Consider the following 121,896-nt stretch of genomic DNA (forward strand, 5'->3'; position numbering starts at 1 on the left):
CACACGCACGCACGCACACACACACACACACACACACACACACACACACACACACACACAGAGAGAGAGAGATAAAGTTGTGTGTGCATTGTGTGTGTGTGTCTCGATATCTCCTCTGAAACCCCTACCAATTAGAGGCCCAGCCACCTAGTCTCACTGGCGTACCCCAGAGGTAAGGCAACACGTGACTAACCTGCCAACTTCCCACCAGGAGACCTAATGAATTATGCACGAGAGGATCATGAATATGCTAACGTGCCACCTGCTGTGTCTTCTACCTGTGTGGGCTTGGGCTGCCAGAAGGCATGGTGGGATACTAATGGAGCCAGAAGACTGCCACTGTGGTGCTTCCTTCAGATGTTTATGAAAACCACCCATGATACGGCTAACAGGCAACAACTGTCCCATGCAGAGTCTTGGTGGTTAAAAAGATGCTGTTCAACTTTGGGACCATTCAATTAATGTTTGGATATGATCTTTTTTATACTAATTCAACTGTAATGTCATTGTGGAGGAAATGGTTGAGCCATTTTCCTATTTGCATTGCGTGTCTGCAATGAACTGGGTTAATCGCGAGTCAGTATGTGTGTGTGTGTGTGTGACTTTGTGTGTGACTGTGACTGTGTGTGTGTGTGTGTTTAGTGAGAGGAACAGGGCAGGAAGGAAAGCTGTGCAACAAGCACACAACGATAATGATGATTACAGCAGATCAGAGACAGCCCATAGAGCAGGGATCATCAACTAGTTCAGCCGCGGGACAATTTATCGTGAGCGGATGGTCGGGGGGCTGGAACATAATTACAAATCATCTGACTGAAAATTGACTGCAAGAATCACAAACAGATATAATATTAAATCAAATCAAATCAAATCGTATTTGTCACATACACATGGTTAGCAGATGTTAATGTGAGTGTAGCGAAATGCTTGTGCTTCTAGTTCCGACCATGCAGAAATATCTAACAAGTAATCTAACAATTTCACAACAACTACCTTATACACACACAAGTGTAAAGGAATGATTAAGAATATGTACATAAAAATATATGGATGAGCGATGGCCGAACGGCATAGGCAAGATGCAGTAGATGGTATAGAGTACAGTATATTCATATGAGATGAGTAATGTAGGGTATGTAAACATTACATAAAGTGGCATTGTTTATAGTGGCTAGTGATACATTTATTACATCCAATTTTTATTTATTAAAGTGGCTAGAGATTTGAGTCAGTTTGTTGGCAGCAGCCAGTCAATGTTAGTGATGGCTGTTTAACAGTCTCATGGCCTTGAGAGAGAAGCTGTTTTTCAGTCTTTTGGTCTCAGCTTTGATGCAACTGTACTGACCTCGCCTTCTGGATGATAGTGAGGTGAACAGGCAGTGGCTCGGGTGGTTGTTGTCCTTGATGATCTTTTTGGCCTTCCTGTGACATCGAGTGGTGTAGGTGTCCTGGAGGGCAGGTAGTTTGCCCCCGGTGATGCGTTGTGCAGACCTCACCACCCTCTGGAGAGCCTTGCGGTTGTGGGCGGTGCAGTTGCCGTACCAGGGGGTGATACAGCCCGACAGGATGCTCTCAATTGTGCATCTGTAAAAGTTTGTGAGTGTTTTTGGTGACAAACCAAATTTCTTCAGCCTCCTGAGGTTGAAGAGGCGCTGCCGCGCTGTCTGTGTGGGTGGACCATTTCAGTTTGTCCGTGATGTGTACGCCGAGGAACTTAAAACTTTCCACTGACATTGAGTGTGAGGTTATTTTCCTGACACCACACTCCGAGGGCCCTCACCTCCTCCCTGTAGGCCGTCTCGTCGTTGTTGGTAATCAAGCCTACCACTGTAGTGTCGTCTGCAAACTTGATGATTGAGTTGTAGGCGTGCATGGCCACGCAGTCATGGGTGAACAGGGAGTACAGGAGAGGGCTGAGAACGCACCCTTGTGGGGCCCCAGTGTTGAGGATCAGCGGGGTGGAGCTGTTGTTTCCTACCCTCACCACCTGGTGGCGGCCCATCAGGAAGTCCAGGACCCAGTTGCACAGGGCAGGGACGAGACCCAGGGTCTCGAGCTTAATGATGAGTTTGGAGGGTACTATGGTGTTAAATGCTGAGCTGTAGTCGATGAACAGCATTCTTACATATGTATTCCTCTTGTCCAGATGGGTTAGGGCAGTGTGAAATGTGATTGCGATTGCGTCGTCTGTGGACCTATTGGGGCGGTAAGCAAATTGGAGTGGGTCTAGGGTGTCAAGTAGGGTGGAGGTGATATGATCCTTGACTAGTCTCTCAAAGCACTTCATGATGACGGAAGTGAGTGCTACGGGCGATAGTCATTTAGCTCAGTTACCTTCGCTTTCTTGGGAACAGGAACAACGGTGGCCCTCTTGAAGCATGTGGGAACAGCAGACTGGGATAAGGATTGATTGAATATGTCCGTAAACACACCAGCCAGCTGGTCTTGCATGCTCTGAGGACGCGGCTAGGGATGCCGTCTGGGCCAGCAGCCTTGCGAGGGTTAACACGTTTAAATGTTTTACTTGTCTGGGAGCAAGACATCGTGATCCGCGACGGGGCTGGTTTTCTTGTTGTAGTCCGTGATTGACTGTAGACCCTGCCACATACCTCTCGTGTCTGAGCCGTTGAATTGCGACTCTACTTTGTCTCTATACTGACGCTTAGCTTGTTTGATTGCCTTGCGGAGGGAATAGCTACACTGTTTGTATTCGGTCATGTTTCTGGTCGCCTTGCCCTGATTAAAAGCAGTGGTTCGTGCCTTCAGTTTTGCGCGAATGCTGCCATCAAGTTAAGGTTTCTGGTTGAGGAAGGTTTTAATAGTCGCTGTGGGTACAACATCACCGATGCACTTGCTAATAAACTCGCTCACCAAATCAGCGTATTATCAATGTTATTGTCCGACGCTATGCGGAACATATCCCAGTCCACGTGATCGAAGCAATTTTGAAGTGTGGAATCCGATTAGTCGGACCAGCGTTGAACAGACCTGAGCTCAGGTGTTTCCTGTTTTAGTTTCTGTCTATAGGCTGGGAGCAACAAAATGGAGTTGTGGTCAAATTTGCTGAAAGGAGGGCGTGGAAGGGCTTTGTATGCATCGCGGAAGTTAGAGTAACAATGATCCAGGGTTTTACCAGCCCAGGTCGCGCATTCGTTATGCTGATAACATATAGGGAGCCTTGTTTTCAGATTAGCCTTGTTAAAATCCCCAGCTACAATAAATGCAGCCTCAGGATATGTGGTTTTCAGTTTACATAGAGTCCAATGAAGTTCTTTCAGGGCCGTCGATGTGTCTGCTTGGGGGGATATACACGACTGTGATTATAATCTAAGAGAATTCTCTTGGTAGATAATGCGGTCGGCATTTGATTGTAAGGAATTCTAGGTGTTGTTATGATCACACCACGTCTCGTTATAATAAGGCATACACCGCCCTTCTTCTTACCAGAGAGTGTGTGTGTTTCTGTCGGCCCGATGCATGAAGAACTTTCTCAAGTTAAAATCACTTGGTGCTGATTTCCTGGTGTTTTTACAGTCTTTTATGTCTCCCCCCCCAAAAAAAAGTTTTTTGCTCAGAAAACTTGGGGGGCAAATAAAACCATCCACGGCCAAATTTGGCCTGCGGGCCGCCAGTTTGATAACCCTGCAGTGGCGTGTCACTGGACACACGGACACACACACACACACACACACACACACACACACACACACACACACACACACACACACACACACACACACACACACACACACTGTTAAGCAAAATATTAAATGTCAAAATGCAAAATAATTTGTCAATATCTGTTCTCAAATAAGTTCATTAAAAAGATTACTCATGGTATGTGTGTAAATAACTTCCCTTGCCCCATGAGGTCTTTCCGACACTCATTATAGATTTTTACAACTTATTGCCAACTTATTGGTGGGAACAGGTTCTCAGGTGCTTTCTAAGTGGAATGAGGACATGGAAGGTGCAACACATGCTCCCCCAGGGATAGCTTGTACCACAATAAACATATGCATCCGATACATGTGACTTGGTTTTTGTAAAATGAGTGCAATGTAGCTATAAATTTAACACAATCTGAACTATTCCATCTTGGATGGATGCCAGTTATATGAAATGGGAAAACATGGGGAAAAAATCACAGATTTCGGGGGTTTTGGCTGTTTGTTTCCCCACTCAAGCTGGAAAAAGTATTTAGCTGTGAGAGTGGAGGAAAGAGTCAGAGAGTGAAAGAAAGACAAACACACAGAGAGGGGAAAGAACGAGAGAGAAAGGGAGGTAGAGGAGATTTCGGGCCCGGTAGAGTGACAACGAAACTCCACAGGTGTCTCCATGGTAACTTACCCCCATTGACCCAAACACAACATCAAGCATACTGGGTAACAACAAACATGACCAACAGCCAGGGGCATAATCACGGTATTATATGAATCAAGAGTTTCTATACACATGCAATGTTTGCAGTGTAGTTTCAGCACCATACATTATATACACCTAACGTTTACAGTGCCGTTTCAGCACCATAAGTTATATACACCTAACGTTTACAGTGTAGTTTCAGCACCATAAGTCATATACACTAGAGGTCGACCGATTAATCGGAATGGCCGATTAATTAGGGCTGATTTCAAGTTTTCATAACATTCGGAAATCGGTATTTTTGGATGCCGATTTGGCCGATTTATTGTTATTTATTTTACTTTTTTTTACCTTTAGTTAACTAGGCAAGTCAGTTAAGAACACATTCTTATTTTCAATGACGGCCTAGGAACAGTGGGTTAACTGCCTTGTTCAGGGGCAGAACGACAGATTTTTACCTTGTCAGCTCGGGGATTCGATCTTGCAACCTTACGGTTAACTAGTCCAACGCTTTAACCACCTGCTTTACATTGCACTCCACGAGGAGCCGGCCTGTTACGCAAATGCAGTAAGAAGCCAAGGTAAGTTGCAAGCTAGCATTCAACTTATCTTATAAAAAACAATCAATCAATCATTATCACTAGTTAACTACTGGTTGTAGTTTATCTAGCCTGTCCTGCGTTGCATATAATCGCTTAGGTACACGTTGCTCCAACCATAAACATCAATGCCTTTCTTAAAATCAATACACAAGTATATATTTTTAAACCTGCATATTTAGTTAATATTGCCTGCTAACATGAATTTCTTTTAACTAGGGAAAATGTGTCACTTCTCTTGCAAACAGAGTCAGGGTATATGCAGCATTTTGGGCCGCCTGGCAAGTTGCGAACTGTGAAGACTATTTCTTCCTAACAAAGACAGCCGACTTCGCCAAACTGGGGATGATTTAACAAAAGCGCATTTGGGAAAAAAGCACAATCGTTGCACGACTGTACCTAACCATAAACATCAATGCCTTTCTTAAAATCAATACACAGAAGTATATATTTTTAAACCGGCATATTTAACTAAAATAAATCCAGGTTAGCAGGCAATATTAACCAGGTGAAATTGTGTCACTTCTCTTCCGTTCATTGCACGCAGAGTCAGGGTATATGCAACAGTTTGGGCCACCTGGCTCGTTGCGAACTAATTTGCCAGAATTTTACGTAATTATGACATAACATTGAAGGTTGTGCAATGTAACAGGAATATTTAGACTTAGATAAAATACGGAACGGTTCCGTATTTCACTGACAGGAAAAACATTTAGTTTTCGAGATGATAGTTTCCGGATTCGACCATATTAATGACCTAAGGCTCGTATTTCTGTGTGTTATTATGTTATAATCAAGTCTATGATTTGATAGAGCAGTCTGACTGAGCGATGGTAGGCACCAGCAGGCTCGTAAGCGTTCATTCAAACAGCACTTTCGTGTGTTTTGCCAGCAGCCATTCGCTGTGCTTCAAGCTGTTTATGACTTCAAGCCTGTCAACTCCCAAGATTAGGCTGGTGTAACCGATGTGAAATGGCTAGCTAGTTAGCCGGGTGCGCGCTAATAGCGTTTCAAACGTCACTCGCTCTGAGACTTGGAGTAGTTTTTCCCCTTCCTCTACATGGGTAACGCTGCTTCGAATGTGGCTGTTGTCGATGTGTTCCTGGTTCGAGCCCAGGTAGGAGCGAGGAGAGGGACGGAAGCTATACTTTTACACTGGCAATACTAAAGTGCCTATAAGAACATCCAATAGTCAAAGGTATATGAAATACAAATCGTATATGGAGAAATAGTCCTATAATTCCAATAATAACTACAACCTAAAACTTCTTACCTGGGAATATTGAAGACTCATGTTAAAAGGAACCACCAGCTTTCATATGTTCTCATCTTCTGAGCAAGGAACTTAAACGTTAGCTTTCTTACATGGCACATAATGCACTTTACTTTCTTCTCCAACACTTTGTTTTTGCATTATTTAAACCAAATTGAACATGTTTCATTATTTATTTGAGGCTAAATTGATTTTATTGATGTATTATATTAACTTAAAATAAGTGTTCATTCAGTATTGTTGTAATTGTCATTATTACAAATAAATAAATAAAACAATCGGCCGATTAATCGGTATCGGGGTTTTTGGTCGTCCAATAATCGGTATCGGCGTTGAAAAATAATCATAATCGGTCAACCTCTAATATACATCTAACATTTACAGTGCCGTTTCAGCACCATAGGTTATATACACCTAACGTTTACAGTGCCGTTTCAGCACCATAACTTATATACACCTATATATCAATGTGCTCTTTTGCAAATTTCAGACGTGCAGCAATGTTTTTTTTGACAGCAGTGGCTTCTTCCATGGTGTCCTCCGATGAACACGTTCTTGTTTAGTGTTTTACGTATTGTAGACTCGTCAACAGAGATGTTAGCATCTTCCAGAGATTTCTGTAAGTCTTTAGCTGACATTCTAGGATTCTTCTTAACCTCATTGAGCATTCTGCGCTATGCTCTTGCAGTCATCTTTGCAGGACGGCCACTCCTAGGGAGAGTAGCAACAGTGCTGAAATTTCTCCATTTATAGGCAATTTGTCTTACCGTGGACTGACTTTTAGAGATACTTTTGTAATCTTTTCCAGCATTATGCAAGGCAACAATTCTTAATCTTAGGTCTTCTGAGATCTCTTTCGTTCAAGGCATGGTTCACATCAGGCAATGCTTCTTGTGAATAGCAAATTCAAATTTTGTGAGTGTTTTTATGGGGCAGGGCAGCTCTAACCAAAATCTCCAAACTCGTCTCATTGATTGGACTCCAGGTTAGTTGACTCCTGACTCATTAGCCATTAACCTAGTGGTTCACATACTTTTTCCAACCTACACTGTGAATGTTTAAATGATGTATTCAATATAGACGAGAAAAATACAATAATGTGTGTGTTATTAGTTTAAGCACACTGTGTTTGTCTATTGTTGTGACTTAGATGAAGATCAGATCAAATTTGATGTCAAATGTATGCAGAAATCCAGGTAATTCCAAAGGGTTCACACATTTTTTTTGCCACTGTATACATAGACACCTTATACACATTCACACACATTACATTGACACTCCCACAAAAAACCGACACACATACACTATATACGCACACACACACACATAACACACACGCATACAGACACAACACAAACATACATACATATTACACACACACTTTTACACTCCTCATTTGCTGCTGCTACTCTGTTCTTTATTTTACTCTTATTATTATTATCTATCCTGATGCCTAGTCACGTTACCCTGCCTTCATGTACATATCTACCTTAAATACCTTATTATTATCTATCCTGATGCCTAGTCACTTTACCCTGCCTTCATGTACATATCTACCTCAAATACCTTATTATTATCTATTCTGATGCCTAGTCACGTTACCCTGCCTTCATGTACATATCTACCTTAAATACCTTATTATTATCTATCCTGATGCCTAGTCACTTTACCCTGCCTTCATGTACATATCTACCTCAAATACCTTATTATTATCTATTCTGATGCCTAGTCACGTTACCCTGCCTTCATGTACATATCTACCTCAAATACCTTATTATTATCTATCCTGATGCCTAGTCACTTTACCCTGCCTTCATGTACATATCTACCTCAAATACCTTATTATTATCTATCCTGATGCCTAGTCACTTTACCCTGCCTTCATGTACATATCTACCTTAAATACCTTATTATTATCTATCCTGATGCCTAGTCACGTTACCCTGCCTTCATGTACATATCTACCTTAAATACCTTATTATTATCTATCCTGATGCCTAGTCACTTTACCCTGCCTTCATGTACATATATACCTCAAATACCTTATTATTATCTATTCTGATGCCTAGTCACGTTACCCTGCCTTCATGTACATATCTACCTCAAATACCTTATTATTATCTATCCTGATGCCTAGTCACTTTACCCTGCCTTCATGTACATATCTACCTCAAATACCTTATTATTATCTATCCTGATGCCTAGTCACTTTACCCTGCCTTCATGTACATATCTACCTCAAATACCTTATTATTATCTATCCTGATGCCTAGTCACTTTACCCTGCCTTCATGTACATATCTACCTCAAATACCTTATTATTATCTATCCTGATGCCTAGTCACTTTACCCTGCCTTCATGTACATATCTACCTCAAATACCTTATTATTATCTATCCTGATGTCTAGTCACTTTACCCTGCCTTCATGTACATACAGTTGAAGTCGGAAGTTTACATACACTTATGTTGGAGTCATTAAAACTTGTTTTTCAACCATTCCACAAATTTCTTGTTAACAAACTATAGTTTTGGCAAGTCGGTTAGGACATCTACTGTGTCCATGACACAAGTACTTTTTCCAACTATTGTTTACAGACAGATTATTTCACTTATAATTCACTGTATCACAATTCTTGTGGGTCAGAAGTTTACATACACTAAGTTGACTGTGCCTTTAACCAGCTTGAAAAATTCCAGAAAATGATGTCATGGATTTAGAAGCTTCTGATAGGCTAATTGACATCATTTGAGTCAATTGGAGGTTTACATGTGGATGTATTTCAAGGCCTACCTTCAAACTCAGTGCCTCTTTGCTTGACATCATGGGAAAATCAAAAGATATCACCCAAGACCTCAGAAACAAAATTACCAGACCAGACCAGACCAGACCAGACAATACCAGACAATACCAGACCAGACAACACCAGACCAGACAATACCAGACCAGACAATACCAGACCAGACAAGAAAATACCAGACAAGACCAGTTCTGTACTGTAACTGTTATCTGCATTAGGCCCCGTATGTAAAACCCCAGCCTTCAACCTCATCCTCTATGCAAAACTCCAGCCTTCAACCTCATCCTCTTCGTAAAACCCCAGCCTTCAACCTCATCCTCTTCGTAAAACCCCAGTCTTCAACCTCATCCTATATGCAAAACTCCAGCCTTCAACCTCATCCTCTTCGTAAAACTCCAGCCTTCAACCTCATCCTCTATGCAAAACTCCAGCCTTCAACCTCATCCTCTATGCAAAACTCCAGCCTTCAACCTCATCCTCTATGCAAAACTCCAGCCTTCAACCTCATCCTCTATGCAAAACTCCAGCCTTCAACCTCATCCTCTATGCAAAACCAGCCACCACAACCGGCTACAACAGGACAGCCATTGACACCTGTGTGAGTCAGAGAGCTTAAAGTGTTATATATAGGCGCCACACACCGGGTCACTAGTAGTGGCATACGGTGAGACATCTGTCTTCTACTTAGAGTAGAGTTCAACTGACCTTCTTTACCAGTGACAAATCCTTTGTTGTGCTTTGCAGAGTTCATAGGGTCAAGGATGTAAATTATGACACCAAGACATCTACTAATACTACTACAATGACTTTGACTTATGACTTTGTATCTATTGTATATGGCAGTTAGGTGCTTTGCCTTTGACACATTTACAGTTTGCACCCAGACTACAAATGAGGTTGGTTGGTTTGCAGAGCTGACAATCAAAGAGAAGCAACGTTAGGTCAGAGTCCTTTGATTCAGCGTTGCCTTGACAACATTACAGCAACATCTCCTCGTTGCTGCCAAGTTGCCAACTCAGTCTCTTCCAGAGTCGAGACACACATCAACGTCTCTTTTTCAATTCAGGCCCTTTCATACAAGCAACATAGGCCCGAGAATCAGCGATGCAACAACAACCCTTTAAACACAGTCCCTGAGGGATGGCAATAACACTGTCCAGTTCTGTAGTATCTAACCATGTATCTAATCCACTGTTTCAACCCTACACCCCAGACAATATTACATGAAGTGCTTTGATGACAGACTTCTCCATTAAGCAAGGCAAAGGCCCACCCGAGGGAAATGGGGGGGGGGGGGCACTGGGGAGACAGAACTGCATAATGCCCTGACAGATCTCTCTCTCTCTCTCTCTCTCTCTCTCTCTCTCTCTGCAGAGGCTAACTAGACTCTGGTGTCTTCATCAAAGACAGTCATGCTAGGGGAGATAGTGGTGGATGAGATCATACAGTCAAGCAACATGGGATGAGAGGGGAAAGGAAACAAAACAACTACAGCAGAGGACTATGACTACAGGGCTGTAGCTAGTGAGGGGCTATGGTGAGGGGCTATGGTGAGGGGTTATGGTGAGGGCCTATGGAGCTTCAATGCCATACAGCTCTCCTTCCATGGCCTCCAACTGCTCTTAAATACAAGTAAAACTAAATGCATGCTCTTCAACCGATCGCTGCCTGCACCTGCCCGCCCGTCCAGCATCACTACCCTGGACGGTTCTGACTTAGAATATGTGGAAGATTACAAATACCTAGGTGTCTGGTTAGACTGTAAACTCTCCTTCCAGACTCACATAAAACATCTCCAATCCAAAGTTAAATATAGAATTGGCTTCCTATTTCGCAACAAAGCATCCTTCACTCATGCTGCCAAACATACTCTCGTAAAACTGACCATCTTACCGATCCTCGACATTGGCGATGTCATTTACAAAATAGCCTCCAACACCCTACTCAACAAATTGGATGCAGTCTATCACAGTGCCATCCGTTTTGTCACCAAAGCCCCATATACTACCCACCACTGCGACCTGTACGCTCTCGTTGGCTGGCCCTCGCTTCATACTCGTCACCAAATCCACTGGCTCCAGGTCATCTACAAGACCCTGCTAGGTAAAGTCCTGCCTTATCTCTGCTCGCTGGTCACCATAGCAGCACCCACCTGTAGCACGCGTTCCAGTAGGTATATCTCACTTGTCACCCCCAAAGCCAATTCCTCCTTTGGCCGCCTTTCCTTCCAGTTCCCTGCTGCCAATGACTGGAACGAACTACAAAAATCTCTGAAACTGGAAACACTTATCTCCCTCACTAGCTTTAAGCACCAGCTGTCAGAGCAGCTCACAGATCACTGCACCTGTACATAGCCCATCTATAAATAGCCCAAACAACTACCTCTTCCCCTACTGTATTTATTTATTTTGCTCCTTTGCACCCCAGTATTTCTACTTTGCACACTCATCTACTGTCAAATCTACCATTCCAGTGTTTTACTTGCTATATTGTATTTACTTTGCCACCATGGCCTATTTATTGCCTTTACCTCCCTTATCTCACCTCATTTGCTCACATTGTATATAGACTTATTTTTCTACTGTATTATTGACTGTATGTTTGTTTTACTCCATGTGTAACTCTGTGTTGTTATATGTGTCGAACTGCTTTGCTTTATCTTGGCCAGGTCGCAGTTGTAAATGAGAACTTGTTCTCAACTTGTCTACCTGGTTAAATAAAGGTGAAATAATTTTTTTTTTTTAAATAAAATGGTGAGGGGTTATGGTGAGGGGCTATGGTGAGGGGCTATGGTGAGGGGTTATGGTGAGGGGCTATGGTGAGGGGTTATGGTGAGGGGTTATGGTGAGGGGTTATGGTGAGGGGCTATGGTGAGGGGCTATGGTGAGGGGTTATGGTGAGGGGCTATGGTGAGGGGTTATGGTGAGGGGTTATGGTGAGGGGTTATGGCGAGGGGTTATGGTGAGGGGTTATGGTGAGGGGCTATGGTGAGGGGCTATAGTGAGGGGTTATGGTGAGGGGCTATGGTGAGGGGCTATGGTGAGGGGCTATGGTGAGGGGTTATGGTGAGGGGTTATGGTGAGGGGCTATGGTGAGGGGCTATGGTGAGGGGCTACAGTGAGGGGCTATGGTGAGGGGTTAGGGTAGACTTGGGCTAGTGCAGGGCTATGGTGAAGGGCTATGGTGAAGGGCTATGTTGAGGGGTTAGAGTAAATGGACTTGGGCTAGTGTAGGGCTATAGTCACAGGGGTTACATTAGGGTAAATGGACTTGGGCTAGTGTAGGGCTATAGTCACAGGGGTTACATTAGGGTAAATGGACTTGGGCTAGTGTAGGGCTATAGTCACAGGGGTTACATTAGGGTAAATGGACTTGGGCTAGTGTAGGGCTATAGTCACAGGGGTTACATTAGGGTAAATGGACTTGGGCTAGTGTAGGGCTATAGTCACAGGGGTTACATTAGGGTAAATGGACTTGGGCTAGTGTAGGGCTATAGTCACAGGGGTTACATTAGGGTAAATGGACTTGGGCTAGTGTAGGGCTATAGTCACAGGGGTTACATTAGGGTAAATGCAGGGGATGATCAACAGACTGCTTATCCCTGTTGTTGTGTCACCACTACTTAACAGGCCACTACTATAAATCAAATCACATTTTATTTCTCACATGCTTAGTAGACAACAGGTGTAGGCTAACAGTGAAATGCTTAAAGGTCCTTTTCAAACAATGCAGAGTTAAAGATAAAAAGAATTGAAACAAAAATAGAAATTGTGACACGAGGACTAAATACACAATTAATAATGAATAACAATGGCTATATACAGGGAGCAGAAAATAACATGGCTATATACAGGGAGCAGAAAATAACATGGCTATATACAGGGAGTAGAAAATAACATGGCTATATACAGGGAGCAGAAAATAACATGGCTATATACAGGGAGTAGACAATAACATGGCTATATACAGGGAGCAGAAAATAACATGGCTATATACAGGGAGTAGAAAATAACATGGCTATATACAGGGAGTAGAAAATAACATGGCTATATACAGGGAGCAGAAAATAACATGGCTATATACAGGGAGCAGAAAATAACATGGCTATATACAGGGAGTAGAAAATAACATGGCTATATACAGGGAGTAGAAAATAACATGGCTATATACAGGGAGTAGAAAATAACATGTCTATATACAGGGAGTAGACAATAACATGGCTATATACAGGGAGTAGAAAATAACATGGCTATATACAGGGAGTAGACAATAACATGGCTATATACAGGGAGTAGAAAATAACATGGCTATATACAGGGAGTAGAAAATAACATGGCTATATACAGGGAGTAGAAAATAACATGGCTATATACAGGGAGCAGAAAATAACATGGCTATATACAGGGAGTAGCAAATAACATGGCTATATACAGGGAGCAGAAAATAACATGGCTATATACAGGGAGTAGAAAATAACATGGCTATATACAGGGAGTAGAAAATAACATGGCTATATACAGGGAGTAGAAAATAACATGTCTATATACAGGGAGTAGACAATAACATGGCTATATACAGGGAGTAGAAAATAACATGGCTATATACAGGGAGTAGACAATAACATGGCTATATACAGGGAGTAGAAAATAACATGGCTATATACAGGGAGTAGAAAATAACATGGCTATATACAGGGAGTAGAAAATAACATGTCTATATACAGGGAGTAGAAAATAACATGGCTATATACAGGGAGTAGACAATAACATGGCTATATACAGGGAGCAGAAAATATCATGGCTATATACAGGGAGTAGACAATAACATGGCTATATACAGGGAGCAGAAAATAACATGGCTATATACAGGGAGCAGAAAATAACGTGGCTATATACAGGGAGCAGAAAATAATATGGCTATATACAGGGAGTAGAAAATATCATGGCTATATACAGGGAGCAGAAAATAACATGGGTATATACCGGGAGTAGAAAATATCATGGCTATATACAGGGAGTAGAAATCCATTAACATGTAGACCACCCTGTCTGGGTGACATATATCAGGCCCTCTATGGGGGTTTACAGCTGTTATCCAGATGAGAAGGAATGTTAGGCTCTGGAGTTCCACAGGAATCTATGGATTTCAACATATCCCCACACCTGTGATATAAATCACTGCGTTTCAATGTATCACACAATAAAACACGGAGACACCCACATGGTGTCAGAAGAGTGTAGGAATGCAATTAACTTAAATGAACCAAGCCTAGGAAGGCTAACTGTCCACCAGCATCTTGTCGGTCTACATTTGACATTTAACTCAAAACAAATGAGTAGGGCAAGAGTTGTTTGGAAAAGGTCACTGCCACCACTGTGTGCCAACTTGAACGCTGAGTGTGAGAGGCAAACAACAGGAACACTCACACACAATCACAGCAAGCCTTTGAAAAGCAATACACTGATATAACCATCTGTGGCATTTACCTATCAACAGGTACTTATTCATAATGTCTTGGAAACCATTGGTGTCAAATGGCAAGTTTAAAAAGTACTCTGAAAAGGTTTTGTTGTAGAAACTGTGATATTACTGAGTTATTACTATGTGTTGCATAGAAACAATGCATCTGTCACAATATGACACGGGATAAAATGGACATATCCCCATATCATTCCATTGATCAAACTGCAAGAATTCTTATTTGGTGTCTGTACACAGCAAAGGATCAGAAACAGGCAAAGCTGACAAAACTGCAACAAAGAAACAAATAAGGCACAAGCCCTGACTACATTTTTGGCGGGGATCCAAGCAGCCAGAGCAGGAGATCCTATTATTCTCTTAGATAATATACACTCTTAGGAAAAAAATGTGCTATCTAGAACCTAAAATGGTTCTTTGGCTGTCCTCATAGGAGAACCCTTTAAAGAACTAGTTTTGGTTCCAGGTAAAACCCTTTTGGATCCAGGTAGAACCCTTTTCGGTTCTATGTAGAACCCTTTCCACAGACAGCATAAGAACCCTTTTGGAACCCTTTTTTCTAAGAGTGTATGATATTTAGAAAACTGATCTTGCTTATAAAAGCTACCTAATAATCCTCTGTTTACAATCCTGAAAGGTGTGATCCATCTGTCATCTATTATGTATGTCTATTCAGGCTAATCCCTCTTGTGCCTACATTGATCAAATCAAGCTTTCAGGACATTCAGGCAATAGCCTAGACTGGGTGCCAGTCTGTTTCTGCAAAACATGTTAAGGAGTGGCAAGGAATGGAATGATAGCTAAACAGACTGGTACACACGGGCTAGCAATAGCCTACCCCATGCACAAAATGCACAGTGAAAAATAAATGAGAATCGTTTTTACCTGGATGATGAGACGGCAAAGTCCCCACCGTCCAACAATCGGATCTTGCAAAAAAGTACCCCATTGACAAACGGTACGGCCGTGAGCTCGTCCAATGTAAAATGGATTTGAAACTTGAACCTCTTCTTTTTCATTAAAAACGCCATTGAGACGGTTGAAACAGGTGAACTGGAATATGTTGACAGGTTTATTCAGCAGAAATAGTCCTAAATTAAACCTTTGGGATTGACCAACAAAAACGGATAGGAAATGAAACAAAGTATTAATTTCGTTTTTAAATCAGGAGCTTGCAAGTCCTTGATTTTTTGGCTCAGCATCTCTGATGACCCAGTGTTGATTCGGACCTGTAGCAGGAACAAAATAACAGGTGCTTTACGATCATATACTGAAGAGTGCAAACACATCTTATTGGTTATCCCTCATTTTTCTCACATATAGGTTAAAAGCCTTTCATAAAATATATATAACAAACAGATTATTGTAGTGATATTCATAGCCGATGATTATACTTATATTCAATCAGGGCAACTTCAGAGAAAATAGTTTGAAGGCATATCCTACACACGAACAAATGCTTTGTTAAGATGTTGTCTTGGCATTTCTTTACACCCTGTGTTGGTTATGGGATTTAGACATTATAAAATATCTACACCATTCCCAAAACCACACGTTAATTCGCAACTCGTGACTTTTAGGTAGTCGGCGTCAGTAAAGTAGATACAAAAAGGAAAGGGTATGTCCACCCATAATCTATTCGATTCTTCTGCATTACATGAATCGTACCAAGAATTTCTTGCCAACCCTCCACGCAAACACAAGCGCATGTCAACCAGAGAACGAGGTGAATTAACAGAAAGTATACAGACACAATTACAACTAAGACACTCAAATATGTGAAAGAAAGTAATAGTTTTACCTCGTATTCAAAGAGGACAACGTGACATCTCCTCACAGTCCAGCAACACTAACATTCATACTTTACTTTGAACCATAGTGGGCTGTTCTTGACTCTAGTCCCTCCTTCTAAATATAAATCGAGATGCTAAGCACCGCCTTCGGCTCAGAGAACCGTGTAAATTACGTTTTGGTTTATGTATAATAAATAACCTGAATTGATAGACAGTATTCACAAACATAAACGTCTTAGACATTAGAATCAATTTATTTTAACCACCCAAAAGTTATATAATTTTCAGTTCATTAATACTCATAAATCCACATTTTATGAGGAGAAAATGATCATTTTCTTCTACTGGCCTATTATCAATATGTGAAAACATCAATGTACGTTCATGTGTAGAGTACTCGTCTAAAATAAATAACCTTCACACTGTCATGTCAAATTGTGATTAGTTAAATCTTAACATAGAGCGCCATCTGCTGGTAATTGTAACATTGACGTTGCATCCTCATTTTTATTGAGTCAGGGTTAGCCTACATTTTACAGTCAGTCGTGTCAGTGCCAGCTAACTGTATTTTTCCATCAAACCCAACCAAATCATGAGAAAACAAAAAGGTAATTACTTGACAATTTGGAAAGAATTGACAAAAAAACAGAGCAAACTAGAATGCTACATTATTTGGCCCTAAACAGAGAGTACACAGTGGCAGAATACCTGACCACTGTGACTGACCCAAAATTAAGGAAATCATTGACAGACTCAGTGAGCATAGCCTTGCTATTGAGAAAGGCCCCCGAAGGCAGACCAGAGAAGACAGGCTATGTGCACACTGCCCACAAAATGAGGTGGAAACTGAGCTGCACTTCCTAACCTCCTGCCAAACGTATCACCATATTAGAGACACATTTCCCTCAGATTACAGACAAACAAATAATTAAAAAACAAATCAAATTTGGATAAACTCCCATATCTACTGGGTGAAATACCACAGTGTGCCATCACAGCAGCAAGATTTGTGACCTGCTGCCACAAGAAAAGTGCAACCAGTGAGGAACAAACACTATTGTAAATACAAACTATATTTATGTTTATTTATTTTCCCTTTTGTGCTTTAACTATTTGCACATCATTACAACCCTGTATATATACATATGCCATTTGAAATGTCTTTATTCTTTAGGACCTTTTGTGTAATGTTTACTGTTAATTTTGTATTGTTTATTTCACTTTTGTTTATTATCTATATCACTTGCTTTGGCAATGTAAACATAAACTCAGCAAAAAAAGAAACGTCCCTTTTTCAGGACCCTGTCTTTCAAAGATAATTCATAAAAATCCAAATAACTTCACAGATCTTCATTGTAAAGAGTTTAAACACTGTTTCCCATGCTTGTTCAATGAACCATAAACAATTAATGAACATGCACCTGTGGAACGGTCATTAAGACACTAACAGCTTACAGACAGTGGGCAATTAAGGTCACAGTTATGAAAACTTAGGACATTAAAGAGGCCTTTCTACTGACTTTGAAAAACACCAAAAGAAAGATGCCCAGGGTCCCTGCTCATCTGCGTGAAAGTGCCTTAGGCATGCTGCAAGGAGGCATGAGGACTGCAGATGTGGCCAGGGCAATAAAATACAATGTCCGTACTGTGAGACGCCTATGACAGCGCTACAGGGAGACAGGACAGACAGCTGATTGTCCTTGCAGTGGCAGACCACGTGTAACAACACCTGCACAGGATCGGTACATCCGAACATCACACCTGCGGGACAGGTACAGAATGGCAACAAACAACTGCCCGAGTTATACCAGGAACGCACAATCCCTCCATCAGTGCTCAGACTGTCCGCAATAGGCGGAGAGAGGCTGGACTGAGGGCTTGTTGGCCTGTTGTAACATCACCGGCCACAATGTTGCCTATGGGCACAAACCCACCATCGCTGGACTAGACAGGATTGGCAAAAAGTGCTCTTCACTGACGAGTCGCGGTTTTGTCTCACCAGGGGGGATGGTCGGATTTGCGTTTATCGTCGAAGAAATGAGCGTTACACCGAGGCCTGTACTCTGGAGCGGGATCGATTTGGAGGTGAAGGGTCCGTCATGGTCTGGGGCGGTGTGTCACAGCATCATCGGACTGAGCTTGTTGTCATTTCAGGCAATCTCAACGCTATGCGTTACAGGGAAGACATCCTCCTCCCTCATGTGGTACCCTTCCTGCAGGCTCATCCTGACATGACCCTCCAGCATGACAATGCCTTGGTGGAAGAGTGGGGTAACATCTCACAGCAAGAACTGGCAAATCTGGTGCAGTCCATGAGGAGGAAATGCACTGCAGTACTTAATGCAGCTGGTGGCCACACCAGATACTGACTGTTACTTTTGATTTTGACCCCCCTTTGTTCAGGGACACATTATTCCATTTCTGTTAGTCACGTCTGTGGAACCTGTTCAGTTTAGGTCTCAGTTGTTGAATCTTACGTTCATACAAATATTTACACAGGTTAAGTTTGCTGAAAATAAACGCAGTTGACAGTGAGAGGACGTTTCCCATGCCAATAAAGCCCTTAAATTGAAATTGACTATGGGAAGGGCACACACCCCTGTTGGGCCCACGTGTTGAGGGTCAGCGTGGCGGGAGGTGCTGTTGCCTACCTTCATTATCTCTGAGTCAGCTCGTCGGGGGGGGGGGGGGGGGGGGGGGGGGGGTTCAGACATAGGGCCCTGAGCTTAGTGATGAGCTTGGAGGGCACTATGACGTTGAAGGCTGAGCTGTAGTTGATGAACAGCATTCTTACATAGGTATTCCTCTTTTCCAGGTGGGATAGGGCAGTGTGCAGTGCAATGGCGATTGCGTCGTCCGTGGATCTGTTGGTACGGTATGCAAATTGTAGTGTAGGTGGAGGTGATATGAACACTTCATGATGACAGAGGTGAGGGCTATGGAGTGAGTCATTTAGTTCAGTTACCTAGCTTTCTTGGGTACAGGAACAATGGTGGACATTTTGAAGCAAGTGAGGACAACAGACTGGGAAAGGGAGATTGAATATGTCCAGAAACACTCCAGCCAGCTGTTCTGCACATGCTCTTTGGACGCTGCTTGGGATGCCGTAGGGTACCATAAAACATAGAGAAGAGGTTAAAAAAGACTAAAGGAAAAGCTCATCTTTTATGGTATCATTTAAAGAGTTTATTTTTGTTGCATTGATTTTGAAAATAACGAGCAAATTCTGCACAGAGGTAAAAACGTGATGTAACTATGGCCCACTGGCTGTAAAGAAAAAAAGTATTTCATTCCAAAATCATATGATAAGGAATATTAACTGGGTCAATCTAGCCATGCTGACTAAGAAGAAAAAGGGTTTTGACAATTCGGTACACTCTTTTTAGTCAGTATGGCTAGGGTCAATTACACCAATCAATAGCAGAAAATGTCAACTTCATTTTACAACCAATACAGCAACTTATCTCTATCTAGATATGTATTTCTAGAACTACAACCCTAAACGTAAATGCTTGTTCTAAGGCAACTCATTACAATTCTCTTTCTCACAAACATGAGCAAGCTCACAAATGCATTTCATACACCCTCTCTCATTCACGCACACACACACACACTTTCTCATTCTCTCTCACACACAAGCAAACAAACAACACACACTGAGTCTTTATTAGCCTTCGTCTGCTGGCTGTGGAGGCGGGGTCTTGGGCCTCTGTTCTGAACCCTCTGCAGCAGCCCCAGAGCTGTTGTTGGAGTTGTCAGTCCCGCTCTGCAGGAACTTCCTCAGGTCCTTGAGAGCAGGCCTCATCATCTGAACCAGGGCCAGCAGGGCTGCCTGGGTTCCCTCCAGGGCCTGGGCCTGCCTCTCCTGGGCGTAGGCCTGCGCTTCCTGGGACCTCCGGATCATCTGCAGCAGCTCGTTCTGGCCCTCCAGGTGCTGGGCAATCTGCCTCACGTGCACATTGGTGACCCGCTGTTCTTGGAGGAGCCGGGCTGAGTTAAGGGCGATGCGGCTCTTCAGCTCCTGGGGCTTGGCCTGGCTGTGTGGCGGAGAAGACGACACTGACGTCAGCATCTCCACCGGATGCGACTCCACAGCGGTCACCACGGTGGGCGTGGCTTCAGTGGTGGTGCAGTACTCCACCACACCGCCTTCCTCCAGTGTGTGGTATGTGGTTTCGGCTGGTGGAAAGAAAGATGGTTTTGCCCGTAAGTATAGGATTATTCACTACTGGTCTTGAAGATATTCAGGCTGATTCAACTATTCATCAAGACCCTTGATTAGCTGAATGATTCAGCCTGAGAATCAGACTGAGTCTGATGTGGCTCTGTTGGTAGAGCATGGTACTTCCAACACTAGGGGTGTGGGTTTGATTCCCATGGGGGACCAGGCCGAAAAAGTATGAAAACGTATGCACTCAGTACAGTAAGTTGCTCTGGATAACAGCATCTGTTAAATGACTGAAATGTAAATGTATTAGTGCTGTGTAGGGGGGAAAGCCTGCACACCCTGTCGTTCACCTCAAGCAAAGTGTGAAATTAATTCGAAATAAATTAATACCAAACATTTGAAACCTTGGAATAAACGACTTACCATCTAATTTAGTCTCCTCGCATGATGCTGAAGCTGTCTGAAGGCCTATACATATCAGAAAAAGAAAAGGTCAGGAGAGGAAATTGTAAAGAAAAAAAGTGTTTTGAATAGATTAAGCAATGTATTGATGCAATGTTTTTCCTTTAATTTTGGGTGGCAATCTGAATAAATGGCTATTGCGACATAAATAACATTATAAACATATCTTCACATTATTAGTGTGTAACATTGGAGCTGACGAACAGTAATTCACTCTAGCTCTTTTTGCCAATTCCATTACAGTCGGGTTAAAAACATGTGAAAAACGTACTCTCTGTGAGTGTCACGGTGGTGGCTGAACTCATAGTAACAGGTAAAGTTATCTCAGCATCTGGGTCTCCAGTAGGTAAACTGATGATAGTCGCCTCTCCCAAAAGGTTACAAATACGCTGCTGCATAGCAGTGAGGATGACGGGAACCGGAGTGCAGTCGGTAGTGGTCTCCTCAATTGCCGCTCTAGCCTGGGCCACTTTGCGCCTCACCTCGGTCTTCATATCCGACCACTTCTTCTTGACTTCAGCCAACTCTCTTGGGCATGTTGTTACAGCGTTCACCTTCTTCAGAATTTCTATCCACGCGTTATTCTTTGCTATGTGAGTGACTCCAGCATTGAAGTGGTTAACGAGTGTGTGCTTTTGTTTCTCTATTTCCTCCACAATAATTTCGACCTCCCTCTCTGAAAAATTCATTTTTCTTTTTTTGGTATTCGATGCCATATTTGAATAAATTCCTGTTTTTAAAATACAATTGTGCGTATTGTACGCAAAAATAGTAGGATTTACTCAATTGATCTGCGCAACGTAATGGCTTCCAGAATCGGCTTCTTCTTCTTCTTCCTACAAACAACGCTTACGTTCGTTGTGCTTAGATCTCCGCCCAACCTACCAATGTAGCGCCATGATTGGTTACATTCTGAGGGTCCCTCCAGTTTTACCTGCTGCCGTTGGCTAAACCAAATGCCAATCGTTAATCCTCACAAAATGATTTATTTCTGTAGTAAAAACAACAACAAATTGATAAAATGGTAACATTGCATTAATATATACAATAGGCTATGTTGTGATGTGGATGTTTTGTCATGAGATGGTGAGACTAGCCATTATGTTTTCATTTACGTATTTAAATTCACCGGTTTCCTTGTGGGCCTGACAAATGCACATTTAACGATGGTGATTGGCTACTGGACCTATCCATCATGCGCATTCCAACACCCCTCCCCATTCAGACGTCGCGCTTCTCCTGTCACTCGTTGAATGAGTTCGTTTTGCATGGCCCGGTGCCACAGGGGGATAAGTTTTTCATTTTAGACCATGCCATCAAAGATTTTTATACTAAGCCAAGATAGACCAGTGCCTGTCGTTGTCAAATGGAACACATTTGTCATAGTGGGCAGAAAAAGCAAGCGAGAGAATACTATAGACATCAAGAAAGCATTGACAAGTTTTTCTAACACTTTTGACAAACAGGGCAAAATAGAAATAGGCCTGCCGGTGGGCTGTTTGTCAAAAGTGTTAGAAAAACTTGTCAATAATCAAATGACTGGCTTTCTTGATGTCTATAGTATTCTCTCGGGTATGCAATCTGGTTTCCGCTCAGGTAATGGTTGACTTTAAAAAAATAGTTTTAACAGCTTTCTTATTAGAAGAATGTTGAATGGTCTTAATGTACTGCTCGAATTCCTTTATAGAAAACACAAAATAGTGTTTTTTTATTAGTGAATTTACATTTATGAATATGAAATCTTTCCATTAGCACAATTAGATTTATGAGGTAAAATTGTTTTTCTTTATCCTTATTATGGTTAAGGAAACCAAGCAGCACATTTTCTCATAAAAAAACAAAAGTCATCAAGAATATTAACAATTATAAAACTGAATATCTTTCCATAATTGTTTTACATGTAGACAATGCCAAAATAAATGCTAAACTGTTTCTGGATGCTCAACACAAAAAGTACAGTCAATGTTAATGTCTTTTTTAAGTTTCTTCAGGTAATGAGTCGCAGGGTAATACTTATGGATCATTCTGAAAGTGACCTATTTGACCTTGTTAACAAGCAGGTATTTGTGTGGTAATAACCATAATTTTTTCCAACAGATATTAGTGACCAATGTATTCCAGTAAGTTGTGACATAAGGAATGGATACAATATCCCTTTGAAATAAAGCACTCATAGATCTGTTGTTTTGAGGGAGCAAGGAGAAACCCATTTTTCCTATTGGTGAGTCAACTGGATTAAGCGAGGGTAGGTCAAGAAGGTGAGGTCTGGCTACACCTCTAAACAACATGAGAGTTCCAGATAGAATAGCATCAAATACTATGGCTGTCACAGGGGTCGTGAAATGGAGACCAAGACGCAGCGTGGATAGTGCTCATTTTCAAACTTTTAATGAAGACACTTGACAAAATAACAAAAACGACCAACACAGTCCCGTCATGTACTTAGACTAGAACGGAAAACAACTACCCACAACCCCAAAGGAAAAACAGGCTGCCTAAGTATGGCTTCCAATCAGAGACAACGAAAGACACCTGCCTCTGATTGGAAACCATACCAAAGCCGAACATGAAAACCAACACATAGAAATAGACAACTAGAACAAACCCATATTGAAACAGAAAACACAAAATACATACAAAACAAACCCCCCCTGCCACGCCCTGACCATACTACTATGGCAAATGACCTCTTTCACTGGTCAGGACGTGACAATGGCAAACTCTCTAGATGTAACAGGGATATTGTAATGACATAAAAAATTCCTCATAATTGAATAACAATCCTTCTGCATTAAAAAGTTGACTCACCAACAGGATATGATAATTAAACCAGTGCTTAAAAAATAAAAACGTGTTTCTATGCAAAATATCCTTATTGTTCCAAATGAAATACCTATGCGGGGAAAAATTATGTTTATATATTAACGACCACACTAAGAATACTTGTCTATGAAAAGCAGATAATTTTGTAGGAATCTTATCAATGTTTTCGTTACAAAGTAACATAAAATTGAGGCCACCAAAACGGGGGAAGATATAATGAGGGATGAGATTCCAAATTGAAGTTGGATTCTTTAAGAAATGTTTAGCCCAATTTATCTTAAAAATATTATTCAAAGTAGGAAAATCAAAAAAATTGAGACCACTATATTCGTATGAGTTCATAACGACAGATTTCCTAATATAATGTGTACGATTTTTCCAGATGAAGTTGAAAAGCACCTGGTCAACTGCTTTACCTATTTTGTTGTCAACATGTAGGGACTAGGCTGCATAAGTAAGTCTGGAAATACCTTCAGCTTTAGAAAGAAATACTCAACCTTTGAAGGATTAATCCCTCTGCAATCAATGGTTCAACTTCTTTTAGATTTTTAAAATAATAGGTATGAAATTGAATGAGCATCTTTCCTGTTGATCCTTAAATATGGTAATCCCAAGTATGTTACTTTTCCCTTGATTGGAATATTGCATATAGAGGGTATCGCACAGTCTTTAACAGCAAATAATTCACACTTATTAAGGTTTAGGCAAAGACCAGATGCTTTGGAAAATATATTTATATTTCGATTGCCCTAGTAATCTGGTCAGCATCTTTCAAAAAGAGGGTGGTGTCATCTGCAAGCTGACTTATGATAATATCTCTGTCAGCAATAGAGATCCCTTTTATATTGCTGGATTTAACAGAACTTGTAAGAAGTTGGGTTGCAAGCAGGAAGAGGTAAGGCGAAATTGGGCAACCTTGCCTAATTCCTCTTTTCAAATCAAATCTAGGAGAAGTGCCATGCTTTAATTTAATGGAACTGTTCCCATTCATATAGAGTTTTAAAAGTACTACAAAATAATTCACCAAAACCAAATTTCTCAAGGGAGAGAAATAGAAACTCATGTTCCACTGTATCGAAGGCTTTATAAAAGTCTAAGAAGACAATAAATCTATCTTCGAGGATTAGATCAGAATAGTCAATAAGGCCTAACACCAGTTGGATATTATTAGAGATATGTCTATTCCTCATGAAGCCAGATTGGGTCTCTTCTATAATTGAGTCCAATACTGCCTTCATTCTTTTTGCAAATATAGAGGCTAATATTTTGTAGTCATTATTGAGCAGACAGATTGGACGCACCAATTATCGAGGAAAAGCAAGTCTTTCTTGGTCTTAGATATTAATGTACTCAGACCTTGAGTCAAACTGGGAGGGAGACTATTATTTGCAAGGCTTTCAGAAAAGACCTCCAACAGAAATAGGGCTAAATGTTGAGAAAAGGTTTTGTAAAACTCAGCAGATATACCCTCAGTCCCAGGAGACTTATTATTTTTAAGGTGTTCAATAGAATAAATGATCTCTTCAACTATAATAGGGTCATCCCGCTGTTCCCTCTCAGCCTCCCCAATTGATTTCACATCCCCCAGAGAGTAAAAAAAAGAGTTGAGGAACCCTCACAATACTTAGAAGTATATACATTTCTGTAAAAGTTGCAACTAAAGTTAGAGATTAATTTGGGATCATCTGTGATGAGACCATTAATATTTAATTGTTGAATTGTATTCGTTTTGGAGTGGTATTTTTCTAACCTGAAAACATAAGATGAATTTTGTTCACCCTCTTTTAGCCACTTCTTCCTAGATCTGACAAAGGCTCCCTCTGCTTTCAGTTTACACATCCAACTGTTTTGTAGCTCAAACAGAACAGATTTGTCCTCCTCTGAAAGACTTTCAACAGCCTTTTGAACAAGAGAGGTGATCTTTGTAGTTACACATTCTTCTTCAGCTCTCCTCGTCCTGGCAAGAATACTCCCATATTTTCTTAAATATTTTCCAACCTCATATTTAAATATCTCCCAGTTATTACTGTATGAATTGTCATTTATAGCTTTGTTCCAAAAGTGTGTAATTAAATAGTTTATCTCCATCTTGATCAACTCATGTTTTAATATAGAGCTATTAAGCTTCCAGTAGGATGCTCTGCCAAAGACATTATCAGTGATAAAAAGTTTAATGTCAATATAAATAGCTCCATGATCAGTAAGGGGAGTGGCAAGGATGTTAACAGAAATTCCCTGTTTATCAAAATATTTAGACACCAGCCAGAAATCTATGTGTGATTGTCTGGAGCGTGCCTTATTACTCCATGTGAAAGACTTGTCATTAGGAAACTTTACTCTCCAAATATCTATAACATCAAACCTTTCCATAAACTGCCTCAAATTTGTATTCATAGAAGTGGACTTTCCCAGAGGCCATCTATCAATTAAATTATTCGAGAAATATTAAAACCCCCACCTACTATAAGTAAAGCATTAGGGAACTTGGTTAGTGTAAGGGCCGTCGTCAGAATTAGACCAAGGTGCAGCGGAGGATGTGTTCATCTTTGGTATTTAATGAAAAGAGAACACTTTACAAAAATAAACAAAAACGACAGCGAACAGTCCTGTCAGGAAAACACACTAACAGAAGACAATCACCCACAAAAACCCAAAGGAAAAAACAGGCTACTTATGTGTGACTCCCAATCAGCAACAACGAACTACAGCTGTGCCTGATTGGGAGCCACACACGGCCCAAAACAAAGAAATACAAAAACATAGAAAAATGAACATAGAACGCCCACCCAATGTAACACCCTGGCCTAACCAAAATAAAGAACAAAAACCCCTCTCTATGGCCAGGGTGTTACAGTACCCCCCAAAGGTGCGGACTCCGGCCGCAAAACCTGACTCTGAAGGGGAGGGTCCGGGTGGGCCTTCCTACGGCGGCGGCTCAGCTGCGGGACGTGGTCTCCGCTCCACCCTCGGCTTCGCCCACTTCGGTGGCGCCCCTGGCCGCGCCGGAGGACTGGTGGGCGACCCCGACTGCGCCCAGCTGGCGGGCGATTCTGGTTGTGCCCGGCTGGCGGGCGACCCTGGCTGTGCCCGGCTGGCGGGCGACCCTGGCTGCGCCCAGTTGGCGGGCGACCCTGGCTGCGCCCGGCTGGCAGGCGTCCCTGGCTGCGCCCGGCTGGCGGGCGACCCTGGGGGCTCCGGCGGCTCCGGGCTGGTTGGGCGGCTCCGGCGGCACTGACCCAGGATTCACCAGGCTGGGGAGACATGAAGGAGGCCTGGCCCTGGGCGCAGGCACAGGACTCACCAGGCTGGGGAGACATGAAGGAGGCCTGGCCCTGGGCGCAGGCACAGGACTCACCGGGCTGGTGGGCGGCTCTGGCGGCTCCGGACAAGCGGGCGGCTCTGGCGGCTCTGGCGGCTCTGGCCCAGGACTCACCAGGCTGGGGAGACATGAAGGAGGTCTGGCTCTGGGCGCAGGCACTGGACTCACCAGGCTGGGGAGACCCACTGGAGGCCTGGTCCGTGGAGGAGGCACAGGCTTGACCAGGATGGGGAGACCCCCTGGAGGCCTGGTCCGTGGAGGAGGCACAGGACTGACCAGGATGGGGAGACCCACTGGAGGCCTGGTCCGAGGAGGAGGCACAGGATAAACCGGGCTGTGTTGGAGCACTGGAGTTCTGGTACGTAGGCTCTTTACCCACACTCCAGGCTGAATGCCCACTTTGGCCCGGCACGGGCGGAGCGCAGGCATTGGGCGAACTGGGCCCTCCCAGCGCCCTGGAGACAGTGCGCAGAGCCGGTGCAGGATAACCTGGACCGAAAAGGCGCACTGGAGACCAGACGCGCTGAGCTGGCACAATCCGTCCTGGCTCGATGCCTGCGCTCGCATGGCACTTGCGGGGGGCTGGCCTATGAACGCGCACTGGAGACACCGTGCGCTTCACAGCATAACACGGTGCCTTACCAGTACCACCCTGCTTCCGGTGAGCACGGGGAGTTGGCTCAGGTCTACCGCCTGACTCCGCCAACCTCCCTGTGTGCCCCCCCAAACATTTTTTGGGGGCTGCCTCTCGTGTCTGCTGCGCTCCCTTTCCTCATACCAGCGCCTCTCAGCTCTCGCCGCCTCGATCTCCCACTGCCGGCGGCGATAATCCCCAGCTTGAGCCCATGGTCCTTTACCGTCCAGGATGCCATGACCTCCCGAACACGCTGCTTCATCCCCTCCTTGTGCTGCTCCTTCCTCCGCTGCTTGGTCCGTTTTTGGTGGGTGATTCTGTAAGGGCCGTCGTCAGAATTAGACCAAGGTGCAGCGGAGGATGTGTTCATCTTTGGTATTTAATGAAAAGAGAACACTTTACAAAAATAAACAAAAACGACAGCAAACAGTCCTGTCAGGAAAACACACTTCACTTATTTTTAAAGTCCTAGAAGGAAAAGTTAACATGTAAATCGCAAAATGTATAAAATGCATCAGTCAACTCTTTTAGGTGGGCACAACTCTATCTCAATTACCTATCCGTTTATTATTAGAATTCATTAGATTAAGGTAACTGTCTCTTCTTTGATTCAGTTATTTAACTTCTTGGTGACAGGGGGCAGTATTCAGAAATTCAGATGAATAACGTGCCCAAATTTAACTGCTTGCTACTCGGGCCCAGAAGGTAGGATATGCATATTATTAGTATATTTGGATAGAAAACACTCTGAAGTTTCTAAAACTGTTTGAATGATTTCCTTGAGTATAACAGAACTCATATGGCAGGCAAAAACCTGAGAGAAAATCCAACCAGGAAGTGGCTTGTAGTGTTTCTCTCTAATCCCTATTCAAACTACAGTGTCTGTGGGGTCATTTTGCAGTTCCTAAGGCTTCCACTAGATGTCAACAGTCTTTAGAACCTTGTTTTATGCTTCTACTGTTACTGGGTAGAGAATAGGAGCTGACTCAAGCCTGGGATCAACGAGTTGTTTACTGCGCACTCACGCAGGCGTGCTGCTCCTTCTTTTTCCTCTGTAATGAATACGCTATTGTCCAGTTGGAATATTATCGAAGATTTATGTTAAAAAGACCCTAAAGATTGATTGTAAACATCGTTTGACATGTTTCTACAAATGGTAATGGAAATATTTGACTTTTCGTCTCTGGTTTTGCGTTCGCGCGTTATTTGGACATAAAAATGGAGTTTATCGAACAAAACGAACATTTCTTGTGGAAGTGGGAGTCCTGGGAGTGCATTCCGACGAAGATCAGCAAAGATAAGTGAAGATTTATAATACTAATTCTGAGTTTAGTTGACTCCAGAACTTGGCGGGTAACTGTATAGCTTGCTTTGATGGCTGAGCTTTGTACTCAGAATATTGAAAAATGTGCTTTCGCCGTAAAGCTATTTTAAAATCTGACACAGTGGTTGCATTAAGGAGAAGTGTATCTAGAATTCTTTCAATAACTGTTGTAAATTTTATCAACGTTTATGATGAGTATTTTTGTAAATTGATGTGCTCATTCACCGAAAGTTTTAGTGGGAATACATTTTCTGAACATCACGTGCCAATGTAAAATGGGGTTTATGGATATAAATATGAACTTTATCGAACAAAACATACATGTATTGTGTAACATTGAGTCCTGGGAGTGTCATCTGATGAAGATCATCAGAGGTTAGTGATTAATCTTAGCTGTATTTCTGGTTTTTGTGACGCCTCTCCTTGCTTGGAAAATGGCTGTGTGGTTTTTCTTGTTTAGGCGCTGTCCTAACATAATCTAATGTTATGCTTTCGCCGTAAAGCCTTTTTGAAATCGGACAATGTGGTTGGATTAACGAGAAGATTATCTTTAAATGGGATATAATAGTTGTATGTTTGAGAAATCAGAATTATGAGATTTTTGTTGTTTTGAATTTGCCGCCCTGCTATTTCACTGGCTGTTGAATGGTGTGTACCGCGGGTGGACATGTCCCAGAGAGGTTTTAATGTACTAGCTGAAAAGTATTGACCTTTGGGGCATGCAAACATTGTAGCTATGTGTGGGAAGAAGAAAAAAAACGTTGGGGTTTTTGAAGCGGTGTAGTACAATGAATGCTGACCAAGTGTTTGTGTTTTTTCTCTGTAAAAATTAGTGTTTCATTGTCTCTCTTTGGAATGTTTCCTGGGGCTATAATCTTGGAGAGAGTGAATGAGATAGAGGCCGTAAACTACCAGGTTGAAAGAGCCTGGCAATGTTTTGTTTGTTTTTAACCTAGGGTTTGCAAATACCCACACACAACAAATAGTGTATAACTATTTGTTGATATTTTTAAAATACTATGTTTGAATTGGTGTGTTCTATTTCCTTTGGGTTTGGTGAGATTTCCATTTGTCTTAGTGCCACAATATCTTAAAGGAGATTTCCATTTGTCTTAGTGCTATGATATCTTAAAGGGGATTTCCATTTGTCTTAGTGCCACAATATCTTAAAGGAGATTTCCATTTGTCTTAGTGCTATGATATCTTAAAGGGGATTTCCATTTGTCTTAGTGCTATGATATCTTAAAGGAGATTTCCATTTGTCTTAGTGCTATGATATCTTAAAGGAGATTTCCATTTTTCTTAGTGCTATGATATCTTAAAGGAGATTTCCATTTTTCTTAGTGCTATGATATCTTAAAGGGACACGCACACACATGGAATTTTAGAAGTTTTATTTTCTGAGTTTTAATTAAACACGTGATTTCTTTTAGGAATGTTCTGGGGACCTGGGATACAACATGTAGAAAATGTTTGACGTTTTTTCTTTAATTAGTCTAATATAGTAAGAAACACTTATTTGAAGGGGTGGTATGACTTATGACCTCTATCATGACTTTCCTTTGTGGTTTGATCAGCCTCATTGGAAAGCCATTTGGATAATGAATTTAAGGTCATCTGTAATACTGATTTTAAGGTAATTTGTGTAATTGATAATTATGATGGAGTTTAAAGTTCTTAGACATATTTGTAATTTGAACCAATGAGAAGAAAAAAAGGGCATAGCCTTTGGCTAAGGGTAGGCCTCCTTAAGTCTATTTTCCTATGACCACAAGGGTACAATAATTTTTCTTTGTGGAGTTTTTCAGAGTAGTTGTTTGGATCTGATTATGTTATTTGAAATTGTATTTTATCTTTTGACCAGTAGTAGTATTTTTATACATTACCTAGCTAAGTTTTATTTTCCCTTAGGTAGTTAGCTGTTGTTATATATGGATTATTTTTTTGTGTGAAATTTAACAACAACAAGGCGGTAAAATTGATATTATAGTATTATCATATTTTTTACATTGAAAAAGATTATAAAGTTAGTAAGAATACGTTTTATTTATGGTAGACTTATGTTAAGTATTTAGGACATATTTTAGGACACTCCTGAAGGAGTAAGAATAAATGGAGAAAAGATTTTGGTCCGTTCAGCTTCTGGACATCAGACAGTGGAAAGACTGTCTGCTCCATTGGTTATAAAACATGAGAAGTCGGGAGGGCTGGCATGCATTCCAGTCCTTAACTCCAGGTTATGTCTAGTTAATTTCACTTAATCTCACCATTGCCGCCTGCTATAGACCACCCTCTGCCCCCAGCTGTGCTCTGGACACCATATGTGAACTGATTGCCCCCCATCTATCTTCAGAGCTCGTGCTGCTAGGTGACATGAGCTGGGACATGCTTAACCTCTCTAGGGTAGGGGGCAGTATTTTCACATCTGGATAAAAAACGTACCCGATTTAATCTGGTTATTACTACTGCCCAGAAACTAGAATATGCATATAATTGTTTGATTTGGATAGAAAACACCCTAAAGTTTCTAAAACTGTTTGAATGGTGTCTGTGAGTATAACATAACTCATATGGCAGGCAAAAACCTGAGAAGATTCTGTACAGGAAGTGCCCTCTCTGTCCATTTCTTGGCCTTCTACACTCTCTTTATTGAAAACAAAGGATCTCTGCTGTAACGTGACACTTTGTAAGGCTCCCATAGGCTCTCAGAAGGCGCCAGAACATTGAATGATGACTCTGCTGTCCCAGGCTGAAAAACAGTAGCGCATTTGGTAAGTGGTCGATCTGAGAACAATGAGACGGGGGCGTGCGTGCACGAGACGACTCCATTTTCAACTTTGAGTCTTTGAACGAAAACAGGGTTTCCCGTTCGGAATATTATCGCTATTTTTCGAGAAAAATCGCATAAAAATGGATTTTAAACAGCGTTTGACATGCTTCGAAGTACGGTAATGGAATATTTTGAATTTTTTTGTCACGATACGCGTCTGCGCGTCACCGTTCAGATAGTGTCTTGAACGCAAGAACAAAACAGAGGATATTTGAACATAACTATGGATTATTTTGAACCAAAACAACATTTGTGGATGAAGTACAAGTCCTGGGAGTGCATTCTGACGAAGAACAGCAAAGGTAATCCAATTTTTCTTATAATAAATCTGAGTTTGGTGAGTGCCAAACTTGGTGGGTGTCAAAATAGCTAGCCCGTGATGGCGAGCTATCTACTCAGAATATTGCAAAATGTGCTTTTGCCGAAAAGCTATTTTAAAATCGGACACCGCGATTGCATAAAGGAGTTCTGTATCTATAATTCTTAAAATAATTGTTATGTTTTTTGTGAACGTTTATCGTGAGTAATTTAGTAAATTCACCGGAAGTTTGCGGTGGGTATGCTAGTTCTGAACGTCACATGCTAATGTAAAAAGCTGGTTTTTGATATAAATATGAACTTGATTGAACAAAACATGCATGTATTGTATAACATAATGTCCTAGGAGTGTCATCTGATGAAGATCATCAAAGGTTAGCGCTGCATTTAGCTGTGGTTTGGGTTTTTGTGACATTATATGCTAGCTTGAAAAATGGGTGTCTGATTATTTCTGGCTGGGTACTCTGCTGACATAATCTAATGTTTTGCTTTCGTTGTAAAGCCTTTTTGAAATCGGACAGTGTGGTTAGATTAACGAGAGTCTTGTCTTTAAAATGCTGTAAAATAGTCATATGTTTGAGAAATTGAAGTAATAGCATTTCTAAGGTATTTGAATATCGCGCCACGGGATTCCACTGGCTGTTGAGTAGGTGGGACGATTTCGTCCCACATACCCTAGAGGTTTAACACCTCAGCCATCCTACAATCTAAGCTTGATGCCCTCCCTCAAGCTCACACAAATGATCAATGAACCTACCAGGTACCACCCCAAAGCGGTAAACATGGGCACCCTCATAGATATCATCCTAACCAACTTGCCCTCTGAATACACCTCTGCTGTTTTCAACCAAGATCTCAGCGATCACTGCCTCATTGCCTGCATCCGTAATTAGCCAGCGGTCAAACGACCTCCACTCATCACTGTCAAACGCTCCCTGAAACACTTCAGCGAGCAAGCCTTTCTAATCGACCTGGCCTGGGTATCCTGGAAGGATATTGACCTCATCCCGTCAGTAGAGGATGCCTGGTTATTTTTTTAAAAGCCTTCCTCACCATCTTAAATAAGCATGCCCCATTCAAGAAATTTAGAACCAGGAACAGATATAGCCCTTGGTTCTCTCCAGACCCTTAACCAACACAAAAACATTCTGTGGCGTTCTGCATTAGAATCAAACAGCCCCCATGATATGCAACTTTTCATGGAAGTTAGAAACCAATATACACAGGCAGTTAGAAAAGGCTAGCTTTTTCAAGCAGAAATTTGCTTCCTGCAACACAAACTCAAAAAAGTTCTGGGACACTGTAAAGTCCATGGAGAATAAGAACACCTCCTCCCAGCTGCCCACTGCACTGAGACTAGAAAACACTGTCACCCCTGATAAATCCATGATAATAGAGATTTTCAATAAGCATTTCTTTACGACTGGCCATGCTTTCCACCTGGCTACCCCTACCGCGGTCAACAGCACTGCACCCCCCACAGCTACTCGCCCAAGCCTTCTCCATTTCTCCTTCTCCCAAATCCAGTCAGCTGATGTTCTGAAAGAGCTGCAAAATATAGACCCCTACAAATCAGCCGGGCTAGACAATCTGGACCCTTTCTTTCTAAAATTATCTGGCGGAATTGTTGCAACCCCTATTACTAGCCTGTTCAACCTCTCTTTCGTGTCATCTGAGATTCCCAAAGATTGGAAAGCAGCTGCGGTCACCCCCCTCTTCAAAGGGGGACACACTCTTGACCCAAACTGCTACATACCTATATCTATCCTACCCTGTCTTTCTAAGGTCTTCGAAAGCCAAGTCAACAAACAGATTACCGACCATTTCGAATCCCACCGCACCTTCTCCGCTATGCAATCTGGTTTCAGAGCTGGTCATGGGTGCACCTCAGCCACGCGCAAGGTCCTAAACGATATCGTAACCGCCATCGATAAGAAACAATACTGTGCTGCCATATTCATTGACCTGGCCAAGGCTTTCGACTCTGTCAATCACCACATCCTCATCGGCAGACTCAACAGCCTTGGTTTCTCAAATGATTGCCTCGCCTGGTTCACCAACTACTTCTCTGATAGAGTTTAATGTATCAAATCGGAGTGCCTGTTGTCCGGGCCTCTGGCAGTCTCTATGGGGGTGCCACAGGGTTCAATTCTTGGGCCAACTCTTTTCTCTGTATACATCAATGATGTCGCTGTTGCTGCTAGTGAGTCTCTGATCAACCTCTACGTAGACGACACTATTCTGTATACTTCTGGCCCTTCTTTGGACACCGTGTTAACAACCCTCCAGTCGAGCTTCAATGCCATACAACTCTCCTTCCGTGGCCTCCAACTGCTCTTAAATACAAGTAAAACTAAATGCATGCTCTTCAACCGATCGCTGCCTGCACCTGCCCGCCCGTCCAGCATCACTACTCTGGACGGTTCTGACCTAGAATATGTGGACAACTACAAATACCTAGGTGTCTGGTTAGACTGTAAATTCTCCTTCCAGACTCACATCAAACATCTCCAATCTAAAGTTAAATCTAGAATTGGCTTCCTATTTCGCAACAAAGCATCCTTCACTCATGCTGCCAAACATACTCTCGTAAAACTGACCATCCTACCGATCCTCGACTTCGGCAATGTCATTTACAAAATAGCCTCCAAAACCCTACTCAATAAACTGGATGCAGTCTATCACAGTGCCATCCGTTTTGTCCCCAAAGCCCCATATACTTCCCACCACTGCGACCTGTACGCTCTCGTTGGCTGGCCCTCGCTTCATACTAGTCGCCAAAGCCACTGGCTCCAGGTCATCTACAAGACTAAAAGTCCCCCCTTATCTCAGCTCACTGGTCACCATAGTAGCACCCACCTGTAGCACGCGCTCCAGCAGGTATATCTCTCTGGTATATCTCTCCCTCCTTTGGCCATCTCTCCTTCCAGTTCTCTGCTGCCAATGACTGGAACGAACTACAAAAATCTCTGAAACTGGAAACACTTATCTCCCTCACTAGCTATAAGCACCAACTGTCAGAGCAGCTCACAGATCACTGCACCTGTACATAGCCCATCTATAATTTAGGCCAAACATCTACCTCTTCCCCTACTGTATTTATTTATTTATTTTGCTCCTTTGCACCCCATTATTTCTATTTCTACTTTGCACTTTCTTCCACTACAAATCTACCATTCCAGTGTTTTACTTGCTATATTGTATTTACTTTGCCACCATGGCCTTTTTTGCCTTTACCTCCCTTATCTCACCTCATTTGCTCACATTGTATATAGACTTATTTTTCTACTGTATTATTGACTGTATGTTTGTTTTACTCCATGTGTAACTCTGTGTTGTTGTATGTGTCGAACTGCTTTGCTTTATCTTGGCCAGGTCGCAATTGTAAATGAGGACTTGTTCTCAACTTGCCTACCTGGTTAAATAAAGGTGAAATAAATAAACATGTAAAAAAATCTGTTGGGAAGAGATTCAATGACTCTGTTGGTGGGCCAAGGTGGGCCATGTTCTTTACCCGTTTTGTGTTTACCCTGTGCTACAAACCAGGTTCCCAGAATACGAAGGCAGACGCACTGTCCCGGCTGTATGACACAGAGGAGCAGCCCATGGATCAGACTCCCATACTCCAGGCCTCTTGCCTGGCAGCGCCGGTCATGTGGGAGCTGGATGCGGACATTGAGCAGGCGTTGCGTACAGAACCCGCTCCCCTCCAGTGTCCTGTCGGGCGTCAGTACGTTCCGTCTGCTGTCCGTGACCAGTTGATCTATTGGGCCCACACGTCACCCTCCTCTGGTCATCCGGGGATCGGTCGGACGGTGCGCTGTCTGACTGGGAAATACTGGATGTGAGGGTTTATGTTTCCTCCTGCTCGGTGTGTGCCCAGTGTAAGGCTCCGAGACACCTGCCCAGAGGTAAGCTATTTATTTTATTTATTTTGATTTAACCTTTATTTAACCAGGAAGGGCTCATTGAGATTTAAAACCTCTTTTTCAAGAGCGTCCTGCCAAGATAGGCAGCACCAAGTCATTTAAAAAATTACAGACAAACAACATGAAAAACTACAAGTAATCTAGTAAAAACCATAGAATTCACAAGAGTATAACAAAATCAGAAACAGCAAATTAAAAACATTGACAGGTCAGGGAATCAGTCTCAAGATCATTCATCAGTGATTTAAAAATACCAATCGGGACAAGTTCTTCCAGTTTAAAAGTATTTTGTAAGGCATTCCAAGACGATGGCGCAGAGTACATAAAAGCCCTTTTACCAAATTCAGTTCGGACATTTGGAACAGTTAGCAGGATAAAGTCCAGCGAACGAAGAGAGTACCCACCACATTTCTGAACAATAAAAATGCCCAAATAAAAAGGTAGTAAACCCAAAATTGCTTTGTAAATAAAAGTATAACAGTGACTGAGCCTACGAGTGACTAGAGAAGGCCAGCCAACCCTGGTATACAAAGTGCAGTGGTGCATAAGGGTTTTGCAGTTTAAAATAAATCTCAAAGTGCCATGGTAAAGGGTGTCAATTGATCTCAAACACTGAGCGGAAGCATTCATATATAAAATATCCCCATAGTCTAGTAAAGGCATAAATGTAGCTGATACTAGCCTTCTTCTGGCATCAAAAGAAAAACAGGCCTTATTCCTAAAATAAAATCCCAATTTCAGCTTCAATTTTTTTGTAAGTTGTTGAATATGCATTTTAAAAGAGAGGCCATCATCAATCAAAATTCCAAGATATTTATATGAGGTTACAACCTCAATCTCCTTGCCCTGACAGGTAGTAATAGGTGAAAGGTTCAGAGGTCTATTTCTTGCTTTAGAAAACACCATTAGTTTAGTTTTGTCAGTGTTGAGGATAAGCTTCAATTGACACAAGGTATGTTGAACAGTATAAAAAGCAGTTTGCAAGTTCTGGAAAGCTTTTGTAAGAGACGAGGCACAACAATAAATAACAGTATCATCAGCATAAAAATGAAGTTGCACATTTTGGACATTTTTGTCTAAATTATTTATATAAATAGTAAATACACCCCTTACCCGTTTCACAACGACCTTGGTCACACCTGTCTGTGGATTTTTTAACCGATATACCTCTTTCACAGGGAAACACTACGATCCTGGTCGCTGTGGATCGTTTCTCTAAGTCCTGTCGTCTCCTCCCTCTGCCCGGTCTTCCTACGGCCCTACAGACTGCGGAAGCCCTGTTTACTCACGTCTTCCGGCACTATGGGGTGCCTGAGGATATAGTGTCTGATCGGGGTCCCCAGTTCAGGTCAAGAGTCTGGAAGGCGTTCATGGAACGTCTGGGGGTCTCGATCAGCCTTACCTCGGGTTTTCACCCCGAGTCAACCAGGATGTGGGCAGGTTTCTGCGGTCCTATTGCCAGGACCGGCCAGGGGAGTGGGTGGCGTTCGTGCCCTTGGCCGAGATGGCGCAGAACTCGCTTCGCCACTTCTCCACTAACCTTTCCCCCTTTTCAGTGTGTATTGGGGTACCAGCTGGTTTTGGCGCCGTGGCATCAGGGTCAGACCGAGGCTTCTGCGGTGGATGACTGGTTCAGGTGCGCGGAGGAGACATGGGAGGCCGCCCATGTTCACCTCCAGTGAGCCGCGCTTCGCCGAAAGATCAGAGCGGACCGTCACCACAGTGAGACCCCGGTGTTCGCACTGGTGGACCGGGTCTGGCTCTCGACCCGAAACCTGCCCCTCCGCCTGCCCTGCCGGAAGCTGGGTCCGCGGTTTGTGGGGCCATTCAAAGTCCTGAGGAGGGTGAACGAGGTGTGGTACAGATTACAGCTTCCCTCTGATTACCGTATTAACCCTTCGTTCCATGTGTCTCTCCTCAGGCCGGTGGTGGCTGGTCCGCTCCAGGAATCTGAGGTGTGGGAGGTCCCTCCGCCCCCTCTGGATATCGAGGGTGCCCCGGCGTACTCCGTTCGTTCCATCCTGGATTCGAGGCGTCGGGCAAGAGGCCTTCAGTACCTCGTGGAGTGGGAGGGATACGGTCCGGAGGAGAGGTGCTGGGTCCCGGCTGCGGATGTTTTGGACCCCGAACTGCTGCGGGAGTTTCACCGTCGCCGGCCGGATCGCCCTGCACCTCGCCCTCCGGGTCGTCCCCGAGGCCGGTGTCGGCGCGCCGCTGGAGCCGCGCATCATGGGGGGGCACTGTCACGGCTCCTTTCCTTGTTCGGGCGGCGTTCGGCGATCGACGTCACCGGCTTTCTAGCCATCGCCGCTCCATTTCTCATATGTCCATTTGTTTTGTCATGTTCCATACACACCTGGTTTTCAATCCATAATCACACTGCATGTATTTAGTCCTCTGTTCCCCTCCATGTCTTTGTGTGTAATTGTTTATTGTTATGTGGATATTGTCAGGCGCCATACTTTTGTTATGTTCCGTGTTTTTGGCACATTTATGTTTTTATGTGCTGTCGTTTTTGGACCGGAATTAAAGTGCGCCTGTTTACTACACTCTGATCTCCTGCACCTGACTTCGCCTCTGTACACACCCCCTAACCTTAAAGGTCCTCAATGATGTCACCATTGCTCTTGATTCTAAGCAATATTGTGCTGCTATTTTTATTGACATGGCCAAAGCTTTTGATGCGGTAGACCATTCCATTCTTGTGGGCCGGCTAAGGAGTATTGGTGTCTCTGAGGGGTCTTTGGCCTGGTTTGCTAACTACCTCTCTCAAAGAGTGCAGTGTATAAAGTCAGAAAATCTGCTGTCTCAGCCACTGCCTGTCACCAAGGGAGTACACCAAGGCTCAATCTTAGGCCCCACGCTCTTCTCAATTTACATCAACAACATAGCTCAGGCAGTAGGAAGCTCTCATCCATTTATATGCAGATGATACAGTCTTATACTCAGCTGGCCCCTCCCCGGATTTTGCGTTAAATGCTCTACACTGTGTTGGTGTCCAACAAGCTTTCTCTACCCTTAACCTTGTTCTGAACACCTCCAAAACAAAGGTCATGTGGTTTGGTAAGAAGAACGCCCCTCTTCCCACAGGTGCTATTACTACCTCTGAGGGTTTAGAGCTTGAGGTAGTCACCTCATACAAGTACTTGGGAGTATGGATAGACGGTCTTTCTCTCAGCACATATCAAAGCTGCAGGCTAAAGTTAAATCTAGACTTGGTTTCCTCTATCGTAATCGCTTCTCTTTCACCCCAGCTGCCAAACTATCCCTGATTCAGTTGACCATCCTACCCATGCTAGATTACGGAGACATCATTTATAGATCGGCAGGGTAAGGGTGCTCTTGAGCGGCTAGATGTTCTTTACCAATCGGCCATCAGATTTGCCACCAATGCCCCTTATAGGACACATCACTGCACTCTATACTCCTCTGTAAACTGGTCATCTCTGTATACCCGTCGCAAGACCCACTGGTTGATGCTTATTTATAAAACCCTCTTAGGCCTCACTCCCCCCAATCTGAGATATCTACTGCAGCCCTCATCCTATACATACAACACCGTTCTGCCAGTCACATTCTGTTAAAGGTCCCCAAAGCACACACATCCCTGGGTCGCTCCTCTTTTCAGTTCGCTGCAGCTAGTGACTGGAACGAGCTGCAACAAACACTCAAACTGGACAGTTTTATCTCAATCTCTTAATTCAAATACTCAATCATGGACACTCTTACTGACAGTTGTGGCTGCTTTGTGTGATGTATTGTTGTCTCTACCTTCTTGCCCTTTGTGCTGTTGTCTGTGCCCAATAATGTTTGTACCATGTTTTATGCTGCTACCATGTTGTGTTGCTACCATGTTGTTGTTATGTTGTGTTGCTACCATGCTGTTTTGTCATGTGTTGCTGCCTTGCTATGTTGTTGTCTTAGGTCTCTCTTTATGTAGTGTTGTGTTGTCTCTCTTGTTGTGATGTATGTTTTGTCCTATATTTATATTGTATTTATTTTTTATTTTTAATCCCCGGCTCCTGTCCCCGCAGGAGGCCTTTTGCCTTTTGGTAGGCCGTCATTGTAAATAAGAATGTGTTCTTAACTGACTTGCCTAGTTAAATGAAGGTTCAATATTTGATTTGTATATTTCCATTAGGGAACTTGCTCTGTGAAGTGCGCGTGTGCAATAACTAAATTCGCCCTTGCAATCCTTCTAAACAACGCCATTTTTAGAAAGTCTACAAAACACAGTCCACTCTGTTTGTTACAAATTCTAGTTTTGGAAACAGAAAACAGTACGGAGATCAAATGTTTCATCAATGAGAAAATGAGCAGAATGTCTGCCAAAATCCATCGCGCTCCATCTTCTCCCATTGCTGGCCACTGGGCTTCCTCTCATCACCATATTTGGTAGTGAGCGGAAACAGCAACCGGATGCGTCACATTTATACATCCGGTGAAATATCTGGTTCTATCTGTGATTCCATTGGTCAAGTGGTAAACTCACCACCAACTCGGGGAACCGGGCCATGCAAAACGAACTGGCCCAATTTGTGGCAGGAACAGCCCTCATACGATACCGGTTTATTTTGTGTCATCACTATCAAACCGACCGCCAATTCAAACGGGAGGATTTCGCCGGGACCTTAGTCAGGACAAGAAAGTGGACCTCTTCACGAACAGTAGAAGGTATCTCTGAAGGGATTTTCGTGGCACTGAAACTTGTCTAAATTGACTAATGTTACATTCTAATCCACGTGCGGCTCAACATCCACCTAATTTCTCAGCAGTAGCTAACGTTAGTAGCTAACGCTAGTAAACCAACTGAGTTAGCAGATAATAAGTCAACCGTGTTGGACTAAACAGGCATAACAGTGGAATAAGAAAGTTAAATTGCAAAGTCTACAACATTTGACTGTTTAGTCTGTAGCTACTACTTTAGCAATCCTTAACAATTTGGGGTTATAATGCACGTGACATGGTGGCTAAAATAGACAGCTAGCGAAGCTACCACACGTCACCTTAAACTTCGATATTGTAAAATATCGTCATTGATCGTAGTAGTTTGACATTATTGGTTCCATCCGTATGATGCACCAGCAAGGGACTTTTGTGTCACCCTTGCTCAGCGGGGTCTTTTGTCAATGCCGAACAGAGGAGGCCCACCGGGGTTCTGACCCCGGTGGAGGGCTCGAGGGTGCTGGGGGCGCATCCTCATCATCTTTCACATCCTCACCTCTAACTCGGGAGCGTCCGTTGTCAGTAGAGATCACAGGTTCCTGTGATGACTCCTGTGAGCCATCATACCCATGCGAACTTTGTGGTGGACCCGAGCAGGACCATAGACTGAAAGTGCTGTTTCAAGTCCTGGACGTGAATGGTGATGGGGGCATCTGCGTCAACGACCTGTCCATTGGGCTCAAGAAACTGGGGGTTCATCGCACTGAGCTCGAGCTTATGGTAAGTGTGAGGGTTCATATCTCGCTATAGTAAGTCAATAACTTATTGTGAAGGAGTAGGTGAAAAGCAGTGAGTTCAAGCATGCTATTTAGCACTGTGTCAGGATAAACACTTTATGTTGACTTCCTGGTTAAGTGTTTTTTAAATTTTTGAGTTGAGTTTTCTAGCCCATAAAGTCCTATCTATAACAGATGTCTTTGATTTAAAATTAGTGTCTAATATTGAATGTTGTGAAAATGTGTATTTTCAATTTGTGTAGGTTCCCACTCAGTTGTTCTTATACAGTGCATGTCCCTTAAAGATGCAGTCCGGGATCTTAAGCGCTTACCTATTTGTAAAATATGCAAATTTCAGGACGAAAACATGGATGACAGTACACATTTGGGCACAATTTTCAAGGACCCATTTTGGCTCGTGAGCACTACTTTCAAATCTACTAGCTGAAATTATGCAAAAACTCTGGAGCATCACATTCATGTGACTGTCCCTTTCATAACATGTTAAAGAAAACACCCCACATTGTTGCTGTGGTTTACATCAGTAAACTCTGAAAAGCATGAGTAAAGTAGTAATACCCACTGAATTACCAAGGTCTCGTACAACCCACCTCTTTATGAACACACCTCTTTAAATTAGGTGACTCTTATTTTCCAACCACATTCCGATATTTGAACATTAATACTGCTTAAGCGATTATTCCCGGGTTGTTGTTGTTATTGTATTTTTCCTGTTAAAGCCAGAGGATTAAACCTTTTTCATTTGGTATTTGTGTCAGTCTGCTGATGTGGACATCTATACCAAACAGACTCCCATTGTTGTGTCTAGCCTAAACTACTAACACAAAAACAAGCAATGAGCTCGCATTTTATTTCTTCAAGGAGGTCATCCCTGCCAGGGTTTAGTGACTTCAGTCTAAGATAAAGATGCCATCTAACTTAACATTTCCAAGAATATATTTTTCCTCCTACACGCATGCACATGCTATAAATGTCCATATCTGGCCATTAAGTAAGTACAGAACTAGCGAGTTGACACTGGCAGTCTGTCATGACTCATGTCCTTCATATGAATCTGGTGCTGAGATGGGGACTGGGGTGGGCAGAAACAAGTCAGGTGCTCGGAGACAATCGCACGGGAGAAGCAGAGGGTAGGAAAGACGAGGGGAAGATGAACAGGAGGGTACAAGGGGCTCTCTGTGGGTAACCTAACGTGGCAGGATTAAAATAAATGCCTGGGCGGGGTCCCCACATCCGGTTTTCAGGGGAAAAGGAAGCTAGGTTGAAGATACTGGAACCCTGAAGACTGGCTGTTTCCCCCTATCCTGCTGAGGGTGCTCTGGGGAAGAGAGGGAATGTTTAAGAGCATTAGGCTTGGGCGGTATCCAAATGTTCATATCGTTCTTCCCACATTTTGGGATTATATTATTTTCAATGACGGCCTAGGAACGGTGGGTTAACTGCCTTGTTCAGGGGCAGAACGACAGATTTTTACCTTGTCAGCTCAGGGATTCAATCTTTCAACCTTACGGTTAACTAGTCCAACGCTTTAACCACCTGCTTTACATTGCACTCCACGAGGAGCCGGCCTGTTACGCGAATGCAGTAAGAAGCCAAGGTAAGTTGCTAGCTAGCATTAAACTTATCTTATAAAAAACAATCAATCATAATCACTAGTTAACTACACATGGTTGATGATATTACTAGTTTATCTAGTAATATCATCCCACAAATGCTGATGCTCCAGATACTCAACTAGTCTAAAGAAGGCCAGTTTTATTGTTTCTTTAATCAGGACAACAGTTTTCAGCTGGGCTAACATAATTACAAAAGGGTTTTCTAATGATCAATTAGTCTTTTAAAATGATAAACTTGGATTAGCTAACACAACGTGGCATTGGAACACAGGAGTGATGGTTGCTGATAATGGTCCTCTGTACGCCTATGTACATATTCCATAAAATTTCTGCCGTTTCCAGCTACAATAGTCATTTACAACATTAACAGAAATACAGTGTAGACATTGATCAATTTGATGTTATTTTAATGGACCAAAAATGTGCTTTTCTTTCAAAAACAAGGACATTTTCTAAGCGACCCCAAACTTTTGAACAGTAGTGTACATAAAACTAAAGAGGGGCTGAGGAGGAGTAGGCTACAGCAGGGATCACCAACCGGTCGATCCTGATCGATCACCAAACGTTTATGTAGAAAAGCTCAACGATAAAGGTTTGCGCTCCTATTTTATTTTTCTTTGTCTTGCTCTGTTGGTGGTCGGTGGACTTGATTCAGAAGCCCTGCACGCCGGGTAGGCAAAGTGTTCCCATTTTGAACCATTTCATTTGTCTGAAGGGACACATTCCGCCTAGCCTGGCAAACCAGGACCGCTGTGGCTAAATCAAGTGCGCCTACAGCGCTGGCCAATCGGATAGCTCAAATCACCGTGCCTACAGCTTCCACGACCCCAGAGCAAATGTTCATACTAGCCTACGTGAGATTTCATAACTTTTAAAACCATGACTGGAAAGACTGTCAAAGAATACAGTGAAGAGTTGCTGTTTTTGAGTGCGTTCATGTCTGTGTTTCTTCAGCTCTGTCAACCCTGTTTTTATTCAACACTTTTACAAAACATAAAATGCTTTTCTTCCTACTTCCACTCGCTCTGCAGCTGCGATGAATGAGTAACCAAGTGTATTGATAGGCCTGCATTTTCATTATTAGCAGCTCGTAGTGTCTATTTTAATATCAATAAATATTTTACTTTCTCTGGCCATGGGAACAACATGAAGACTGAGTCCCCTCTCTCTGGTCAGACTCACCATAGGAAAGGGTAGAGCAGGGACCGTGAGAGGTGGACCCTCTGCTGTTCTCTCCCTCCCTCCTCAGGTACCATCAATACTGTAAAATAAAAAAGCAAATGATTTCAATTTATGCTCAGCTGTGCCTCGCAAGTGATACAACAACTGATCTATTTTGTTATCAAAGCTCGAGTTTATTATATAATATGGACTGAGAAGAACAATATTGGCAGGCCGAGCATAGCCAATATGCTGTATTAAGCCTACTGCCCAAACCTAATTCCAACAGAACAGTTTTTATTCGGTTAATGTTGCATAGGCTTACATTTTGTTTAAAGTCATGGGAGAAAAATAAATCTTAGTGACAGGTCTCGGCTAGCTTTTTGACTGTGAAAGTGATCTTGACTCAAAGGTTGGTGACCACTGGGCTATAGCTTAAAGAGATGGCTCTTCCTATTTATATGTTTCTACATCGGGGTGAGCAATAATTTTGACTTGAGGGCCACATCGGGATTTCAAAATTCAGACCGATTTGTTTGGCAAAAGCCATTTGTGGGCCAGAAAAATGTATAAATTATTTATTTTTAATATATATATATATATTTTTTTTGTTTTAACGTGTAGGTCCATAATAATGTCTGCATACTTTCTATCAGATGTTCAAGAGTTGCCTGGAGGGTTTAAACATTTTTTTTTTTTTCTTCCCCAAAATAATAATTTCCCAAAAACCTTCCGAGGGCCATATTGAATGGGCTCATACAGTGCAAAGTATTCAGTACCCTTTCCATTTTCCACATTTTGTTCCGTTAGCCTTATTCTAAAATGAATTACATTCATGTTTTCCTCATCAATCTAAACATAATACCCCATAATAACAAAGTGAAACAGGTTTTAAACTGTTGCAAATTTGATTAAAAAAAAAAAAAAACTGATGCCTTATTTACATAAGTATTCAGACCCTTTGCTATGAGACTCAAAATTGAGCTTAGGTGCATCCTGTTTCCATTGATCATCCTTGATGTTTCTACAACTTGGAGTCCGCCTGTGGTAAATTCAGTTGACTGGACATGATGTGCCTTTCCAAACACCTGTCTATATAATGTCCTACAGTTGACAGTGCATGTCAGAGCAAAAACCAAGCCATGAGGTTAAAATAATTGTCCGTATAGCTCCCAGACAGGATTGTGTCAAGAAAGATCTGGGGAAGGGTACCAACACATTTCTGCTGCATTAAAGGTCCCCAAGAACACAGTGGCTTCCATCATTCTTAAATGGAAGAAGTTAGGAATCACCAAGACTCTTCCTAGAGCTGGCTGCCTGACCAAACTGAGCAATCGGTGGAGAAGGGCCTTGGTCAGAGAGGTGGCCAAGAACCTGATGGTCACTCCGACAGAGCTCTAGAGTTCCTCTGTGGAGATGGGAGAACCTTCCAGAAGGACAACCATCTCTGCAGCACTCCAACAATCAGGCTTTTATGTTAGTGGCCAGACGGAAGCCACTCATTAGTAAAAGGCACATGACAGCCCGCTTGGAGTTTGCCAAAAGGCACCTAAAGGACTCTGACCATGAGAAGCACGATTCTCTGGTCTGATGAAACCAAGATTGAACTTTTTGGCCTGAATGCCAAGCATCACGTCTGGAGGAAACCTGGCACCATCCCTAAGGTGAAGCATGGTGGTGGCAGCATCATGCTGTCGGGATGTTTTTCAGTGGCAGGGACTGGGAGACTTCAGGATCGAGGGAAAGATGAATAGAACAAAGTACAGCAAGATCCTTGATGAAAACCTGCTCCAGAGCGCTCCGGACCTCAGACTGGGGTCAAAGGTTCACCTTCCAACAGGACAACAACCCTAAGCACACAGCCAAGACAATGCAGGAGTGGCTTTGGGACAAGTCTCTGAATGTCCTTGAGTGGCCCAGCCAGAGCCCAGCTGTGCAGCGACGCTCCCCATCCAACCTGACAAAGCTTGAGAGGATCTGCAGAGAAGAATGGTTAAAAACTCCCCAAATACAGGTGCGCCAAGCTTGTCACGTCATACCCAAGAAGACTTGGGGCTGTAATCGCTGCCAAAGGTTATTTAACAAAATACTGAGTAAAGGGTTTGAATACTTATACCAATTGAAATATCACATTTAGATATCTTATACATTTGCAAAAATGTTCATCTGTTTTTTTGTTTGTCATGGGGTATTGTGTGTAGATTAATTAGGGGGGGGACTATTTAATCCATTTTAGAATAAGGCTGTAACGTAACAACAAAATATGGAGAAAGTCAAAGGGTCTGAATACTTTTCACTGTAGTCCACCCCTTTAATCTTTCTCTACATATTATCGCAGAGGGCCAGTAATGCAAAAATAAAGGGCAACAACAACTTGTCTCAAGTAAATAAAATAATTTAAGCCAAAAATGCAGGCAGGGGCAACAAAGGAAAGGGGGAGGCTATCCCACCAAAGTGATGTGAGGAGAAACACGTTTTTGAATAAGAGGTCAGGTGCAAATGTGAGGTCACTTATGGACACGTGAGCTCCCCTTGTCCAAATGCCTTACAAAGCAAAGATATATTTGAGTTCACCACAGGAAACCAGTAAATTTAGGTCAAATCCCAGACTAAGGCAGGGCTCAGGAATTAGGTAATGACACACAATATTTCATTTACTTAGGCCATCTGCTATCTGTCATCTGTCAAAAACAGGATAATTTCTGACTTTTATGACAAATAAAATCTCACTAGTTTACATTACTAAATTCCTTATTTTGTAAACATAATTCCTTTCCCTAAATTACATAACCCAATTAATTTAGTTAGGCCTAATATGTAGTCCTGTATGGCTCAGTTGGTAGAGCATGGCGCTTGCACCGTCAGGGTTGAGGGTTCGATTCCCAGGGCCACCCATACTTAAAAAGAATGTATGCACACATGACTGTAAGTCACTTTGGATAAAGGCGTCTGCTAAATGTCATATTTATACTGAACAAAAATATAAATGCAGCGTGTAAAGTGTTGGTTTCATGAGCTGAAATAAAAGATCACAGAAATGTTCCATACTCTCAATTTCTGCACATTTGTTTACATCCCTGTTAGTGAGCATTTCTTCTTTGCCAATATAATCCATCCACCTGACAGGTCTGGTATATCAAGAAGCTGATTAAACAGCATGATCATTACACAGATGCACCTTGTGCTGGGGACAATAAAAGGTCACTCTAAAATGTGCAGTTTTGTCACATGCCACAGATGTGTCAAGTTTTGAGGGAGTGTTCAATTGGCATGCTGACTAAAGGAATGTCCACCAAAGCTGTTGCCATATAATTTTATGTTCATTTCTCTATCATACTCTGTCGTCTTAGAATTTGGCAGTACGTCCAACCGGCCTCATAACCACAGACCACGTGTAACCATGCCAGTCCAGGACCTCCACATCCGGCTTCTTTATCTGCGGGATCGTCAGAGACCAGCCACCTGGACAGCTGATAAAAATGAGGAGTATTTCTGTCTGTAACAAAGGCCTTTTGTGGGGAGAATCTCATTCTGATTGACTGGACCTGGCTCCCCAGTGGGTGGGCCTATGCCCTCCCAAGCCCACCCATGACTGCGCCCTGCCCAGTCATGTGAAATCCATAGATTAGGGCCTAATTCATTTATTTCTATTGACTGATTTCCTTATATGAACTGTAACTCAGTTTAAAAGTTATTTTCCGATTTTTATATTTTGGTTCAGTGTGTGTATATATAGAATAGCTTACGCTATATTTCATGGAGGCTACTGTGTTTTGTATTGTATGGGTGAAATAGTTCATATTGGAGATATAATCCTGGGTTCCTGGTGGTTTTGAGCATTTGCCAGACTGATTCGGCAGGTGAAGGCTTACAATTGTCTAGTACTTTTCCCCATTGTTCAGAGAGCAGTGGCACTTTCCAGAACAACCACATGGATATGCTAGCCCACTCTATTGGCTGCAGATACGCAAAGGTCATGGGGGCATATTTTTAACACTGCGCTCAGTTTGCTGCCTGTGACACCCACTTTTATCTATGATCTTGTCTCACACTTTCACATAGAAAAGAAGCAAAGTCATGCTCTTTTTGTTCCTCTTCAAAATGGAGCCTAATACCTTGTCTGTTCCTGACTATCTTCTGAAACATTTGTTTTAATATTAGCCTTAGTAAACCTGTATTTGTTGACCCAAGGTTAACCACCACCTTGACCTCTTTTAGATAAAACTGTTTTGAATATGGATTTGCTTTTGACCAAAAATATTTATTTGCTCTGCAATCTGTTTTGGTGGTTTGGCTGTCTAGTCAGGTTGTGATTCATATTTCAAATCAAATTTTATTGGTCACATGCACCGAATACAACCTTACAGTGAAATGCTTACTTACGAGCCCCTAACCAACAATGCAATTTAAAAATACGGATATGAATAAGAAATAAAAGTAACAAGTAAGTAAAGAGCAGCAGTAAAATAACAATAGCGAGACTATATACAGGGGGGTACAGGTACAGAGTAAATGTGCAGGGGCACCGGTTAGTTGAGGTAATATGTAGGTACAGTTATTTAAAGTGACTATGCATAGATGATAACAGATAGTAGCAGCAGTGTAAAAGAGAGGGGGGGGCAATGCAAATAGTCTGGGTAGCCATTTTGAATAATGTTCAGGAGTCTCATGGCTTGGGGGTAGAAGCTGTTTAGAAGCCTCTTGGACCTAGACTTGGCATTCTGTTACCGTTTGCCATGCGGTAGCAGAGAGAACAGTCTATGACTAAAGTGGGTGGAGTCTTTGACAATTTTTAGGGCATTCGTCTGACACCGCCTGATATAGAGGTCCTGGATGGCAGGAAGCTTGGCCCCGATGATGTACTGGGCAAGTACGCACTACCCTCTGTAGTGCCTTGTGGTCGGAGTCCGAGCAGTTCCCATACCAGGCGGTGATGCAACCAGTCAGGATGCTCTCGATGGTGCAGCTGTAGAACCTTTTGAGGATCTGAGGACCCATGCCAAATATTTTCAATCTCCTGAGGGAGAATAGGTTTTACCGTGCTCTCTTCACGACTGTCTTGGTGTGCTTGAACCATGTTAGTTTGTTGGTGATGTGGACACCAAGGAACTTGAAGCTCTCAACCTGCTCCCCTGCAGCCCCGTCGATGAGAATGGGGGCGTGCTCGGTTCTCTTTTTCCTGTAGTCCACAATCATGTCTTGATCATGTTGAGGGAGAGGTTGTTGTCCTGGCACCACACGGCCAGGTCTCTGACCTCCTCCCTATAGGTTGTCTTGTCGGTGTCATCGGCAAACTTAATGATGGTGTTGGAGTCGTGCCTGGTGGTGCAGTCATGAGTGAACAGGGAGTACAGGAGGGGACTGAGAACGCACCCTTGAGGGGCCCCTGTGTTGAGGATGTGTTGTTACCTACCCCAGGGTCCTTAGCTTATTGATGAGCTTTGAGGGCACTATGGTGTTGAGCGCTGTGCTGTAGCCAATGAATGGCATTCTCACATAGGTGTTCCTTTTGTCCAGGTGGGAAAGAGGACTGTGGAGTTTAATAGAGATTGCGTTGTCTGTGGATCTGTTGGGGCGATATGCAAATTGGAGTGGGTCTAGGGTTTCTGGGATGATGGTGTTGATGTGAGCCATTACCAGCCTTTCAAAGCACTTCATTACATTTACATTTAAGTCATTTAGCAGACGCTCTTATCCAGAGCGACTTACAAATTGGTGCATTCACCTTAAGATATCCAGTGGAACAACCACTTTACAATAGCGCATCTAAATCTTTCGGGGGGGGGGGGTAGAAGGATTACTTTATCCTATCCCAGGTATTCCTTAAAGAGGTGGGGTTTCAGGTGTCTCCGGAAGGTGGTGATTGACTCCGCTGTCCTGGCGTTGTGAGGGAGCTTGTTCCACCATTGGGGTGCCAGAGCAGCGAACAGTTTTGACTGGGCTGAGCGGGAGCTGTGCTTCCTCAGAGGTAGGGAGGCGAGCAGGCCAGAGGTGGATGAACGCAGTGCCCTTGTTTGGGTGTAGGGCCTGATCAGAGCCTGAAGGTACGGAGGTGCCGTTCCCCTCACAGCTCCGTAGGCAAGCAGCATGGACTTGTAGCGGATGCGAGCTTCAACTGGAAGCCAGTGGAGAGAGCGGAGGAGCGGGGTGACGTGAGAGAACTTGGGAAGGTTGAACACCAGACGGGCTGCGGCGTTCTGGATGAGTTGTAGGGGTTTAATGGCACAGGCAGGGAGCCCAGCCAACAGCGAGTTGCAGTAATCCAGACGGGAGATGACAAGTGCCTGGACTAGGACCTGCGCCGCTTCCTGTGTTAGGCAGGGTCGTACTCTGCGAATGTTGTAGAGCATGAACCTACAGGATCGGGTCACCGCCTTGATGTTAGTGGAGAACGACAGGGTGTTGTCCAGGGTCACGCCAAGGTTCTTAGCACTCTGGGAGGAGGACACAAGGGAGTTGTCAACCGTGATGGCGAGATCATGGAACGGGCAGTCCTTCCCTGGGAGGAGGAGCAGCTCCGTCTTGCCGAAGTTCAGCTTGAGGTGGTGAGCCGTCATCCACACTGATATGTCTGCCAGACATGCAGAGATGCGATTCGCCACCTGGTTATCAGAAGGGGGAAAGGAGAAGATTCATTGTGTGTCGTCTGCGTAGCAATGATAGGAGAGACCATGTGAGGATATGACCGAGCCACGTGACTTGGTGTATAGTGAGAATAGGAGAGGGCCTAGAACAGAGCCCTGGGGGACACCAGTGGTGAGAGCACGTGGTGCGGAGACAGATTCTCGCCACGCCACGTCATGGCTACAGACGTGAGTGCTACGGGTCTGTAGTCATTTAGGCAGATTGCCTTAGTGTTCTTGGGCACAGGCACTATGGTGGTCTGCTTAAAACATGTTGGTATTGCAGACTCGGACAGGGAGAGGTTGAAAATGTCAGTGAAGACACTTGCCAGTTGGTCAACGCATGCTCGCAGTACACGTCCTGGTAGTCAGTCTGGCCCCGCGGCCTTGTGAATGTTGACCTGTTTAAAGGTCTTACTTACATCGGCTGCGGAGAGCATGATCACACAGTCTTCTGGAACAGCTGGTGCTCATGCATGTTTCAGTGTTATTTGTGTCGAAGCGAGCATAGAAGTAGTTTAGCTCGTCTGGTAGGCTTGTGTCACTGGGCAGCTCTCGGCTGTGCATCCCTTTTGTAGTCTGTAATGGTTTGCAAGCCCTGCCACATCTGACGAGCGTCAGAGCCAGTGTAGTACGTTTCGATCTTAGTCTTGTATTGACGCTTTGCCTGTTTAACGTTTCGTCGGAGGGCATAGCGGGATTACCGAGTTAGAATCCCGCTCCTTGAAAGTGGCAGCTCTAGCCTTTAGCTCAGTGCGGATGTTGCCTGTAGTCCATGGCTTCTGGTTGGGGTATGTACATATGGTCACTGTGGGGATGATGTCATCGATGCACTTATTGATGAAGCCAATGACTGATGTGGTGTACTCCTCAAGGCCATCGGAGGAATCCTGGAACATATTCCAGTCTGTGCTAGCAAAACAGTCCTGTAGCTTAGCATCTGCTTCATCTGACCTCCTTTTTTTATTGATCTAGTCACTGGTGCTTCTTGCTTTAATTTTTGCTTGTAAGGAGGATAGAATTATTGTCAGATTTGCCAATGGAGGGCGAGGGAGAGCTTTGTATGCGTGTCTGTGTGTGGAGTAAAGGTGGTCCAGAGTGTTTTTATTTTATTTGTTAATTTATGATTTTATTTTTTTACCCTCTGGTTGCACATTTAACATGCTGATAGAAATTTGGTAAAACGGATTTACGTTTCCCTGCGTTAAAGTCCCCGGCTACTAGGAGCGCCGCCTCTGGGTGAACGTTTTCTTGTTTGCTTATGGCGGAACACAGCTCATTCAATGCTGTCTTTGTGCCAGCCTCAGTCTGTGGTGGTATGTAAACAGCTACGAAAAATACAGATAGTGTGGTCTACAGCTTATCATGAGATACTTTACCTCAGGCGAGCAATAGCTCGAGACTTCCTTAGATACCGTGCACCAGCTGTTATTTACAAAAATACATAGTCCCCCGCCCCTTGTCTTACCAGACGCCGCTGTTCTATCCTGCCGGTGCAGCGTATAACCAGCCAGCTGTATGTTGATGGTGTTGTCGTTTAGCCAGGACTCCGTGAAGCATAAGATATTACAGTTTTGAATGTCCCGTTGGTAGTTTAATCTTCCGCGTAGGTCATTGATTTTATTCTCCAAAGATTTCATATTTGCTAGCAGAATGGAAGGAAGTGGGGGTTTATTTGATAGCCTACGAATTCTCAGAAGGCAACCTGCCCTTTGGCCCCTTTTTCTCCACCTCCTTTTCACGCAAATCACGGGGATCTGGGCCTGTCCCCGAGAAATCAGTATATCATTAGCGTCGGGCTCATCAGACTCGTTAAAGGAAAAAAAGGATTCTGCCAGTCCGTGGTGATTAATCACAATCCTGATGTCCAGAAATGATTTTTCGGTCATAAGAAACGGTAGCGGCCACATAATGAACAAAATAAGTTAAACGCAAATAAACGAACAAAGAAACACAATCGTTTGGGGATATGTAAAACGTCAGCCTTCTTCTCCGGCGCCATTTGATCCTTTGCAAGGTAAATGATATACAAATGCCTGCTGGGCAATTTGCAAATGTCATTCTGATATCCAGTGAGTTTTGGAAGAAAGGTAAAGCTCTAGTGCTTTAAAATTACTTGTACGCGTTCTCTACAGTTTATCATCTTGACGATAATACAAAAAATGGTACACTTTAACCAATCATTACAAGCATGGACAATACAAATACTCCCTTCACTGCTGCAGAGTCTGAGACAAGTCCACTGTTCAATGTACTTTTCTTGTCCAACTAGCTGGGTAATTGTAATGTGTGTGTGTGTGGTGCCAGCTCAGCTTTTTTGTGTGTGTTTCGCTTAGCTGCTCTACTGTAAATGAAGTGCCTCCGAAGGTCAGGCAAGGGGTTTGAGCTCAAAATGGGTATGAGAAAAGTTGTCTTTGATGCTTCTCATATACTGCATGTCCATGTCCCTCCATTTACTGTAGAATATGATGCATTTTACCTGCCATAAAAATTATAATTTCTTCCTAAATTTGCCTTGGTCAAACTCCGTTGAAAGGGAATGGGGGATACCTAGTCTGTTGTACAACTGAATGCATTCAAAGGAAATGTATAATACCCTATATTCAAATGACTAGTGGATGATTGAGTGAAGCGATTGTTCGTGAAGACATGATCTCAAGATGAATGCCACAACCGTCCAACCTCAAGGGTAACTGCTAAGTTGGTCGATTGCAATAACAGTCAAATGTGTTCTTATGGCCATTCTAAACAGGATTGTTAGCCTATTTAGAACACATTATTATCACGTTTACATAAGCATTATTGACATTATGTGAAGTTAAGCTTATATGGAATGGCAAGACCCCATTGTTTTCCGTAGTAGGGTACGTGGCCCTCTTTACAGCGTTATGCGGTTTAATTTCAGGAACCCTTTCTGGCTCACGAGCGCACCTAGAGGCAAACATGGAGGGCATCCTATTATATAGTGCATCTTTTAATTGAATGGACAATTGGTGAAAGCCCAGGAAACGGCTAATGGTTTCAACACGTAGGCTAACCTTCACAGTAATGAGCCTAACCTTCACAGTAATGAGATTTGGGCTGAAGGGATCATTATGGAAGGAAGCATGGCGATTCTCCCTGAGGTAAACTTCACCCATAGACATCATTCTGCCAACCTCTAAAGCTCACTCCATTAGCCACTCCATCTCTGTGAATGTCAATGGGATTTCACAGCATTTCCTCACCATGAGTTCATGACTTGTGGCTCTTGTCTTGTATTCTGGCTAACACCGAACTCCCAAGTCTTCCTGATGTTGAAGGCACGATGCGTTGATAATAAAGGGGGCTGTTATTTTTTACTGAATTGGTTCTCCTCTGTCTTTCACACTCAAACAACCAGATGGACAACCACACACAGCCCCCGAGCGCGCCCTCTTCCAATACAACTGTTGGATTTTCAAATCCAAACAACTTGAGATCAAAGCTCAGCTAATTTCTGCGCGAATACTGCATTTACAACAAACTCCTGTCCAGAGCGAGTCCCGTCAGCCAGGCTACTTGTCTTCCTGATGAAAATACTTCTTATATCGTCCAGCAGGGGATGCCCCACCTCTGACTCGTTATTTGATTGAAAGCAGGGACATGCTGCCTTTCGTCAGAATATAAGCATTATGTATATAATTTACACCTGGAACATCTATGACATTAAAATTATTATTCATATTTTTTTATATGATCAGGACTGTAATTATGAGGGAGGTACAATTTGATTATGTGGTGATGAAACAGTAGTATTCTGTCAATACTGTTATTTCTTTCTGTTATTAACAGGTCAGGCCTAGTGCTGTGACGGTCATGGAATTTTGGATAACTGTTATTGGTCAGCCAAATGACCATTTGCTACAACACCTTGCTTGTCGTAAAGCGTCCACAAACTCAACTGCACGAATGCCAGGCTGTCCCGTCTTCAGTCAGCTGTTCATTCCACAAAAATGGTTAAACGTTTATGACAGACATTTTATTTTTATGATGGTCTTCTTCCATAATCGTTGGTTATACTATTATACGGTACAACCTCAAATCAGTTCTGTCAAGGGTGAGGTGAATAGTCTGGTCTTAATTGTTGCCAGCACAGCAGGGCTGCAGACATTAGTAAGGCCAAACCAAATCTGAGGGGATTTTTTAAATTTAATCAATACTTTCACAGCAGTTGTCTACACATAGTTGGTAGGTTAAACTGCAGCTCTAATATTGTGCAGCTCCATATTTAGTCTTGCTAAGAGTGTGCAAAGTTGTCATCGAGGCAAAGGGTGGCTACTTTGAAGAATCTCAAATATATTTTGATTTGTTTAGCACTTTTTTTGGGCTACTCCCTGATTCCATGTGATATTTTAGAAAATAGAAAATAGTAAAAAAATAAAATAAAAATAAAAACACTTGAATGAGTAGGTGTGTCAACTTTTGATCGGTACCGTATACGCACACACACACACACACACGTATATTGTAATATTGTTGTATGGTGGTATTATACATTTTGTATTGTAGGTATGTTGTGGCTTAATTCTGTTAAATGATGTACTATTATCTTTTGTTTTGGATCCCTTATAAATACAAATGTATCACGCTGCATGAGGTAAAAAGGTGGTCACACCAGATACTGACTGGTTTTCTGATCCACGCCCCTACCTTTTTTTTAAGGTATCTGTGACCATCAGATGCATATCTGTATTCCCAGTTATGTGAAATCAGTAGATTAGGGCCTAATGAATTCATTTCAATTGACTAATATCCTTTATGTGGATATGTCCCTAGACATGAGGAGGACTTGCTGACCTTTGCAATAATCTTCTGTTGTTATCTCTGGATAAAATCCCAATGCACAATCAGCTAGTGTTGAAGGAAACAAATATGCATTTCCTGGCCAAAAGGTCAACATGGGGAAGTCTGGACACCCAAGGTCTGCTCAGAAAATGACCAGAATTCAATTGATTTAAATGTTAAAAAAAAAAAAGTATTGGCATGATTGAAGCTAATGGGCAACATTCCAAATCATTCACGGAATGAGACATCCTTGAGTGAAAAATGGAATTGACTCCAACCCTGTCGGAGACATCGTAATACATTCAGTAGTCCTAAGTAATGGTTGGGATTCAGCTGTAATCGGTTCTACGCTTCAATTTCAAGTTGAAAATGAATGAAAAATACAAATTCAAACTAATACTCAGACGTGCAAGCTCATTCAGAACAGTGTCTTGGATGGAGCAGTCTTTAAAACATTTTTTATAACCTTTAATTAAACTAGGCAAGTTAGTGAAGAACAAATTCTTATTTACAATGACAGCCTACACCGGCCAAACCCGGACGACGCTGGGCCAATTGTGCGCCGCCCTATGGGACTGCCAATCACGGCAGGTTGTGATATAGGCTTTTGCAGACAGAAAAGATGAAGCGTGAGGAGAGTTGAAGAGGTTTTGCTGATCAGTATGTGTTAGTGGAAAAGAGCATGCAGAGCTGGGTGAGGTTGCCACGGTGATACTGACATTCTGATGGAGAGAATCGAAGAGGAGGAGGGGAAAGAACGGTCAGCAGGTTTTTCTGAGAGTAGAGAGACTTCCCCCAACCCTTACAAACCCATTCGATTCAGGATGACAAGTCATAAATTAGTTGCTTCGTATCCTCTATTCTAATTGGTTGTGGAGTCCAGCTCTGGGGAATCTCCAGTTGGACCTATCAGTGTGGGCTGCTGTGATTGGCTGATGCAGCGCTGCAGTGAGAATGCAGGTTTCAGGAGCCTCTTCTTTTTTACTGCATTACTCTGTGCCGGTTAGCTGGCTCAGTATCGACGGACAATCTCACTGTAGCTCCTGTCTCAGTCTTAACCTCTCAGTAGATGATATGCAGCAGAGATGCAGCCAAGGTAGTATCGAACTAAACTCAAGATATCAGTTGCAGGTGCATCATTCTTTAGTCTTTAACAGAAGTTACATGTTAGTGGTTTGAGTTTGCCCATAACATCGTTTTGATTGGAACAGGTTAGTCCTGCATATTTGGCTGCATTAAAGCTACAGCTAAATTAATGTTTTTGTTTGGGCAGAGAAGAACTTACGGTGTGCGTTGATTGAAAGAAAGAAAAGTGCCACTAATACTGACTGATACATCTGAGGAAGGATGACGAAAGGAGGAGCACAGCTGAGTGCACACAGGAAAAGGGGCTTTTGTAGCTGAAGCAGTGACGCGGAAGAAACTTGAAGGACCCTCTTTTGCATTCTGCGGTTGTCCTCACCTGCCCTCGCCGTGAATTCTCTTTTCTACCGGCGCAGCACTCTTACCTCGGCTGACCCACCTTTCTAATTGTGTGTTGACACCGGCTTTTCAGCACCCAGGCGAGCATCAGTCTAGAGACGATGCTGCAGAGTGTGTGGACTTCCCTATGCCAATGGTTTGTGGGAAGGACAGAGTGTGAGCCCGTGGGAACCCAGTCACCGGAGGAGAGCGAAGCAGAGGTTGCCGTCAGTGGAAAGACTGCCAAGAAAACTGGACTCGAGGGAGACCTTGACACATCTGCCAGGGATGACAAGGGCAGGAGTGATGGTGCACCTGCGAAGAAGACCACAGTGTTAATCATGGTGGTGCCCCCTGATGGCTTTCAACAGGTAACGCAGGGATGGAAGCAACCACTTTGTATGTGTGGAGGGGGTGGCAGGTGGAGGGATTGAACTGGCCATTTACTGGTTGTCTCCTTTGCATGGTGGGTGAGCACATTTGAAGTTACAGTAATTAAGACACTGAAAAGTGTGGTTCAATTTGGAAAAGGTAATTTTTGAGTTGAGTATTTCAACAGTTTGTAGACACAATTCTGTAATGTTCTAGGACAGAATATAGAGATTACAGGGAGCATGTCTTCTTTGGTGATCTGACAAACTTGGCACATCTTTCAAAGTTCACACTGTGTCCACAGGCTGACACTGAACTATAGTGCCACCCTTTCAGAGAGGAGAAGTTTCTGAGAGATGTCACAGGTACTGCTTGTCCATTTCACAGCCAAAATACCCAATTCCAGTGAACATGCACAAACAACTTTAGAAATCTTTCGAAATTGGCTCGTGATTGTCCTCTGGGATGCGATGAGCATTTGTTTAAGTGCTGTCCTCTTCAGGGTCACTTAAGGGTTACCATGTACAGTGGTGGTACTCAACTGTGCCGTGGTACTCTCTTAGCATTGTGCTATGTGACAAACGTTGGCTCAAGTTATCAGGTGGGTTCAGAACATTGTGTCCAAAAAGGCTTCAAAAGTAGATGTAATGTGTGGCTTGTTGCAGGTCTGTGAAAACCGCTATGTATGGACGATCTGTCCAATGCCTGCTTTCAATTAGACTTCACCGCAGATTGCAGAGTAAACGTGATAATACGATGTATGGCATTTGACTAATAATATATGCTAGGCTTTGGTGGTAAATGGCACAAAGGGAGAAAGTGGGAGATGGCGAGTCCAGCTGTGTATCTGGTTTAACATGCTAGTCAGCTCAGTAACTGGCTGAATCAATAAGGATACGGGGCATCATATAGTGTTAGCCGTGTTTTGAGAAGTCAAAGCGTTTGGTTGACTTATCTGTTCAGCTGCCACTGCTATCTTGATTTCCTTGCGTCTTGCACGCCTCTCCGTTTTCGGCCTCTCAGTCTGCTCTTCTCCGAGCAGAGCAGGCAGGCCTGTTGCAGGCCTCTACATATGCGCCTAAATATTTTTCTGTGCGACCTGGAATTTTTATTTAAGAGCACCAGTGAGTCTATAAAAATGTAAGATTCTACCTTTGTTGCCTCCCATATTTTTCATTGTACTCCTAAATGTCTTTGTGTGCGGCTACATTTTTCAGCTTAGGCGCACACGTGCTCCTTGTAAAGAAAGGCCAGTGTAGAGCCCTGTGTTATTCTAGCGACTCCACACAGACACAGCGTGTACACATGCTGCTCCAGAGCCAGTGCTCTTCTTCCTTCAGACAAGCATGTGTCAAAACTTTGTTCATTTCACAATGTCTCTCATTCACATTCGCTTGTAAATGTCCAAACTCTCCAAAAATGACATTTGGTAGCTACTACCTATACTTGTATAACTTTTAGCTAGATTGCCTGTCTTTGCAATTTTTGTATTTTTTTGTTTTGCGCTCGTTAGCATATCTAGCTAGCAGTCTCTATGGAAATACGCTATGTGCAAGTTTTGTTAGCATTCTGGTAATAGACGCCCAATGGGCTGTTTTTGCGGATTCTTTGCACCCTTAGTACACAAAGACAGTAATACCTTAATTAAATCCTGGGATGAGAGAAGGACTGTACTGTTTGACAATATGAAAATGTAGATACCGCCGCCATTTAGACTTCTAGTCCCCAATCCCATTCTAATAGGTTTCTTAACGACAGGACATTTAGGCCTGGCAAAGTTGCACTGCCATTTTTAGATGTGTCTTTATGGAGTGAAGGCCCCCCCCCCCCCCCACACACACACACACACACACACACACGCTCAGTTGGTAGAGCATGGTGCTTGCAACGCCAGGGTTGTGGGTTCGATTCCCACGGGGGGCCAGTACAAAAAAAATACAAACGTATGAAATGTATGCATTTAAGTCGCTCTGGATAAGAGCGTCTGCTAAATGACGTAAATGTAAACGCACACACACACATCGTTCATGACACATGTACGTGTGTCACACATGTTAGACTTTATCTCAGCTGTAACCAACAACCTATAATTCAAACCTGTGACTTTCACCAGTTACAACAATACATTAGGGCTGGGAATTGCCAGGAACATCCTGATACAATATCACAATACTTAGGTGCCAATACGATATTGCGACTCTCACGGTTCAACATGTATTGTGATTTGATACTGTGATTTTATTGCGATTCAATGTTCCCAATTGGCTCCCTGTTTTTAAAAGAGGTTCGGGAACAAGCTATAAATAAAACATTTTGGGGTGTTTTGGTGCAGCCAACTAGTGCAAAAATATCACTACAATACGTACTGACTGACCGCATGTTTTTTGCTGTAGAAAAGCGTTTTGACACTTTGGACTGTTGTGGACTGATTATCTGAACTTTTAGACCGGCCTAATGATGGGACTGTATTGGAGAGAGATTGCTGATATGCTGATAACTATATGTTTATGGCCTTTTCTAAGTTGTCTATTGCATAGAGCGGGAGTAAACGCAAGATGGCCTATATTCAAATTTTATTTGTCACGTGCCGAATTCAACAGGTGTAGTTCTTACAAGCCCTTAACCAACAATACAGCTTTAAGAAAAATACCTAAAAGAATAAGAAATAAAAGTAACAAAGAGCAGCAGTAAAATAACACTAGCGAGGCTATATACAGGGGGTACTGGTACAGTCGATGTGCGGGGGCACCGGTTAGTCGAGGTAATTGAGGTAATATGTAGGTAGTTATTAAAGTGACTACGCATAGATAATAACAGAGAGTAGCAGCGGTGTAAAAGAGGGGGGGAGGTGGGCAATGCAAATAGTCTGGGTAGCCATTTGATTAGATGTTCAATGGAGAAGGAAGAAAACAACATGTTTTTCTCTTGTGCTTATCATTACACACAGATGTAGGATCTTAATTTGATCACCCTGTTGCAGGAGAACTTTGAGGTTTTAAAAGGCTTCTGAAGTTTATTTCCACTTACAAATTTCAGACTTGGTTTTCCCTTATGAAAAAATGTATCAACCCCTACAAAAATGTAAATTTAATTATAATTCACATTTCCTATTATTTTCCTATTATTTTCCTGCAGTATCAAACTGGCTCAAATTAAGACCCTACAGCTGTAAGACCCCATGTCCCATTCCCAGGGTTGTCCCTAGTTACCACAGCCACAAAGTCATAAATTGTAGAAATAGGCAGAATTTATCTTCTTAAAATGTAATTTTAAACCTAACCTTGACCCTAACCTTATCCACACTGCTAACCTTATGCCTAACCTTAAATTAAGACAAAAAATAAAACCAAAAATGTTAATGAATTTTTACAAATTACTTTGTGGCTGTGGTAACTAGGGGTAGAGCTGTCCCCGGGAAGGAAAAAAACATCTTGGTTGACCGAAAGTCGTGTGTTCCTTCGACCAATCGATTGGTCAAAAATGTTTAACTAGTATTTTTCCATATATAGACACACACTCTGTGTTTTCAATCAAATTATGATTGAGCATGTGTGAGGCTTTAAGCTTACTGTTTGATGAAATAAGACATAAATGACTCGTGGGCGCCATTCAACCATTCTCATACCGCTCCTGCTGGCTTTCGCAGATTCTACCATTACTCTCCTGAAGTTACCAACACGAGGAGTCGGCTACCTTCCTCATATGGAATGCCAATTTATCTTACCATTTCTAACGAACTGGAACACAGATCATATGTTCATGGAACAATTTCATTTTATTTATAATAATAATTCATTTATAATTCATTTCATATCTCAATCATTGTCATGTGGTTAATAAAAATTATATCAATCTAAACTAAAATTATACAAACCTAAAAAGTAATAATTGCCATTGTATGTAAAAAAAAAAAATAGCCTACATTAAGCCAACAAATAAAAACATTGCAGTCTGCAGGTGGAAAATATCCTGATTTAATTTGTTTACATCCCTGTTAGTGAGCATTTCTCATTTGCCAAGATAATCCATCCACCTGACAGGTGTGGCATATCAATAAGCTAAATAAACAGCATGATCATTACACAGGTGCACCTTGTGCTGGGGACAATAAAAGGCCACTCTAAAATGTGCAGTTTTGTCACACAACATAATGCCACAGATGTGTCAAGTTGAGGGAGTGTGCAATTGGCATACTGACTGCAGGAATGTCCACTAGAGCTGTTGCCAGAGAATTGTATGTTAATTTCTCTACCATAAGCCCCCTCCAACGAGGGCTGGGCGGTATACCGTATTTGACTAAATACTGGTATTGATGGTAATACTGGTATTGACGGACCGGTTGGGGTTTTTACTTTACCTTCTAAAACGGTATTTGAGTGTTTGGTTTGTTAAATGTGATACTCCGTGCGTAACATCCCATTTTTAGAGTTTACTTAGCTACTTGAGTCATCTCTCTCTCACTCCATGCTGCTTTCCACACAGACCTATCCCCGCCCCCTGTCACTCAGTGGGCACATTTTGTTGTTGCTCGAGCACAAGACACTTGCGTTTTAATATAAATCCACTAGCGTTCTATAATTAAAATCCACTAGCGTTCAATAATTACACTTTAATTTGTTTCGTACATCTGCAAACAGCTTAAGCTAGTTGTTTTTTTCTTATCAAGTTGGGCCTAAATCTTGTTAGCCGCAAATGCTAATCGTTAGTTAGCTGGCATACTAGATATCTAATAAATGTACTGAATCTGAGCAAACTTAATTAGCTATACGTCCTGATAATACCAGTGATGGTGTAGACCTCAATCAGCATGTTTGTAAAACAGTATATTCTAAATTAGAAAGGAATACGCAAAGCATGAACGTTAGCTACATGAAGTAGCTGAGAAAACATTCAATGTAGCCAAAGATTATAGGGTGCCCTAGGAAACACTTATCAACACTTTGGTTCCTACCCTGTCACAATAACTCCTCCCTGGCATTTTCATTCGTTGTCATGTCCATCCACAATGTATTGAAAGTGCCCACTATTATATTTGAACTATATAATTAGAATAATAATTTTATTTTGCTGTAAATTGCAAGTCAAATCGCAATTGCAACATTTGGTAAAATAAGGCCTAGATTTTTTGACCATATCGTGCATCCCTATGTAGCAGTGTAAAAATTATCTCAAATGAGTGCGGGAAATGCAAAAATTGAAAATGCTGAAAATATTTTAGGTTGAAGTTGAATTTAACAGTATAAAACAATCAGAATGGAGAAAGACCCATTTGAAGTCACTTAGAATGTATGTGTTGCCATCCAAGGGGCACAAACTACTCATAAAGCAAATGTAGAACTTGTTCCAAAACATAAAATACTGTCAATTTTATTTTTTATTTTTTTAAATACTGTGATATTATGTTTTTGTCATATCGCCCAGCCCTACCTCCAACGTCGTTTTAGAGAATTTGGCTGTACGTCCAACCGCGGACCATTTACATTTTAGTCATTTAGCAGACGCTCTTATCCAGAGCAACAGTAGTGAATGCATACATTTCATTAAAAAAAAAAAAACATACTTTTTTCCGGACCACGTGTAACCTTGCCAGCCAAGGACCGCCACACTTGGCTTCTTCACCTGCAGGATCATCTGACACCAGCCACCCGGACAGCTGATGAAACTATGGGTTTGCACAACCGAAGAATATCTGCACAAACTGTCAGAAACCTTCTCATGGAACTCATCTGCGTGCTCGTCATCCTCACCAGCTTCTTGACCTGACTGCAGTTCGACGTCGTAACCGACTTCAGTGGGCAAATGTTTACCTTTGAAGGCCACTGGCACGCTGGAGAAGTGTTCTCTTCACGGATGAATCCTGGTTTCAACTGTTAACGGGTAGATTGCAGACGGTGTGTTTGGCGTTGTATGGGCGAGTGGTTTGTTGATGTCAATGTTGTGAACAGAGTGCCCCATGGTGGCGTTTTAGTATGGGCAGGCATAAGCTACGGACAACAAACACAATTGCTTTTTATCGATGGCAATTTGAATGCACAGAGATACCGTGACGAGATCCTGAGGCCCATTGTCGTGCCATTCATCTGCCGCCATCACCTCATGTTTCAGCATGATAATACATGGCCCCATGTTGCAAGGATCTGTACATAAAGTTTGTGGAAGCTGAAAATGTCCCAGTTCTTCCATGGCCTGCATACTCACTAGACATGTCCCAATGTTTGGGATGCTCTGGATTGATGTGTACAGCAGCGTGTTCCAATTCCCACCAATATCCAGCAACTTCGCACAGCCATTGAAGTGGGACAACATTCCACAGGCCACAATAAACAGCCTAATCAACATGATGCGTCACACCAGATACTGACTGGTTTTCTGATCCAGGCACCTATTTCTTTTTTTTTTTTTTTTTTTTTAGGTATCTGTGACCAACATGCATGTCTGTATTCCCAGTCATGTGAAATCCATAGATTAGGGCCTAATTCATTTTTCAATTGCAATATTAAAGCTGCTCATGTTGTGTTTCAATATTTTCATTGTAGCAGCATTTTTAAATGTATTCTCAATCAACTTGGCTGGTTTTGAATAAGCGTGCTATGTGTAAAGGGTGAGTCTTACCTTACATCTCAGCCACGTGCATTCTGGACAAAGCAGAGTTAAAGCGACTGAAATGTTTTACCCTACAAATCATTAACGGCCTAATGGCCGTAATGACTTTGACCAGACGTTTGTTTGTAAATGTCTATAGCCTAACTCTAAAGGGATGACTAGGTTTAGTGGATATAACAATGTTTTAGAATCTCGGAGCGATCTACCATGCTTTAGGATCTAATGATCTAGCAGCATCTAAACTCTGTACAGGTATTCTCCTTGCATGCACGTGTAACAGCTCCTGGATGTGCGTACATTATATTGAACCGTGGATTTGACCTACCTACACACACACACAGACCCCCCCCCATACCAAGACCCCTCTCGTCAGCGGCCATTCTTCCTTTACCCTTGGACCCCAGCCGAGTGACTCACCCAGAAATAGCTGGCCAAGTGAAATGGGAAGACCGAGAGCTAGATACCTGGCGATCACCCATGTGATGCTTCGCTGAAAATGTCCCCCCTCTTCTGAAAGCGCCCCCCCCCCACCCCCCACCCCTTCAGTGGGATAGCTTTACAGGTGGTTCCTCTAGCAGCCAGTGGACAAGTGCGTGGGTTCTACAGGCTTGCTGCAGTCAGGCACCCAGCAGTCTCTGGGACTCTCCAATCTCCTGTGCCTGTAATTGAATCACTCCTTACTCTGACCACCTCTATCGTTGACAGAGGACACTTTACTGGAGCAGACTGTTACGTCAATGGTGATCTCTATTACTGACACACAATACAGTCTGGAATGGTGGTAACCTCTCATTTAGTCCTAATTCTACAGTTACATGTTCTTTCTTCAGAAGGGGAAGTTTCATGCTGCTTTTTAGTTTTCTACTTAAAGGGCCCATTTGTAAGCCTACCTGTATACATTTCAAGAGCAGGCTACTATGTTAAAATAGGCTAAACTTAATAAATCCACCAACTTCATCCCTTGGGAGGCAGGTAGCCTAGTGATTAAGAGCATTGGGTCAGTAATTGAAAGGCCACTGGTTCGAATCCCCGAGCCGACTAGGTAACACTAATTGCTCCTGTAAGTCGCTCTAGATAAGGGCGTCTGCTAAATAACTAAAACTACTACACTTTGGGTTAGCATTTGTGCTTCTGCTAGTACTCCTTGGGTTAGTGGTAGCATATTAGCGTAATGGTAGCGTATTAGCTGTGATGGTCTACTGCAGTCAGTCTCAAAAAATATGTCGGTGCTAATGGTGTGGTAGTGTGTCGCCAAAGTTCCTGAGTTCATCAGTGGGCCTCAAGCAGTGGGCCATTTTCCTTTTCTAACAAGATGACTAATATCCAGTGTATTGGCCATCTTGTTAGACATAAAAATGGTCAAATTTCTTGAAAGGAAGATGTTCGACGTTTCAAAGTTGCCCCACAATTACAACTGCACTTTAGTGTAACACAGATTTTGTGCATGACCTTGTACTATAGGAGATGGTCATCAATGTCAAACTTCAGCTAGTTTAAATATCAAATCCCCCTTGATATAATGGTAACACTTCTCTGTAATAACCCAGTTAAAGGTGTTGATCATACAGTGCACCACAGTTTCGGTCCCAAGATCTGACTCCCTGTAATGCTGATGATCTCATGATTTCCTCTGTGTAAGAAAGAGGAAGATGCCTAATATTGCCACAGTTGGTCACATTCCAGTACGGTAGGATGTGACTTGTGTATTTAAGCTGTTGTAATTAATTACACATAAGAAGCATTTGGACTGAAAGAAAGAGGAGCTTTAAAGGGTTTGCCGGAAAGTTCACCTCTGGTTCCTTAATTTCATTCAAGTGCACAAGTCATTTTTTTCATGAAGGGGCCATTTGTTGGGGGCTAAAGGGGGGGGGGGGCTCCTTTGTCAGAATGCAGTCTTGTTTGGTTCTCTTGAAATATTGACAGCCTGTGGTGTAAAGATAGTAAGAGGGCGGGATGTTGTGGCATCCAATAAGATTGCTCCTTGGTCCTACCAGCCTCTGTGTGGGAGGGACCTTTTTGAGTCCTTTTATCCCATATGTGTCTTCTGCCTTCAGCATTCCAGCTTTGCACTTCAGAGCGGGCAAACTTTTTTTTTTTTCTATGTAACTTATTTATTTGTATTTTACACTTACCTAAGAGAAACATGTTGTGTGTGTGCCTGTGCGTGCCCTTTCCAAACTCAGAACACACTGAATTTGAGTATTTTGAATCAAATGGACTACCAGCTGAACTCAAGTCTCTCTTCAAACTGAGCTTATTTCTTCCTTCTCAGGAATTTTCTACATATCGAAACTGGCGGAAGGTAGATATGCCGTTTTTAAATCTGGAATCTTTTTATAGCTGTACAATTCTGTTTATGTGATCATAGCAATAACACTTGAATGAATTCCAATTAGCATTTCGCTATTTCATTCAGCACTTTCATTCATATGGCAAGACTAGCAGACAGCCCTACAGCTGTAGAATGGGCTTTTTGATTGATTGTGTGAGTGGCCAGACTGTAGACAGGCTCTCTGCCTGTGTAATAACTTGGAAATTATTGTAAATTCACACAAATTTGAATGAACTCTTTCTTGTTATAATCTAACGTTCTGCTGAACATTTGTCAGCAATGCATTGTCCTTTGAACCCCCTAGGACCTAGCTTTTTAATGTGCTTCATGCACTGTCCTTATTTTGTAATTTGCTTTTTCATAGGGGTCAAATATGGATTTAATGATTTATTCCAACAAAATATTTCAGACAATTCATTTCATAACCATGAGTTTGTCTTTAATTCATGTTCTTCCAAACTCTATTCAGTGGCTATGTAGTCAGACTTCATTTAGCCTCTGTCACAGGCTTTGAACTCACCTTCTGTATGTGAGTGAAGCCTGGGAGCCGACGCTAGACTACTCTTGACTCTGAGTCTGAACTGGTTCTTTAGATTATTCATTTAAGGTTAAATCAGGGGTTTGGCAGGTATCCTTCAAAGAAGGCTCAGACGCTTCCTGTGGAACAGAGTCTAGAAATGTCTAGAAAATGTAAGAAAGCCCAGATTAGTGTCGTCAAAAATTCTTAGAATGTAGGCTAATGCTTTGGTTGATATTTGCTTGTTGTCAAACAAACTTAACTTAAATGTATTCTGAGGGATGAGTAAGAAAATGGCACTATAGTTCTTAAGACTGGACTTTGAACTCATTCCTGTTATTGCCCAAAAATTCTGTACTTCCTCAATAATTAGACTATTATCTGGAAAACCCACTATTTTATAAACAAACTAGTGGGCGTCTCCAGTTTTACCCATAACTTTGGTCAATTGCTCCTGGTCTGTTTTTAGGTTTCAGCTTGCAGAAATGGCCAGCTAGTTAGTGCACATGGTTGAGTTTATCTGATGTTCAGTCAAAGCTGTCTCCTTCTTTTCGAGGGCAAACAAACCATTGTTAAAAGGATTGCGCATGGTAATGCGTCTGAGTTCGCAAACACCCATATTAGCTTAGTTTCCTGGGTCTACTGACCGACCAAGGTTATTAGAATTGTTTTATTTGCCAGTATACAGTATAAAACCTAATGCTCTAAAAATACAGTCTGGTCCAAAATTGTCACCCTTAATAAAGATGATAACTACTGTGTCAAATCAATAAATGTTGTTTAACATGTAATGTTTTTTATTCTAAAAAAAGATGGTAGTCAAATTTATTGGCACCCCTGTTTAATACCTCACCTTGTGAGGATAACGACACTGAGCCTTTTTCTAAAATGTTTTAAGATTGGAGAACACATTGGGAGGGATCTTAGACCATTCCTCCATACAGAATATTTTCAGATCCTTCATCGTTTGTTTGTTCTTATGGACTGTCCTCTTCAATTCAAACCACAGGTTTTCAATGGGGTTCAAGTCCAGAGACTGAGATGACCATTGAAAATGTAGATTTTTGTGGTCAGTTAAGCTTATTTTTGTGGATTTTGATTGGTGCTTGGGGTTATTGTCTTGCAGGAAGATCGACTATTTTGTGTCCTGGGGTGCCGTTGACCTTAACAAGGGTTAAGGTCAACGGCATCATGAACATTACCCAGTACCAGGACATTTTAGCCAAAAACCTGGTTGCCTTTGCCAGGGTGCTTAAACTTGGCAGCAAATGTATCTTCCAGCCTAATCTTTCTTCCCCAAGCACACACCAAAATCCACAAAGAAATGCTTAATTGACCACAAACTCAAGATTTTGCAATGCCCATCTGTCTCCAGACTTTAACCCCACTAAAAACCAGTGATTTAAAATGAAGAGGACAGTCCATAAGCGCAGACGAAGGATGTCAAGGATCTGGACATTTTCTGTATGGAGGAATGGGTTTCCCAAAGTTAGTACTGGGACCCCCTCTCATGCTGCAAGTTTAGTTTTTTGCTGTAGCACTACACAGCTGATTCAAATAATTGAAGCTTGATGATGAGTTTGGTTATTTGAATCAGCTGTGTAGTGCTAGGACAAAAACCAAAACGTGCACCCAGGGGGGGCCCCAGGATCTAGTTAGGGGAAACCCTGCTCTAAGATCCCTCCCAATGTGTTTTCCAATCTCATAAAACATTTAGAAAAAGGCTCAGTGCCGTTATCCTCGCAATGTGAGGTATTGATGACATCCCATATGGACGTCGATTTAAGGCAGCCCCCGCACCTCTCTGTGTGGCTCAGTTGGTAGAGCATGGTGTTTGCAACGCCAGGGTTGTGGGTTCGATTCCCACGGGGGACCAGTACGGGGGGGGGGAAAAATGTATGCATTCACTACTGTAAGTCGCTCTGGATAAGAGCGTCTGCTAAATGACTAAAATGTGAATTCAGAGGGGTTGGGTTAAATGCGAAGACACATTTCAGTTGAAGGCATTCAGTTGTACAACTGACTAGGTATAGCCCTTTCCCTTTCCTTTATTGAAAACAGGGGTGCCAATAATTTTGACCCCTATCTTTTTGAGAAAAAAGTATTACTTGTTAAAAAAAAAGTATTTCTCTGAGCAATTGTATTAGTATAAAATAATTTTCACATTTTGAGTATACAATATAGCTCAATATTTGTATTTATTTTTGTACATTTTGCTCATCTTTATCAAGGGTGCCAATAATTTAGGACCTATCTTGACGAAGACAGGTGAATCATGCTTAGTTTGCAACGGGAAGGACACTTTCCCCCTCCTACAGTGATGGCCCAGTTGTCCCCAAAAGTAGGAATATTGGTAGGCAGGTTAGTGTTCGGCTTATAGAACTTCACATGCAATGTAACGAGTGTCGTGTGTGGAGGACCAAGACGCAACAGGGAAGTGTATACTCATCTTCTCTTTTTAATATATAAGAAGGAGAAACAAAATAAACACGTATACAATTAACAGAAACGACACTAACAGTTCTGTCAGGTGACAAGCACAAAACAGAATACAACTACCCACAATACAAACACACCCCTAATTATAGGACCTTAAATCAGAGGCAACAATAGACAGCTGCCTCCAACTGAAGGCCCCAACACCAATTAGCTAAACATAGAAATACAAATGACTAGACTGAACATAGAAATAAACTAACATAGAACAATAACCAAAACCCTGGACTAATAAATCAAATACCCCTCTCTACATGGACACATACACAACCACCCTGAACCACATAAAACAAATACCCCGTGCCACGTCCTGACCAAACTAAACACTAACAAATAACACCTTTACAGGTCAGAACGTGACATGCACTCTAGCATGGCACGAGGCATTAAGGCAGCGAAAGATCATCTATCTTTAACTGTTGGCTGCGTTTTACCCAGAAGCCACTGCTGGCCATCAGCCAACTGCTCAAGGAGACCTAAGATTTGCTCTATTTATTGAATCATAAGGAGGAGACACACTTCTCAGGAAAGGACTGGTAGGAGTTAACCTAACATAGCAGGTGTAAAAGAAACGCCTGAAACTAGATCCCCTACATACTGGTCTTGACCAGAAGATTAAAAAAATAACTGTTTGGAGATTCTCTTCTGAACTGTTCAACCAATCCAGTAAATGTGGAGGAGGAGTTAAGATGGAGTGTCGCCTTGTTAATGTCCAAAAGCTGAAGTCTCGTCACAGGCTCTCTTTCTATTTCCCCTGAAAACCGGATGCTTCCGGTTGTTGGGGACACGGCACGGGCTAGGTAGGATTTAAAAAGGGGCTGGATTGTTAGAAACACAATAGTCCTAGAATATATAGATATATTGGACCTGTATTTAGGTAATCTACTCTATAAACCTGATGTGATAACCTAAAAGTCTAACATAAGGAGTTACACTAATAACAAATAGTTATTCTTTCACCTGTCCCCTAACATGGCCCCCAAAGGTCAGAAGTTCAGATATTTTTGGAAATGCACAGAACCATACACACACCCCTACACTCATGGAAATGCACACACAACCATGTGAGTCAGTCCTCATAGATTCAGCTGGCCCAGACCCACTCATAAACTCCTCACCCAAAGTTTATAACTGTGAGTCAAGATTGACTTTAAATCGCTGAGAAGAACTCCCAGGCCTAGCTCCACCTTTTTAAGAGGCTCTTCCTTGGCTCAGAGCCCATTGGGGTAGGGGTTAATGATTGAAATGCACTCAGCTCCACATGCATTTCTCAACGCCTTCAGCTCGATGGCTCGGACATCCTGTGTGCTCTTTCCGCCAGGCTTGAGTTAGATTTCAACGTGGCTGTGATGGTCTAAACACTCCACACTAATGGATCAGGTGATGCCCACCATATGACCACTCTGGAGCAAACAAGACCCAGATGGCTTGTGGCTGTCACCTTCCCGTCACTGACCTACACGCCTGTCCTCAAATCACTCGGTCCATCTCTTTCTCGTGGCTCACCTTTGTCATAGTTTTAACTAAATTTAGGCTATAATTTCCCCTTGCCTTGAATCCTCGATGTTTTTGTTTTTTTAACAGCTGTATCCTTGACTCACCTGTCTTGTCTTCAACCTGTATGTAAGTTGATATTTAATCCTTATCTAAATGTAAAATGCCTCTTTCTCATCTGACAGAAAATAGTGAAAGCGGGAGACAAGGACCTGGACGGCCAGCTGGACTTTGAGGAGTTTGTCCACTACCTGAGAGACCACGAGAAGAAGCTTCGGCTGGTCTTCAAGAGCCTGGACAAGAAGAACGATGGTACGATGGAACACAGGCTGGATCCACACAACCACTGCCTGTGTTTACTTCTATCACTACCAGTTACACTTAAACCACTGTTTAGCCTTCAAAGGGCTATAACGTACTAATCACTTGGTCAGTTGGGGGGAAAATGATGCATTGGGTTAAGCTGTGCATACATAATGACATACTATAACTGAGGAAATTCTGCATTTATGTCTATTACATTTGATGTACTATTCTATAAGCTGGTATTAAAAGCTTAGTGATATAATATCCGGTTAATGAGATGATATCATCATAATTCAAGCACATTGCGAGTGGTCGATGTTGATGTTTACTCTTTTGCCCCACAGGTCACATTGACTCGCAGGAAATCATGCAGTCCCTTCGAGACCTGGGGGTTAACATCTCTGAGCAGCAGGCTGAGAAGATCCTCAAAAGGTGAGGCTGTCAACCTGGGCTGACGAGTCTCCCGTCTCACCAACACTCCTGTCTAAACTAATGGCTCGTAATGTCCAGCATGCATTTAGTCTCTGACTGTTTCTACTTCTCTCTCCTCTCAAATTCAGATTGCTTTGACATGAAATACAATTTGTAGATATTACCAAAGCAATATAGTGGTACAGCATTTCAGTAAATGCAGTACAATGCAATGAGGATAATGAAATCCAGTTAATTTCAGTAGTAATAATAGTACATATAATCATGTGTGCAGGTTCAACACTACTGATGTTGTATTGTGTAATCTTCGGTTGAAGATCCTCGGGGGAGAAATCCTCTCTCTCTCCCCATTTCTCTATTTCATCTTTAATTCCCGAATGGCTGACTGGTCGCAGTCAGTGTCGTCCATTTACCACTGCCAGGGTCGACTGGGTAACCCGAGTCCACCAGAACATTCCACAGAAGTATTGGTGTTTCCCTCGATTACTCTGTTAATCCTGGTTAGAGTTGCCACTCCAGTCCTATACTGTCTTACCTGATGGCTTTTTTGAGGCTTGGCCTTTCAGGGTTCTCCCCAGGATTTTTTAACAAGGGGGTGCTGCTGAGTATGGCAGCAGGAGAGGCCCGTAGGAGGGCAGTTACCGCCTTTGGACTCGTAGATTTTGCGTTTTTGAACACCTGTTACTGCCATTTCCTGCAATCTAGAGAAAATGTTTTGCCATATTTTTTTTTTTTTATTCTTTACTATTTTCTACATTGAAGAATAATAGTGAAGACATCAAAACTATAAAATAACACATATGGAATCATGTAATAACCAAAAAAAAGTGTTAAACAAATCAAAATATTGTTTATATTTTAGACTCTTCAAAGTAGCCACCCATTGCCTTGATGACAGCTTTGCAGACCAGCTTCACCTGGAATGCTTTTCCAACAGTCTTGAAGGAGTTGCCACATATACTGAGCACTTGTTGGCTGCTTTTCCTTCACTCTGCGGTCCAACTCATCCCAAACCATCTCATTTGGGTTGAGGTCGGTGATTGTGGAGGGCAGGTCATCTGATGCAGCACTCCATCACTCTCCTTCTTGGTCAAATAGCCCTTACACAGCCTGGAGGTGTGTTTTTGGTCATTGTCCTGTTGAAAAACAAATGATAGTCCCACTAAGCTAAAACCAGATGGGATGGCGTATCGCTGCAGAATGCTGTGGTAGCCATGCTGGTTAAGTGTGACTTGAATTCTAAATAAATCACACAGTGTCACCAGTAAAGCACCATCACACCACCTCCATGCTTCACGGTGGGAATCACAAATGCGGAAATCATCCTTTCACCAAATCTTTGTCTTAAAGACACTGCGGTTGGAACCAAAAATCTCACATTTGGACTCATCCGACCAAAGGATAGATTTCCACCGGTTTAATGTCCATTTCTCATGTTTCTTGACCCAAGCAAGTCTCTTCTTATTATTGGTTTCCTTTGGTAGTGGTTTCTTTGCAGCAGTTCGACCATGAAGGCCTGATTCACGCAGTCTCCTCTGAACAGTTGATGTTGAGATGTGTCTGTTACTTACTTACTCTGAAGCATTTATTTGGGTTGCAATTTCTGAGGCTGGTAACTACAATGAACTCATCCTCTGCAGCAGAGGTAACTCTGGTGTCTCTCTCTTTCCTGTGGCGGTCCACTTGAAAACCAATTTCATCATAGCGCTTGATGTTTTTTTCGACTGCACTTGAAGAAACTTGAATAGTTCTTGAAATTTACCGCATTGACTGACCTTCATGTCTTAAAGTAATGATGGACTGTTGTTTCTCTTTGCTTATTTGAGCTGTTCTTGCCATAATATGGACTTCGTCTCTTACCAAACAGGGCTATCTTCTGTATACCAACCCTACCTTGTCACAACACAACTGATTGGCTCAAACACATTAAAAGGAAAGATATTCCACAAATTAACTTTTAACAAGGCACACCTGTTAATTGAAATGCATTCCAGGTGACTACCTCATGAACCTGGTTGAGAGAATGCCAAGTGTGCAAAGCTGTCAAGGAAAAGGGTGGCTACTTTGAGTAATCTCAAATATAAAATATGTTTTGATTTGTTGAACACTTTTTTTGATTACTACTTGATTCCATATTTGTTATTTCATAGTTTTGATGTCTTCACTATTATTCTACAATGTAGAAAATAGTACAATTTAAAGAAACCCTGGAATGAGTAGGTGTGTCCAAACTTTTAACTGGTACTGTATACTTTTTTTTTTTACATAGTGGCGCAGCGCCCCTCTTAAATTCTTTGGGGAGAACCCTGCTTTTTACAGTTCTAAGGACCCACATGTTTAATATGTGCAAGGCATTTTGATAAGCGGAGGAAACTACAATGATTTACTCTAGTTGAGATAAAGTTAGCGTTATGTCCTTCTGACTGTGAAGTTGTTTTAATACCAGGAAGTAGATCTATTTTACTTGCACGTTACATATTAAGCCATTTTTCACCACGTCCAATATGGATATCATGAAATCACTAAGAGTAGTTGGTTTTATTCCATCCATTTGAAAGATTCTTCCTCAGGCGTTAGTTAGGGTGAGCATTATGACATCACCACCAGAGCCCCCCTCGTTCTTTTGTAGTTCTAATTGTGTGTTTATGTGCATGTCCCTGCCCTCCCCCTTTCTGTGCCTCCCCTCTCCTTTCTCTCCCCTTCTCTTTCGCCCTCTTGCTGGTCTCAGAATAAGGAAGGGCCTTGTCTGGGCGCCTATCATGTAGTAAGTAATGGAATCATCTCCGTCTGCTTGCCCTGCCTCACAAACGCACATCGTCTTCTTCGCTTCGTATTTGACTCTGTTTGTTTCTGCCCTCTCCTCAAGTTTTATTTCATTGTTACAAAGAAAGCCACAGCAAAAACCTGCAGCCCTTTAATTGCTTATAAAAAGCCCAAATTTAAGAAGATTACTGAAAGATTCCCATAACCCAACACAGAAAATGCCCATGGCATGCTTAAATTTGGAAAGTAAAAAAGCAGCACTTAAAAGCATTTATAATCTTATCAGAAAGTTGTGCATGTGTGAGCTTACTGACACTGAATTCAGGCACACGCTCACACATAGACGGTCTGGTGAAACAAAAGAGAAGAGGCGCTGTAAAAAGCTATGTTGTAATGGTTCTGGTCTTTTCTGTTTTCTCTGTCAACAGCATGGACAAGAACGGCACGATGACCATCGACTGGAACGAGTGGAGAGACTACCACCTGCTGCACCCTGCTGATAACATTCCTGAGATCATCCTGTACTGGAAACACTCTACGGTAAGATGGAAAAACTGCATGTTTTCCTCTCAGGGTTGTTCAAAAGCAAATTTGGTTTTTCATAGGTTGTTTAAATTTTGTTTTTCATTTAAGTAAATTGAGTGGTCCTGTATGGCACAGTTGGTAGAGCATGGTGCTTGCACCACCAGAGTTGTGGGTTCGATTCTCGGGGCCACCCATTCGTAAAAATGCACGCATGACTGTAATTTGCATTGGATAAAAGCGTCTATATGGCGGCGTGAACGCCATGCTCTACCAATATTAAAACTACTAGGACTGTATGTTGACACTGTTTGTCTTATGTCCTTTCTCTTCCAATTGAATAGCAGAGTAGTGTTCATATATTATTAATAGTCCCACAGATACAAACACATTCTCTATGCCCCAACCATATTAGCCGTCTAGGCCCTGACCAGGGTTCCCGGAAAGACTCCCTAGAGGAGCCAAACTGGTCAGTGTGATCCTGCTTAACCAGACCAGATCAACCAAGCAGCTACTGCTGACATCAATAAGCTGGTCTTTCTGCTATCGTATCCCGTTAGGCCAGACAGTTAGACCTGTAGATCAAATCCAAATTATTTGCCACGTGCGCCGAATACAAGTGTAGACTTTACTGTGAAATGCTTACTTACAAGCCCTTAACCAACAGTGCAGTTAAAGAAAAATAAAATATTTACCAAGTAGGCTAAAATAAAAAGTCATAATAAAAAGTAACACAATAAGAATAACGAGGCTATATGTCAATGTACATTTTAATGAATTGTTCAGCAGTCTAATGGTTTGGGTGTAGAAACTGTTGAGGAGCCTTTTGGTCCTAGACTTGGCGCTCCGGTACCGCTTGCCGTGCGGTAGCAGAGAAAACTGTCTAACTTGGGTGACTGGAGTCTCTGACAAAGATCATAGTGGAGATTCAGTTCACACACTCGTCATTCACACACTCGTGGTCCATATGTGACCAACCTGACTTGATTTGGTCTTATGTAGCAAAATTTGAAATTGTGTTTTTTATATTGGATAAAAGTAGACTCAGAGCTAGAAAATTGTATATCATACACTACAGTTGAGGAACGATGGGAAAGTAATTCTCATTTGAATGTTAATGCATTTGTAACCCCACTTTTGAGAAAATGGTCCTTGAATGTTTTGTAACACCTACTGGAGAGCTCTTTGTCTACGCCCATTCTGCATCGTTCACACCCTCTTAAGCCTTAGCCCCACCCATCTCTTTAAGGATTCACGTGAGGCCACGTGCTAAACAGAGTGAGTACGGTAGTGTACTAAACAACCAAAGATTTCAAGACTAAAGTCTGGTTTATACTACGTCTATCGACATGTCTGTAGACAGTTGTCGCACTGACACCATGAACATTCTATTGTCGCCCGACATCAAACTTGTCGTTGTCGTTATGAAAAAGTATAAACACAAAAATGACAGGCTGCAAGACATCAGCAGCCTGGTGGTCCAAAATGGAATATCTGGTGTATTTTAACACCAATAAGTCCATCCAGTCAATCTAGCAAACGAGGCAACTAAAAACAACTTTCTAAACAATGTTTTTGTTTGTTTCTGGCTAGCGAGTCAGCCAGATAATGTTAGCTAGCTAAACCGTATGCTTTAACTTTCAATGAAAACGACTTTCATTAAAAAAAAAGCTGCGTTAGACAGGATTACCTACACATACTGAGCAGCTCATGTTATAGACAGAAGCTTGCTACATGGCAGACCAATCCGAACTCCTCTCCCGGCATGTCCAGCCCATCCATTATGCCAGCCAATCATGGCTTGCGGGAAAGTTCCCATCTTTTTCCGTGGCTAAAACGACTAGTCTCATAATTTTAACAATTTTATTCATATTTACAGATGGCATACAAGTTTGTTATTAATTAAGGCACATTAAAGTTTACATGTTCCAGAAGGCATTTCTGCCAAAAAACGCATTTTGCTAAAAAATAAAAAATACGAATTTGGGTGTCAAATGCCTCCTGTGAAGTAGTGACGTGCAACATACGCCTAGTTTCTTAAAACGAGCCACATACTGGAGCTAGGCTTAGGCGGTATCCAGATTGTCATACCTTTTATACTGACCTTGTGCCATGCTGGGATATACGGTAATACCGGCACTGAACACGATCACTATTTTCAAACCCCACAGTCTCTGTAATCCATAGGTTAGCAATGCTAAAAGGTAAAATGCTAACTAAATGCTAGCGAGAGCCTTGTGAACATTTTATACAGTGTTTGACCTAAACTATTTGCAGGACAGATACCCCAGCTCAAAGGTCCATACTGTAATTAGATCTTACACCTGGCGCTTGCTGCACAACACTGAGTGACTCCCAAGGCTCTGGTCTCTCGTCGTTGTGTGCTTGTAAACACCACGTGACTGGGGACTACCGGTAAGCTTCATAATGAAAAATCATGAAATGAACGCGATCTTCTTTATCTGCTAACGTATTGCACAAGTTGACTGCAGGTATTTACTTTAAAAGCAGCTTCAAATATTCACATTTATTAAAACACTTCAAATAAATAGTTTCAACGGTATTGACAGTATTAAAAAATGATCCCATGGCTATTTCCAAATACACCGGTATGTAGTATATATGGTAAACACTGGACCATAAGGAGTACCGTCACTTATATGTAAATTAGAGTTTGGAGCAGGATGCCTTTTAACTACTATCACAAGGAATCTTATATCCTGGTCGGTTAGACCCGCTATCATTGTGAATCTTATATCCTGGTTGGTTCGACCCGCCATCACGGTGAATCTTATATCCTGGTTGGTTCGACCCGCCATCACGGTGAATCTTATATCCTGGTTGGTTCGACCCGCCATCACGGTGAATCTTATATCCTGGTTGGTTCGACCCGCCATCACGGTGAATCTTATATCCTGGTTGGTTCGACCCGCCATCACGGTGAATCTTATATCTTGGTTGGTTCGACCCGCCATCACGGTGAATCTTATATCCTGGTTGGTTCGACCCGCCATCACGGTGAATCTTATATCCTGGTTGGTTCGACCTGCCATCACGGTGAATCTTATATCCTGGTCGTTTCGCGGTACGTTTGCATGTGACAAATGTTTTTATTTTTAATTTTGATTAAAAACATTTATTTAACTACAGTAGGCAAGTCAGTTGAGAACAAATTCTAATTTACAATGTTGGCGTACCCCGGCCAAACCCTAACTGGACGACACTGGGCCAATTGTGTGCCCCCCTATGGGACTCTCTGTCACGGCCGGTTGTGATACAGCCTGGAATCGAACCAGGGTCAGTGGTGTCTTACACCGCTGCGCTACTCGGGAGCCCCACATGGGGGACCAGTATAAAGACTAGCGCTAAGTGGACTTAAACTTGAGGGGATTTGAAGGGGTTAAAAGTGGTTCTGCAGCTGAAATACAGTGGGTGTTTTCACAATTTGTTGTGACCCCCACCCCTTTTTAAGAGCTCAAACTTAATTTCAAGGGACATTCCTGTTTAAATGATTGTAGGGTAGCGACTGGCTGATTCCCTGCAGGAGGTGGAACTTCTTCTAAAAACCCCTGATGCTTCTGTTCCTTAGAGGACCCCCCTCTACAGTTGTCAACAAAGTTAAATGATTTCCCAATCGTTTGCTTATATATTTAAATAGTGTTTATACTGGGGTATGATACCGTGCTACGCCACTGCTTAGAACTTAACTAGAAGTTAAGTATAACTATAAGAAATCTAAGATGTGTCAAATAAATGATATGCAGCTCAGGGCTCCAGCTGTGCATTTGGTTTACTAACTTGTTAGCTAAGTGGCTAGATGTCAAAATCAAGCTTCTTGGTTACAGCAGAGACTGAATGAATGAGTGACATTTTTATTTTTGTGTCAAATCGCCAGTTGGCAACCCATCCCTTACGGAATTAATTGACACACAAACAAACATTCAATCCCCTCCTGGATCAAGATCCCTGTTGCCTAAATAGTAGTATTTTAAATATAATTTAAGAAATAGTGCCCCTTGTGTGCACATTGAGTAATACCGTATACCCCAGTATGGTACAGAAACTGTATGAAAATGTGGATACCGTCCAACCCCATTCTGGATGATGATTGCATAATACTGTTGGTCACAGGGTAGAATAAGGAAAGCAGACCCACCAGTCCAACAACTCTGTATGTCAATCATGGGACCTCGCTGGAAGTGTGTGTATATGCCTCGTACTTCCCTCCCTCTTATCATGTCAGAGCAGCCTGTGCTACTCCTTATCCCTCCCATGTCCCAGAAAGTCTTATAGAACTTACCCAGTCCGGATGTGGTGCTTCAGTGCTCATCTAATGCCCCAGGCAAGGCCCATAGTTGCCAGTTCAAGGCATAGCAGTCATTAGGTCATGATCATTGCCTTGAAATGGTACACACAGACAATAGTCTTGGGCATCATGTTTGCAATTTTACATTGTTCAGATACAAGACCAGAAATAACTTGTAGAGATAATTGTGACAAGTCTATATGATATATAATCTACACTACCGTTCAAAAGTTTGGGGTCACTTAGAAATGTCGGACAGAATTTTTTTTTTGTCCATTTTTAAAATAACATCAAATTGATCAGAAATACAGTGTAGACATTGCTAATGTTGTAAATTAGTATTGTAGCTGGAAACGGCAGATGTTTAATGGAATATCTACATGGGTGTACAGAGGCCCATTATCAGCAACCATCACTCCTGTGTTCCAATGGCACGTTGTGTTAGCTAATCCAAGTGTATCATTTTAAAAGGCTAATTGATCATTAGAAAACCCTTTTGCAATTATGTTAGCACAGCTGAAAACTAGTTCTGATTAAAGAAGCAATAAAACTGGCCTTCTTTAGACTAGTTGGGTATCTGGAGCATCAGTATTTGTGGGTTCGATTACCGGCTCAAAATGGGCAGAAACAAAGAACTATTCCTTGCGAGAAAATGCCAAGAAACTGAAGATCTCGTACAACGCTGTGTACTACTCCCTTCAAAGAACAGCGCAAACTGGCTCTAACCAGAATAGAAAGAGGAATGGGAGGCCCCGGTGCACAACTGAGCAAGAGGACAAGTACATTAGAGTGTTTAGTTTGAGAAACAGACGCCTCACAAGTCCTCAATTGGCAGCTTCATTAAAGTACCCTCAAAACACCAGTCTCAACGTCAACTGTGAAGAGCCGACTCCGGGACGCTGGCCTTCTAGGCAGAGTTCCTCTGTCCAGTGTCTGTGTTCTTTTGCCCATCTTAATCTTTTCTTTTTATTGGCCAGTCTGAGATATGGCTTTTTCTTTGCAACTCTGCCTAGAAGGCCAGCATCCCGGAGTCGCCTCTTCAACCCACAAGTACTGATGCTCCAGATACTCAACTAGTCTAAAGGCCAGTTTATTGCTTCTTTAATCAGGACAACAGTTTTCAGGTGTGCTAACATAATTGCAAAAGGGTTTTCAATTAGCCTTTTAAAATTATAAACTTGGATTAGCTAACACAACATGCCATTGGAACACAGGAGTGATGGTTGCTGATAATGGGCCTCTGTATCTAATATAATTATTGTATAGTTTTTTTTACAAACATCAACCCCCCTGCCCCACATAATACGCCTCTGGTTTTAGCTTCTAAAAGCATGCGGACGTCTGATAGAGCTGTTGAAGGTACTACTCAACAATGTACATGCACTGTAATGTGTGTGATTATTACACTGTACTTGCCCATGTTATTTCCATGTAAATACCTACGTGCCTTGTCGAACATCGCAAGACACGTTTTTGTTGACGGTGTTCATGGACATTTTGAAATGGGTTTGCCTATAGTTGTGTTGATATTGTTTAGGCCAGAGGAAAAACTCCATTGACCGGTCATCTTACTTGCACCTCTTTGTTTGTCCGTCAGATCTTCGATGTTGGGGAGAGTCTGATGGTCCCAGATGAGTTCACCGCCGAGGAGAAGAAGACTGGGATGTGGTGGCGACACCTAGTGGCTGGAGGGGCAGCCGGCGCCGTGTCTCGAACCTGCACAGCACCTCTGGACCGGCTCAAAGTGCTCATGCAGGTAAGGACACTTCCTTTGAGAAGATATGGCAAGAACTGACGTCACGCAAAAGGGACAAGAACTCGGTTCTTTGTGTTCACACTGCAAGTGAACCCGGATCCCCTTTTAATGTAACGCTTCTAAGTTCACTTTAACTTTAAACAGCCAGTCAGGATTTTGTCTCACGTTAAAAACAAACTTCAGACCCTACTTCTACCCTAAACAGTAGTAATATCACGTATCTATGTGTTAGTCCTATAGACGGGTGCGTGCTCAACTATGGAGCAAAACAGACGGGGTTGGCTTAGATTGTTTATTGAAAGCATAAATATATTTGCACAATGAGCACTTGTCTCGCTTACATCGTTACAGTTGTTGGTTGGTTAGCTAGCTAGTGAATTTTTGCCATATTAGCATAGATGTGACATCAGTCAAAACAACATATGATATTAAGAACAAGATAAAACTATATGAAACGAACCACCTACGATTCCCTACATGGCAGCTTCTTGTCATTGTTGCTAGCTATCTGGCCATCCAGAATCACAACAACGCAGACTTCTGATGTTGTCAGCTAACCCGTCTATAGCAGAGAGACAATTGCATAAGGTCTGTCCTTAGGACACCGTTTCTGCTAGCAAGTGCAATTCCACTGATATGATGCACCAGGGATTGAGACACAGATGGGTGACATGGCAGAGTAGGAGGCAAAGTTCAGCTTTCTCACATTTAATTTTTTATTCAACCTTATTTATCCAGGTAGTATTATTGGGATGAAATCTATTTTTCAAGAACGACCTGGTCCAACCAAGACAGCAGCAGGGGGGAACAATGTCTCAGACAAATATCCGACGTAACAACTTAGACAACTTAGACAACAAATTATAGATGTAGACAAATATACATTATAATTACATACCCAGATCAATCCCTAAGGCCCGAGCTCACCCTCGGGTTGTAACGTGATTGGGTGGAAGAGAGCCAATGCGAGGGAATGTTCATGTGTGTCTGTTGGTCAATGATGTCAGCAGCGTGTGTTCCACCAGCAGAAGCAGACTGGACTAAATAACAGCTCAGAGTTTGTCCCTCTTTCTCGATCTGTTCATCCCTCGGTTCTTCACTCACATCCAGTTTTTTTATGAGCAGAGAGAAACATTCTCATTCATTATAGCATAATCAGGGTAAGTACAATAACGGCAAAAGTCATGAAAATATGAACAATGTTATAAGGGGATTTTAGGATGTGAAGTTGCATCCAGTTCCTCCCTGTTACAATGCATTTCAATAACTTGAGTTCACATGCAACATGGTGATTTGAATAATGTGAATTTTGGGTTGACTAAATTGTCTCTCGGCTTGGTCTCCAGGTTCACGCCACCCGTACCAACAGCATGTGCATCGCCGGCGGCTTCACCCACATGATCCGTGAGGGTGGCATGAGGTCGCTATGGCGAGGCAATGGCATGAACGTCATCAAGATTGCCCCCGAGTCGGCCATCAAGTTCATGGCTTACGAGCAGGTAAACCTATCGTTCAGCACCCTTACTTTGACATGACGGGACCCTTTCTAGTGTTGTCATTTGAAGCCAATGAAAGATGTGGTATCAACAGCTCTGTAGTTTACGGTCCTTTGGGCAAAAAATGACTCCTTCAGACTCTGTCTAGAAACATACTCAGAGGAAAAATGTTAAGCAACTGTCGCTTAACAACTTTGTCTTAACTAGGTCCTCATGTCCTAGTTGTTCAGAACTGACACTAACAATAGTTGTTGTTGTCCAGATCAAACGGTTGATAGGCAGCAACCAGGAGACCCTGGGCATCCTGGAGAGGTTTGTGGCTGGATCCCTGGCTGGAGCCATCGCTCAGAGCAGCATCTACCCCATGGAGGTGTTAAAGACCCGCCTAGCCCTGAGGAAGACGGGACAGTTCTCTGGCATCGCTGACTGCGCCAAACACATCTTCCGGAAGGAGGGCATGGCCGCCTTCTACAAGGGCTACATTCCCAACTTGATAGGCATCATCCCCTACGCTGGTATTGACCTGGCCGTCTACGAGGTGGGTGGGTGTGAGTGAGTGAATGGAGGGAATTGAAAGGAAGTTGTTTAATACTATTAATCTCACTGTCATTCTTATCTCTTGCTACCACACATCTACTTTCTCTACAACTAACCTCATTGTCTATTTCTTTCTCCCTTTTCCTCCCTCCATCCAGACTCTGAAGAACTCGTGGCTGCAGCGCTACGCCACAGACAGTGCAGACCCAGGGGTGTTTGTCCTTTTAGCCTGCGGTACCACTTCCAGCACCTGTGGCCAGCTGGCTAGCTACCCCCTGGCCCTGGTCAGGACCCGCATGCAGGCACAAGGTACGCCCTCTGCCCATTTCTATTTGGAGTTTCATAAGATCACTTGCATAGAATTAATTGGTGACAGTGTTGGTTCATGGACCAACCATAATCGGTGGTACAATGGAATGTGTTAATCGGGGATGCGTAATACGTCTGTACTGGTAGAGGGGTACAGGGGTAGTGTATTTTATTACAGATGTTATACAGTGCCTTGCGAAAGTATTCGGCCCCCTTGAACTTTTCGATCTTTTGCCACATTTCAGGCTTCAAACATAAAGATATAAAACTGTAACTTTTTGTGAAGAATCAACAACAAGTGGGACACAATTATGAAGTGGAACGAAATTTATTGGATATTTCAAACTTTTTTAACAAATAAAAAACTGAAAAATTGGGCGTGCAAAATTATTCAGCCCCCTTAAGTTAATACTTTGTAGTGCCACCTTTTGCTGCGATTACAGCTGTAAGTCGCTTGGGGTATGTCTCTATCAGTTTTGCACATCGAGAGACTGACATTTTTGCCCATTCCTCCTTGCAAAACTGCTCGAGCTCAGTGAGGTTGGATGGAGAGCGTTTGTGAACAGCAGTTTTCAGTTCTTTCCACAGATTCTCGATTGGATTCAGGTCTGGACATTGACTTGGCCATTCTAACACCTGGATATGTTTATTTGTGAACCATTCCATTGTAGATTTTGCTTTATGTTTTGGATCATTGTCTTGTTGGAAGACAAATCTCCGTCCCAGTCTCAGGTCTTTTGCAGACTCCATCAGGTTTTCTTCCAGAATGGTCCTGTATTTGGCTCCATCCATCTTCCCATCAATTTTAACCATCTTCCCTGCCCCTGCTGAAGAAAAGCAGGCCCAAACCATGATGCTGCCACCACCATGTTTGACAGTGGGGATGGTGTGTTCAGGGTGATGACCTGTGTTGCTTTTACGCCAAACATAACGTTTTGCATTGTTGCCAAACAGTTCGATTTTGGTTTCATCTGACCAGAGCACCTTCTTCCACATGTTTGGTGTGTCTCCCAGGTGGCTAGTGGCAAACTTTAAACAACACTTTTTATGGATATCTTTAAGAAATGGCTTTCTTCTTGCCACTCTTCCATAAAGGCCAGATTTGTGCTGTATACGACTGATTGTTGTCCTATGGACAGAGTCTCCCACCTCAGCTGTAGATCTCTGCAGTTCATCCAGAGTGATCATGGGCCTCTTGGCTGCATCTCTGATCAGTCTTCTCCTTGTATGAGCTGAAAGTTTAGAGGGATGGCCGGGTCTTCGTAGATTTGCAGTGGTCTGATACTCCTACCATTTCAATATTATCGCTTGCGCAGTGCTCCTTGGGATGTTTAAAGCTTGGGAAATCTTTTTGTATCCAAATCCGGCTTTAAACTTCTCCACAACAGTATCTCGGACCTGCCTGGTGTGTTCCTTGTTCTTCATGATGCTCTCTGCGCTTTAAACGGACCTCTGAGACTATCACAGAGCAGGTGCATTTATACGGAGACTTGATTACACACAGGTGGATTCTATTTATCATCATTAGTCATTTAGGTCAACATTGGATCATTCAGAGATCCTCACTGAACTTCTGGAGAGAGTTTGCTGCACTGAAAGTAAAGGGGCTGAATAATTTTGCACGGCCAATTTTTCAGTTTTTTATTTGTTAAAAAAGTTTGAAATATCCAATAAATTTCGTTCCACTTCATAATTGTGTCCCACTTGTTGATGATTCTTCACAAAAAATTTAAGTTTTATATCTTTATGTTTGAAACCTGAAATGTGGCAAAAGGTCGAAAAGTTTGCAACACCAGGGTTGTGGGTTCGATTCCCACGGGGGGCCAGCACAAGGAAAAAAAAAAAATGTATCAAATTGTATGAAATGTATGCATTCACTACTGTAAGTCGCTCTGGATAAGAGCGTCTGCTAAATGACTAAAATGTAAAATGTAAATGTAAGTTCAAGGGGGCCGAATACTTTCGCAAGGCACTGTATATAGTTGCCATATCAGATAGTTGTCGACATTTTGAGATTTCCATACCCAACTACAACATTTTCTGTCAAGATTGAACTGCCAAAGGGGGAGGAGTTAGCCTGCAAAGTTCTGTCATACTTTCCAGGTCTATGCCCAAACAGTTTGAGCTTCTAATTTTTAAAATTAATCTCTCCAGAAATAAGTCTCTCGCTGTGCCCTGGTCACCATATGTGAATTGATTGCCCCCATCTATCTTCAGAGTTCGTTCTGTTAGGTGACCTAAACTGGTATATACTTAACACCCCGGCAGTCCTAAGCTAGATGCTCTCAATCTCACACAAATTATCAAGGAACCCACCAGGTACAACCCTAAATCCGTAAACATGGGCACCCTCATAGATATTATCCTGACCAACCTGCCCTCCAAATACACGTCTACTGTTTTCAATCAGGATCTCAGCGATCACTGCCTCGTTGCCTGCATCCACTATGGGTCTGCGGTCAAACGACCACCCCTCATCACTGTCAAGCGCTCCCTAAAACACTTCTGCGAGCAGGCCTTTCTAATCAACCTGGCCCGGATATCCTGGAAGGATATTGACCTTATCCCGTAAGTCGAGGATGCCTGGTCGTTCTTTAAAAGTAATTTCCTCACCATCTTAAATTAGCATGCCCCTTTCAAAAAATGTAGAACTAAGAACAGATATAGCCCTTGGTTCACTCCAGACCTGACTGCCCTCGACCAGCACAAAAACATACTGTGGCGGACTGCACTAGCATCGAATAGTCCCCACGATATGCAACTTTTCAGGGAAGTCGGGAACCAATACACGCAGTCAGTCAGGAAAGCAAAGGCTAACTTTATCAAACAGAAATTTTCATCCTGTTGCTCTAACTCCAAAAAGTTCTGGGACGCTGTAAAGTCCATGGAGAATAAGAACACCTCCTCCCAGCTGCCCACTGCGCTGAGGCTAGGCTACTGTCACCACCGATAAATCCAATAAGAATTACTCTACGGCTGGCCATGCTTTCCTCCTGGCAACCACAACCCCGGTCAACAGCTCCGCACCTCCCGGAGCTACTTGCCCAAGCCTCCCCAGCTTCTCCTTCACCTAAATCCAGATAGCAGATGTTCTGAAAGAGCTGCAAAACCTGGACCCGTACAAATGAGCCGGGCTAGACAATCTGGACCCTCTCTTTCTACAAATGATCTGCCGCCATTGTTGCAACCCCTATTACCAGTCTGCTCAACCTCTTTCATATCGTCTGAGATCCCTAAAGATTGGAAAGCTGCCGCAGTCATCCCCCTCTTCAAAGGGGGTGACACTCTAAACCCAAACTGTTATAGACCTATATCCATCCTGCCCTGCCTTTCTAAAGTCTTCGAAAGCCAAGTTAATAAACGGATCACTGACCATTTTGAATCCCACCGTACCTTCTCCGCTGTGTAATCAGGTTTTTGAGCTGGTCACTGGTGCACCTCAGCCACGCTCAAGGTACTAAACGATATCATAACCGCCATCGATAAAAGAAAGTACTGTGCAGCCGTCTTCATCGACCTGGCCAAAGGCTTTCGACTCTGTCAATCACCGTATTCTTATCGGCAGACTCAACAGCCTTGGTTTCTCAAATGACTACCTCGCTTGGTTCACCAACTACTTCTCAGATAGAGTTCAGTGTGTCAAATCGGAGGGCTTGTTGTCCGGACCTCTGGCAGTCTCTATGGGGGTACCACAGGGTTCAATTCTCGGGCCAACTCTTTTCTCTGTATATATCAACGATGTCGCTCTTGCTGCGGGTGATTCCCTGATCCACCTCTACGCAGACGACACCATTCTGTATACATCTGGCCCTTCTTTGGACACTGTGTTAACTAACCCCCAAACGAGCTTCAATGCCATACAACACTCCTTCCGTGGCCTCCAACTGCTCTTAAACGCTAGTAAAACCAAATGCATACTTTTCAACTGTTCGTTGCCCGCACCTGCCTGCCCGACTAGCATCACTACTCTGGATGGTTCTGACTTAGAATATGTGGAAAACTACAAATACCTAGGTGTCTGGCTAGACTGTAAACTCTCCTTCCAGACTCATATTGAACATCTCCAATCCAAAATGAAATCTAGAATCGGTTTCCTATTTCGCAACAAAACCTCCTTCACTCACGCCGCCAAACATACCCTCGTAAAACTGACTATCCTACCGATCCTCGACTTCGGTGATGTCATTTACAAAATAGCTTCCAATACTCTCCACTGCAAACTGGATGCAGTCTATCACAGTGCCATCCATTTTGTCACCAAAGCCTCTGATACCAACCACCACTGCGACCTGTATGCTCTAGTCAGCTGGCCCTTGCAACATATTTGTCGCCAGACCCACTGGCTCCAGGTCATCTATAAGTCTATGCTAGGTAAAGCGCCGCCTTATCTCAGTTCACTGGTCACGATAACAACACCCACCTCTAGCACGCGCTCCAGCAGGTACATCTCACTGGTCATCCCCAAAGCCAACGCCTCCTTTGGCCGCCTTTCCTTCCAATTCTCTACTGCCAATGACTGGAACGAATTGCAAAAATCGCTGAAGCTGGAGACTTATATTTCCCTCACTTACTTTAAACATCAGTTATCTGAGCAGCTAACCGATTGCTGCAGCTGTACATAGCCCATCTGTAAATAGCCCACCCAATCTACCTACATCATCCTCATATTGTTTTTATTTACTTTTCTGCTCTTTTGCACACCAGTATTTCATCACCATCTGCTCATCTATCACTCAAGTGTTCATTTGCTAAATTGTAATTACTTCGCTACTATGGCCTATTTATTGCCTTGCCTCCTCACGCCATTTGCACACACTGTATATAGACTTTCTTTTTTTTCTATTGTGTTATTGACTGTATGCTTGTTTATTCCATGTGTAACTCTGTGTTGTTGTTCTTGTTTGTGTCGCACTGCTTTGCTTTATCTTGGCCAGGGAGCAGAGAACTTGTTCTCACCTAGCTTACCTGGTTTGATAAAGGTCAAATCCATTTATTTTTTTTTACTTTGTTTTCAGATCGGTACATCCCTAGTGTTGATGTGTATTTCTTGTCTCTCATCTATCTTCCTCTCATGTTGTGTCCCCTCAGCCACCATCGAGGGCGGTCCCCAGATGACCATGTCAGGGCTGTTTAAACACATCGTGAAGACTGAGGGTGTGTTAGGACTCTACCGGGGCCTGGCCCCCAACTTCATGAAGGTCATTCCAGCAGTCAGCATCAGCTATGTGGTCTACGAGAACCTCAAGATAAGCTTGGGGGTCGTGTCTCGGTGAGGACCAGGAGGAAAGGGAGGGAGCACCTCCCATAAAAGCCAAAGGGTTATTTTTTGCTTTTCTTTTTGGAGAGAAAAAGAGGAGAGCGAGGAGTAGGAGACTGAGTGGGAAGAGTTGCCAAGCAGCGGAGCAGGTGACTTGGAAAGAAGGGGTTGTTGCTGGGATTGTTGGAAACGTTGTCTCATTCTGTGAATGTTATGAGGACAGGTGGGTCGAGGTGAATGGAAGGGGGAGATGTATACTACAACACTAACAACTAAAACGGGGTTCTCCAACCCTGTTCCTGGAGAGCTACCGTCCTGCAAAAACTCCAGGAGGGTAGCTCCAACCCCTCCACCAGGAACAGGGTTGGAGAACTTTGGACTAAAAGAAGTGATGGACAGATGTGGACAGACACTGTGACTTGGAGGGAGGTATGGGGATCCTCTCTCATAGATGTAACCTTTAATCATCATTATTTAATGTGTTATTTTGTCATCCAGGTTAACTAAAAAGCAATCTCTTCACTGGAACACCAACATTCTCCAACCAGCTTGAAGTTTGCTAATAATAATGTATTTAGGGACCAAGAAGCCGCTTTTGTTCGTGACTGTTGCATTGTGGCGGCTGTTGTATGTTTGTGGGAACTGGGGACTGACAAAATCAACTGGGGGAGCACATATCAAGTAAATGTTTGACCCTTCGTCCCATATTACTATCCTATAGGTGGCAGTATAGGTTAACCTATCTGGCTTGTGAAAGACAACCAAAGCCTGATTCACGAAAAGGGCTTTTTTGATTGTCATCTAAAATGTTCTTATGTATTATCTGTCCCCCTTTAACGCAGCACTCCCCAATTCTGAAACTATTAGGGCACTAGCTGTGGCAAATTTGTCTCGAGGGAGAAAAACCTTGACTCAGAATTTTGGTTTAACTGATTAATTCATGTATTGTTTTGCCCCATTCAAAAGAAATCCAAACTGTGGTTTTCCTTTTTCTCATTGTTTGACTTGATAAGAATGTTAAACTGATTTGAACTGAAAAGGCGATGCAGGTTGAATGCCCATAGTGTCTTATTGTCCACTTAGTCTTAAAACAACTGGTAAGAAGATGTGTGTGTGTCTTGATGCTAATTTATTTTCATATTGTAACCAGATATTTATTTAAATGTGGTCCGTACAGACAGCACTCAAATAATAGATGCCGCTAGCATATAAGTTTAGTTACAATACTATAACAACATATTCAGCAACTGTTTATATATTGTATTTAGCAATTATGATGCAACACACAATGATTAGCCTACCTATTGATCAAGGTTTGGGGTGTTACGTTGTCACTACCTGTTTAACATTTCGGACAGGAAGTCCTGATTTGACATTTGTTCCTCCGGACCTTCTCTGCATCTGAAGTCTACAGTCTGTAAATGAGTGCATTTCCAGGGTGCAGGATATTCCATGTCCCTTTTCAATAAGTCTGTGAGGGCGTGGTGGCGTAGTGCGGCCTTAGTCAAAGTGCATTGCACTGGGAGACACAGCATCAGCAAGTGTGGGAGTGCTCTGTCCCCAGTGCCGCAGAATGGAGAAAAATATCTGCAATGGGACAGGGCAATGGTCTGTGTGAATGAGGACCTGTGTGCATGAGGTCTCTCGTTTTGCTCCATTACATTTAAACTGCAATGAGCAAACACTTCCACCACCAAGCTTCCTCTCACTGCACTTAAACAAGAAACACTTAATAATGCACTTTAAGGTAATTTTCTTTAACTTAAACCGGACTTGAATCTTTTTTTTTACACAAATCAAATGAGTGATTACTAGCATTGCATTGTGATGCTTTTTTTTATCATACATTTGACTGAAATGATTAATATTAAAGGCCCAGTGCAGTCAAAAACAAGATATTCTTGTGTTTTATATGTATATTTCCACACTGACGTTGGAATAATACTGTGAAATTGTGAAAATTATAATGCCCTTTTAGTATAAGAGCTGTTTGAAAAGACTGCCTGAAATTTCAGCTTGTTTTGGTGGGATGGAATTTGGCCTTCCATGGTGACATCACTATGCGGTAAATTAGTTAATAGACCAATAAAGAGTTCCAAACCTCTCTGCCCATAACAGCACATTTTCTGTTTTCCCCTCCTAACTTAGACCATTCCCAGACAGTCCTAGCGAAATTCTTGCCTGAGAAATTACTCTTTGATAAGAAGCTATTTTTGTATATTTTTGATCATTTTCATTGAAAACAATCGCAGTAAGGTACTTAATTGTTACCCAGAAATGATTTGATATTGAGATAAAAATGGCTGCATTGGACCTTTTAATTGTTATATGGAGCATGAATCGAGGCTGATATGTTGTAAGGCTTAATGTCTCAAAAGCTGTTTGTCCTGTATGCTGAAGGCCTTATTTTACCTGAGATCCATGAATCGACTTTTTGATTCATGGACTCAGTTTCCAGAGGATGGAGAGAGAAATTGGTCTAAGTCATTTATTTTGTTCCATCCTCAGGGAGAATTTAGTAGTTTGGGGCTTTCAGTGTTCTGAAAAACACATTTTCTCGTAATTCCCTCTGTCAATGTTTCCCAGTGTTCACTAGGCAGTGTCAGTTTCCCTAGTCTTCACTGTCCCCTCACTGCATGTATTTATAAAGGGGAACTTATATGCATAAACATGATGACACATGGTTGTCATTATTTGGCTAAAGGCTTTTTCTGCTTGGCACAGCTCCACAAAAACAAGTTATCTTTTACAGATTTGCTTTAGTGCAAATATCAGAGCCTGAATCCATATATTCTGTCCACAAGAGGATGGAAAAGGCTGAGTCTGTAGTATTGTACTCCAACTAAGGATACCACTCCATACTGCCTGAAATGTAGCGCTTTCTCTTGCATTGACGAGCAGGCAATCAGACTCGTCGCTTTTGTAAACTTGAAATGCACTGCACATGGTCCCCCCGTTTATTGCTTTAGGCTGAAATGTATAGTATCTATATATTAGTCTTTTAGATGGTCTCTTTTGAATCAAAACAGCTCATTCATGGTATCTCAGTATTTTACAAAACATATACAGACTAAATCCTGAATATGTTTAGAAAAGTATTGAAAACAATTGTCCTTTTGTAGAAGAATGCATCTTTGTTGAAGGACTGTAAAGCTAAATGTATTCATGCTTATGTTTTAAAGTAACTCAATATTAGATTTTGTATTGAGTCCTGGTTTGAATTGACCACATCTGAATCACTTCACATCTTAAGCACTATACATAGATATTGCATAGCAAATGGAGGATCAATGACTGTCCCAGCCTGTACCAACCAGGCCTCATCATTGACATGGTGGAGAGGGAGGCACAGACTTCAAATGGGATAAAACATGAACGAACATGAAACTTGACACCTGCAATATATTTTATAATGCTTAGAAATTGTATCCCAGACAATAGAAGTGAGAAGAACATAGTGAAAATGTGTCAAATAATCTATTTACAGTGAGACCCAGACTTTGCTTTTGTTTGTCACTGTTGCGCTCGGATGGCAGCTGTGGTGTGTTTGTGGGGGAAAGCTACTGGCAGAGCCGGTATCTCTATGAAAAGTGAGCCTTCACCCTGCAGTACTTATATCATATAGGTGTCAGTATTGGTCAACCTGGCTTGTGAAAGACCACCAAAATCAAGACAAAGGGATGATAGTCATCACACAGCCCTACACCTCCACAAACTTTACACATCATTTAATGGGAATATGCCATGCATGGTACAAAATACAATCTCCAAATGTGTATCTTGCACAGGGGAGAAAATGTAAATACATTTTGATGTCTAAACTTTCTGATACTGATACATAATGGGGATTCACCCCGTTGTTTTACCAAAAAGGCTCAGACTTTTGTGTTTCCACAGCCCGGCTCTAGTGTATCGCTGGACCATGGCCTCAATGGACCAGCTCTGACTTGGGACCAAGGCAAGGCCACTGTTATTTTTCAGCTGGCATTTACATCATGTATTGCCCGTTGAGAGGCTTTGAAGTCACCGGTCGGACATATTGGCACTCCCCAGTAGGAGCAGTCCTCCTTTGGAATGAATGGAATTCTACAGTATTTCAATTAAATGTTTTAAGGAAAAAAATGACATGTATTTCAGTATTTTTTTGTTGTAGTGGGGACAGTAACATTTAGTAATCTAGCTCAGATATACTTTTAAAGTATGCATTAAGGTGTCTGTAATAGAATAAACATGTCAAAAATGAATGTAAACATGAATAAATGCATTTCTATAGCTTCCAAAATATGTTTTACAATTGTGGGGGAGTGCCAAGATGGAGGCAAGGTGGCTTCAATACAGTGCCCCCTATCAGTCATCTAGTGTATATATAAATCATTGGCTAACACCTTCCACTGTTAACGCCTCACAAAGCAATTGTGTTGATGATGCAGAGGTTGTTGATTCTGCTCTTCATAAGTCTTCAGTGTCAACCCTAGCTATGGAAAAACAGTTCCCCCCCCAAAAAACATTAACATAATCACTGGCAACACAGTGGTGCTGTAATGGAAAAACCCTATAATAGACTCAGTCTGCCCCTGGCCTCTGCCTTTGGGGCACTTGTGTAGATCTGGGGGAGTTGGTTGGGTGGGTGGATGATTTAGTGGTGGCTCCACCTTGGGTATTTTGCTGTGTTGCTTGTGACTGACCGGTTCCTTCCAGTCTGAGTGTGAGTGGGGATGGTGTTTGGGAGGTGTTTACGGACAGGGTCGCTGTGTCTCTGGACTGCCTCTGTTCCCAGTGGTTATGTGGTTATGATGCTCAGTCAGCCAGAAGAGGATGCCCCCCCCCCCCAATTACATCACAGCAAAACACAACAGCCTACATCATTAAAAATATACATCATACAAGACATTACCTTATTACTCTATTACAAATTTACAAATAACATAAATACAGTGTGTGTTAAAGTGTGTGCATATGCTTGTGTTTGTGTGTGTGTGTTTGTCTCTTCACAGTCCGCGTTGTGCCTTGGTGTTTTATCTGTTTTTTTAAATCTGATACTACTCGCTTGAGTTACTTGATATGGTAGAGAGTTACATGTAGTCATGGCTCTATGGCTCTAATGACAACAAGCTCAGTCCGATGATGCTGACACACCACCCCAGACCATGACGGACCCTCTACCTCCAAATCGATCCCGCTCCAGAGTACAGGCCTCAGTGTAACGCTCATTTCTTCGACGATAAACAGGAACCGACCATCACCCCTGGTGAGACAAAACCGCGACTCGTCAGTGAAGAGCACTTTTTGCCAGTCCTATCTGGTCCAGCGACGGTGGGTTTGTGCCCATAGGCGACGTTGTTGCCGGTGATGTCTGGTGAGGACCTGCCTTACAACAGGCCTACAAGCCCTCAGTCCAGCCTCTCTCAGCCTATTGCGGACAGTCAGCACTGATGGAGGGATTGTGCGTTCCTGGTGTAACTCGGGCAGTTGTTGTTGCCATCCTGTACCTGTCCCGCAGGTGTGATGTTCGGATGTACCGATCCTGTGCAGGTGTTGTTAAATGTGGTCTGCCACTGCGAGGACAATCAGCTGTCCGTCCTGTCTCCCTGTAGCGCTGTCTTAGGCGTCTCACAGTACGGACATTGCAATTTATTGCCCTGGCCACATCTGCAGTCCTCTTGCCTCCTTGCAGCATGCCTAAGGCACGTTCACGCAGATGAGCAGGGACCCTGGGCATCTTTCTTTTGGTGTTTTTCAGAGTCAGTAGAAGGGCCTCTTTAGTGTCCTAAGTTTTCATAACTGTGACCTTAATTGCCTACCATCTGTAAGCTGTTAGTGCCTTAACGACTGTTCCACAGGTGCATGTTCATTAATTGTTTATGGTTCATTGAACAAGCATGGGAAACTGTTTTAACCCTTCACAATGAAGATCTGTGAAGTTTGGATTTTTACGAATTATCTTTGAAAGACGTTTCTTTTTTTGCTGAGTTTATGTATGGGTGTCTGAGCTGTGTGTTAGCTGTTTGAACAGACAGTTCGGTACTTTCAACACATCAATAGTCATAAAGACCAGTAGTGATGCAGTCAATCTCTCCTCTACTTTAAGCCAGGAGAGATTTGACATGCATGTTACTGATATTAGCCACCCGTGTACATTTAAGGGCCAGGGCCCATTGCATAACACTTAAGTGTTTCCCTTAAGGAATAATTTTCCCTTACTTAAAGGGAATTTATTAAGGGCGTTGCATAGAGCCTCTCAAATATTTCCTTAGGTAAGGGCATACTTAAGGGGTTTTACAGTAGTTTTAAGGCATGTGTGGCAGAAAGAGTATCTGGTTACCATCAAGACGGCTTGATTCACTGACTAAATGTCACATCAAAGAGTTGGCTTTCATTTTGTGAGATAGCAGAATAGAACTTCTACAATCAAGACAAGATAACCAAATTACTTAAGAAGATAATAAACCATGTTCCTTGTTACTTTTTTTCTCAACTTGTTTATATTACATTCTAGTACATCAAGCTCGCTTACAGAGTAGCTATAGCTAACTAGCAAGTTGGCTTTGTAGCCAAGGTTTGTGCACTTTCCCTTGTTTAGCTAAGTAGTTAGCTGATTGATGTTTTCCTTTTGTAACCAGAGTAGAATAAAGCAACATTCACCTCCACAAATGTTGTTTACATTGATATCCATACTGAATGTAGTAGTTGATTTTTATTTAACCTTTATTTAACTAGGCAAGTTAGTTAAGAACAAATTCTTATTTACAATGACGGCCTACCCCGGCCAAACCCTAACCCAGACAACACTGGGCCAATTGTGCGCCACCCTATGGGACAATCACGGCCGGTTGTGATACAGGAAGGGTCTGTAGTGAACCCTAGTGATGCCTCTAGCACTGAGATTCAGTGCCTTCAACCGTCGCACCACTCAGGAGAAAGGGACCTCATGGGCACCCTTAACTTGTTGACTTCATTTAAGGGGAAAATTCACCATACAAAGTTATGTGCAACTGACTTAAAGTTAAGGAAACTTTAAGGGAAAAGATGAGGGGGAAATTAACGACGTCCATAGCTTATGCCTGCCCATACCATAATCCCACCGCCACCATGGGGCACTCTGTTCACCACGTTGACATCAGCAAACCACTTGCCGACACGACACCATACACACGGTGTACGGTTGTGAGACCAGTTGGACATACTGACAAATTCTCTAAAACAACGTTGGAAGCGGCTTATGGTAGAGAAATGAACATTACATTTTCTGGCAACAGCCCTGGTGGACATTCCTGCAGTCAGCATGCCAATTGCACGCTCCCTCAAAACGTGAGACGTGTGGCATTATGTTGTGTGACAAAACTGCATATTTTAGAGTGGCCTTTTATTGTCCCCAGCACAAGGTGCACCTGTGTAATGATCATGCTGTTTAATCAGCTTCTTGACATGCTACACCTGTCAGGTTGATGGCAAAGGATAAATGCTCACTAACAGGGATGTAAACAAATTTGTGCACAAAATTTGATACAAAAAAGCTTTTTGTGCTTCTGGAAAATGTCTGGGATCTTTTATTTCAGCTCATGAAACATGGGATGAACACTTTACATGTTACGTTTATATTTTTGTTCAGTGTACAATGCTCTTAGTTTTTATATACACTGCTCAAAAAAATAAAGGGAACACTAAAATAACACATCCTAGATCTGAATGAATGAAATAATCTTATTAAATACTTTTTTCTTTACATAGTTGAATGTGCTGACAACAAAATCACACAAAAAGAATCAATGGAAATCCAATTTATCAACCCATGGAGGTCTGGATTTGGAGTCACACTCAAAATTAAAGTGGAAAACCACACTACAGGCTGATCCAACTTTGATGTAATGTCCTTAAAACAAGTCAAAATGAGGCTCAGTAGTGTGTGTGGCCTCCACGTGCCTGTATGACCTCCCTACAACGTCTGGGCATGCTCCTGATGAGGTGGCGGATGGTCTCCTGAGGGATCTCCTCCCAGACCTGGACTAAAGCATCTGCCAACTCCTGGACAGTCTGTGGTGCAACGTGGCGTTGGTGGATGGAGCGAGACATGATGTCCCTGATGTGCTCAATTGGATTCAGGTCTGGGGAACAGGCGGGCCAGTCCATAGCATCAATGCCTTCCTCTTGCAGGAACTGCTGACACACTCCAGCCACATGAGGTCTAGCATTGTCTTGCATTAGGAGGAACCGTTTACGGTCGGTAGCAGACTGACAGATCGGCTGAGTGGCAATATAGTCCGCTACCATACCATCCTAAGTAATTTTCCATCCAAGTTGTCAGTACCAGTAGGTTAGTAATTATTGATTGACAACAATAATTAAAACAATACTGCATTTTGCCAGCACATTTGGGCTATTTTGTTAAATGGAAATCTGTTATTTTGTTAAATGGAAATCTGTTATGGTATAAACAGTTTTGAGAGTAAATAGAACTTTGTTTTCAGAGAAAGAGTTACCTTGGCAGGTGCACAAAAAGGATGATCCAAAATAGCACGGGAGACGATCTGATTGGACATTCTTGTGGTTGTGCTTTGGTTGACAGGACATTCAGCCAATCGACATTTTGGAAGGGGAGGGGTCGATGTTTATTCAAACCATCAGCAGTGTGTAATGCCAGGAAGTCCAGACAGTTTGCTTTTGCCACCAAATATATTCAATGGACGAGGAACCGGTACGTGAGAACGCTTTACTGCGCCTTTGTCACTTTTACAACTTTTAGATGTCGGTCGTGGTAACAAAAAAAAAAAAAAATCTGTTCACGTTATTTAAACTGGTTATAAAGTTGTTCAATTGTGTTTCTTTCGAGCGACACTGGACGAGACGCTGACTTTAGAGTGGTCAGTGTATGGCTATTTTCCCAACCCTCCCAGTTTGAAATCCATAATCGCGTTTCTGACATTTTGAGTCTGACATGGCAGGTTTAACATTACAGGTAAGCACAGATTGTTTTATTTAGCCTAATTGTGCGCCTTTTATCGAACTGTTCTTCAGCTAGTAGAAAGAAGCAATGGGTAGCTAACTTCACAACTTTTCTTATCGGTTCAGTTTGCTGAGCAGTTGGCTAGTTTGCTAGCAAGCTGACGTGAATTTACTATCTACAAAAGCATCTCTCTCATCAAGATGTGTTTCTACCACTGTCTAGTGAAAAATCCTTGTGAATAGCACCAGACAATGGAGGGGTTCTGGTTAAACTGGTTTCCCCACTTTACTTAGCTTTTATTAATTACATTTTCATAATGCAACAATGCAGCCTGGGAAATATCAAAGTAGCTAGCAAACTATATCAACCTGTTTGTTTCAATGATTCGTGTTACTGTTGACAGTCAGACAGGGGTTTTTCCACTTGTAACCAGCCAAAAACTCCATTGGCCGACATGCCGGAGAGTTATATCTACTCTCGGTTCTCTACTTATCAAGCCATAACACTGCTCCATCACCAACTACAATGTACCTTTCTTGAAATATCCAGTGCTAAAAAGCATAAATGAGTAGTTACAGTATTAATTCTGATTTGGCCGGTGGATGTCAGGGTGTGTCAGAAGTGTGGTCAGATGATTCAGTGTTTCCCTTAGCCTTTAGGCAGGGAGGGTTGTTCTTCTATAGAGCTTTCGTCTACAAATGTTCTGATTGGACAAAAACTGGTGCCACATGCAAACACAACACATTGGCTTATATTGGCCCGGTTGTTGCAATTTGCTCTTATATAAACCGTTGCCAACTTGCCACATTCCATTCATCAAAAGTTCCATCCCTCCCAAAGCACCTGCCTGCGGGCCGGTTGGAGGGGGACATCCTGGACCCGGAGTTCCAGCAGCGGCTGGAGGACGCACGCACCCTGCTGAGGCAGGAGATCCAGCGGGAGCTGAGGATCAAGGATGCGGCCGAGAGACTGCGGCGGGCCGTTACTAACCGTAAGAGCGCCGCCGAAGTGGAGGGCCAGCTGAGGGCGTCGAGCCGCAAGCTGGAGCAACTGCACTGGGAGCTGCAGGAGCTCAACACCCGTGCCATCACCCCCAAGCCCCAGAAGGACAGCCCCACAGGTAATAATCATGACTGTTCTCAGATCTGGGGTTTTCTGTGAAGCTGACTTCTATGGTTGACAATGACCATAGACATGGGAGTTAGCTTTACAACACATACAGGCTAGTAATAATCATGATGATCATCATGACAATATTATCTTTTGACAAATTATGATCAATCTGCCATCTGAAACAGATACTATTAGCAGTAGGAACAAGTAATTGTACGTTTTTGTTGCAAGGAATAGGCTAAGACTAATAGATCACTGTATAGGCTTTTTCAGCAACTGTATCCCAAACTTTCTGTCCTGTCACTCACTGCTTGTGTCTCGGTCAAAGCAGATGACAGCATGTCGCCTGACCCATGTCGCTGGGAGGAGGTGACATCACCGCTTGCCGGGCGCATCTGTGCCCTGAAGAAACAGCTCACCATGGAGACCAAGGTGAAGCAGGGGGCCGAGAACATCATCCAGACTTACGTCAGCAGCTCCGTCAAGGTTTGGCACACACATTTACACTATGCATCTGTCAAATGAGCTTTCCATGTAACACATGCCACTAAGGTCAATGTTTGGGAAACCACTATACTCACCACATGAGTGAAGAACCAATTCAATTAAGGCATTTATAGTGCCTCAGTACTTTTGTTTTGGACCAATGCCAGAAGGATTTTAGCACTCTGTCCCCCCCAAGATGCACACACTCCTTTAAAGTCCTCCTTGGGTGATATTGACTCTGTTGAAGAACAGAATACATCATGCTGTCTAATGTAGTGGCTTGTATATTGGACACAAGGCTCCCATTTGTTTTGTCATTTTGAATGTTCAGTAGGCCCACTGTTGAACTCTGCACTGGCAGCTAGTGATTTATGCCTCCACTGTTCTGTGCGTTTCAGACTCTGCTTGTGTATGGAGTTCCCACCACATGCACATACTCACACACACACACTCAGTCACTCAAACTTGGAGATATGCTCACACAAACATTAACCCAGTCGGCTCAGAAGAAGGGTGTGTATGTGTGGACTTCTCTCCTCCCGGCCTGGCAACAGCAGCAGACCATGTGACTCTATGCCAGCCAATGTAGTTGTAGGGTATAGTCAGCCAGGGTCCTTCCAGGCACAGAGGTAAACTTGTCCTTTGGAAGGAAGTCTGTTTCCAGAGGGAGAAAAGCAAGGAGGGGGGACGAAGTTGACTGAAGGAGGATGCTCTCAGCATGCTGTTGTTCTGAGAAGCTGGGTGTCTTAAGTGTTAAGAGCGAGTGAAGGGGACAGAAGGACCGAGTATGGTGGTCTGTGTCGCTAGCCAGTGAAGAGTGGATAAACTCTGTAAATGAGCAGCCCAGGAAGGACACCCCGACAAAAGGGGGGGGTGACTTATCGCATATTCTTTACAAATGCTGTTATGAATTAAAGAAAATTGTACCTACACACACTGAAGGCTATAAAGCCAAAATGTCTGTGTACACTATCCCTGATGCAGTGAAAATAATTAAAAACGTTGAATAATGAAGAAAGCTTTATGCAACATCTTTTTGAGTGTGAACCCATTACACCTCCCTGCATTTCAAGGTGAGGCCAGAGAGCGGCTTGTGAAACGATTAAAAATGTAACACTAGCCATAACCAATTACCAGCTGTAATCCTAACATTAAGGGTTTTAAGCCCATAGGGTCTGAGGATGTTCATAAATTAGGACTTTTGTAAAGGGAAAAATTCTAGCAAAAATGTGCTACCAATGAAATGTGACTGTTTAAAGAAGTTAAAGTGGGCTTATGTGTGGGTGCAGGCTTTTGTTCCAGCCAAGCAGTAAAACACCTGAGGGCTCATTTCTAACATTTGCGGCATGAGATTTTCTACTTAATTTAAGCCTACGTTAATGCTTGATTCCTAAAATGAGTAAGGTATGCACGATTTACTGTAACAGTGAGTAAATCTGCATACTAACAACTACGGTGTGGTGCTGCAGAGAGCACCTCACCTGCCTTGAATTGCAATTTAGATTATCTGACCCAAGCGGTAACTACACCGCTTCCCTTCCCCATCTTCTCCATTCATGAGAATGAAAGGATTGGCTAGGTTACACCACCTTACTTTTACTTTGGAAATCCTATGGGGACACCGCCCGAGAGTGTTCACATCAGAGGAATGTTGCTGCTTGTAAAGGATTTGGCTGAGCTGTCAATTAAAACTTGGCAAGGCAGAGTTCTCGAGGGCCCCATTCATCATGATGTCGTGGACTTTGAGGGAAGGCGTGTTAGTGGAGATGGGTGTTGGCTAGTACGGGGCGGCAGGTAGCCTAGTGGTTAGAGCGTTGGACCAGTAACTGAAAGGTTGCTGGATCGAATTCCCGAGCTGACAAGGTAAAAATCTGTCGTTCTGCCCCTGAACAAGGCAGTTAACCCACTGTTCCTAGGCCGTCATTGTAAATAAGAATTTGTTCTTAACTGACTTGCCTAGTTAAATAAAGGTTAAATAAAAAATAGCACCATGCATGTCAATGAACATGGGCACTAGGACTGCTGTAAGTGGCCAATGCTGTTAAGGGATGCTGTATCATGGACAGGTGAGGTACAGGACATGGCTGACTTGTGCACTAGTTGGATATTTTTTGAGGTAGAACTGTCTTGTGTGGTCTCCCCTCCCAAGGACCGTAAGATGCTGTCCATGGCCCAGCAGATGCTTCAGGATAGCCGCACCAAGATTGAGCTGCTCCGCATGCAGATTGTCAAAGTCACCCAAGCTAGAGAGGGGGAGCGGGAAGCCACAGAGACAGACGGTAAGATAGATAGATAGATAGATATATATATATATATATATATATATCTATCTATATATATATATATATACACACACACAGGTTGTGTGTGTGTGTGAGCTTGTTTGTCCTTTGCCATGTCTTGGTTATACACTACATGGCCAAAAGTATGTAATTAGTGGACACCCCTTCAAATCGGCTATTTCAGCCACACCTGTTGCTGACAGGTGTATAAAATCGAGCACACAGCCATGCAATCTCCAAAGACAAACATTGGGAGTAGAATGGCCCGTAATGAAGTGCTCAGTGACTTTCAACGTGGCACTGTCATAGGGTGGCCCCTTTCCAACAAGTCAGTTCATCAAATTTCTGCCCTGCTAGAGCTGCCCCGGTCAACTGTTAGTACTGTTATTGTGAAGTGGAAACATCTTGTAGCAACAACGGTTCAGCCGCGAAGTTGTAGGCCACACAAGCTCACAGAACGGGACCACTGAAGCAACGACAGCACAATAACTGTTAGTCGGGAGCTTCATGGAATGGGTTCCCATGGCCGAACAGCTGCCCACAAGCCTAAGTTCACCATGCGCAATGCCAAGCGTCGGCTGGAGTGGTGTAAAGCTCGCCGCCATTGGACTCTGGAGCAGTGGAAACGCATTATTTGGAGTGATGAATCATACTTTACCATCTGGCAGTCCGACGGACAAATCTGGGTTTGGCGGCTGCCAGGAGAACGCTACCTGCCAACTGTAAAATTTGGTGGAGGAGAAATAATGGTCTGGGGCTGTTTTTCATAGTTTGGTCTAGGCCCCTTAGTTCCAGTGAAGGGAAATCTTAACTCTACAGCATACAATGACTTTCAACTTTGTGGCAACAGTTTGGGGAAGGCCCTTTCCTGTTTCAGCATGACAATGCCCCCGTGCACAAAGCGAGGTCCATACAGAAATGGTTTGTCGAGATCTGTGTGGAAGAACTTGACTGGCCTACACAGAGCACTTAATTCAATCCTACCGAACACCTTTGGAATGAATTGGAATGCCGACTGCGAGCCAGGCCTAATCGCCCAACATCAGTGCCCGACCTCACTAATGCTCTTGTGGCTGAATGGAAGCAATGTTCCAACATTTAGTGGAAAGCCTTCCCAGAAGAGTGGAGGCTGTTATGGCAGCAAAGGGGGGACCAACTCCATATTAATGGCCATGATTTTGGGATGAGATGTTCGCGCAGGTTTCCACATACTTTTGGTCATGTAGTGTATGTGTTACTGTACATTTAGTGTTTTTTCCAGTGCCGTTCTTTTAATTGTTCGTCCATTGGTGAATAAATACTCACCCATTCCTCCTCCTCCCTCCCTGCAGGCCGTCCCTCTGAGACGATCAGTCCTCTAGAGCTGCGGGTGGCTGAGCTACGGCACCACCTGAAGATCGAGGCTGCAGTGGCAGAGGGGGCCAAGAATGTGGTCAAGCACCTGGGCGGGCGCAAAGTGCAGGACCGCCGCGCACTGGCAGAGGTAGGGCACCAGGATATAGCTGAGGTCTTTAGAGGAAATCTGGTAAATACAGGTCTGATTCCTTTTGGGTTGCAGCTTAAAGATGGAATCTGCAGTAGTGGGAAACGGCGCCACTGTCCGTCCCACAGACATTGTTATTGTTTTAGTTTTTTTGACGAAGCAGAAGTGGGGAGCGTTGTGCTTCAAGGTAAAAAAATAAATAAATGCTGTACTTATGTTGCCTTTCTATGCAATGATGTCTGAGGGGGAAAAAATAGTTATTTGTTTGCAGTAACTTCTTTGTTGTAATATTGCAAACGGACGTGGCAGTTTCACCGTTAAGGATTCCAGTTAATGTTTTCCTGGCTGGAAACATTAGTTATGTGTACCTTGTGGGTCACAAGGAAAATCTAAAAGTGTGTTTGTTCTCATGTATCTGACTGTATATGTGTCCCCCAGGCCCAGACAAGGTTGCAGGAGTCGTGCCAGAAGCTGGACCTTCTGCGTCTGTCTCTGGAGCGCCGTCTAGCCGAGCTGCCCGGGGACCACCCCAAACTGTCCATTATCAAGGAGGAGCTCACACTGGGTGCTTCCTCGCCCTCCCTGGGTCTGCAGCTGGAGCGCCTCAACTCCACCTCTTCCTGTTCGTCGTCCTCCTTCTTCAAACCTGCCACTCTCACAGGTAGCTGACAGCGTTGTTACTCTATGCTATAGCGGCCTGATTTAGTTAACTATTCAAAATGTGTGTGTGTGGTATTTTTGGTCTCATTGTGTTATTTTTGTATGGTTTTTGATATTTTGTTGTCGTATAGTATATTGATGTGACCCTGAAGGAAATTACTTGCATGAAAAGACCGTTACAAAATGTGTGTATGCCCTTGTATAAAGTTCTGCCAAGGACATGGAGTTTGAATTGCCTTCTCAGGGCAGTAAGCCTGAACTAATGTTCCCTGTATGTTGTCTCGTCTCTCTCCAGGTCGGTTGGAGGTGCGTCTGATGGGCTGCCAGGACCTGCAGGAGTCAGTGCCGGGTCGGTGCCGCATGGCCTGCGTTACCTCCACCCCCGGCAGCCCCTCCGAGGCCAAGTCCCTGAAGATGAGGGCCGGTCTATCCGGACGCAGCACCAACGGCAAAATCACCAAGACCGATGAGCTCTCCAGTGAGTCTACATTAGTCCTATGCAAATGTTGTTTTACATTTTAGTTACTCCCATAAAAATACAAGTCATGGAAAACATGCAAATGTTTCGTACTTTTCTATCGTTCAGGAACAAGGAGTGGTAATTTACTTACTAGCAGGGTGTCCACAGGTCCTTGAGTCGTAGTCTTTTATCTGATTTAAAAGCCTTAAGTTTTAAAATGTCTTAAATTGAGTTTTTATAGGTCTTAAAATCTGCGACAGAGATGACTACAGTGTTTCCGTTATATTGTGCCACTGCTTAATTCTTCCACAGTGAAAAAACTCAAATAATACTTTCACACTTTCAAGATGTTAGAGAGCCATCCCAACCGCCTGTTAGAGAGCCATCCCAACCGCCTGTTAGAGAGCCATCCCAACCGCCTGTTAGAGAGCCATCCCAACCGCCTGTTAGAGAGCCATCCCAACCGCCTGTTAGAGAGCCATCCCAACCGCCTGTTAGAGAGCCATCCCAACCGCCTGTTAGAGAGCCATCCCAACCGCCTGTTAGAGAGCCATCCCAACCGCCTGTTAGAGAGCCATCCCAACCGCCTGTTAGAGAGCCATCCCAACCGCCTGTTAGAGAGCCATCCCAACCGCCTGTTAGAGAGCCATCCCAACCGCCTGTTAGAGAGCCATCCCAACCGCCTGTTAGAGAGCCATCCCAACCGCCTGTTAGAGAGCCATCCCAACCGCCTGTTAGAGAGCCATCCCAACCGCCTGTTAGAGAGCCATCCCAACCGCCTGTTAGAGAGCCATCCCAACCGCCTGTTAGAGAGCCATCCCAACCGCCTGTTAGAGAGCCATCCCAACCGCCTGTTAGAGAGCCATCCCAACCGCCTGTTAGAGAGCCATCCCAACCGCCTGTTAGAGAGCCATCCCAACCGCCTGTTAGAGAGCCATCCAACCGCCTGTTAGAGAGCCATCCAACCGCCTGTTAGAGCCATCCAACCGCCTGTTAGAGCCATCCCAACCGCCTGTTAGAGAGCCATCCCAACCGCCTGTTAGAGAGCCATCCCAACCGCCTGTTAGAGAGCCATCCCAACCGCCTGTTAGAGAGCCATCCCAACCGCCTGTTAGAGAGCCATCCCAACCGCCTGTTAGAGAGCCATCCCAACCGCCTGTTAGAGAGCCATCCCAACCGCCTGTTAGAGAGCCATCCCAACCGCCTGTTAGAGAGCCATCCCAACCGCCTGTCTCTGTGTGTGTACATGTCCGTGAGCCAGTGTGAGTCAGGCTGTTGCCAGAGGAAAGAGCTAGATAGCATGTACAATTTTATAGACTAACTAGAGCTGGGATGATAAACCGAAAAAATTACCGACAACGACTTTGCCCTCCTCTTACCGAAGCAATTTTGCTTACGTCAGTGATTGGGCTACACAACATTCCTGCAGATTTTTTTGGTTCTAAAACCATTCTTTGGTCAACAGTAATGTGCATTAATTAACCTGCTTCCTGCAATGAAAGTATCTGCCCTGTCCCTGTTTTGCTGCTGGTGCTCACTCCTTCTCCCCCTTTACACATGAAGTGAAAAGATAGATGCATACTGACAGTTGAGCAACACCAAAAACATGCAAGCAAATTAGTCTCTAAAGAGCCCAAAAATATATCTGATAATTCTGGATCTTATTTTGACATATTGCGCATCAAAATAGAGATCATGCTGTCCCTGAACATGTTGGATTAAATAGCTAAAGCTGAAGTCGGAAGTTCAGCCAAATACATTTAAACTCAGTTTTTTACAATTCCTGACATTTAATCCTAGTAAGAGATTCCTTGTCTTGGGTCAGTTAGGATCACCACTTTATTTTAAGAATGTGTAATGTCAGAATAATAGTAGAGAGTGATTTATTTCAGCTTTTATTTCTTTCATCACATTCCCAGTGGGTCAGAAGTTTACATACACTCAATTAGTACTTGATAGCATTGCCTTTAAATTGTTTAACTTGGGTCAAACGTTTCAGGTAGCCTTCCACAAGCTTCCCACAATAAGTTGGGTGAATTTTGGCCCATTCCTCCTGACAGAGCTGGTGTAACTGAGTCAGGTTTGTAGGCCTCCTTGCTCGCACATGCCTTTTTCAGTTCTGCCCACAAATTTTCTATGGGATTGAGGTTAGGGCTTTGTGATGGCCACTCCAATACCTTGACTTTGTTGTCCTTAATCCATTTTGCCACAATTTTGGAAGTATGCTTGGGGTCATTGTTCATTTGGAAGACCCAATTGCGACCAAGCTTTAACTTCCTGACTGATGTCTTGAGATGTTGCTTCAACATATCCACACTTTCCTACCTCATGATGGCATCTATTTTGTGAAGTGCACCCGTCCCTCCTGCAGCAAAGCACCCCCAAATGACGCTGCCACCCCCGTGCTTCATGGTTGGGATGGTGTTCTTCGGCTTGCAAGCCTCCCCCTTTTTCCTCCAAACACAACAATGGTCATTATGGCCAAACTTTTTATTTGTTTATTTTTTAAATAGAACTGTAAGATCTTTATCCCCATGTGCAGTCGCAAACCGTAGTCTGGCTTTTTTATGGCGGTTTTGGAGCAGTGGCTTCTTCCTTGCTGAGCGGCCTTTCAGGTTATGTCGATTATAGGACTCGTTTTACTGTGGATATAGATACTTTTGTATGTGTTTCCTCCAGCATTTTCACAAGGTCCTTTGCTGCTGTTCTGGGATTGATTTGCACTTTTCGCACCAAAGTACGTTCATCTCTAGGAGACCGAACACGTCTCCTTCCTGAGCGGTATGACGGCTACGTGGTCCCATGGTGTTTCTACTTGCGTACTATTTGTAGAGATGAACGTGGTACCTTCAGGCATTTGGAAATTGCTCCCAAGGATGAACCAGACTTGTGGAGGTCTACAAAAAAAAATGTCTGAGGTCTTGGCTGATTTGTTTAGATTTTCCCATGATGTCAAGCAAAGTTTGAAGGTAGGCCACGAAATACATCCACAGGTACACCTCCAATTGACTCAAATGATGTCAATTAGCCTATCAGAAGCTTCTAAAGCCATGCCATTTTTCTGGAATTTTCCAAGCTGTTTAAAGGCACAGTCAACTTAGTGTATGTAAACTTCTGACCCACTGGAATTGTGATACAGTGAAATAATCTGTGTGTAAACAATTGTTGGGAAAATGACTTGTGTCATGCACAAAGTAGATGTCCTTAACCGACTTGCCAAAACTATAGTTTAAGACATTTGTGGAGTGGTTGAAAAATGAGATTTAATGACTCCAACCTAAGTGTATGTAAACTTCCGACTTCAACTGTAGCTTCTTTGATACCCGATTCACTGAATGAGGGAATTGTTTTATTATACTTTTTGGTTGCAGTCAGTTTTAGCACAGTACCGCCCAAAAGAGCTACTGGGTGTGTAGACTTTTGTTCCAGCCCCTCTAACACACCTGATTCTACAAATCAACTGCTCAATGGGACCATGTTAAGGTTACTTGGGTGTGTTTGAGCAGTGCTGAATCAAAAGCCTGCACACCCAGTGGCCTAGCTCTCCAGATGGAGAGTTGACCACATGTTTTATACAGTAACAGTTCTGTATATTTGACTTGAAGGCATTTTTTCACAGGGGTATCGTATTGAGTATCGTTATACTAAGCTGGTAACATTATTGGTATTTCTGGAAACATAGTTTGTGATCTAGCTAATGGGTAGCCTAAATAAATGCAGATGGGCAACCTCATGATTCGGCCATCTATAGCCTAGCCACTATGCTACTACATTCGTTAGGCTACAGGGGAATGCCAATTGCTAAAATAACACACCTGCCTGATATGAACCATGTAGGCTATAACCAGCCCTGAAATACTACTTATTGCCAATATGGGCTCACTTTAGGAGAGGAATATTAGCAGGTGTGTGGTGCATGCAGACCTAAGCATTTGTATTAATTTGCATTCCAGGTGGCACTTAAAAAGGTCAGTCTTACATTCAACTTCATGGAACCTGCAGATAGCCTGTACTAAGAGCAGAAATCCTCACCTGAGAAAAGTAGCTAAGGATATGGCCCTGTTCTCTTCATTAAACCCAGTATCTTTGGCTGTGGTAATTTACTATCCCAGTCAATATCTGACTGGGACAGCTAGTGTGTGTCTGTGGAGGTGTACTGACTGTCTATCTGTCCCACTGTATGCTGTCCACAGCGGAGATCAGTGCGGTGCTGAAGGTGGACAACAGGATGGTGGGCCGGACACACTGGAGAGCCCTGAGCAAGGATGCCTGGGACCAGAGCTTCAGCATCGAGCTGGAGCGGGTCAGTGTTTTGTTTAACACCAGTAGGAGCAGTTCACACATTCTATTCCTTTGCATGGAAACTGTATTTTCTCAAAGTAACACACTGTTGGTGCCATGAGTCATGTTAAATAGTGTTGAAATGCAGGAAATTGGCTTTAGATTGCAATAATAATTATGGGGAGGATCCCCGGCCTTCAGTTGTCACCTACACAATTCAAAATCAAAGTTACCGGTACGCCACCTCCAAACAGTTGATCTATCAATGGCACTCTTGTCTCATCGATGCTTAAAGCAAGAGTCTGCTGGCTTTAACAACTATTAGAGGCGATTGCTCACTGCTATCCCATCTCATGCCTCCACTCCCACTCTGCAGATTTAATCCCACTGCTAATCCTTTAACACTTTCCACTAATCTCAACCATAGCCCCATGCCAGGCTTTTAGAGGCAATGGTTGAGCTCTAAGACTACTTTCAGCTCCTAGCTCAAGGGCACACACTACTTTGTCCGCATCCTCTCAATCAATCAATCAATCAAATGTATTTATAAAGCCCTTCTTACATCAGCTGATGTCACAAAGTGCTGTACAGAAACCCAGCCTAAAACCCCAAACAGCAAGCAATGTAGGTGTAGAAGCACAGTGGCTAGGAAAAACTCCCTAGAAAGCCCGGAACCTAGGAAGAAACTAGAGAGGAACCAGGCTATGAAGGGTGGCCAGTCCTCTTCTGGCTGTGCCAGGTGGAGATTATAACAGAACATGGCCAAGATGTTCATAGATGACCACTATAAGTCTTAAAATGGCACATCTGAGTGGCGCTGTACTGGTATTTTGGATTGTGCTGCGGAAAGCCTCAGGCTGGGGCATTTTAAAGATAAACAAGATTAAGTGTTATTTCTTTTAGAGGAAGATAAGGTGTTGCAGTCTGTAAACATTTTCCCTTTTCCCTGCAAATCTTTTTGCATTTCCTTCCCTAAAAATTACTGTCTGTTTCCAGTCCAGGGAGCTGGAGATTGGGGTGTATTGGCGGGACTGGAGGGCTCTGTGTGGGGTCAAGTTCCTACGTCTAGAGGACTTCCTGGACAACCAGCGCCACGGCATGTGTCTTTACCTGGAGCCCCAGGGCATGCTGTTCGCTGAGGTAACTAGCACCCTTATTTCACAATCACAATAAGACATTGTCACAGTCTATATTATATATGCCACAATCAGTAATATGTCACGCTCTCTGGCCTTAATGGCCATGTACTCTTGTAATCTCCACCCGGCACAGCCAGAAGAGGACTGGCTACCCCTTAGACCCTGGTTCATCTAGGTTTCTTCCTAGGTTCCTGCCTTTTCTAGGGAGTTTTTCCGTAGGCACCGTGCGTCTACACCTGCATTGCTTGCTTTTTGGGGTTTTAGGCTGGGTTTCTGTATAGCACTTTGTGACATCTGCTGATGTAAAAAGGGCTTCAGAAATACATTTGATTGATCACTATTATATTCACTATTAGACATTACAGTGCATTTGGAGAGTATTCAGAACCTTTGACTTTTTTCCACATTTTGTTACGTTACAGCCTTATTCTAATTGGATTAAATTTATATTTTTCCTCATCAATCAACACTATACCCCATAATGACAAAGCAAGTTTTTAGAAATTTTAGCAAATTTATAATAAACAAATACCTTATTTACATAAGTATTCAGACCCAGCTATGAGACTTCAAATTAAGCTCAGGTGCATCCTGTTTCCATTGATAATCCTTGAGATGTTTCTACAACTTGATTGGAGTCTACCTGTGGTAAATTCAATGGATTTGGAAAGGCACACACCTGTCTATATCAGGTCCCACAGTTGACAGTGCATGTCAGAGCAAAAACCAAGCCATGAGGTCAAAGGAATTGTCCATAGAGCTCTGAGACAGGACTGTGTCAAGGCACAGATCTGGGGAAGGGTACCAAAAAAATGTCTGCAGCGCTGAATGTTCCTCCATCATTCTTAAATGGAAGAAGTTTGGAACCAGCTGGCCGCCTGGCCAAACTGAGCAATCGGGGAGAAGGGCCTTGATCAGGGAGGCAACCAAGAACCCCATGGTCACTCTAACAGAGCTCCAGAGTTCCTCTGTGGAGATGGTTGTCCTTCTGGAAGGTTCTCCCATCTCTGCAGCGCTCCACCAATCAGGCCTTTATGGTAGAGTGGCCAGACGGAAGCCACTCCTCAGTAAAAGGCACACCCACTTGGAGTTTGCCAAAAGGCACCTAAAGGACTCTGACCATGAGAAATAAGGATGAAACCAGGCACCACTCATCACCTGGCCAATACCATCTTTACAGTGAAGCATGGTGGTAGCAGCATCATGCTGTGTGGATGTTTTTCAGCGGCAGGGACTGGGAGACTAGCCAGGATCAAGGGAAAGATGAATGGAGTAAAGTACAGAGATCCTTGATTGAAAACCTGCTCCAGAGCGCTCAGGAAGGTTCACCTTCCAACAGAACAACCCTAAGAACACAGCCAAGACGATGCAGGAGTGGCTTTGGGACAAGTCTCTGAATGTCCTTGAGTGGCCCAGCCAGAGCCAGGACTTGAACCCGATCGAACAACTCTGGAGAGACCTGAAAATAGCTGTGCAGTGACGCTCCTCATCCAACCTGAGAGCTTGAGAGGAACTGCAGAGAAGAATGGGAGAAACTTCCCAAATACAGGTGTACCAAGCGTGTAGCGTCATACCCAAGAAGACTCGAGGATGTAATCGCTGCCAAAGGTGCTTCAACAAAGTACTGAGTAAAGGATCTGAATACTTATGTAAATGGAGCCGCTTCTTCTTGTTTTTATCTGATAGGAGTGGAACTCGGTGTGGTCGTCTGCTGCAATAGCCCATCCGTGACAAGGCCGACGAGTTGTGCTTTCTGAGATGCCTTTGCTCACACCACTGTTGTGCTCAGCCGTTATTTGCCGGTTTGTGGCCCGCCTGTTAGCGTGCACATTTCGACCTCTCATCAACTAACTGTTTTCTCCAACAGGACTGCCGCTGACTGGATGTTTTTTGTTTGTTGCACCATTCTCTGCAAACTGCTACCGGCGTGCCAGGCACCGACGATCATACCACGTTCAAAGACGCTTAGGTCCCTCGTTTTGCCCATTCTAACGTTCAGTCGAAGAGTAACTGAATGCCTCGATGCCTGTCTGCCTGCTTTATATAGCAAGCCATGGCCACTTGACTCTGTCTGTAGGAGCGAACCGTTTCTTGTGAACGGGGTGGTGTACCTAATTAACTGGCCACTGAGTGTATGTTACTAATGTCACAATCACTAATATTTCACAATCGCCATTAGAAATTGTCACAATCACTATTAGACATTATGTCACAATTTATATATGTTACAATCACCATGTGACAATCCCTAATGGTCATAATGTTGAAATCACCTATTTATATCACAATCGCCATTAGACATTGTCATAATTGTTACAATCACCATTGTTCATGGTCACAATTACCATATGCATTCTGTTTGATATGAAATCAACACCATCTCTTCTAGATTGTTACCGGACCACAACCATGACCACTGCACTTTCTATTTGATGCTACAACCACAGTTAACCATTATGTTTTACTGTTTATTGTAGGTGACATTCATCAACCCTGTCATTGAGTGGCATCCTAAACTTCAGAGACAGAAGCGCATATTCCCTAAAGAAAAAGGTATAAGTTCCTGATATTTTTCAATATATCATGACATGGGAAACCGACCAAACTGTCTTTAGCTGCCTTTACCCTGTACCACAACCTGGCTTCAACACATCTCAAAAAGCGTAGCTTTTGGCTAAATATAATATGTATGCCATTTAGCAGAAGTTTTTATCCAGTCATATGTGCATACATGGTCGTCCCCCCCCCCCCCGTAAATTACTTCTGACATCACATCCTGTTTTCTTAGGGAAGAATTTCCTGCGGGCGGCCCAGATGAACATGAATTTTGCCACGTGGGGGCGTCTGATGATGAGCGTCCTGCCCCCCTGCAATGGTTCCTTGCAGGCCATGAGCCCCCCACTGATGGGCTCTGACATGGCCATCACCTCGCCCCCCTCCATGGAGAAGATGGCCAAGTCCACCCCCCCTCTAAGGTAAGTTGGAGGGGGCACCTCCCAGGCCCCCCCTGCTAAGGTAAGTTGGAGGGGGCACCTCCCAGGCCCCCTCTGCTAAGGTAAGTTGGAGGGGGCACCCAGGCCCCCTTTTTAGGAAAGACCAACTGTAACATTGATTTTGTGGCCCACATTCACAAATAGTCTCAGAGTAGGAGGGCTGGTATAGGATCACTTTTGTCTTTAAGATCATAATGACCAGGAGTATGGACAGGGAGGGCCTGATCCTAGATTAGCTTGAAAGTCAAGCATTTCACTATACTTGTACATGTGACAAAACTCTGACACTGGTATTGATTACAGTAATGGAAATGTTTTCTGAAGGCTAGTTCTGTCATTGTAGAGATTCTGCTGTGGTGAAATTGGACTTCAGTGAGGATCGCCCCACCAAGGCCCTGCAGAACAATGTGGGGAAAACTCTCGCATCAGAATCCATGTGGCAAACCACTCTCTCTCAGGTAGGAGACTAACAGGAAGAACTACTTTTTATTTTTAAGATTGCGTTAATATATTAATATAATAGTTTAAAAAATATTTTTTAATGTTTCAGGAGTATTACAAAGTCTCCGCTCATAGTTTCACTCATATGAATAGGATTGTGTTCTAGACATTGTGTTTCCATGGTCTCACTTTCACAGTGACGTTGCAGTTCTACAGCATTTAGGGGCTCGTCCACTTTCATGTTTTTTTTGAGTATCAAATGTCTCTGTCTTCAGGTTATTTTTGTTCTCTCTCCCTTCCTTCCCTTAGTCCTCCAAAGGTCATTCAACAGAGGATAACAGGCCAACGCCCAAGCCAAAGACTGTATCTCAGCCCAGTGCTAAGTATGTCTCTCATTCAGTATAACCACCTCCTACACGCACACACACACACACACACACACCAGTAACCCAAAACGACTACTTATTGTTTTAGCCCCGTCAGGACTGGAAGTGATGTTTGTTACCTAGTTATCTAACCCCCCTCCCTCCTCCTCTTTCACGTTCCCTCCTCGTTTGTTCTGTGTTCAGGAGGAAAGTGAGTGGTGGGATGCAAATGGAAGATTTCAACTGCATCTCGGTTCTGGGGCGAGGACACTTTGGAAAGGTACTGTCACACTCACAACCCAAGGCCCTCATACCTAAAGAATGGAACCTTTTATTTAGTTACACTGGGTTGTATTCATTAAAACGTTTTGCAAGGAAACAAAAAGTCCAAGTAGTTCTTCCCTGTTTTCTTCTGTTCGGTGTTCACAACCTTCAATGTGTTGCACCTAAATCCTTCCCCCCTCCCCACTGCCCCAAGGTCTTGCTGGCAGAGTTCAAGAGGTCAGGCAAACTGTATGCCATCAAAGCCTTGAAGAAAGGGGACGTCGTGACGCGTGATGAAGTGGACAGGTGAGAGAGCACAGTGAGTGGATTCAGACATACCACAGGTTGAGGGAACCGGATCAGAAAGACTAGCAGTTCTGTTCCACCTAAAACATACTATTATTGTTATTTACTGTTTGTTTTTTTGTGTGCATATATCTGTGATTTTAGTCTAATGTGTGAGAAGAGGATCTTCGAGACGATCAACTCCTCCCACCATCCCTTCCTGGTGAATCTGCACGGCTGTTTCCAGACGGCGGACCACGTGTGCTTTGTGATGGAGTACTCCCCCGGGGGAGACCTCATGACCCACATACACACCAGCATCTTCACTGAGAGACAGGCTCAGTAAGCCTTACGAGCCACACACACAGGCCCCATTATGACAGCGACCCTAGTGTGAAGCATTGCAATTCCAGGCTGTAAGGCAACAAAATATGCGACTAGTGCAAGGGTCGTGTACATTTGCCACAGGCACATCAAACATGTACAGTTGAAGTCGGAAGTTTACATACACCTTAGCCAAATACATTTAAACTGTTTTTCACCATTTCTGACATTTAATCCTAGTAAAAATTCCCTGTCTTAGGTCAGTTAGGATCACCACTTTATTTTATTATGTGAAATGTCAGAATAATAGTAGAGAGTGATTTATTTCAGCTTTTATTTCTTTCATCACATTCCCAATGGGTCAGAAGTTTACATGCACTCAATTAGTATTTGGTAGCATTGCCTTTAAATTGTTTAACTTGGGTCAAACGTTTCAGGTAGCCTTCCACAAGCTTCCCACAATAAGTTGGGTGAAATTTGGCCCATTCCTCCTGACAGAGCTGGTGTAACTGAGTCAGGTTTGTAGGCCTCCTTGCTCGCACACGCTTAATCAGTTCTGCCCACACATTTTCTATAAGATTGAGGTCAGGGCTTACGATCTTCGTCCCCATGTGCAGTTGTAAACTGTAGTCTGGCTTTTTTATGCCGGTTCTTGAGCATTGGCTTTTCCTTGCTGAGCGGCCTTTCAGGTTATGTCGATATAGAACTCGTTTTACTGTGCATATAGATACTTTTGTACCTGCTTCCTCCAGTATCTTCATAAGGTCCTTTGCTGTTCTGGGATTGATTTGCACTTTTCCCACCAAAGTACGTTCATCTCTAGGAGACAACGCGTCTCCTTCCTGAGCGGTATGACGGCTGCGTGGTCCCATGGTGTTTCTACTTGCGTACTATTGTTTGTACAGATGAATGTGGTGCCTTCAGATGTTTGGAAATTGCTCCGAAGGATGAAACATACTTGTGGAGGTCTACAATTGTTTTTCTGAGGTCTTGGCTGATTTCTTTTGATTTTCCCATGATGTCAAGCAAAGAGGCACTGAGTTTGAAGGTAGGCCTTGAAATACATCCACAGGTACACCTCCAATTGACTCAAATGATTTCAATTAGCCTATCAGAAGCTTCTAAAGCCATGATATAATTTTCTGGAATTTTCCAAGCTGTTTAAAGGCACGGTTAATTTAGTGTATGTAAACTTCTGTAAACAATTGTTGGAAAAATTACTTGTCATGAACAAAGTAGATGTCCTAACCGACTTGCCAAAACTATAGTTTGTTAACAAGACATTTGTGGAGTGGTTGAAATACACTTAGGTTGGAGTCATTGAAACTTGTATGTGAACTTCCGACTTCAACTGTACCTACCGGTGACTACAAATAGATAATTCAGGCTAGTCTAATTCTCATACAAAGGGTACAGTAATGAGTACGAGCTTTAGAGTTGATGTATCTAAACTCAACATTATATGTGTGCCTTGTTTAGGTTCTATGCCTCCTGCGTGCTGCTGGGACTAGAGTTTCTGCACCAGAACAAGATAGTTTACCGGTGAGTAAGTTCTCTCAGCACTGCTTTCCAGCCCTCTGCCTTCACACACCGAAGAAGCTACCTGTGGGTCATTCTTTCCCGACAATGCAGTTATCAATCGTACTATAAAACATTAAGTCAAGTACAACAAAAACACACTAGAAATAAAAGCACAAAGTAAGTAAGCTATATACAGGTTCAGTTGATTCTTGTCTCATTTCATCCTGTCATGTTTCTCACCTCTTCTCTCTCAGGGATCTGAACCTAGACAACCTGTTACTGATCTCTCTCTTCTCTGTCTGGGATCTGAAGCTAGACAACCTGTTACTGATCTCTCTCTCTTCTCAGGGATCTGAAGCTAATCGACCTGTTACTGATCTCTCTCTTCTCTGTCTGGGATCTGAAGCTAGACAACCTGTTACTGATCTCTCTCTTCTCTCTCAGGGATCTGAAGCTAATCGACCTGTTACTGATCTCTCTCTTCTCTCAGGGATCTGAACCTAGACAACCTGTTACTGATCTCTCTCTTCTCTGTCTGGGATCTGAAGCTAATCGACCTGTTACTGATCTCTCTCTTCTCTGTCTGGGATCTGAAGCTAGACAACCTGTTACTGATCTCTCTCTTCTCTGTCTGGGATCTGAAGCTAGACAACCTGTTACTGATCTCTCTCTTCTCTCTCAGGGATCTGAAGCTAATCGACCTGTTACTGATCTCTCTCTTCTCTGTCTGGGATCTGAAGCTAGACAAGCTGTTACTGATCTCTTCTCTCTCAGGGATCTGAAGCTAAACGACCTGTTACTGATCTCTTCTCTCTCAGGGATCTGAAGCTAGACAACCTGTTACTGATCTCTCTCTTCTCTCTCGGGGATCTGAACCTAGACAACCTGTTACTGATCTCTCTCTTCTCTGTCTGGGATCTGAAGCTAGACAACCTGTTACTGATCTCTCTCTTCTCTGTCTGGGATCTGAAGCTAGACAACCTGTTACTGATCTCTCTTCTCTCTCAGGGATCTGAAGCTAGACAACCTGTTACTGATCTCTCTCTTCTCTCAGGGATCTGAAGCTAAACGACCTGTTACTGATCTCTCTCCTCTGTCTGGGATCTGAAGCTAGACAACCTGTTACTGATCTCTCTCTTCTCTCTCGGGGATCTGAACCTAGACAACCTGTTACTGATCTCTCTCTTCTCTGTCTGGGATCTGAAGCTAGACAACCTGTTACTGATCTCTCTTCTCTCTCAGGGATCTGAAGCTAATCGACCTGTTACTGATCTCTCTCTTCTCTCTCAGGGATCTGAACCTAGACAACCTGTTACTAATCTGTCTCTTCTCTCTCAGGGATCTGAAGCTAAACGACCTGTTACTGATCTCTCTCTTCTCTCTCAGGGATCTGAAGCTAAACAACCTGTTACTGATCTCTCTCCTCTGTCTGGGATCTGAAGCTAATCGACCTGTTACTGATCTCTCTCTTCTCTGTCTGGGATCTGAAGCTAGACAACCTGTTACTGATCTCTCCTCTCTCGGGGATCTGAAGCTAATCGACCTGTTACTGATCTCTCTCTTCTCTCTCAGGGATCTGAAGCTAAACGACCTGTTACTGATCTCTCTCTTCTCTGTCAGGGATCTGAAGCTAGACAACCTGTTGATGGACGCAGATGGCTATGTGAGGATAGCAGATTTTGGATTGTGCAAGGAAGGTACGTATGGTACATTATGGTTATGCCATTCCCTTTGATACCCACTGTCCCACCCACTCACTTGGTTTATCAAATGAACAGTCAGTGTTATTAGGTTTATTTAGTTCAGTTATTTGCTTTTAGCCCTGGGCTAAGCAACGCCTCACTATTAAAAGTGGGACAACAGCGTCAAGCTTGCTGTCTTGATGCACACCCCTCCAATCCCGCTAAAACGTTATCTTTCCCCGTCGTGTGTGTGCAGGTATGGGTCATGGAGACCGCACCTCCACGTTCTGCGGCACGCCAGAGTTCCTAGCCCCTGAGGTGCTGACAGACAGCAACTATACCCGCTGTGTGGACTGGTGGGGTCTGGGTGTCCTCATCTATGAGATGCTGGTGGGAGAGGTCAGTAAAATAGAGATGAATAATGGAACCTAGAGGATCTGGTCAGTTGGCTCACAGGTCCACTCCTATGGTGAATCTAGAAAGTATTTTGAGGTCTTGGTTGAATTTACCTGTTTGGTCCAGAGAAATGAATAGAGAAACCTAAAGGATGTTTCTGGTCAGTTGGCTCACAATGTCCAATCATATTGTGATCCCATTAAGTATTATTCTGATGATTGGTCTTGCTAGAATTAAGATGTTTTCGGATGCTAAAGAGTGAGGTTGGTTGGGCTTTTGTTGCTCTCTCTCTCGTCTGTGGCAGTCTCCCTTCCCTGGTGACGATGAGGAGGAGGTGTTTGACAGCATAGTGAATGATGAGGTGCGCTACCCCAGGTTCCTCTCTCCAGAGTCTGTCTCCATCACCCAGAAGGTATGTGGGCCATCACTCAGTATACTGCCTTGTACAGGTCTGGATACAGGTTACCTCCTTTTTATATAAAAAATAATCATTATATTACGTTGTCTGAATCAACAACAAACTGCATTGCAAGTACACAAAATGAAAACTACGAGTGGGAAGAAACATACAAAGATGCATAGTGGGGGGGGGCATAGACTGAGCCAGGCTTTCCAATTGTGCTGCAGCTACTACAAAAGAACCCTGAGAGAAGGCTGGGATCAGGAGAGCCGGATGCCAACGAGGTCAAGAAACACAGGTTCTTCCAGGTAAAAACTAGCTTAATTTGGGGCTTTTGTGTCATTTCATTTCAGTTGAGCATCGCCAAGATTTTGGTATAGTATATTTGATGTATAATGTTGTTGATCCCAGGGAGTGGACTGGGCGGCCTTGCTTCACAAAAAAGTGGTTCCTCCGTTCATCCCGCGCATTAAGATGCCGGGGGACGTCAGTAACTTTGACGAGGAGTTCACAAAGCTCAAGCCAGTCCTCACCCCCCCACAGACACCCTACTTTCTCACTGCAGACCAACAGGAGATCTTTGCAGATTTTTGACTTTTCCTCTCTGCACTGACCTTTTAAACATACACTGACGGATGGACAGACAGGACTGAAAGCCAAAACGGTTGCTGCTCCACTGAAGATGTTTCCTTTACTTCACTGTGTCAAACGGCTACCTGTGGCTGAATGAGTACTGACGACACAGGCTACCGTGATCTCCTCTTCAGGGCCATTACTGTTCATATGGTCTGTGGCTGATGAGAACTCCACCTGTACCTCTACAGCCAATCAGAACTGGGAGCTCGGCCTGCCTTGTTCAAATCTGGATTGGTATGTCAGTGTCTCTGTGTTGGTGTTCAACATTGACTTTTATTACAACTGTACTTGTTTTTTTTGTTTTTCATTTGAGGTTCCCACTCCATATTGATAGTATATCAACTAGGTTCGACATTGATATTGCCAAATCAATACTTGACATGCCACTTTTTTAGTGCTGTCAACAATAATCAATTGGCCATTTTGTTGCACTTTTGTATTCATTTGTGAAACTAAATTAAAGAGTACTTTGTTTCAAACATTGCACCAATGCAATAATGAGTTTTTTAAATTGGTTCTAATTAGAAGGTTATGCATGACCAGCACCTCCTAACACTACACTCCAATCATAAGAATCTTTGCTGTAAATGAAGATAGAAAAATATATTTATTGTAAACCCACTGCTGTTTTGGATCTAACACTGATTGTAGCGACTGATGTTTGTATGTTTAGCCTGGGGATCCAAACTGAATCGCCATTCATTCCTTGGCTAGTTTATGTTATCTTAATGGAGGAAACGGTCCCTGAAGCTGTTTAAAAAGTGTATTGTGCTACTTTGTAATCAACCTATTCCATGGGTCCATGTTGGGCTGGTTTAGGCCATTGAATGTCATGTTGAAACTGACATCATCCTGAAGTATTTAAAAAAAAAAAAATGTAATTGTAAGTAAACCTTTTTGGAAGGATTATAGTTTAAGTATTCCTAGGGAGTCATTTTCATTCCATTCCAGTAACGAGTATGTTGCCATTTATATATTGTATTTCATATGAATATACATGCTTTATTACTAAAATATGCTGTGAATTACAATGAAAAAGAATGTGTCTAGAGATGAAACAACTGTTTTTCTTTACAATGCATGAAGGAAATGTAAATTAATAAATATATCTACTGGACTCTTGAAGCATTTTTCAGAAATAAACCATTGTAATTCAATTTATTCATAGGAGTACTGCATTTTAAAAATAAAGAATATGCATACATTTTGTTCAGAAACAGTTCACACTGAAATCAGCACTCAATACCAAACATTAATGTATATAAAATCACATCACTCATCTTCAAATTCTACTGGAAGAGCCAGAACGATTTTCCAATACTATAAAAAGTAGTCCATATTACCATTATTGCTTATTTCTGTTTTTCAACGCTCTCCTATTGCACAGAAGATAAGCAAACGCTTGAGTTGGGGAACTCAACGTAAATCTGTTTTTACAGATTGCGTGCTGTAAAGGTACATTTACGATTTGAGCCGACAACGCAGGAACATTGCCTTTAAATTTAAATTCCACTGTAAAGCTGAATTTACACGATACGGATTGAGTACAGCCCTTAGTCAATCAGCCACTTAGTGGCTACGGAGGCTCTTTCCATGCAGAGTCAATATTGGGGAAAGGACACCAACAAAGAATCAAATAATGCTCTAAAAAATAGACCGTTTTATATCACGATTATATGAAAGTCCCTTTATACTGTAAATAAGTTGGTGTATAACTTAGTAAACTCATGGAATTGTACAACAGGCCATAAGTGATTTTTATGTATCTGTTACCCTAACTGTCAAGGGCTTCATTTACACAGGCAGCCCAATTCTATTTTATTTTCACTAATTGGTATTTTGACCAATCAGATCTGATGTGGTTGGTCAAAAGACCAATTAGTGTAAAAAATTTTTTTTTTAAAAAAACCAGAATTGGGCAGGCTGTCTAAATACAGCCAAGGAATGGTATGATCTATTCTGTAAATATGTTACCTCACACAAGTGTTCCGTCGCTTAGCTCAAATTCCTAAAATATTTAACTCTTCAGTCTTATAAATTGTTCTTTGGGCTGAAGAGGTCATTGGAGTAGGTGGGAGTGTCCCCCCCCAGAACCGCCCCTGCACACTGGTTGAATCAATGTTTTCACTTTCGTATATTGAAGCAACATCTCAAAACATCAGTCAGGAATACTTCCAAAGTTGTGGCATACTTCCAAAGTTGTGGCAAAATGGATTAAGGACAACAAAGTCAAGGTATTGGAGTGGCCATCACAAATCCCTGACCTCAATCCTATAGAAAATGTGTGGGCAGAACTGAAAAAAGGCATGTGCGAGCAAGGAGGCCTACAAACCTGACTCAGTTACACCAGCTCTGTCAGGAGGAATGGGCCAAAATTCACCCAACTTATTCAGGGAAGCTTGTGGAAGGCTACCTGAAACATTTTGACCCAAGTTAAACAATTTAAAGGCAATGCTACCAAATACTAATTGAGTGCATGTAAACTTCTGACCCACTGGAAATGTGATGAAAGAAATAAAAGCTGAAATAAATCATTCTCTCTACTATTATTCTGACATTTCACATTCTTAAAATAAAGTAGGGATCCTAACTGACCTAAGACAGGGAATTTTTACTAGGATTAAATGTCAGGAATTGTGAAAAACTGAGTTTAAATGTATTTGGCTAAGGTGTATGTAAACATCTGACTTCAACTGTATTTGGCTGTTTTTGCTGCATAACATTTATAAGTTGCCCTTTTCAGGTTTCGAAGAAGTGACTGCTAAATGCTAACTTCCGTTTGTATAAACTGGTTAGCATACAAAAATCAATGGTGGTAGTCAGTAGTTTTTAACTGTAATGCAGTTGATTGGTGAGGATGACATGAGCATGTGTTGGGGTTGACATCCATACAAGGTTTTTACCTCAACGTAGTGTGAAATACATAAACAATAGCCTGAATGTAGGCACATTTTGCTGGGAGGCAATGAGGAGATTTGGGATCTTTCCCCCATGTGTTTCCA

General features: G+C 42.9%; 4 protein-coding genes across 9 annotated transcripts in view; 2 read left to right on the forward strand and 2 right to left on the reverse strand.

Moving 5' to 3' along the window:
- eeig1b (estrogen-induced osteoclastogenesis regulator 1b) overlaps window positions 1–16,420 on the reverse strand; it is an 83,550-nt gene extending 67,130 nt beyond the window's left edge. The window contains exons 1-2 of the mRNA XM_029710153.1: window positions 16,317–16,420; window positions 15,401–15,744 (exon numbers count right to left, since the gene is read on the reverse strand). Coding sequence (XP_029566013.1) covers window positions 15,401–15,546 — 146 coding nt within the window. The 5' untranslated portion in view covers window positions 15,547–15,744; window positions 16,317–16,420. The remainder of the gene's footprint in view (window positions 1–15,400; window positions 15,745–16,316) is intronic.
- A 3,051-nt stretch (window positions 16,421–19,471) lies between these two features.
- Window positions 19,472–21,819, reverse strand: LOC115159975 (nuclear apoptosis-inducing factor 1). Its single transcript, XM_029710154.1, has 3 exons — window positions 21,210–21,819; window positions 20,900–20,944; window positions 19,472–20,487 (listed from the first exon to the last, which is right to left on the reverse strand). Exons 1-3 carry the CDS (start codon window positions 21,652–21,654, stop codon window positions 19,976–19,978), a joined length of 1,002 nt encoding a protein of 333 aa, XP_029566014.1. The 5' UTR covers window positions 21,655–21,819; the 3' UTR covers window positions 19,472–19,975.
- An 18,851-nt stretch (window positions 21,820–40,670) lies between these two features.
- Window positions 40,671–91,932, forward strand: slc25a25b (solute carrier family 25 member 25b). Of its 5 annotated transcripts, none has more exons than XM_029710155.1 (10): window positions 40,671–41,560; window positions 71,244–71,370; window positions 71,709–71,796; window positions 74,525–74,560; window positions 74,988–75,099; window positions 80,985–81,143; window positions 82,490–82,642; window positions 82,902–83,177; window positions 83,335–83,485; window positions 88,574–91,932. In XM_029710155.1, the coding sequence occupies exons 1-10, from the start codon at window positions 41,189–41,191 to the stop codon at window positions 88,756–88,758; spliced, it is 1,659 nt and encodes a 552-aa protein (XP_029566015.1). In that variant the 5' UTR covers window positions 40,671–41,188; the 3' UTR covers window positions 88,759–91,932. The 5 variants fall into 5 exon arrangements, with proteins under 5 accessions (XP_029566015.1, XP_029566016.1, XP_029566019.1 ...); XM_029710159.1 differs by lacking the exon at window positions 40,671–41,560 and adding an exon at window positions 57,514–57,615; XM_029710157.1 differs by lacking the exon at window positions 40,671–41,560 and adding an exon at window positions 66,046–66,521.
- A 5,404-nt stretch (window positions 91,933–97,336) lies between these two features.
- Window positions 97,337–120,022, forward strand: pkn3 (protein kinase N3). 2 transcript variants are annotated; one of them, XM_029710160.1, is made up of 22 exons: window positions 97,337–97,695; window positions 98,524–98,803; window positions 99,125–99,282; window positions 101,432–101,561; window positions 102,896–103,047; window positions 103,486–103,708; window positions 104,003–104,185; window positions 108,361–108,470; window positions 109,445–109,588; window positions 112,065–112,140; window positions 112,376–112,562; window positions 112,924–113,038; window positions 113,331–113,404; window positions 113,591–113,666; window positions 113,865–113,956; window positions 114,101–114,277; window positions 115,739–115,801; window positions 117,401–117,477; window positions 117,719–117,861; window positions 118,163–118,270; window positions 118,486–118,566; window positions 118,670–120,022. In XM_029710160.1, the coding sequence occupies exons 1-22, from the start codon at window positions 97,675–97,677 to the stop codon at window positions 118,850–118,852; spliced, it is 2,853 nt and encodes a 950-aa protein (XP_029566020.1). In that variant the 5' UTR covers window positions 97,337–97,674; the 3' UTR covers window positions 118,853–120,022. The 2 variants fall into 2 exon arrangements, with proteins under 2 accessions (XP_029566020.1, XP_029566022.1); XM_029710162.1 differs by having other exon boundaries at window positions 99,128–99,282.
- Window positions 120,023–121,896: the final 1,874 nt, after the last annotated feature.

This window comes from Salmo trutta, chromosome 23 (assembly GCF_901001165.1).
Source record: "Salmo trutta chromosome 23, fSalTru1.1, whole genome shotgun sequence".
Taxonomy (NCBI): domain Eukaryota; kingdom Metazoa; phylum Chordata; class Actinopteri; order Salmoniformes; family Salmonidae; genus Salmo; species Salmo trutta.

What these genes read in the sequence shown, in the direction of transcription:
- LOC115159975 (XM_029710154.1), bottom strand. Translation starts at nt 21,654, where the DNA reads ATGGCATCGAATACCAAAAAAAGAAAAATGAATTTTTCAGAGAGGGAG. An exon ending in CACCGTGACACTCACAGAGA is followed by an intron (nt 20,945 to 21,209) that starts GTACGTTTTTCA and finishes TGATATGTATAG; the next exon opens with GCCTTCAGACAGCTTCAGCA. An exon ending in CGAGGAGACTAAATTAGATG is followed by an intron (nt 20,488 to 20,899) that starts GTAAGTCGTTTA and finishes TCTTTCCACCAG; the next exon opens with CCGAAACCACATACCACACA.
- slc25a25b (XM_029710155.1), top strand. Translation starts at nt 41,189, where the DNA reads ATGATGCACCAGCAAGGGACTTTTGTGTCACCCTTGCTCAGCGGGGTC. An exon ending in TGTACTGGAAACACTCTACG is followed by an intron (nt 75,100 to 80,984) that starts GTAAGATGGAAA and finishes TTTGTCCGTCAG; the next exon opens with ATCTTCGATGTTGGGGAGAG. An exon ending in AGTTCATGGCTTACGAGCAG is followed by an intron (nt 82,643 to 82,901) that starts GTAAACCTATCG and finishes GTTGTTGTCCAG; the next exon opens with ATCAAACGGTTGATAGGCAG.
- pkn3 (XM_029710160.1), top strand. Translation starts at nt 97,675, where the DNA reads ATGGCAGGTTTAACATTACAG. An exon ending in TGGCAGGTTTAACATTACAG is followed by an intron (nt 97,696 to 98,523) that starts GTAAGCACAGAT and finishes TCCCTCCCAAAG; the next exon opens with CACCTGCCTGCGGGCCGGTT. An exon ending in CTGTCTCCATCACCCAGAAG is followed by an intron (nt 118,271 to 118,485) that starts GTATGTGGGCCA and finishes ATTGTGCTGCAG; the next exon opens with CTACTACAAAAGAACCCTGA.